A 120,108-nucleotide genomic window follows, 5' to 3' on the forward strand; every position below is an offset into this window, starting at 1 on the left:
CTAGAGCAGCGTTGGCACACTGTGCTGCAACTTTAATGCAGTATACTCATAAAATATTTGTGCCTCTCCCAGTCAAGCAACACTGCGCTGACTGATTGCCCGCTTTGCACCCTCTCAGAAAGCTGCCCTGCGCTGAAACGACATGCATACATTTGCAGACACACACAAAGTCACCAATGAAGGTCGCAGACCATTAGGCTGTGAGGACAGTGGGATGTCTGGAACACCCAATCAACATTTAAAATGATGAATGCTCCTTATGCTTTATATCAGATGGAATTAAAGCCATTTTTTTAGGGTTATGAAGGCAACACTGAATAACTGATTTCAGAATGCACATTTAGCAGAAGGGTGTCATTTCATCTTAAGAGCTTCACAATTATTTTAATGGCGGACGACAAAAATAATCGATGTCTTTGTCATTGCCATGATAACCCTGCAACGTCTAGTTTTGTTGTCCACACTGTGGCAGTGACGTGTCATGATGAAAAAAATCCACATCTAAATAAACAATAGTAATGCAATATAAATGTTGATATTTGTTCATTCAACTGTTTTCAGTATGAATTTGTTTTCAACCTTTTCTTAAATTTGCAAATTCCTGACCAAATACAGGGTAGAAACCTAAGCTGAGGCTGTCGCGAGCGTCTCTTCGCAGCTTCAAACATGGCACCTACTCGTTTCTGTTTGTCAGCACATCGCCAATAAGATGCACAACATGTATTATGCACCCTGACTTGTGTGACATCATTATTCTTGTTAGCTAGCTGCAGGGTACTTGTCACTGCCGTCCTTCCATAGAAAGGATTTTTTTTTTTTTTTTTTTTTAGCAGTAAAAGCTGAAAAGCTCTGTGGAATGAATGAAAGAGCTGCAAGGTATCCATGTTTTTCCTGGAGATATAAACAATAAGGTCACAAATGTTATTCATTTAATAAAATAAATAAATGGGACCAGGAAATATTTGAAAAAAAAAAGATTCTGCACTTTGAAAAACTTCTGTGTAAGATACACTTCACAACCATAAGGGCAACCAAGGAGTGACAAAAACAAGGCCAGCAAATATTACATCCCCAAAAGGTTGATTACTTCACTCCTTTTTGAACTCAATAGGTCAAACACATATTTGTCAAATATTTCCTACTAAGATTTATTCTCCACGCTATGAGCATCCCAGCCCTTACTGACCTTGTCTCAAATTCTCCAGAGAATTCCAAAGGATGAAACAAATTCACTTGTCTTCTTCACACTGCAATCACATATCAGCACGAGTTTACTCCTATATGTTTGATCTATTTCTTTGTGATCCACAGACACTATGCCTGCCAATGCTAGAGAGGGGACAGCACAGCAAGTGTGATCAAGTAAAGATTTATGGGCATAATAATGAATCACATGTCTTTTTTGATTACAACAATCCTTCAGTCTTTGAAGTATGCTATGTCTTAGCCCTTAACACAAAATAGATAAACATGCATCAGTTATTACATTTGCATTATAGGGACTTGTATTAGCAAACTGCAGCAAAAGAGGCATAATTGCCAGCTCTGCTTGTGTTGTGAGTGTATTCCAGAAAACACTCAGGATGACTTTTCATTGTGTATTAATGAAATGAAAGCGGAGCAGGACTGCCAACATTCTGTGTTAGTGGAATATATCCCGTTGGAAGCCACTGGTGAGTCATGAGCACAGTTGATGTCATGCAAGCTTCATTAGAGGGGCAAAGAGGAGCCAGCACAGATGCTTTCCAATAACATGGCCTCTGCTGCACCTGTCCTTGCCGTATGTCTAGCGCTTTGACCATTCCAAAGCAGGCTGAACAATGTGAGTGCATCAATATCACTGCCAAAGTAGGTGTGTGACAGTTCCACCTGTATCTCATTGGGCATTAGCTTCATCCCCAACGTGTTCTCATAACGAGTCTTTTCTCCGCTTGTGAAAAAAAGATCTGTCAGTTGTTGGCAGAAGAGAGGTCTCCAAAGAATGAAACCTCCCAAAACCCCACCTGCTCTCATCACGGGAGGCTGACAACCCACTGGCACATCCTAGACTTCACCCTTTAGGTTTGCATATTTTTAATTTCACTTGCAGCTTTTTCTGTGGCCTCATTCTCTCATATGAGAGAAGAAAGTTTCTTTTTAAAACAAGCACTTATTTTGGCTTATTTATTTCCAGCCAATATGAGGGCAAACATTAAAGGGTACACCTATAACAAACTTCACTGCATACCAGTGGTTCTCAATTATTTTCTGTCATGATAATCAATTTCTTCACACCCCCAACCAGATTTGAAATATTATTGAGAACCTGATAATATCGATCTATAAACCGCTGTAGGAGTTGCTGGCATCAGTATCATTCAAGCATGAATTAACATTTTGACATTTTATGAGTAGCCCCCTTCAGCTCTGGACATTTTGTTGCAGTCGCCCATTGCTGCCCTCAGTCTCCTTTCTGATAAAATTCATCTCCTGCAGTGACTAACAGTCACATAATGAAAAGCAAATACAAGAGACCCTCATTCTCCTCCATGTTGTTGTTTTGTTATTGTGTCCCGTTTGGACAAATGCCCTCAATTTGGTATGGCTTTTGTAGTTTCCTGCTGTAATATTTCAGTACAGTTGAGTAGAATCGAAAAAAAGGGTCATTTGAAGAACACAAAAGTCTGTAGTCAGTTGAACATGATGTGGTGTAAATGACCCCTAATTCAGCCCTCCATCTACATGAGTAGGTCAAAATGAATGGATTGTATAAAATTAAGCTTGGCATTCATCAGAAAGAAAATCAAAGTAACCATTGTAGATACTGTTATTTATCTTGTATCCTCAACATAAATGTTGGTCTTTCTCTGTTATTTGTGCCATTGACTTCTTAAGCTCGCAATTTTTTACAGCTGCCTGCTGTGGTTGTGTGAGAATGAACCGTGAAACAACAAAGTTTGGGGTCGCACACCCAAACAGCGATTGAACTTCTTGCTGCAGTGTTGTTGTGAGATAGATGACTGATCCATTTGACTTTTATCTGTTTATTCATCACCACCTAATTCAACCAGGCATAATCAAGATGGAGTTAGTTTTGCTGCTTGCAGAGAATGACACCAAACATTTGAAGACAGCAAAGAGCTAGCTTCTGAAGTGTTTGCTTTCTGCTCTACATATTATTGACTGAGCCGTTCTTCAAAACAGTTTGGATCCATGTGAGGATTGTTAGTGCCTCTGGTAAGATCACATAACTGATGCAGTGTTGCTAATATGCATATTTCTTATGCAAATTGACTGTGAAGTGCAGGTGTTAATACAAGTAGTTAGCTAGCACATTGCCGTTATAATTGTGTGTGTTTTTTTAAAGAAACCCACAGGTTTGTCTATATCAGGGGTCTCAAACTCAATTTATTTGGGGGCCACTGGAGCACGAGTCTGGATGAGACTGGGCCGCATCAGGTTTTCCAAAAGAAAAAAAGCATTCATTAAAAACAAAAAAATAAAAAAAAAACTTCGCTTTGGTTCCAATTTTCTACAAGAAAAGCTCTGATAAAACATTCCACTGTTCTCAGATATCTTACTTTTTATTTTTCTACACAAAATAGGATGAAAAATAAATGAACAAATCAAGAATAAAGAAAATCAATTAATCAGTAATAAATAAATAAATATAATAATAATAAAACGGCAAATAATAAAAACTTAAGAAACCACATATAGTTGGCGGGTAGACAAATAATTTTTTTCAGATTAAAATTAACAAAGCATTATTAGAGCCCTGTAGACATGACAAAACACGACTATAGTCACATTAATACTCTTTTTATTTACAACATATTGCGCAACTGCAGGGTCTTGAGACACATGCTAACTCGCAAACTAGAGCTAGCGACCTAAACGGTAGCCTTCAAGTTATTTCCTTTAAACTTAAATAGCCAAAAACTTACCACTTCCACACGGATAGGGAGGATAACTATTAACAGTTATTTAACCTTTAACATGAACATTAATCAAACGTAATAATTTTTTCTGGGTACACGATACCATACAGCATTCATATCAAACTTGCGCGGGCCGCACTAACATTAAACTTTCACATCAAGGCGGGGGCCTCAAACTAGTGTTGCGTGTTTGAGACCCCTGGTCTATATGTTCTCTGCAATTGGCTGGCAACCAGTCCAGGGTGTACGCAGCCCTAAGTCAGCTGGGATAGGCTCCAGCATACTTCTGCAACCCTAATGCGGATAAGCAGAATAGAACATAGAGGGATGGATGGAAACCCACAGGTCTGCTTCCAACTGATGTGTGTACACAGATAGTGCTATATATGATGATAGTGCTGCAATGCTACTTTATTGAGCCAACATTTCAGCCTGCATCCTGTGTTTACACAAACTTCTTTGAATGTGTTTTGGTATTGAATGGTTTTTTTTTGGTTTAGAAAATAACGGGGGAACAAGGTCAGAGCTCATGATACTGCAGGAGGAAGCATGTAAACAAGGTGAGAGGAGGCTGAGTGTATTGGGTGGATGCTTGGCAGCTTGATGATGAGGGCGTTTTTTACTGGTGTGTTTTATGAGGCAGTAGAGGACGGCTCAGTATGGCAGATGGCATTAGTGAAGAAATCTCTGATTCAATTGGGGGTCTTTTTTCAGCTGCGATCCAATGCCTTTTTTGTCCAATACTGTATCATAGGTTTCCTTAGGGAGGGTGCAACACTGTGATAGACTTAAAGTGCCCCAATCCTACATTTCCAACTTATGTACTATAATTTCCAGTGTATAAGTCTCTTTGAACCTTGTGACTTATTTCTTGTGAAATATCCTTTACTTCAGAATTACGACTAATCATTTAAAGGGGACCTCTCATGCTCATTTTTTGACCCTTTGACCCTGTGGTCTCCTATAGAGCAGTTACACACAATAACATGCACAGGAAACTTTTGCAGAATCTGCAAATATTCCAGCTGTATTGTCTTTGATTTGTGCTTTGTGCCAAAATGGTCTGTATTATTTTTATTCCACCCATGGACCGCCTCCGGGCATGCCCACACAGCTGTGATTGGTCCCACACCCAAAGTTTTCTTTCATTTTAAACCCAAAATCGTACTTGTTTGTATAATTCTTATGAGCACCTTGTGACTGTCAAGTTGCTGTGTGATGAGTTGTGTGTTGTTTATAAGGTGACACCGTGAGTTATATTGGGTAATGACTGTGATTTTCAATCACAGGAATCACCCACTCCATTGTTTTGTTTGGTAAGTATGTTTGTATTGGTGTCGCAGTTTCTGGCTTTTATATTGAAAGGGCAGGTCTGGTATTATCTGTCCTTGGACCTTCGAAGGAGACCTACCTTACTGGTACCGCTCCTCTGCTCTTGCCACTTCATGGACAGCTGTTTTGTGATCAAAGCACTTTGACGCCGCATTCTTCAATACATTACTGAAGGACGCTGCTGTCCCGACTTTTTGAGACACCAAAAAGCAGGCTGTTATTAAATTAATGTCATTGTCTTTATCTGTCAAAGTATAAGCATGGATAAGCACAGCTCATTAGCATTAAATCTACGGCCATGCAAAACCGGCTGTGTAATTATTTAGTTGTTTTTTTTTAATTGAAGACCAAAAAAATGTAATAAAACTACATAGCTATGCTTATTTTACATTTTTATTTATTTTTTTATTATTTTTTTAAGGCTTGTGTGACATTGTGAAAATTGTTACTGCACTGGCCTCTATAGGTTACTGAAGGGATGGGAATTATCAATTAACATGTCCTTTTTATGATTGAACACCTGTACCTTTTCATCATGCTTGTGGACATTTTGCTGGTACATGCCTGTTTTCTTTGTGGCTGTGTGTTTGTTAATGTCACTCATGACAGCCAAACGGAAGGAGCTATTGTTAGCACCAGAGGGCGACGGCAATGAGTACGACAGCTTGACAGCTCTCATTAGAGTATTAGATGCAAACTGTGGCACAGATGCTCCCGGTCAGTCTTTGGTCAGCCTGGAGCTTTGCATAACGGCCTGCTGACAGGTGGCTTTGTGGCCTTGTCTCATGCTTGACAGGGTGGTAAAGCAGTAGCTCATCTTCAATGGACTACTGGGATTAGCAAAGGCTCATTCACACACGCAAATCAACGCAACACTAAAGAGAAACATGAAATTAATAGACTACTTGTACTATCTTTCAAATTTGACTGGGAAATTAACAGAAGTAATAATGTCACCAATAAGGGTACTGGGCAGCTTGCCAAAGCACCCTGCCAAGTCATTCATTGTTAATATGTACTATATTGTAATGTCATATACTGTATCAAATTGACAGACTTATGAGAGATTAATATTTAAGAATAAGAATAACGCTTAGTTACAAGTGAAATTTGACCTTTGAAAAGAATCACTTGCTGTGATTGAGTGGCCGAGTGGTTAGCACGCAGGCTACACAGCTAGGAGACTCGAGTTTGATTCCACCCTCGGGTATCCTTTTGTGGAGATGTTCTCCCTGTGCATGCGTGGGTTTTTTCTGGGGACTCCGGTTTCCTCCCACATTCCAAAAACATGCTAGGTTAATTAGTGACTCCAAATTCTCCATAGGTATGAATGTGAGTGTGAATGGTTGTTTGTCTATATGTGCCCTGTGATTGGCTGGTGACCAGTCCAGGGTGTACCCCGCCTCTCGCCCGAAGACAGCTGGGATAGGCTCCAGCACGCCTGCAACCCTCATGAGGATAAGCGGTAGAAAATGAATGAATGAATGAATGCTAAAGGGGTATGAAAATATGCAAACGTGATCATGTGTGCAAAGCTGATCTACTAAAAAGGTCCACCAAAGATTCCATCTAAAATGGCAGTCCACTTTGCTTATTTGCCTACAAGAACATGCAGAAAATATGCAGATAATCGAAATTCACAAAATGTCAGGAGGAGGAGATGCAAAATGTAATCATATAGCACCCACAATGTGATTTATCAAAGCTGAAACCTGTTTGTGGTCTGTGTTTCTGTGTCTTTTTTTAGCATATTTGAGAGAAGGGGAAGGAGGCATATGTGCAATGACACAACAGAGAGGAAGAATATGTTGCGCTTGTCAACATATTTAGATTGTCAGAGAGAAAAATAGTACCGACATACTGTCTATCCAGTAATGCCATGTTTAAGCTCCTGGAGGAGCTGATTTGGAACCAGTTAAAATGTGAAGGAGCCGTGCCATATTTCCTATGGAAAAACTCCTTGCAACATTAAATTTTCTTGTGTCTAGATCAGAGGTGGGCAAACTTTTAACCCGCACTGAGTTAATGAAATTGTGTGGGGGGCCAGAACATATATTTAACACACACAATTTTACACTTGGCGGCACGGCGGTCTAGTGGTTAGCCTGGTCTCCTAGCCTCACAGCTAGGAGACCAGGGTTCAATTCCACCCTCGGCCATCTCTGTGTGGAGTTTGCATGTTCTACCCGTGCATGCGTGGGTTTTCTCCGGGTACTCCGGTTTCCTCCCACATTCCAAAAACATGCTAGGTTAATTGGTGACTCCAAATTGTCCATAGGTATGAATGTGAGTGTGAATGGTTGTTTGTCTATATGTGACCTGTGATTGGCTGGCGACCAGTCCAGGGTGTACTCTGCCTCTCGCCCGAAGACCCCCGCGACCCTCATGAGGATAAGCGGTAGAAAATGAATGAATGAATGAATGAATTTTACACTTATAATTCTAACAGTCCGCCTTGAACGCCTTGATTTGTCTAATTTTAAGTAAATACTATGGGCTATATGTTCTCATTTCCCTTTTTTCAGGAGCACTTTAAACATCAGACCACATCAAACTACAAAATTGAATTTTACAGGTTTTTTTTGTTTTTTATGAGACATCCAACTTGAAAGTTATGTTGCCAGCTGGTATGTTAAAAGTTGAAATACTTAAAGCAACTGGCGGGCCGGATTCAAACGCTTGGTGGGCCGCATGTGGCCCCCGGGCCGTAGTTTGCCCACCCCTGGTCTAGATCATGCCAGTGCACCATTGCAGTGTATTGTGTAATAATAATAATAATAATTCCTTAGCGCAATAATGTGGATTTGAACTGGATATGCAGCTGTCTAAGTAATGTGCAAGTACATAACATTATATTAGTACATTTTACACATGTTCACATGAATATCATATTGTGATCAATCCGAAATTTCAGCAAAAAGGTTTTGGTGTAAACTACCACCACATGTTGTTGTCTTAAACATGTACCGGTATATTCAATGACAAAAACACTAATATGTCATTATTATGATGATGCAATGTCTCTGCTGGAGTTCAGTTATCATTACAACCACTCTGTTCTCCATAGTGACACCCGTGGCGCACAAAAAATCCTCATTTGAATAAAAACTGCATTATATTGCCCGCTACACACCCACAAATTTTTTTGGTTTATGCACACAATTTATCACTCATTATTTGGGATCTTAGATCAGGTCTTTCTGTTAAATAAATACAGTATATTATGTCAATTGACTTTTTGATGGATCTCTTGTATTCAACCTCATTAGATTGTGGATGAAGTACACTTGCATCCACAAAATAACCTTGACAAAAGTTTCAATGCACACAGAATTGGACAAGAAGCACACAGAGTCAAGGTGTTCTGCTCCTTTGGCTCCTTTTAAAGAGAAACATTTAAATAACTTCCAACTATGGCACAAAGCTCCAAAGTTTGCGTCTCGCTTTGAAATCACCACCTGAGAAAGGGACAATCCATGCTAGAGGCATAAATGTTTTGTAAAACTGAACATAAATTTATTAATTTTTCCATCACACCTTTTTGAAGTTTGTCATGCCTCGAGGGTTCGGCAGAATGGGGCTTAAAAGTAATGCTGGCAGTAAAGAGACTGTGAAGTAGCTGGATAGAAAAAGTGGGACAAAAAAAAGAGACTAAAAATGACTGACCCTTGTGGGGAAAGTTGTTTTTATTTGCTCAGCTTGAAGTTTCACCATAACAGAGTCTTCTTTTGGATCACTTGTACTGCATCAAGCATAAAAGGTTCACAGTGGACTCAGCATGTTTCAGAATGACAGAATGTAGCAAAACGCCTTGCTTTGGTAAGCCTTGTTGTTTGTACCAAGGAGGTCATTTTCTGGCCAGTTCTCTTAGTTTTTTATGTCATGGGGAGGAATAAAGAAATGTTCACAAAGGAAGGTTTGGATGGGTTTGTTGTGGCACAGCCCTAACGTGAACCCCATCAAGCAGCATCAGCAGATTCCAACATCTTAAAGAACGTGTAAGCTGATCTAAAAAATAAAAAAAAGACATTATTAATTACGATATTTTATCAAATATCCTTTCAAGCTTGGTAGGTGCAATGTAGACTCCAGTAGTGTCCATGTCTTTTCAGAAGAAGAGTAATGGTGAGGACCGTCGGGGTCACCAAGCTCTATTGAAATAACATTGTGCTACAGAAAGGACTGCACGGGGCATGAACTCAAACCGAGACAAGTAGTGATGCTATTTTAAGAATTCTAACCCTAAATATCAGAGGGCATAGGGCTGGTCATCCTGAGATTGCTGGACCAGCTGCAATTCCCCTGCTAATCCACAATAAAGATTAATGTCAAATCACAGTGCTGTCTGCTATAAAATGAACTGCCATGGTGATTTAGCTTTAGGCTCTTGACCAGTTGTGAGCAAACATTTTGACTCACGAGCCACATTGAGGTAGAATGATTCTAATATATACTGTATATACAATATACATGTCACGCCCTGTGTGGGTTCCCTCGTTTCCCAGTTTGTTTGTGTTCCCTCTCTGGGCTTTAGTTTCCGTTTTTGACACCCTTATTTTGTATGGAACTTCCTACTTTGCCCTGTCTTCCTTCGTTGCCCCAATCATCCACACCTGTCCCTAATTTGTGTTGGTATTTAGTTCAGATGTGTGAGTCTCCTCGTGTGGGATCATTATAGTTTGTATGTCTGCTCCCTGAGTTGCTTTTTCCTGCTGCTGCAATTTCTGCAACAAATAAATATAATTTACCTGCAATCGGTCCTGCTCTCTGCATCCTGGGGTCGAACCTTAAAGCTCTCGAGACCGACCATGACAATGCAGTGTATTCTGTATGTACTATTACTACTCTTACTACTATTAAATAAACTAGTGTTGGGCAAATTGTATTGTAAGCATTTGGAGGTGTTAATACATACAAATATATTTGTATACTGTGCCCAGGAATATTTTTTTCTGTTCATAAAATACAGCAGAAATGGGCATATTTCACACATAGTGAATGGCAAATGGTGATTAATCATGATTAATTAATTTGAACACTGCGATTAATTTGACTACAAATTTTAATCAATTGACAGTCTTTGTTAAATATACACAGTATATAGATCATTTAACACCTGTGAGTGTAATAATACACCGTGCATCTGACTGTGTTTTGCATTTTCTTTGGCTTTTGCGATCAGGGTTATGGCAAAGACGAAATGTGTGATAATAACTGGAGATCCAGAAATGTAATTTAGGGGTATGAGCAGTCGCTCAGATCAAAATAAGCAATACTTTCAATAGAATTAAACATGACTTCAGCTCAGTGGGGTTTTTTGTGACGCCACCTCAAAAGGGTGATGATGATGTTGATGATGTGTGAGGATATCACAGCACAGTGGGCATATCACCTCCCCTTTGTCACTTCCTCATGAAGATTACTCTCTTTTTGGCTTCACTAACGCATCATCACATGAACACAAATCAATCCTGATAATTGTCTTTTCTCTCCACATACCTTAAGTAAATGTAATTCTTTAAGTCAGCCCCCATCACCAGCAATTACACAGGACGCCTTAAAGTGGCATGCAAAATGAACTGCCCTCACTGCTGTCCTCATTGATTACCATTTTGGCAGCTCAACCCGTTATGTAGAACCGGCCATTGACTGAAAATTAAATTACAGTAAAGTCTGGGATATTTATGACATACAGTCACATTATTTTGCTTTCTAATGACTGTGTATCAAACTGGTAATTTTATATTGTACTGTAATTATGCACAGATCCCACTATATCATTATGCACTATGGAAGCCTCATTAGGTTTGTTTACAGATATGACTGCATTAGAGTAATATTATCGTCATGCTAATTGGTAGTCTTAAATGAGAATACAGGTTATTATTATTTCATATGACAGCCATGTGAAATTATTTGCATTGTATGTTTGTTCACTACTTCCCTCCACCCATGTGGCCATTGACAAATTAAATAGTGTTCTAAATGTCAATGTAAGCACTGGCTTATAATAAATCATAGCCAAGTACTGTAAAGTCTATCTGAAGCACACTGAGACTCAGCTAGATGAAGCCATCAGGACCGCATTGTCAGCACATAACAGAGATGAGATCCTTAGGCCACCATCAGACACCATGACTATGCTGTTTATAACTACAAGTATAATTAAGACAACAGATGCTAAAGGGCAGCTTTGGCACAGTCCAACATCCACGATCAACAAGTTCAACTTTGTGCTCTGAACACACAAATGTGTTTTCAGTCTCCACAAAGCATAAAAAACACATTCAACTAGACCGAATTAATGTATTGTAAATAGGGCTGCCAATCGATTAAAATATTTGATCATGATTAATCACATTTTGTCCATAGTTAACTCTGGATTAATCACACATAGAAATACATTTTTATCTATAATTAGTCAGGGAAATCTCTTTTGTGGTAAAAGAGTAGATGTGCAACTACAACGATAATTACATTAAATTTTATTTCAAGGGATATCAATTTCAGAACTATAGGCCATTATTTAAAACAATACAGTTAGCAAGCATATTTTTGGATTACTATTTTTCTTTATTATTAGCATAATAGCTCTTGAACTCGCCCACAAATGTTCAGCAAATACAAAATGTGAGCGAGTGAAACCTCTCACACTGACTGGATTGATTACAGAGTCAGTTCAAAGTAAGGTTTGTTTATTTATGATACTGGTTTTAAATTGTAAAAAAGCTTATTTAAGAGCATTCAGAAACGATTATTATTAAAGATTTGCCTCAATGCACCTATCATTTTCATAAAATAGTTAATCAAAATTGCAAATTCAATGTAACTTAATTTCTCTTTTAAAATGCTTTAAAATACATAAACATTAATAATTATATTACAGTAAGTATTATTTTATTACAATACTATAACTCGTAATTAGCAATCAGTTTTTGAATGTTTAATGTGAGCTGCGATTTGTCCTACTTCATTGAACACACCATCTACCGTCCTCCGATGCACAGAGGGATGTATGGATGTATTTGGATGTATTTTCCTCCTTTTTCTTTTCCAAATGCTGGTACTATGTGGGAATGCATAAAAGTAAGATTTGATGACTTTGAGTGCTAATGTGCATGACTGTGGTACACAACCTCTCTGAAAAACAAAGTCCACCAAGCAGGTTGGTAGCTCTGTATTCATTTAGTGCTTTTCATTTGATGTTGTTCCTGCCGTAGTTTATACAATGCATCTGTATTGTAATGCAACTGTTCTTCATCCTGGAGCCAGGCCTATAGGAGGGATTCTGGTATACTGCAGGCATGTGGACAAGAAGCGGCGAGTGTAAACAGGAAAAGTATTTACGATGCAATGACACAAAACAATCAAAGAACCTATGTTTATTTATTTATTGTAAATGACTTTTTTCTGCTGTCAGCGATCCTTGACTGTTTACATGATATGAGGTGCATTTTAAGCATGTCATTATAAAAATTTGATGGGTGTCTGCTGCAGTTCTATTAAAATACTTTTTTACACTTGCTTGGGGTGTTTTTTTTCTATAATGGATACCTTTTGAATGAGTTGATGTGCTGTGTTTTACTCCAATGCTCGTAACAAGAAGAAAGGACATGGCTTTGTGCTGTGCAATATTTAAATGGAAGAGGGGTGGGGGGTTAAATGAAATGACTGATGTATATCAGTGTATTAACTTTTGGCCAGTGTGCTTTATTCTGACAGCACACCTGTTCTATTTAATATGCTTTACATGAGCCTGGATATGAACTAAATGAATGAGGTAATGAAAGACAGGCTGGCTCTATACAGGGAGGAGAGACAAAGAAGCATGGCTTAATAAACATCTCTCAATTGACAGAAATAAGCACTGATTAGCCTGTTTTGCTGATAAGCTGATCTTACAATTACAACGCTACAATGAAATAATATGAATATGAATAAATATGATCTGGCATGTCAATACCAAAACTGGAAGAAATTCATCCTCAAAACTGGTGGTTTTAGAAGTGCAATGTTATGTTTTCACACATTGAAAAAAGTTGTCCATTTTCTTCACACCATCCCATGTGTAAAATATTCATAGTTTTAATAACATGAAGGTTGTTACCAGAAACAACAGTTAAAGGAAACACATTGTATGCCTAGATTTCACACCATTGAAATGTGTTCATTTGTTCATTTAATTCCTAATGTTTATTGTCTTTTTTTGCTAATCCTTGTAAGTGAACAAAAAATGAATGAACAAAATCATAAAGAAATATACTATCAATATTTAAAATTCCAAAAGAAAGGGATTTATCACTATAGATGTGGGAGAACAATGAAAACCTATTGCCGTTAATCTGCCACATTTAAAGAAACAAATGAAAGTAAAAAAGAAAAATATAAATAAAACACAATAAACTAAACAAACAGATTCATACATCAATTTTCTATGACACTTACATGCTCACTAGGGTCACCTGTGTGCTGGAGCCTATCCCAGCTGTAATCAAAATGGCCACATATAGACAACCATTCACAACTATGGACAATCTAAAGTCACCAATGAATTAACCTAACATGCATGTTTCTGGAATGTGGGAGGAAACCGGAGTATCCGGAGAAAACTGTGTGACTGTGTGGCTTGCATGCTAACCACTCCTTCACCGTGCGGCCCAGGTTCATGCATTACCACTTGTGTATCATGATTGTGCACTCAGAGTATAAACATAAATGCAAATGTGCTAATTTTAAATGTGTTAAAGGAATGCAGTGCATCATTTGCAAGCAGCTATATCTATGTATAGAGTAACACATGCTCACATACAGTATATACTGCAATTTACCTCACAAATATATGACTGACCTTTTTTAACACAAGTGCAGAACACACGTAACCTTGCACACACGTTTATTTATTTATTTAATGTTGTACAGGAGACGCTAATGTGAGCAGCCAAAAATGAACTACATTTCCCATGACCACCAGCTTTTCCCAGCATTACTTGCGTCAGACCAAACATACGCTCTCACAGAAACAGGAAGGTCGCAGGTAGCAACGTAGCATTGAAGCCAAGGCGGAATCATGCTGGGACAAGCTGTAAGGCGATTCGCGACGTCTGCTGTTCGTTCTTCACATTATGCTGAAGGACCAGGAAATGTAAGACAATCGATGCAAAGCCAAATTATATTGTTAAAAGAGGTAAATAGAAATTGCGGCCTGGTGTTATGTACGGAGCCTGTCTGCTAAGGTACTATGGAGGTCATGGCGTGCACGTTATGGTTGTAATGTTTCTTAAGCCAAGTAAAACGGTGCGAGGAGCTGCTATTTTGTCTTTACGTTAACAGAATAATATTCGAAAATATATGGAAGAATGAAAAAAAAGAAGTGAATTTTGACAGGCTGCGTCTTGTTAGTATAAGCTTTCTTGCTAAGCTAACTAGTTAACGCTAGTACTAAATAAAACAGGCATTCGTAATACAACCACAAAATGAACGCCATGTTAACTAAGTAGGGGCGTGCGTAAGGATGTTGTTTTGTACATTAAGTTGTTACCGACTGGTACAGTAAGCAAGGAGAATTGGCCAGTTCGGATGTCTGTGCTCCCTGGCGTGTGCTTTAGAGGACATATACAAGACATACAGTTCCTTAGGTTAGCTGTGGTTAGCACTAGGTTAGGTTAGTTTAGCACTCACAGCATGATTGAGAAGCCATGGTCATTTAAGCTTTTTATGTGTTATCACATTTTGCACTTAGCAGCATCGCTTGAGACACTTTACGCTCTGTACTTTATTATAAATTATAACAATTTGAAATATACATGAAATGTGTGTAAAATGACTTGCATTTGTGTCACATGTCTTGACATTACTTGGCTGACTTGGTAAACCATTGTGCTTTTAAGAACCTTCCATTTTCCGTGGACAACAAGTGGCGTCTGCTGGGCATGATGGTGGTGTTCTTCGGCAGTGGCTTTGCATTCCCTTTCATTGTTGTCAGACATCAGCTCCTGAAGAAGTAAAAGGTGATTTGAATTTCCTTATTGATTTAGTATATTATGTATTTGTCATGAGTCAAGTCTAGTTAAGTAGTGAACATCATCTGTAGTTTTGGTGATTTTAATGTGCAGGTCATCCCATGGTCGTTCTCTTTTTTTGCAGGTTATTGGCAGGAGCATACTTATGTCAGACTTCTACATGTGCAGAACAATGAGGATCTCATAACTGGCTTTGTAAATAAAAGTACCTCAAATATGACAATGCATATTCTTTTATTTTTATATGCACAACACTGGTTTAATATTATAATAAGTTTCCACTTTGTACACATTATGAAAATGAATCATTTTGGGTTTCTCTCATCTGATTTGTATTATGATGTCACCAAGCTCGGAAGTGGTCAGATCCCTGTCTCCACGAAACTCAACAAGCTCATCTAATGTCGGATACACTTCTCATAGTCTCACGCAAACTCTGGCGTTATTAGTAGTGCATTTCATGCGCCACATCCCGTGGCTGTGGCTATTTCTGTGAGTTTTACATTCCCGCTACCATTATTTTAAGTCTGCAATTGACGTGTTGTGATCAGAAGTTGCTATATTTATTACCATTCCACTGTATGTGTACTGTGTATGTGTGGAAGTGATCTGTAATGATTTTTTTATGATCTGTGAAGTTGGTGATTAATGCAAACATTCAATGAAGGCGAACAGGGAAATAATCAGTCAGCCTTGTTCACTGTTCTTTTTCTATAATTTCATCTCTAAAAGCGGGCCATTGGGAACCACTGTCTTAATATATTCCTAGTTAAACGCAAGCCATTCCTTATGGATCTGCAAAGGGGAATTACAGTATACCGTCATTTGCCCTTTTGTCCACAAGAAGTGAATACCTTATGCAAGTGGTTATCCTTTGACCTGAAATCTGCATTGCAGAACTACTGTATAACTTAAGACATCAACATTACTTTGAAACCTTATAAATTAAACGCAGTGCAATGTAGTCATGCTTTCCTTGCCTCGTGATGGGTAGGGTATGCCTTCCGTCAGTTGAACTGAGAGTACCTTATTTCCATTCAATTAACCCTGTGCTTGTGGCAATAATTATCCAAGGACAAAAGTATGAAAAGCTAGGCGTTAATGTGAAAATGAAGTTCTGCATGCACTGATTGAGTTGGCCCGATTACACAAGAGGTGGCAGATAAGATGTAAGTATGTGAAACAACCTGGCAGAACAAATACACACTCTAGTGCCTCTTGAATGTGTAATGATGTTATATTGCGTGTGCCTTTGGGTCTGCTGGACGGTTGCGCATCCAGGTCGCACTGCTCTTGCTCAGTGCTAATAAAGGTATCAGACATGTAATGGGGTCAGGGAGGCGTTGTTTTATGTGTCTCGTTTTGGAATAGGTTGTCCTTTGTGCATAGCTCGAGGGGAGAGAGGATATTCTGGTCGAAAATCCCGAAAGATGTATTGCTCAAAGGCATGTTTAACTCTTGTGACTATAAACATACATCATGTATTCACTGGACCTAGTCCAGAACCATAGATTTTTCCTGTTTCCACAAGTGATAACGTGACATAAGTCTCAGTAGAAACTGCATAATGCATGACATTGAAATTCTGCACGTTGATGTTGCAATATTTTCCCTGCCTGTAATGCAGACAACACTCGGCCCATCTTCGCCTCCAACAACAATCTCTTCTTCAGAATCTTCCCTATCAGCATGTAATGAGCCATCCTTCATGTTCCTCATTCTTTTTGGCACCTCTTAAGAGCTCAAGAGGCATCCGGGACAAACCGACCTCTCAGAAGCGATGCTTCATCCTTGCACGCTCTTCATGAGTAGGCTATCACACAAGAGGCTGTGAATATGCGTTATTTCATTGTCGCTTGGAAAGAAACACACCAGGTTGGAGTTTTTTTCTGCCCTAATTGGGAATCTTTAAAAGCTGAACATTGGCAGTATTGCAACTTATTTGGAAAACTACACCGCTAAAGTTGCTCAAAACTATTTAACAAGTTTGAATTGCAGGTGGTGGGCTGCACGGCGGTCGAGTGGTTTAGCGCGCAGACCTCACAGCTAGGAGACCAGGGTTCAATTCCACCCTCGGCCATCTCTGTGTGGAGTTTGCATGTTCTCCCCGTGTTCTCCGGTTTCCTCCCACATTCCAAAAACATGCTAGGTTAATTGGTGACTCCAAATTTTCCATAGGTATGAATGTGAGTGTGAATGGTTGGTTGTCTATATGTGCCCTGTGATTGGCTGGCGGCCAGTCCAGGGTGTACCCCGCCTCTCGCCCGAAGACAGCTGGGATAGGCTCCAGCACCCCCGCGACCCTCGTGAGGATAAGTGGTAGAAAATGAATGAATGAATTGCAGGTTTTTGCTTTTTTTATGTGATGACAATGAGTGACAAATGGCAACATGATGAAGACCAGAGCACCAGATGAATGAAAAGTCATGAATTCATTCATTTACATATAGACAAACAACCATTCACACTCACATTCATACCTATGGACAATTTGGAGTTGGCCGAGCTGTGTAGCCTGCACGCTAACCACTCGTCCGCTGTGCAGCCTGTGAATGAAAATGGGAAACGCATGCATTTTTATACAATGTGTACAATCTACAGATAAATAAAAATGTGAAAAAGCCACAACATGCATTAAGAATCATAAAAGTTTGCCATATGTTGTTGTCATGTAGTCTATTATTTGTACAGCACTTTTCAACTTTCAAGGTACTTAAAATCCCTTTAACAGTGTACCGCATTTACCTGCTGATGGCAACGCATTAGGAGCAACAGGGGGTCAAAGCAGGATGGAGGATCAAACTAACAACCTTTAGGTTGGTAGACGACCACTCTACCACCAGAGCCATGCAGCCTCCAAGCATCATATACGTACTATATCAGTGAGTATGGGTGAGAATTTAAAGAACATCACTTAAAGCATTCCCCATATGGGAAAGTGTTACGAAAGTGATGGTTTGACACTGGAACTAATTTATTCCATTTTAATCGAGTGTCGAGTCAAAATGTGTTGTGTAAGAGCACTAATTCAAGAATGTTTCCCGATTTGGACCCCATTCCAGAGAAGTGACAAGGGAAGTGCATTTGCTTCTTCACAATTTAGCCTGACGTTGCCACTTTAAGGATTAAATAGAGTGGAAAATCACATTATTTGGGCATCGAAGAGAAAAAAGTACACTCTTTGGGCATTTATGGTATAAATGTTTGATCTTTTATCTACCATTATGCTTTTGAGTGGGACTATTAAGAACCCGGGGAGATGCCCAGCTCCATCACTGTAGACCAATTAGACACAGCAGTGTTATCCTCTACATACAGCGGCCTAGCTGCAGTGCATTTCAGGCCACTTTGCAAAAGTCTGTCCTGCAGGAGGGCATGCTGCAGCAGGGGGTCCTATGGCACACACAAAAGCTCACATCACACATTTCGCCTGAGCTAGCCATATCTCCCCAGCGTGGAGAAGCTGGAGGAGGGAAGCACAGAGCAGACGGAAAACGAATATATAAGAAGGGGATGACAGCAGCATGCCAAGTCTCTTGCAGGAGTTTGTCATGGTCCATTCAGTATGCCAGTGTGAGCAAAATGCAACCGAGTGGATGCTATTGTGGGTTGTGCTTGTAATGTGTGGTTCACCAGCATTTGCATCTTCATTTAAGCAAGTAAACTCATTATTGTAATTGTCATGCCAAATGCATTCCCCGTGTATAGGCTGTAAATAAAAGAAAATATAGTCATTAAAGATCAATTTCATGCCAGTTAACACCATGCATGCTAATAAAATAAGTATGTTACCCTCGACTACACTTAAAACGTCTTCCCTTGGTGCAGCACCTCTGCAAGAACCATTTGTCCAAGTATGCAGTCACCATATTTGCAGCACCACTGTTGATGGCTTAATGCTGGCCTTTACTACATCAGATGTATAGAATACAGTGCTTGTCTTGTTGCAGCCATTTTGTAGCTTAATCGTGTACAATCATCCGTAAACACTTCACGGTTTGAATCTTGTGGCTTCACTTGATCACGTTTTTAAAATATATATACTATTAAAAATAATGCTATTTTGTGATTGAATATAGCCTTTATGTCTCTGATGGGTGTCTCCCTGGAATATGAATATATTGTTGTATTATCTGGCTATTGCCTATGGTACTCACAGACAATAGCCAGACAATAGAACAATATCTCCCCAAAGATTGTTTCTTTCAAGAGTGACCACTAACGAGTTGTTTTGCCACCAGGCAACCTATTGTTATGCAGGACAGTCACCTACCAGCCACAATAACAACAACACTATTGTGACCACCCCCAGGTGACACACCCACCAGAGGAATAATAGGGTAACTCCACACCTAAATTTTAGAAATGAAGAAGCATTTTGGATGGAAGGTAAAAAGGTTCAACAAACAAGAGTCCATTTCCTTGATTATGGACTGTATGATTATAATATGTCAATAACAGTGGTTGATATTTGTGAACGACTATAAAGATTGACTAAGTCTAAATAAGAGTTGGTGTCAGACAAATACTTCACACACCAAATTACCCTTCTGGGTGAGCTCTGATAAGCTCTAATCTTGCACAGAAGCAGTTCATTGCAGCAGTCAGTGTCTGAATCCCAATTCTACGCCATAGCCCTTCCCCTTGGTCTTACCCCGCCCCTTACCCCTTAAAACCTAGCACCAAGGGGAAGAAGCCACTAAGAAATGGGACACCACTTGATTATCATTACATCACCACCCTTCACCGCTTACTGGCTGTGACATAGACATACATGTTTCCTTCCATAAAGTAAAGTGCATACATTTCAATGTTCTATAGTTGACTTTACAACAACTTTTTTTAATAAAAGGTACACATTTTTCAAATTCTAACATTTATTGCAAATATGCATATGTAATAGAAATAACTATAAATTGTAAATAAAATTCTAATAGTAATATAGTCTACTGAAAACAAATATAGAGTGATAGTAAATAAAAACAATGGATGGACCAGGTTAGGTTCCAAAAGTTGAATAAAGTTTGATAAATGAAAAGGGTGAGCTTTAGTCAGACTCAAACATGGCACTCTCTCGGACAGTTTAGTCATGTAGATTCAATGTAGGTGAATCTTGCCCTTTGTTTCAAGTGTGGTCCCTGATCACACTAGGTTTCAAGGGGTGTATGCCCCTTACCCATTACCCCTTGGTTTAAGGAGAAGTAGGACACCACTTGAAACTTGTGAACACCTAAAACCGAGTGGCAAGAGGTTAGACAAGGGCCAAGGCGTAGAACTGGGTTTCAACCAATATGTTTAATGTCAAAAGGCCCCCCACTCGTCTTAGCACACTTGAGTTTAAAGCAGGTTAAATCTACAGTGAGTGAACAGAAGCCAGACATAAGTCTGTTTGTCAGTCCTTCCAAGTTTCAAGGGCACATTCAAGTTTCCTGTTAATCACATCCACTTATCCACCACTGTCTCTGTTTACCATGCGGGGATGCTGACTCATGGAAAAGTGTGGAACTGTTCAGGCAGAAAGATGAAGTTACTTGCTCCTTTCACTTTGTCAGAGAACCAGGGACTCTCCACTATCAAGGTACATTTACATCCAGAATGCATTACACTTCAATCTGAGGCAGGCAATTACGGTTTGAGTCTCCCTTTAGTCCCGAGTGTTTGATAGTCCGGTACAGCTTTTGGTGGGTGAGATGTGCATTTTTCTCAGTTAGCTCCCACAGTATACGGTGAATTGAACTCTTAAATCTATTATCTATTATGCTCTTTTCACTTTTCTGATCCATACATTTTGTTAGAATGTTGTATTATCGTGTTAAACGATGCCTAAGTTTCAGATAATTTAGTTTGCACATTTGGAAAGTTCATTCATTCATTTTCTACCGCTTTTTCCTCACGATGGTCGCGGGGGTGCTGGAGCCTATCCCAGCTGTCTTCAGGCGAGAGGTACAGCCTGGACTAGTCGCCAGCCACTCACTGGGCACATATAGACAAACAACCATTCACACTCACATTCATACCTATGGACAATTTGGAGTCGCCAATTAACCTAGCATGTTTTTGGAATGTGGAATGCGGAGAAAACCCACGCCGTGCCGCCTATTTGGAAAGTTGAACTCTGAGATAATTTTAGGATGGCTCTGAACGCTCAGTTTCAGAGGCTTGATTGTGACTTCCTAGTGAGCTGGTGAGAAGTCACTGGCCAGTGACATCCTTATATGGGCATGCCAGGGTACAAGTTGTTAGATGTACAAGCTGAATGGGACCAATCACAGCGGAGTGGGCGGAATAAATTAAAACAGATCATTTTTGAAATCCAAGGAAATACAGCTGGAATAGGTGCAGATTCTGGAAGATCTAGAAAGGTTTCTGTGCAGATTACCATGTGGTGAATGACAACGTACAGCCAGATATATTTTTATCTTTTAACATCCCTCACAGTATCTGCCGAGAGAAATTCTAGCAGGTGAAGTCCCCACTGAAGGCCCAGGTACCAAATGCCGCTACTGCCAAAAGCCCAATTTATCATGACCACATGTTTCCTTGGCAACTTGCAGCAAAGGGTTCTCTTCTGACCCTCTCAACTAGAGAAAGGACAGAGAACGAATATTGTGTATGTCAGTCCCACCAGCAATGTTGTGTGTCTATAAAAAACAAAACAACAACAGACACTTCCACTGCGCTCAAACAGTATGCATGCAGTGTGGGAATGAGGTTGTAACAGTGAGGCCACTACAGATGGAAAGTGAAGAAAAAAGGCACTGCTGAGCAGTTGTTATTGTTTTTTCTGCTGTTCATTTCTTTTCATCAGCATTTCGAGAGAAAATATTTGAACATTTTCTGGGCCAGGAGCTGTCTGTTGCTCTCCTGTATTGTTAGTCGAGCCCAAACATGCAACTCAGCCACACGCACACACACAGACATCCATATTCACATCTGCGTTTGCACACATTTAAGCCCCCAAACAGATGCACAAACATTGCTCAAGTACATCCACACAGGCTCACTACTCAAATACTCTGTGTGTATTCTGTCCTGAATCAAACAGCCAGCTTGCTATAATCTGGCACATTTATGTCAAGGCTACGTGTTTGTGAGTACATTCATTTCTGCATAGTTGCAGAAATTAAGTAAAGTTAGTGCAGGTGTTGTACAATCAACATTTCTTCATGAATTGGTGCCAACTGGCAAATATCCTCCTGTTACCTGTCAGCGTGTTCGGCCTGACTTGGGCAGAGAAAAACAACACGGCTGCTTCCAGTCAACTTTATTTCCCGACTCTCCCACCACCAGAGCACAGCACACACCACCATTACCCGCACTTCCTGGTTCACAGGTCATGCTCAACCCGCCCCACATAGCTGGCCAAACACATGCCTGCAACACTACCCCCACTCTGGATGATGATTAGGCCCTTAACATCGCTCCAGGACACTTTAACGATTTCCCGCATGTATACATTTCCCACAGATACGTATATACGTGACAAGCTCCCTAAGCTAGAAGAACCATAGCTTATCAATAATGGGAGTGAAGAACCAAATCTCTTCAACATACATGGTAGAGCACCTTCAAAGGAAGAAACTAACAATTCCAATGCATTTAAAATGCCTCACTTCTCTTTTTTTTTTTTTTTTTTTTTTAATACACAAGTGTGAACATCTTCTTTTGAACTCTTTTGCTCCGGGGGGGGGGCAGCGATCCGCCTACACCCCTCCCCAGGCTACATCCTTCAGGTGGACCGGCGAACCCAGTCCCCAAGCCGTCTGGGTGACCTGCGAGCTCGCTGGCCCCTTCGTGGCGGTGTGGGGGTCGTATAAGACTGTCTGGCTTGATGATCGAGGGGAGGCTGAGTCTCCGTCTCTTCTGTACGGACTGGGGGTCGGCCGCTGTCCACCCCCGCCGGTGACAATGTTGCCGGGTCGGAGCCCAGGGCAGCCCCTCCTGCTGATGGTTCCCCACAGTCCGACGGCGTGTCCCACAGGTCGAGGGGGCCGTGATCAGGAGCTGTGGCGTTGGAGTCCGGCAAGGCGGGCGACACCTCCACCGGCGACCAGCTGTCGGCGTCCTTGTGGGCCCAGGTGTTGTCTAGCGGTGTCCGTGAATAATAAGGCTTCAACTTGTCGTGATGCACTACTTTGGCTGCGGACCTTGGACATTTCTTGATGCGGTAGACCATGTCGTCTAGCACGCCCACCACGAAGTATGGGCCATACGAGGGTAGGAATTTACGCACTTTGTTCCTCACTCTCTTGGTCCCCTTCACCAGATACCAAACTGCATCAGCGATTCTGTACTGGGTTTGGCATATGTTCTTGTCGTACTGCCGTTTAGCTCGTTCGACAGATCTTCCAAGCGCTTCCCGAGCCAGCTGGTGAGCAAGTTCCAAGCGCTCCCTGAGTTGCGCCACATACTCTGGAGGGGTGTTAACATCCTCGCCATCTGGGGGTAATCCAACAACCAAATCAATTGGTTCTGTTATTTCTCTCCCAAGGAGCATCATGTTTGGGGTGAGGCCTGTGGAACTGTGACGAGTGGCTCTGTATGCCATGACTGCATAGGGAATCATTAGGTCCCAGTCCCAATGACAGCGCTCCACAGTGGTGGCCAATGTTTTCTGCAGGGTAGCATTGAAACGCTCTACTTGACCATCTGACTGGAGATGAAACGACGTTGTGCGTGTCTTGTCAATTCCCAGCAGTTCACACATCTTCTGGAATACCGCTGACTCGAAGTTGGCCCCCTGGTCGCTATGCAGGCTGTGAGGAGCCCCGTACCTACACACCCACTCCGTCGTGATACGCTCGGCGACAGTCACTGCTTGCTCATCGGGGAGAGGGTAGGCCTCCACCCACTTACTGAAATAATCTTGTACTACCAGTATGTAGCGGTTGTGGCGCTCTGTCTCGTTTAGGGGACCCATTAGGTCAACGGCCACTCGTTCCATCGGGGAGCCCACCCTCACTGTCCCCATGGACGCCTGAGGGGTCTTCTTGGGCCGAGCCTTGGCGGCACAGCTGACACAAGTACGGCACCATACAGTGACATCGTCCTTCATATTGTACCAGTAAAATCTGGCCTGAAGCCTGGCGAGTGTCTTTTCGACCCCGAAATGCCCTCCCACAGGTCCGTCATGTACTTGCCCCATGATGGCATTGCGGAATGTGTGGGGTAACAGGATCTGGGGGTGGAACTCCCTCCCCTCGGGGGAGTAATACTTCCGCACTACGAGGCCATCTTTCAGGTACAGTCTCTTCCATTGCGCCCAATAGGCTTTGGTGGCCGGGCTGAGGTGAGCTATCTCGACCCACGGTGGCCGCCCACTCCCCCCACCTAACCACTGTGTCACCGGAGCAACATCTGGGTCTGCTTTTTGGGCGTCCACCAATTGCTCTGGGGTCCAACCGCAAAACAGGGCGCCGTCCTGTTGCTCGCTCACACGGCAGACACTCGGGTCTGCCTGGTTAGCATTGTTATTGCCCGGGGGGCGACACGACAACGCCGGGTCTGTCTGGGGGCACCGTTGGTCATCGTTACCTTCTACAACCCCCACTAGAGGGACCACATCGTCAAAGTCCACCCCCAAGCTGCACTGCACGGCCTTATCTTGAAGTTGGTCAAAAACGCGGGGCTCACGGATGTTACAAGGACAAGACCCCGGGCAGGGCCTTCTCGAGAGAGCATCGGCATTTTGGTGGTGCTTACCTGGGCGATATAGCACCCGGAAGTTGTACTCCGCTAACTTCTCTAACCACCGTGCCAGCTGGCCTTCAGGTTGTCTAAACCTCGTCAGCCAACGCAAACTGCTATGGTCCGTCCGGACCGTCAAGGGTCGTCCCAGCAGATATTGCCGGAAATGAGAAGTGAACTCCACCACCGCCAGAAGCTCGCGCCGAGTAGCGCAATAGTTTTGTTCAGTGGGAGATAACCTTCTACTTCCATAGGCTAAGACCCTCTCCTCGCCCCCCTGAACTTGGGAGAGGACTGCCCCGATCCCCCAATCGCTCGCGTCAGTATCCAGGAGCATTTCACCGCTGTCAAGGGGGTAACCCAGAATGGGTGCCGAGACTAAACGCCCCTTGAGCTCCTCAAATGCCCGCAGGCAGTCATTGTTCCAATGAAACCGTGCATACTTTTTGGTTAGTTCGTGCAGTGGCTGAGCCACTGTGGCGAAATCCTCGACAAAACGCCGGTAATATGATGCCAGACCAATAAATTGGCGCACCTCGGAGACGTTTTTGGGCGTGGGCCATTCCACCACCTTTTGGATCTTTTGAGGGTCTGTAGCGACGCCCTCAGCAGAGACAATGTGACCCAAGTAAGCCACCTCCCGCCGGAAAAGGCAACATTTGGAGGGCTTCAACTTAAGATTAGCCTGGCGCAACCTGTTAAACACCTGACGCAACCGTTCCAACATTTCAGGGCAGTCCTTTCCCAGCACAATGATATCATCCAGGTAGACCAAACAGGTCTCCCACTGCAACCCGGCTAACACCCGGTCCATCAGTCGCTGAAATGTTGCAGGCGCATTACAGAGGCCGAACGGCATCACATTCCATTCAAAAAGCCCACTCCTCGTGCAAAAAGCAGCTGCTTTGCGGGCCCTCGGAGTCATCTCCACCTGCCAGTACCCAGATGTTAAATCCAGGGTACTAAAGTACTTGGCCGTTGACAGTGTGTCCAGTGTGTCCTGAATGCGAGGTAAAGGATAGGCGTCTTTAATAGTGCGTTCGTTCAAAGATCGATAGTCCACGCACATGCGCGCGGACCCATCTTTCTTCCTTACCATGACGATTGGTGCGGCCCAGCTGCTGTTACTAGGGTGCGCAAGGCCAGCCGTCAGGCTCTGCTGCAATTGTTGGTCTGCCGCGGCCTGTTTTTCGTTGGACATTCTGCGCGGGGGTTGTTTAACAGGGGGCCCTGGGGTCAGTAGTATATCGTGTTGCACCAAATTAGTACGGCCCACGTCACCTGGCCCTACAGAAAACACGTCCCCATGGGTCTGCAACAAATGGGCTAACCCGGCCCGGTCGGGCTCAGACAGTGTTGCGCAACTCTCCGAGTATAAGGTTTGTAAATGACTCGGCACTCTGGGAGTGCCGGTGTTAACAGACTCGGTACGGGTTCTTGACTCCTCTGCTCCTCTCTCCTCCAGTACCTCGGCCGGCTGAATGATTCCCGCCACCTCCCCTCTTCTTAAGGTGAGTGGCACAGTACCTGGGTTAAAAACCCTCATAGGTACGGTAGCGGAGTGTTGCGGCCGGACGACAACATGAGCCACCAAGACCCGGTGCTTCTCAACAAAACTCTTAGTCGGGCTTAACATCACGTCTTCCTTGATGTCACGCCGGCGGCCCACCGCCACTGGCACCACATATTCGCAACCCGGCTTTAATAGCGTTGTCCGGGCTACTCTGGCGATATAGGTTTCGGTTACGTGGCTAGGGTCGAAACGCGGCACCCTTTCACCAAAAACAACTGCCTCTCTACGACCATAGTCTAACTGGGCCTGTGCTTGTTGGAGGAAAGGATGGCCGAGTATAGCTTCGGTGCCATTGGAGGTGTCTGCCACGATAAAGTTTACATTCACCATTCTGCTTCCCACACCCACGGGCAAATCAGTCTCCCCTAAGACGGCTACACTACCGTGGCCAATGCCCTGCAGAACTCGGACGACCGACGACCGCAACTGGGGTTTAAGCTCGGGGGGCAGACAGTCAAACAGATGAAGGGGCAGTACATTCCTCCTGGCACCGGAATCTAACAAAGCCCGCATTCTCACCCCGTGGATAGTTATTAAAGCACTCATTTCCTCCATGTCCGTACCCCGCTTGCCAACAGTACCTGAGGCTGGAGGTGGGGCGGTGTCAACGCCGGGGGCCCTCGCGTTGGGTTGGCGGGGTGAAGGGCAGTCTCTCTTCAGGTGTCCTACACCACTACAGTTGTGACAAACAACATTTCCCCGGGTCGCCCTTGCTCCCTCCCCCCTTTTCTCTGGACGGGTGCGGGTTGTTTTTGGCGCCCCCTCTGGTTGGGTGGAAAGGTGGTCGACCACCCCCACTGGCACCTCACCTGATGTCGGGCTGTCGTCCTCGCGCACGACGGCTGTTCTGTTTAACCCGTCAGGCCGGACGTGTGGACTTGCACGTGCCGACTGGGCTACGGCTCTGGCGGCCTCTCGTGTCGACTCGTAGCGGCGGGCTATTTCGAAAGCCCCCGCCAGGGAGCCCGGCCTCTCCTCCAGAAGTCGCTGCACCAGCGCAGCATCTGTTAAAGCATTGGTGAAGATCTCCACCCCAATGGCCTCCTGTTCCGACTCTGTGCGGTCGGCATACACGATGGACACCTTCTCGTAGATGTCGTCTCGGAGGCTGTGAAGCGCTTCGCCGGGCCCTCTGCGCCTCCGTCGCAGTTCGATGCCCACAGCAGCTGCGTGTTGCGACCGTGGCCCATAGGCGGCTTCCACCTCATCAACAATCTGGTTGTAGCTCCACCTGGCCGACCGGGGATTCTTGTGGACAATAGCACCAGCTGGTCCTGTCAGGCTGAATCTCAGCTGAACCGCTTTGGTGTTGGTGGACCAGTGGTTGGCCAGGGCACAGCTCTCGAACTTGTGCAGGAAGTCCCTCCAAGATCCGGCGCCGTCGAAGTGGCCCGGTCGCAGAGTGGGTATTCTCTCTCGTGGCTCATAAAGCTCGTCATCGCTACTGTCTTTGCAGCTACCGGCGTACAAGTGGGTCGGGACGTGGGTAGCAACTCTAGTCCCCCTGATATTTGGCTGGTTGGCCTCCCAATGGTAGGGCTGCTCACAGGAAGACGGGCCGGCGTGGCGATGTGGGGTAGAACGGCAGCGTCCCGCTCCAGGAAATTTAATGTAGTCAATTGGCTGGGGTGTAGGTGCTGCTTTGGCCAAGACTGGCGGGAAAAACCCCTTGTCGGCATCGCCACCGACTGGTTCATCTTCACAGCATTTACAGTTCATGGGAGAGAAGGGGTTAACGCGAGCATCAGCGTTATTCATCATCCCAATTGGACGTGTCGCAGGTGTAGACGCCCTGGCACTCCTGCAGCGGCCAAAACTATTTGTGAGAATCTCCTGCTCACCCGTGATTGTGCACGGCTGCTTTTCTGGCGTCAGGAAAGGGTTAACGGACGGTGGTGGGGTGAGCAGCGTCGCCTCATAAGCACGCACCGTGCGGCGGACCGCGCCATATTCGAAACCCACACGCGTCGCGGCGCCGGCCAGTTCTCTCTCGTTCCCGAACGTACCGTCACATCCTTCCTCGGCGATGCCCACGGCGCCCACGTCTGCACAAACACTCCCCAATAGATCCCCCAGGAACGGGTTCGTGCTGGAGAAATCTTCGCGCTGATCACGTCCCTCGCCGTCGGCCTTAGCGCTTTCGCCTCGTGTTGCCATCTCTGCTCTTCCGCGAAAAATTCGCTCTTTGCTTGTTTGTTTGTTTCTTTTTTTTTGATCCCGGACGAGCCCCCAGTGTTACCTGTCAGCGTGTTCAGCCCCGAACCGTGGTAAGGGGCGGCCTGACTTGGGCAGAGAAAAACAACACGGCTGCTTCCAGTCAACTTTATTTCCCGACTCTCCCACCACCAGAGCACAGCACACACCACCATTACCCGCACTTCCTGGTTCACAGGTCATGCTCAACCCGCCCCACATAGCTGGCCAAACACATGCCTGCAACACTACCCCCACAGGTGCCATATTTGTGTTGTTGCTCCCTATTTTTGTAACTATTGATATCAAGTATGAAAGTCAGCACTTTTATTATCGCTGAAATTGTGTTTCTATCATCTTTTTGAAATGTTTATGATAGAGTGGTCTCTCAGGGCAGAGCAAGAGGTTAAGTCTTTCTTTACTCCTGTCACTTTGTAGCTCAATAGCGCCCCCAATTGGACAAACCAGATGTGCATGCAAGGAATTACATGACGTATTGACAGTAAATGATGAGATGAATACAGCATGTACAAACTCTTTGATTATATGGCTTTCACGTTGATTAAATAATTTCAATGGAGATCACATGTTATAAAGAAAAACAGAGTTTACACAAGCAGCATGTCAGAATGTTTGTTGTGCATTGTTACCTTCGAATGCCAAAATATAATATAGAATCATAAAGGCAAGATTGACAGTATTAGGAGGAATGTCTACGGAGGAGGACCAGCAAAACACAGAGTTTCTGCTTATCTGCAGGATAGTCTCTTAGGATGCTCTTTGGCCATTGTTGATGCTTCATATCACAAGCAGCCATGGCTGATGTTTGAATGTGTTCAAAGGCTCTTTGAAGCACTGAACTGAAGGTCTCTACTGACATAACGCACTCGGCGAACGCTATATACAGTACTGTAAAATCGAAAGTAAACAACGTAACTTTGATACGTATGTTGTTTAGCATTAAATGTGTAGTGCATTATTGTGAAATTGTCAAAAAGTTGTAGTGTCCAAGTAACCAGGATAGCTAATGTCACATTTCTTTTTGTTTGACAGAATGAAAAGTGTTCCAATTCACCTTCCCTAGTCAGCAGACATTAGACTTTTGTTTCTGTTTTCTGGAATGCAGCAACATGAGTTATACATCATAAAACATTGCAAAAAAATAAGCATTTGCGATGCATTACATCTGCAATATATCCACATCCAAAGTCAATGTTTATTGAGTGGGTTGTCATGTCAGAAATTGCAGTAGATGCAAACTCAGTACAAACCATATGCAGACCTGATAAAAATCGTAAGACAAGTTGAAAAATTGCTCAAATTTACCTTTTGCGTTTTTGGATCTTAATGAGGTTTCAAGTACATCAACAATATGCAAAAGCACGACGGGGGATTGTTATAACAAGCACTTTGAGAAATTAATTTCTTGAAAACAACAATTAAACTGAAATAGGTTGTTTATCAGAAGTTTATCAGAAGTTTACGACCACAATTACAAAATAACTCGAAAAAATTCTCAGTAGGACTCAGTAATGAGTAGCTCCACCGTTCTTGTTAATCACTTCAAAAATTGGTTTGGGTATGCTTGATACGAGTGTTTCCGGGAAGATTTTGGGAACATTGCTCCAAGTGGTGAAGATGGCTTCACAAAGGCTATCAACTGTGTGGAACTGATGGCCATTTTCATAAACTTCCCTTGCCACCCATCCCTAAATGTTCTCTATGGGATTTAAACCAGGGGAACATGCAGGATGGTCCAAAAGTCCTTGGTTAAGCAAGCATTGTCCTGCTGAAAAAACAGTCGAGGGCTCTCATGCATGAGGGATGCCCACTGCAACATCTGCATGTAAGCATGTAATAAACCACCGTTTGATGACCCTGCACCACCAGAAGCGCTAGTGTCCCACTGTAGCTCTACTTAAAACCTCATTATGGTCAATGCATATTTTAGCAATTTTTCAACTGGTCTTTTTGATCAGACACACTAACATGCTAATAGTGTTATATTGTTTTTTAACAAACCAAATTATACATTATGATGTCATTATATTGTAATGACAAGAAAGAGTTTTCATCAGGGTTGGCCATTTTGTAAGGAACAGTACAGATCCATTTATCATGGTTGTGTTCTCAAATAAAAAATTTCTATAAACCAGTAGTGAGCCATCAGGGCCAGCAAAGCCTTCTCCGATGGCTGAAACACCACCAGAAGAACTAGCCTACATTTCCAAAACATCTATTATCTTCATTTTCTTAGCTGCACTGCTTAACAGTACACATACGTATGTGTCTATGTTGCACTGTTTGTTAAATCACATTGTGGCTTCTATTTGTTGCCACGTCAGCGTACTCAGGGCCTTCAGAATCAGGAGTGCTGGCCTATGTTTAAAATACTAAATGTTTTTGTTATTTGAGAGCAAATAAAAATAAGGTGGTGACTACTGGCAGCTCACAAGCTCCGTGTTGAATGCCTCTGGTGTAGAATTAGATAAGAGTTTATAGTGATGGTTGTAATGAGGGTGAATGGGCTGAGCGATGTACTACGTCAATGACAGGTCCCCATGAATACAGTGCTTTAAAAACAGGTGTGTGCTATCTACTTGACAATGACAGCGGAGGGTGCCATATCCAATTAATAAGCAAGGTTAAAGTTGACTTTCCGCTGGCTCAGTCCAATCACAGAAGGTCCTGAAGTTAATTTGGGGAACAAAGTCATGGCAAGGGGTGGGCAGCCACTCTGGGAAAAGTGAGGCAAAGAGAAAGGGATGGATGAGAGGAAGTGCGATAAGGACTGAAGATTGTGCCCACCAAACACTCACCCTTCCGCCCCCCCTGACAGCTCAGCTTGCATGGTAAATTAGGGGAGCTGACTAAAGAGAAACATCTGCTGAATTGGTAATAGGAATGGGAGACTGATGTTGGAAAACAAAGACTCAAACTTATGCAACAACACAACTGGAGTAGCAGGATCACTTTTTTCCTTGATACAGTGGGGCAAAAAAGTATTTAGTCAGCCACCAATTGTGCAAGTTCTCCCACTTAAAAAGATGAGAGAGGCCTGTAATTTTCATCATAGGTACGCTTCAACTATGAGAGACAAAATGAGAAAAAAAAATCCAGATAATCATATTGTTTGATTTTTAAAGAATTTATTTGCAAATCATGGTGGAAAATAAGTATTTGGTCAAAAACAAAAGTTCATCTCAATACTTTGTGATATACCCTTTGTTGGCAATGACAGAGATCAAACGTTTTCTGTAACTCTTCACAAGATTTTCACACACTGTTGTAGGTATTTTGGCCCATTCCTCCATGCAGATCGCCTCTAGAGCAGTGATGTTTAGGGGCTGTCGCTGGGCAACACGGATTTTCAACTCCCTCCAAAGATTTTCTATGGGGTTGAGATCTGGAGACTGGCTAGGCCACTCCAGGACCTTGAAATGCTTCTTATGAAGCCACTCCTTCGTTGCCCGGGCGGTGTGTTTGGGATCGTTGTCATGCTGAAAGACCCAGCCACGTTTCATCTTCAGTGCCCTTGCTGATGGAAGAAGGTTTTCATTCAGAATCTCACGATACATGGCCCCATTCATTCTCCCATTTACACGGATCAGTTGTCCTGGTCCCTTTGCAGAAAAACAGCCCCAGAGCATGATGTTTCCACCCCCATGCTTCACAGTAGGTGTGGTGTTGTTTGGATGCAACTCAGCATTCTTTCTCCTCCAAACACGACGAGTTGAGTTGATACCAAAAAGTTCTATTTTGGTTTCATCTGACCATATTACATTCTCCCAATCCTCTTCTGGATCATCCAAATGCTCTCTAGCAAACTTCAGACGGGCTTGGACATGTACTGGCTTCAGCAGGGGGACACGTCTGGCACTGCAGGATTTGAGTCCCTGGCGGCGGAGTGTGTTACTTATGGTAGCCTTCGTTAATATGGTCCCAGCTCTCTGCAGGTCTTTCACTAGGTCCCCCCGTGTGGTTCTGGGATTTTTGCTCACCGTTCTTGTTATCATTTTGACCCCACGGGGTGAGATCTTGCGTGGAGCCCCAGATCGAGGGAGATTATCGGTGGTCTTGTAGGTCTTCCATTTTCTCACAATTGCTCCCACAGTTGATTTCTTCACACCAAGCTGCTTAACTATTGCAGATTCAGTCTTCCCAGCCTGGTGCAGGTCTACAATTTTGTTTCTGATGTCCTTTGACAGCTCTTTGGTCTTGGCCATAGTGGAGTTTGGAGTGTGACTGTCTGAGGTTGTGGACAGGTGTCTTTTATACTGATAACCAGTTCAAACAGGTGCCATCAATACAGGTAACGAGTGGAGGACAGAGGAGCTTCTTGAAGAAGAACTTACAGGTCTGTGAGAGCCACAAATCTTGCTTGTTTGTAGGTGACCAAATACTTATTTTCCACCATGATTTGCAAATAAATTCTTTAAAAATCAAACAATGTGATTATCTGGATTTTTTTTTCTCATTTTGTCTCTCATAGTTGAAGCGTACCTATGATGAAAATTACAGGCCTCTCTCATCTTTTTAAGTGGGAGAACTTGCACAATTGGTGGCTGACTAAATACTTTTTTGCCCCACTGTATGTGTTTTTGTTTAATTGCATGAATGATGATGTTTTTAGGAAATACAATCAGACTGCACTTCCGGAATAACAACAAAAACAGACTGTGTACATATATTTATACTGTTATTCTGTATATTTTGTATTTTTCATTCTTTTTTAATAGATGTGTCTGCACCTACTATACCAAAACAAATTCCTAGTATGTGTTTGATCATACCTGGCAATAAATCCTTTTCTGATTCTGATTCTGATTCTGATGAAGTCATCATAAAACACGTGGTAACCTGCATTAACCGGCCACAACATTAGATACACCTGTACAGTACAACCGCTGCATCAAACATGCATGCCGGTCATGCGGTAGACAATCTTATGTGCATGCGTTCTTTCTTCTTCAGTTGACACGTGCTTCTGTCTGTGCGTCAGTTTACAGCACCACCTATAGGTGTGCCTTATTTTTGTTTGTTTGTTTCTGCTTTTTTCCTGATTACAGAGTCGCCCCAACGGATCTTTTTGATCACATAATTTTCACATCAAAATGATTGCCGTTTATGGCTTTCACTCACCGCTGTTTTGTGTATGCGTCCGTTGCGTGTGTATTTACACAAAAGTAGTCTCAGAGAAGCGAATGACAATTTGGAGTGAGTGTGTAGTTGTAATGGGATCTACTATTGCTTCTCAAGTAGTGGGGCGGGCCCCCCTGGGAGGCACAGTGTACTGTCAGGGGCGTCTGAGAGGCAGGGAATATTAGCGCAGGCCTGCCAACATATATGAATTTGTCATACTCAGCATGCTTGTATGCATCGCTGCTCTCCATTTTGTTGCATTTCGCTGCTTTCTGTTTTGAGTTCGGTGCGTACAGTGCAGACAAATACATATATCTTATCAGTTTCTGGGCAATACAGTCAACGATAGCTAACATTCATAGCTAAACTTTTCCAAGCACGGCTTTTTAACATTGGAGCGGAGTATACACATTTGAAAGTTTATGACATACCTAACCAAGGCAGACATCACATTTAACATTTTAATCACTAACATTGGTTTGTGATTGCAATGTTTGCGTTTTAAAAGTGACTCAAGATATAATCTTAAAGTCAAAGTCGTTTATAAGGATTCTTTAGTGAAGAGGTTACCAGAATGACATTCATCTTTCATCAGTCTAAAGCTGTATTATCTCAATACGATCTCATCATACTGTAGAGTGCCTTTAATGTGAGTAATTGTTTTCATCCATCCTTCAAAAGCTCCCCGTTTGCCAATATCAATAGCATTTCATTACTTTGGTGTCATTTTCATTGGAATACACTGACGCAAGTGTGTCGACTTACGCGGCTCTGGCTCTTTTAGACTTTGAAATTGGATTTCACCTACACTTCAAAGTTGGGGTAATACAATTAAGCGTAGTTCTTTGACTTTAAATGTGATTTTGTTCTGAAGTGTCTTTGTTCTTAATGTCTATTCTCATAAGTTAATTTATTTCTCAGCGGGTGTTGCGCAGCTCTACATAATGGCCATTTACCAGGGCCGAGCTTACTATATTGATATTCACCGGCTGCCCTGTTGTCCAATACCTTTTCTGCAAGGTGCAATTAATTCCTCTATTCCGAGGAGAGGCTATTCTTTTGGTTTCGCACTGAGAGTGCGAAAGCTCTATTGTAATCGTTCATTCATTCATTCATTTTCTACCGCTTTTTCCTCACGAGGGTCGTGGGGGTGCTGGAGCCTATCCCAGCTGTCTTCGGGAGAGAAGGGGGTTACACCCAGGACTGGTCGCCAGCCAATCACAGGACACATATAGACAAACAACCATTCACACTCACATTCATACCTATGGACAATTTGGAGCTGCCAATTAACCTAGCATGTTTTTTGGAATGTGGGAGGAAACGGAGTACCCGGAGATAACTCACGCGTGCACGGGAGAACATGCAAACTCCACACAGAGATGGCTGAGGCAACAGCCAGTGTTGCACCGAGCTTTCCGCCGTGCCGTCCTATTATAATCGTAATGTTTATTATTATTAGGGCTCGAGCACTGACAGTGCGAAATGAAGAAAAGCAGATTAATGTTTTTTTTACTGCCATTTTAACATAGTTACCAAATCTGGTTCCTGGCCTTACAAAGCGCTACAGCCAGGGTGAGAGAAAGAGGATCCAAGCAAACAAAAACTATGGCGAATGTGTTATGTTCAAAGTGCTTACTATCGCAGAGGATGCAACCCTGCAAAGATCCCCTGGCTTTGGGTGCCATCCAGCTGCCATCTTTGAACGAAGCAGGCAAGGATGAGCATTTGGGAATTTTTAAACTCCGGAAATGCTGAATCCAATCTGTAGCACCAGCTGCAAAACAACACAAAAAGATACAGTGGCGAGGGAGCAAAACAAATGAAGGACTAGTGGAAGTAGACGAGAAAAGTTTTCCGTCAATACAGTCAAAAAAAAAAGGCTGTTTCTTTTCCAGAGGTATTTATACAACACAAACACTTGGGAATAGTGCCATCAGGAAATTCAAACAGAACACATGAAATTACACGCCTTGCTTCATGACTTGACATATGACATATGAGAAGAAAATAAATGACAGAAAAACTGCCTACTGCTCTATCATTCCTGCCCAGACACCACTGGGATTCAGAGTGGCGGGTAGTAGTAGACAAATCGCCTCTCTTGACCTTTGAGAGATTGGCCACATACAATCATAATCCACTGCGAGGGGATGCTGAGCCGGTCTCAATATTCGTCTTTCTTTGCTGAAGGGCTCCTCCAAACTGAGTGCACAGAAAGATAAAGCCCAGCAAGGATGCTGGTCTCATCACCCCGATGGAGTTGTGCTCTTGTCCATGTTGTATCTTTTAGTCTTAGAGCTCTGGTGATTATGTTACAATACAATTCATTTATTTTGCTCTCTTAAAAAGAACCAGGATGCTTGAATCAGTTTTAAGGATTAGCTCCAGCTTCTTTGCTTTGGGCTGCACTTTTCTCTCCACCAGCCAGTGTTGCACCGAGCTTTCCAATGCTGTGATTCCCACTTTACATGCCCTCATTAAATTTATACTATAATTCTCTCCCCCTTGATCCAAAAGCTCTCGCTGCACTTTTTTTCTGCTACACAGTGCATGTGAGATATAGCCTGCAGTGATGTGCAAGCAGTGTTGCAGCATTAAAGCCCCTTCAGTTTTTCATCTGCTGGAAAAAAAAAAGGTTAGCAGCATGGACTAGTTAGTGTGGGTGCCTGCCACTGTAGTTGCATTGCACTCTGGGCTTTAAGTACTACTTTCTGCTAGCCATTATGGGATGCAGAGAGAGCTAAAGATGTATTAGGAGGGAACACAACACTGCAATTTCATCCGGCCCACAGAACTGTTTGTAAAATGAGTTGGCCTGCCTCACAGACCTTATCTAACAAAGTGCTTACAGTGATCTGTGTTAAGCAACTACTCCAATATAAACTACTCCTCTGGCATTTAAATTTTGTACATGACTAACAACAGTAAATGTTACACCCTACCCTGTCTGTATAACCTGGCTGCAGGTAGCCACCTGGCTACTAGTGCCCCCCTTTGTGCCGCTTGTCTTATGTTTATGTTGTGTTTACTTGTGCAAATGTATGCCAAGGTTTTTTTAAACGTTTTTTATCAGTCCCACACTGTGCTCCTTCATTTTAGGAGGTTACCATGGAATTGCATTTTTTTCCCCTCCCCTCTCCTCCTGCCCCGCCCCCTGCCCGTTCATCGCCCAATCATTATGTCCTGTCCACCCCTTCTTTCTCTGCATAGTATGTTGGATATGTATGGATGGATAATTTCGCTTGTACTTCTGTATAAATTACAAGACTTAAAATAACACAATAAAGAGGCATAAGACAGTCAAAAGTAATAATTTTATCTAGCAATGCAAAGCATGCTGGGAATCGTGTAATCCGCCCATTCCACACAGCTGCAAACTCTTCCGAGTTACACATCTTTCACATCGGGATGTTTTTGTGTTGATATAAAATACTGTAATCTTATTGGTAAAAGAATAACAGTTCCTTATGAAGTTTTAACTTTAACTGTTAATTCAGCAATTATCTCCTGCGTCCAATTAATTGCTATCCTCATCCTTTGCTGTTTTAGGTCAGTGCAACACCCAAGCTATAATTATAGCATTTATGTTAATTTTATATTTACAACATGTCATGGGCAGATAAAAAACAATTTGAGACTAAAAATGGTTCCTGGGTGAGACTTTGGACACTTCTGATTTTGCTTATGCTCAAATTAAAATTTTGCTTAAAATGATTGAAACTCTTTCTCATATTTGTCCAATAAGGTTAAATTGTTTCTTCGATTTCTTGTTCATTTTAATGCCTGGTGCATTTGTTGAGACAAATATAACTCATAGGGTTTAATTTAAGAGCTGGTATCAAGGCATTTCTATGGTTTTCTTGCATCGATAGCCATGGCATCGTATTACCATAAAAACAATGCTTATGAGCTACCTTTAATTATTGTCAAATCAGTTATACTGGTGGAGTAGATTTTCTTTTAAAAGAAAATGTACTGTATTGTTGAGAGAGAATGAATCATTGATCAAGTGTATGGTGACTGCCGACCATTCAAATGATCAATGGTGATGGGAAAAAACACCATCTTTGTTATATAACAGCATCATTTTTCATAAGACTACAAATAAATGCCACCTTGTTCTTACAAGTAACAAAGGAACATTAGACAGTTGCTAATGTAACCAATTTGTCTTTGTGAGAGTCTCTAATGGTGTAAAACACAATACTGCATAAACTCACCAGAAGGGAACTTCTGATGTTATGGCACTTCCCATTAAAATGTGAAGCCCAATCAGGATTGTAATGGACCTTAAACAACAACCAATCTAATTTCACTCAATCATGTGAGATACAAAGCTGCGAAAATGATGAGCTGTGCATGGTACTGGGTCAATAAAGGCTGTCAAGGAACAAATAGGTGGGTGTTGCTCAGCAGGTTCAGAGACTTCTCATCAGGTTACAAGGTCATTATCACAACACAAATACCCTCAGCCTGAATCAACCCCATAACATACTGTTATTGGAGTGTGAAAGCAGCACATAATGTATAAAGCAGCAGGACGGAGGTTGATGCATTGACGCTGTAGCCCTCCCCTTTGCAATTTAGTGGCTCACTAAATCACTCACAGACATTGTAAATAGAATTTATGCTATTTAATTAAGCTTTTGCAGAATTATCTTTATTTATTGCTGCATGATGCTGTGGTGGGTTTTGTCCATGAAAACAGGAGAAAAAGCGACAGCCACGAACCGGAAAAACGGGCAAAAAAACAAAGCGTCAGAAAAGTGGCATTTCTTGCCTTCTTTAGGTCCTGCCGAGACCCCTGATGAATGTGTGATGGGTTTTGTCCACCTCCCAGACCAGAAAAGTGTTGTTTAAACACCTTGAAAAACGGAGGATTTGCTACAGCCGCGAACCTGAAAAACAGGAAGAAATGACCCGTCAGAAAAGTGGGATTTCTTGCCGTCTTTAGGCCCTGCCGGGACTCCCGATGAATGTGTGGTGGGTTTTGTCCACTTCCTGGACCAGAAAAGTGTCCTTTCGACAGCTCAAAGAAAGGAGAAAAAGCGACTGCCACCGACCTGAAAAACGGGCAAAAAACAAAGCGTCAGAAAAGTGGGATTTCTTGCCGTTTTTAGGTCCTGCCAGGACCCCCAATGAATGTGTGGTGGGTTTTGTCCACCTCCCGGACCAGACAAATGTTGTTTAAACACCTTGAAAAAAGGAGAATTTGAGACAGCCACAAACCTGAAAAACTGCAAAAAATTAACCATCAAAAAAGTGGGATTTTTTGCCATCTTTAGGTCCTGCTGGGACCCAATGTAAGGTGAAGCGAGATCAAGTAATTTCCATTAAATTCTTCTCTTCCTTGTCTGAACAGCAAGGGTGAGTATGTACTACAGACTGTTCTACTCCACATGGAGTCACAGCTTGTAGTTTTATCATTTCTGGCCTGGGTAAAATGGCAACCTGATTTTTGTTGAGGCACATCTTAATTGACTTTTTTTTCTCAACCAATCTGTTCCCTATTTTAAAAATATGGGTCTGGCATACAATGCATATATATGTACATAAAGGAATGTGATATGATGTTACAGCAGCACTTCATCTGTCAATACAACAATACAACCTATAGTGCAGTACTGCCATCTAGTGTGCAATTTAAAATGTTCATTCAAAATGTTCAGTTTTAATCAATAAAAATCAGTATTTTTTATTCCAAAAATAGAATTTATTAATTGCATACTCTTTTTTTAATTTATTTTAAAATGCCATACCACGTAGGATAATTTTTGCATAATGATTTACTTCACATCTTTGATCACATTTTGCATACTGGAATACGAGATATTAGAAAATGTGTTGTTGTTTTTTAAGAAAGAGGTAAACTTCTAATAATATCATGAAAAAAGGCGATATATGCAAGTATAGTATAATTATTATTTTTTCAGAAATATATTATCAGTATAATGTTGCAGGCCAGCAGAGAGCGCTTCACCACCGCTTTCTTTTTTATTTCTTTTGAAAAGAAATACACTCTGGTCATTTAAACTAACTATACAACTTTATTTAATATCCACAAATCAAAATATCACCAGGTGTATCATGCTGTTAAGACTACTACGACTGCTGCTACTAATAATAATATCACCTGCAATAGAAACATCACTTTATTTGTCAGTATAGTTCCTTGTTTCCTTAAATATGTAGTAGATATGTAGTAGTGTTTTGTTGGTTTACATCAAGTATTATTGTGGATGAGATGGGATATGAACCCAGATCGCCAGATCGCCCCTCCCTCCCTCGCCTTAGTAACCATCCAATCACAACAGAGAAAGTGACAACTAATAATTAACAACAACTAAAATCAATGACTAATATAAAGTTGGTTGTTAAAATATGTCTGTAGGATATATATTTTTACAGTACATTTTTCTCAAGGAGGATGAGAAGGAGATACTGCGAATATATGACAACTTTCACATGCTCCTCCATTTTCTCATTTCCTCTTTGCTCCACACTTTGCCCTCCCAATGACAATTGGAGCCTATCAGTGAATGCTAAACAAGCCCAAACATGTCCACTTCAGAATGTGACTGACCACTGTTTCCCACCCCCGAACAACTCAAGCATAAGAAGCCCAACGCACAAAAACAAACTTTATTCAAGGGAAACTCACAAGTCAAGAAAAAGTCAAGTTAGAGATTAAACATTTGATTAATGCCATAAGAAATAATGCATTAAATATGACTGTAATTAATCACAGTTAATGTTATTACATTAGTATTCTTAGTAGATCATTTTGCATTTCTAGCTTTCGAATTTTGTTATATTCCTTTATCATTTTTTTATCATAGTCTAGAGTTATTCAGAACTGGCAAATGGAACAATGTTGAATGGGAAATGAACAAATCTATTAGCAATTGATGGGAAACAAAGAGGGTGTGGGATTGAAGAAACTCTTTTTGAGCATGTCAAATGATAAATTGTGATATGCAATGTATAATTAAGTGTAATTAAATATTCAACTGTTCAAATAAAACAAATCAAATCTTTCACTGTAAGGATAGGAGGTACATCGGATGTGCCTGTACTGAGAAAAGATACTGGAACTATCAAAGTATAAATATTTTTTTTCGTTAATATATCTTCAGAAAATGTCTTGCAATCTTATTAATTCACTTTCATTGAAAATGTGCTTGGGTCATGAAAGAATAAGACCTTATTACATCTAAATGTGTTTAGAATGAACTCTGTGACAATGCCCTAATTTCCTATTTTATCTCACACAATAAAATATCTACTATATATTTGCAGCATCTTGTCAACTTGTTGATAAACTCCCCAAATGGCAATGATAAAGATTCCTGCAAATGCAATCCACTATTTATCCACAACTACCTATTGTATATATAGCAATGCTCTGTGGCTCCCATATGAGATTATGTTTTGTGTATGACATAGGTGTGAAGTTAAGTAAGGCAACTCACGAGTTACATGTCCTCACCATTGGAGCGCATTGGAGCTGCTTTGACTGTCAGCACGTCTTTGGGGATGCTCCATTATTTACACTGTGCCTTCCTGTGACCCCAATGAGACATGACAGGAGCTACAGGAAGCTCATAAATTAAACACAGGGGCCTAAAAGCACAAGGGGGGACGGTACTGGGTGATGGCAAGGCCTGGGGAGACAGCAGAGCACTGAGGTTGCAGATTGCACATGTCGCATGACCCAAGGGGAAAAAGGGAGGTGAGACATGAAGAAAGGGATGGAGAGACAGGAGGAGGATGAGCAAGTTGGAGAGAAAAATCTTATGGAAAATAAATGTAACAGATAAGACATGCTAGAAACCCACATGAATAGCTGCAATGCTATTAGGAGCTTGTAATGAGGCAGACCAGTCACAGCAGCCTTAATTTAGCCATGAGACATGAATCTCTTCCGGATGCACATAAAACACAGCAGCGAAAGATGATGTCATACATTGAGCGGACAGTCAGTGGGGTGTGTGATGTCTCAGCTGTTGCTCAACTAGGTCGAGCAATGAGCAGCTTCTGGTGTCATGCAGCATGCTCAGACAGGATGGATGGATTGAAAACCTCATTTAGACCCTTACTCACTGATGCAGCAAACCAGCACACAGAAGCCCAGGCCCATAAAAAAAGAGGACCCCCTCCCATACGTGAAGTAATACAATTTGACTGATGGGTATTGAGGTCACATACTACAATTTGAGGAATGATGATATTTTTTTTTACTCGCTTTGTGTAGTGTACACACATCAATGAACTTATAGACTACATTTGAATGTATTCTTCACTTGTATGCTTCACAGCTCTCCATTTTGTTATTTCACTAGTTTCCGTTTCAGTCTGTACAGTACAGATAAAATCAGCATTTTTTTCATTCATTCATTCATTTTCTACCGCTTTTCCTCACGAGGGTCACGAGGGTCACGAGGGTCGCGGGGGTGCTGGAGCCTATCCCAGCTGTCTTCGGGCAAGAGGCAGGGTACACCCTGGACCGGTCGCCAGCCAATCACAGGGCACATATACACAAACAACCATTCACACTCACATTCATACCTATGGACAATTTCATTAATTCATTCATTTTCTACCGCTTTTTCCTCACGAGGGTCGCAGGGGTGCTGGGGCCTATCCCAGCTGTCTTTGGGCAGAAGGCGGGGTACACCCTGGACTGGTCGCCAGCAAATCACAGGGCACATATAGACAAACAACCATTCACACTCACATTCATACCTATGGACAATTTGGAGTCGCTAATTAACCTAGCATGTTTTTGGAATGTGGGAGGAAACCGGAGTACCCGAAGAAAACCCACGCATGCATGGGGAGAACATGCAAACTCCTCACAGAGATGGCCGAGGGTGGAATTGAACCCTGGTCTCCTAGCTGTGAAGTCTGCGCGCTAACCACTCGACCACCGTGCCGCTTGCGTTTTTGCAATATTATTTAAAATTGTGGGTTATGGGGGCGCAAAAACATTTCTGGCATGACAGAAAATAATTGAGAACCACTGCTACTACTAATAATGAATACTCGATTAGAGGATTAGAAATCTCAAACCCAAATTATTAAGAAAAGTAAGCCTAATATTATGCAGTATTTCCATCCACATCTTTTGTACAACAAGCAGCATTGAGGGGTGTGACAGGGTGGCACCCTAGTGTCTCAACAACACCAAATCACCAGTCGGTGGATTGGTCCATTTGTAACACACCCTAATGGAGTGTTTCCAGATGGGTCTAAAACAGGGATTGTATTGATTTTGCACACACACACACCATTTTTCTTTTATGATATTTGAGAGTAACTTTTTACAAGACTTGCCTCTTCTGTCAACCTCATTTATGGACCCCAGGAGAGCCTCTTTGCATTACATCAATGTTGGCATGTCCAGATGAGATAAGGAAGCACCCAGACCGGTTTTGGTGCCAAGGTGATATCATCCAATCATCAACCTCAAACATGGGCATTGAGCCACACAGTACATTTTCATATAGAGGAAAGACTTCATCCCTCACATTCCAATTATATAATTTGGACATTTTCTTTCCTGCAAATATTGATCCACGTAGCTTGTCTTATAAAATGGGAATTTGTGAGCATGATATATGTAAAAGTGAATTAGGCTTATCAACTTCAACGGTAAAACATTACTCCAAACCTCTAAAGCTTAACAAAGCTTGTCTTATTGATGCCATCCATTAGTTGTAATTGTAGTCGGTCTTTGGAGTATCACTTGTCCATCTACTTGTACTTGAGTGCTCTTAATCCCCACTGGAGCCCATCTGGACAAGATTTTCTTTTGAGCAGTATGACACAACACAACTGTGTAAAAGTAGACCTGGCACAGACCCATGACAGACTAAATACATACAATACAAATTATGTACATACTATATACAGAATGTGGTGTATTAAACAATGTAGCCATTATTAACGGCTGGTTGGAGGAAATGACCAACAGAATCTTGTTTGCTATAAAAAGTAGAGTTGACATTTAATATTATTTCAGTGTCATTCATGATTTCAACACCAAGCCCTGTTGCAGCTGTATGCTCGTCTTTATCAACGAGCACATACAGTACACCACAATGACATGTAGATGTAATGTTGCTAAATAGGAAATCAATGATGGTGAAAATGGGAAGCAACTAAACACTACATAATGGAACCTTGAAACTTGAATGCTACTATAATCTTGCAATGTGGAAACCCACCAAAATTCTGAAATGGGCCTGAAAATGTAAGCAAAATGTACCATTGATGGTCGTGAGGAAAAGTGTGATGATTTCTCTGTCCTGGCTGCTAAGTACAATATGACCTAAGGCGACAACATCAACATAAAACAAAAAGCTTTCGAAATCACAATGATTGCTTGGTGATTTTTTTAAACACCAAAGTGTAGGAAATATCTATTTCCAAGGAAATACAGTTGGTATAGGTGCAGATTCTGGAAGCTTCAAACATTCTGGTCAGCTTTAAACATTTTCAGAGCAAGCAGTCAACTTTTTCTGTAAAGTTCCCAACTACAGATGGGCGTTAAAGAGCAATTTCCAAAGGTTGAGCAGAGCAAACATACTTTCAAGCAGTGGATGAACGTTTCAGACTCAACGACAGCTGCTAGTCTTGTGGCTGTATGTGAGATTGTGAGCAGGGGCAGCCGTTCAAAGATGGAGAATACATGAAAGAATCATTCATAAAAATATCAGAGCATCTATTCTCCAAATGAAAAAATAAACTGGAAATTATTCCAAAAATTAAAGAAATGTCTCTCACTCCAAAGCCAGGCATGCAAGGACAAGACAATGGAAGGTGACAAACATCACCAGTGGGCATGATGACATCATCATCAGCGCAAGCATATTCAATTGCCTGTGATGAATTAAGTGATGTAAATGGTAGCAGACAGCACTGATAGGCATTTATGTGAACTTTAATGGGGTGTTCAGGGTTAGCTATGTTGTCTTAATTTTACACATGCACTCTGCACCTAATTGTCGTTGGAACAATTTTAAAACGATTTAAAACTTTAAAAAGTATATAAGCTGTGTGATTTGTTGCAGCTCTGGACTATTTTTTTATACTGGAGGTAAACTGGCTCTTTTGAGTGTAATGGTTGCCAACCCCTGGTGGAGATTAAGCATTCTGCAGAAGACTGGTGCATAGCTACACTCCTATTGAGCCTTCAGTGCCAAGCCACTCATATAACAAATTGAAAAGTCATGCTTGCACAGAGCTGCCCCAGTCCTTTTCTAAAAGTGTGACTGAGCAGGACATGTGCTTGGTCGGTCCATCTACCCCCACTCACACTACCACCACTTTGTATCTCCACATATGAATTTAAGTGGCAGCTGCAATTTCCCCCTTTGCCTGTTAAAAAAAAGACGGGGGGGACAGTAAGGGCTTTTTGGTGTCTTTGTAAAAAAAAATAAACCCCTCGGCCACAACCCTCATTACAAAATTACCGTATCACTGTGCCACAAAGAATTCTGGGCCACATAAAAAAACTTGTTCAATAATTGTAATTTTAACATTTTGTGCAAAATAACAACATCATTTTAATACAGTCCCAGGCTGGTGGTTGCATGGTGGACGAGTTGTTAGCATGTATGCCACACACTCAGGAGATCGGGAAGACCTGGGTTCGATTCTCCAATTGGGAGTTTGCATGCGCGGGTTTTCTCCGGGGACTCCGGTTTCCTCCCACATTCCAAAAACATGCTAGGTTAATTGGTGACTCCAAATTGTCCATAGGTATGAATGTGAGTGTGAATAGTTGTTTGTTTATATGTGCCCTGCGGTGACAGCTGGGATAGGCTCCAGCATACTCCCGCAACCCCAGTGAGGATAAGCGGCATAGAAAATAGATGGATGGATGTTCAGGGCTGAGATTAAACCCGCATTACTCTCTTAATAAACTGCTTATTCCCCAGTCTTCATTTTATAGTCTTCTGTTTATAGAGCCCTATATACAGAGATCTGTTCTGCAGAAATAACAGAGATGTAAAAATTTATATGTAATACATGCAAACATAAATAGAAATGTAAAAAAAACAGCAGCATGTAAAAATTAGAAAATTCTGTTGCAAGCAGATCAACTGCGAAAAAAAGCGAATTTTCCAAAGCAGGAGCACACCAGAAAGTTAAAACCAATAGTACGAATAGGACAAATCAAGTGAATTAATGGATCTATATCAACAAGAAATGATGGACACGATACTTAAAATGCCATGTTGCATTTAAAAATCCTGTATAGCTCATTAAAGTTTAAATGCCTGTTTGACATTGAACATGACATGGACAACTTTCATAAATCCAATACAAGTGATGTTGGAAAAGCAGACTCCTAATCCCAAGGACCTTTGCTCACGCTATCCCTGCATGTGTCACTCACCGTCTTTTTTTTTAAACTTTAATGTCTAAGCTGTGAATTATTCACTCAATGTCCTGATGTGACTACAAGTATCCTTGGACTTGAACTGAGGCCAAGTGGGCTCATGCGTGCTTGCAGCAGAATGCGTCTGAATGGGAGACACATGGTTAGACATTTGACTCTCACTACTGAGCATTAGGTATTCACCCACTATCTAAAGAGGTCGAATACTGTATAAGAGCTGGATCAAAAACTATTGTCTTTACCAATTTTGACTGACAATATGGTAATATTACACTATTTTATATATAAGTATAAGTATATTTATATAAGTGGTGTGTAGTGGTGTACACCGCATCATAATACTATATGAGCTGTTTGTACTATACTGCCCCTACATCTAGCCATCTATTTTCTATGCCGCTTATCTTCACTAGGGTCGCGGGTGTATGCTGGAGCCTATCCCAGCTGACTTCAGGCAAGAGGCAGGGTACACAGTGGACCTGTCACCTGTCAATCACAGCTCTACACAACACAATTGTTCGAAATAAGCTTTCTAAAAATGTTTTTCAGGATACTAAGAAGTTGTTACTATTTGCATTGTGAAGCTGAGTTATGGTGAAACTGAGCAAAACTGAACCAGAATTTAGAAGTAGAAAGACTGTGACGTGCTTTTGGTGCTAGACTCTCCAACACAACCATGCTGGTTGGTTGGTGACAACTGTTTGAGGAATGCTATGACATCCCACAGCAGTGTGTGACCAGGATGATGAGCTATTGTTGTGTTGTTGCTTCTTAGCTCTTCTTACTGCTTGTTAAAATAAGAAATATTATTTGCTGATAAGACTTCAATCATCCAGTCTGCTAAAGAAACACCAAACAAGACACAGCAACAGCAGAATGCACTTTTGGTATGTTGTGTGCACAGTATGTGGCATATTTTGGGCATATTTTAGTTGTGCCGCTCTTGAAGCATTGTTGTAACAGAAAAGTAATCTATCAAACATAAAATTGTGAACTTTTACTTTCATGTTTATAAAGGTAAACTTTGTTATGTGCATTCTGGAAACCCCAAGGTATCCAAACACAAGAGATGGATTTTCATTTTCATGTGAAGGTCACTGTCTGGCTTCTTTGGTCAGTCAGGGAAAACCAATTATCCACATCCTGTCCAAAATCTTATTACCTTCAGTCTGAGCATCCACAGCACACTGTCACATTCAGACTGGGGACTGTGAGTAAGCAGTAAAGTCTTAACTCCACATAAATGGTGCTGCTTGTTTGTATGCATGGATAAAATCATCATTCTTCCTTGTGTAATATGTACTTTCCTGAAAAAAAAAAACATAATCACCCTGTGCGACCCCAGAGGGATGCAAAGTGTGATTCACATTCAGGCCCGTCCCCCTCTGTCACGTCACATATCTGAAGCCATTCCTCACGAGCTCTCAGACGACACAACCAACTGGATTGGTCGGTTGACAGTGACACTTAACACTGAACAAATCAGCACAGCTTTGGGTGTGCAGATTGGGTTTGACAGGGAATTTCTCATCTCATGCATGTACTTTATATAGTATTACTTTTATAGACATATTTGACAATATTTTGACAAAATAGACAAACAAGAGAAAGAAAAAACAACAAGAAGAGGACCAATTATATCGTATATTCCAGTTGGTCAACAATTGGCCAATGTTGGTGACAGCTGCCCTCAAGCCATGACTGGAGATGGTGGGTAAAAACCGTCCACTGCTGTAGCTGCACATGTACTTTATAAGCTTTAGCTCAAGGCTACCCTGGGAGGAATCTCTTTTAAAACCAAGCATCCTCAATCCCAAAATATATGACAAGCTTTGTGGGCTCCTGTTGGGGAACCATATGGATAAATGACCACTTGTAATAAAATAGGAGAACCTTAAAATGTGAGAGAACAGACACTTATACAAACCAATCCTCAATTTACATATCTGAACATACAGGAGAGAAAATTACAACAAATATCATACACAAAATTAATATTATACAAAATATACACAGGCAATTAATAGAGGTGTGCCAGTTGAAAGGAATCTGTTTTTTTTTTTGCAATAATCTCACATTCTTGACAATTTTATATTTCTGGCATGCAAATTGATGACAGGGAAAATAGTTACTACTTGGACAGACAGCCAGCATGCGTTTTCAACTCTTCATGTGTTTGCACCACAAAGGCAAAACCGAGGCATGAAAACATCAACGGTACACACGCAGAGTAGTTAACTGAGCTGCTTGGGGCAGTACAACTCCCTACAGCAGTTGCGGTGTGTAAATGTGCTGCACACAGGCGCAAACAAGATGAAGTTTCAACAGGTAATGCATTTGCTGATAAAATAGCAAAAGAAGCAGCATTAGGTATGCATGATACAAACACAAATTTTGAAAGACATTGCTGAAAGAAAAACCACTCCATTTTGCAAGTCACACAAAATAATGCCTCAGAGGCTGAAAAAAGCTCAGTGGAAAGCCAGAGGCGCACAACTTAATGCAGAGGGCATTATGTGTAGTGTAGAAGGTAAACGAGAAGGGGGGCGAAAACTGTGCGAATCACTCCTCACTCTTGATGTGATGAAATCAAAGCTCCATGACAAGGATGCAACTGACACGTACCTTGATGGCATGTTTATGATTCATATGACATGTTTCTATAAAGGGGTTACCCTTGCAGGTTGCAATTCTAGAAGATGCCGCACAAGCCAAAGTTAGCATCCAAGACCTGAGAACCAACTGGTAAGTCGGAACTCTTATTGCGTCTGCAGCCCTGCCTTACAACACTTTGTACCCCACTTCGGGTACGTGGCTTGTATGCTGAATAAGTGCATTATTTCATTGCAAATGATTTCAAAGTGATGAAAAGAAGCTAGAACAAATACAACTCAAGTGGGGGTCAAGTACAACATTCAGTCCCCAATCACATTTCAACGAAGTGACTTGCAAGTCTTAGTCTTTTGGAGCAGTTTTAGCCACATTTTAGTGCTTATTTTTACTAAATAAAATACTTGCATGCACATACACGAGCATACATATGATGAAATATTGAAGCTAAGCTGACAGGCTCCTGGAAATAAATAGACAATAAAAACTAGTGGATGTGAATTGATCAAGTGTCCTCTTCCATCTTCTCAAGTACAGGCAGACTCCATCACAACAAAACTTGCAACATGCAGAGCAAAGTAGATATACCCTGCAAGAAGCAGAGCAAGGTAGACATACCGGGCAGGAAGACTTCAAAGGCCTTCATCCTCCCGGTGGCCAACATCCGCTTGACCTTCATTACTGGACTCATCTTGATGGCCTTGGCGTCAGGGACGTCTAATCCCCCAGAACCATTGATCAGCGAGGTACAAACACAAGTGAATACTTATTTCTATGCATGTACAGGAAGTACTGCAATATAGTAACCAACATGTCCTCCCATACAGAACCTGATGACTAAGATGGAAGCCCACATGGAACTGTTGGAGGAAAGTATTCAACTTTATGTTATCACAGTTGATATCATTTCTACATTGCAGCACAACACTTTTCATCATTTGTTTGTTTCAAGTCATTTTTTCAATTAGAAAAATTATTGTAGAAAGTCCAACATTGAACATAACGTCGCTTTATTGAAGATGTTAAAGGTTTATTGAAGGTGAACATGATTGGCTGTTATGTGTCTCCCTTAAAGCCTTCCCCTGCAACCTGTGATAATGAGGAACTTTGACATTACAATCGTAAATCAGACTTTCCATTTTCTAGTGCAACATGGGCGGCCAGAGCCAATGCCAGCTGCCCTTCCCGTATTTTCCGGATGGATCGTGTGGTCGCCGACTGGGGCCTTTCCTCCTTTGATTAAATAATCAGCTAGCTATTCTGCACAGCAAATCCTTTAGACAAAGATATGGAGTAGGGTGTAAAACCATGCAGCACCAGTCATGGCATTCATGCTATTCATGTATTATCATTGCTTAGCTCAACTATAACAATGTTATTGTTACTCCATTCTAAAAAATACACATTTTTTTGAATTCAATGTTGAAAATATGACATGGCTGTCAGGAAAATCCATTTTAAAATGTGGCTTTCATGGCTCATAGCCAAAAAGCTTCCCCACCCCCGTCCTAGACTACATAGGGACCCATAACATGTCCTCTGCAGGGCTTGACTGAATCTTTGGCTACCTTTGCTGGATACATACGCGTCAGAATTGACAGGATTGAGGTAAAACACAGACGGATACTTGATTTGCACACAAGTACCACAGTGTTACCCACAACATGTAATACTACAGAATATGACAAGACGTTTGAACGGCCTGAATGGTGGAGCAGCAAACATGGACAAGGTAAAAGACACAGGAATACTTCATTTGCATACAAGGACAGCAAGTACTACAGTATTACCATTTCTACTCCTACAGGAAATGGCAGGACAGGAGGACAAGCTGAATGGTGGAGCAGCCAACGCGGACAAGGTAAAAGACACACAGATATGTTTACATACATGAAGTAAAAGTGCTACCTTGGTTAGCATCATCAATCCCTTCCAGAAGATTCCACTCAAGCCAAAGCAAATGTTCCAGTAGAAAATCATGTAGGTCCAATTCATCCCTTCCAGACACACAAAAATGTTACACAAAAGACTTCTGATAGGCAATAATAAGTTTTCCATGCAGAAAGGAATGTGAAAATAGCACTTAATAATACTTAGGTACCAGTGTAATACAGTATTCCCTACAACATCTACTTCTACAGGATCTGACAACACGTGTGGGCAAACTGGAGAATTTAATAACAAACATGGATCAGGTAAAACACTCATGGATACTTATTTGAATACACGTAGTACACGGAAGTAGTACTGTATTACCCCAACATGTACTCCCACAGATGCTGAAGGAACATGTGAAGGCGATGGCTCAGGATGTTAAGGTAAAAGACATGAATGCATTGATATTATCCAGAGAATATTATATATCATAATACAATAATACATGATGTATGCAGTCAGGGCAGGCAAAGAAAAAAAATATCAAATATCAAGATTTCAAAGCTCTATTTGAGATTCGTGACTGCCGTCTAGAAAAGGGGGACCACCACCCCAGTCTGCCAATCCAGAGGTTCTGCCCCCCAATATCCACGATATGCTGCAGAGCCGTGTCAACTAAGACACGCCCACAGCATCCATAAGGAACTCCGGGCGGATCTTATCCACCCACGGGCTCTGTCACTTAGGAGTTTTTTGACAACCTCAGCCCCCAAGATAGAAGACTGCGACCGTGGAGTCTCGGGTCGACGGGTCGATAGTTGAATCTCGGATTCAGGAGGAGCAGTGTGGTTTTTAGTCCTGCTCGTGGAACTGTGGACCGGTTCTACACTCAGCAGGATCCTTAAGGATGCATGCGAGTTTGCCCAATCAGTCTACATGTGTTTCATTGACTTGGAGTAGGCATTTCACCATGTTCCTCTGGGAATTCTGTGGGGAGGACTCCGGCAGTATGGGGTATCGGACCAACTGATTCTGGCTGTTCATTCCCTGTATGACTGTTGTCAAGAGTTAGTTCGCATTGCCAGCAATAAGTCGGGCCTGTTACCAGTGAGGGTTGGCCCAAGCCAGGGCTGCCCGGTGTCACTCAGTCTGTTCATTACTTTTATGGACAGAATTTTCAGGTGCAGCCAGGGCGTTGAAGGGTTCTGGTTTGGTGGCTGCCAGATTGTGTCTCTGCTTTTTGCAGATGATGTGGTCCTGCAGGCTTCGAGACATGACCTTCAACTCTGGTTCGATCGGTTTGCAACTAAGTGTGAAGCGTTCGGGATGGGAATTATCACCTCCAAGTCCCAAGTCCATGGTTCTTTCCCGGAAAAGGGTGGAGTGCCATTTACGGGTCAGGAATGAAATCCTGCCCCAAGTGGTGGAGTTTAAGTACCTCGGGGTCTCGTTCACGAGTGAGGGAAAAATTGAACACAAGATCGACAGACTAATTGGTGCGGTATCTGCCGTGTGTGGACTCTACATTGGTCTGGTGGGGTGAAGAGAGCTAACCTGAAAGGCAAAGCTCTCAATCTCCCGGTCGATCTATGTTCCTACCCTCACCTACTGGTCATGAGCTTTGGGTAGTGACTGAAAGGACAAGATCGTGGGTACAAGCGGCCAAAATGAGTTTTCTCCACAGGGTGGGTGGGCTCTCCCTTAGAGATCAAGTGAGAAGCACTGAGAAGAACCGAGAGTCCGATGAGGTGGCTTGAGTGCCTGGTTAGGAGGCCTCAGGGAAGACCCAGGACACGTTGGAGAGACTGTCTCCCAACTGGCCTGGGAACGCCTCATGATCCGGCGGGAGGAGCTCGACGAAGTGGCCGAGAAGGAAGTCTTGACCTGACCTTGAATGAGCGCTAGAAGATGGATGGATGCACGTATCAGATTTTTTGCCCCTGGGAATATCTTGGAATTGTGTGACTGTTGTTTTCACTTGAGGCGTTGTCCACCTCCTCATTCACCAGCCAGACTGACCTGATTTCCGATTTTGAATCCGTAATTGTGGGTCCGGTACCGTGGCACGGTTGCTGGCCAACCACTTTAAACTTCACCAGTTAGCCAGTTAGCATAATATGCTAGCAGCTGTTCCAGTCAGTTCCAATCAGGTTGTGGAAAACATAAAACATTAATGTTATGAGAAGGAAGTGAAAATATTTTGGGAATCAAGTCAAAATTTCAAGAAAGTTTAAATTGTTGGAAAAAAAGTACAACTTCACATGTCCAAAAAGGAGTACAAAGATGATGTCATAGTATCTGTCAGGTATTGCTGACAGAATTGGGGGCCAGGCTGAAATCAAAACAGTATGATAAGATGAGTCAAGTCAAAGAATCGTTTCACTTGAATAAGAATTCTTTGTTTTACATTGACAGACTCTCAAGGAACAACCAGGTTAGCATGTCAATCAATTTCTCTTTACAATCAATAGTGTGTTATGCTTTTTATTTGTATATATTGTCTCTCACAGGCATCTGCTTTCCGCCATGGCTCACACATGGCACTCACTGTTACATGTATGTTGATAAAAAGAAGACCTGGAATGAAGCTGAGGTATGCCATCCCTTCTTCAAATGTCCTTGGCAACATCTTCCTTTCTCCCTCACCACAACAATATCAACTCCATCACACCTGCAAAACCATATCGTGCCCATTATTCAACAACAGTATGTATACACAGGTGAAGTTCTAGGTGAAGTCCCAATATCTGACAAAATAAGTAAAAAGTAAGTGAAATGTAGAAGTACAGCTTGAACGCTGGGAACAGCAAGCTACTTTGGGTAGCAATGATGCCTTGCACATTGCCTCTATTCTACTCTGATCATTCATAGGCTTCTCGCCGAATTGTTCACAAGTGCAACACGCTGTTCATTTGAAAGCCACATGCAGCTCATGCCATCTCGTGGAGGACGTTGCCTACAGTCGCAGTTAGTCATGCCAATCTTGTGCTTTTTCAGGAGTACTGCTTAGCCTTGGGCGGACACTTGGCCTCAGTTCACAGCCAAGCCACGGTGAAGTTCCTGAAGGGATTTGCTAAAGAAGGTTCGATTTGGCTTGGCGGCTTCAAATCGGTGGGTGATGTAATAACCACAGCTTGACATACATGAACATACATGGGCTGTAATTGCGTGGTGCAGTGCAAGGTGGCGCAGAGTGGCGGAGCAAGGCGCAGCCCACACAGTGGTAATTTGGTGCAGCGCACCACTGTGCGCAGCCAATTTGGTAATTTGGTAGACTGGACTGCGCTGAGATGGGCTTGGCAGTGCTCCAGTGGCAGAGCCCACATTTTCATCTTGGTGCAGTGACAATTTTGTGACAAAACAGCGTGCCAAAAGAACCTGGTCTATTCGGGGCGCAGGTGAAGCGCTGCCTGCGTAATGGGGCTTTGGCTGACAGGCGCACAGTGCGGACACGTCACCAAAACCACAAATCAGATTTTTACGACTGTCGCGAACATTTCAGTGTCTGAACCAGTTTGTCCATTTTTGTATTGTCCCATCACATCTCAGACGTCACGCAACCTGACGGCAGCTGAAAGTATGATGACAACCGGGGCTAACTCTACACTGGGGTGAGGGGCGGGGGCTGGGCCCCCCTAAATAAATGGCTTGTCCCTCGAAATCAACATTTTAGAACTGAAAAAAACACAAGACAGCTCACCAGGTCGCCCCTCCCCTTAGTAATCCAATCACAAATGAGCCAACACACAGTGCAGACATTGTGGAAACAGAAAGTGACCCATTAGACAACTAAAAATGATTAATATAAAGTTGGTTGTTCAAATATATTTTGTTATGGTTCTGTGTTTTTCTCAAGGAGAGTCAAGAGGAGGTACAGCGAATACAGGATCAAAGGTTTTCCTATTTGGCAATGTACAGCAGGAATGCTGGTGGAAAACAAGATGCTTGGATTAACGTGATGCTGTGTTTAATGTAACTGTCAGGAACAGATGACGTGTCCCATGAGGTGGCGTATGTGGTGAATGATACTCATGGTGGCCTCTGATGCTCAGTCCAGGCCGGTGCATTTAAAGACAATGAGAGGCATTCATTTAAGTGGTTAAGATTACACTCGGCTGTGTTTAACCCTCTCACGCCTTATCTCCTCCCTCTTTGCCACTTTTTGCAGCTCGGTGCTGCACCAGACTGTGCTGCTCATGAAATTTGCAAAGTGCGCTGGCCACACCCTGTAGGCCGGTGAAAGGCAGGTGCGCCTGGTCTACGAAATTAGAGCCAATGGTGTTTTCATATCAAAGTTAGTTTGGGGTGAAAGCATCTTTGAAGATGAGTAGCAATGCTCTACAGGATGCTAGCATCATAGCTTCACCTCCTTTCATTTTTCAGTATTATCACTGGCAATGGATAGATGGCTCCACCTTTGACATCACCTATTATTGGGACAAGACCAGCAAGCGTGCTCAATGGGGAATTCTAGAGCCCAATAATGCCAAATACCAAGAATACTGTATGCATATGTGGCCAACTGGTAAGATTGCACAAACGCATTGGTGATTTCTGAACATTTGAACAACCTTCATCTTGGAACATCTTACCTGATGTCTTCACAGGTTACATCAATGACGTGCCATGCGCTCTAAAGTTTTATATTGTTTGTCAGAAGTGATGTGGATGGTGTCTGCTGCTCCTTCAAAGACTTCCCTGCTGAAAGATGATCACTCTGCCTTCAATTGGCTCACTTGAATTAATCCTCATCTTAATCAGCGTGCACATCATCCCAAAGCACCAACTGGCAAACTAAAGCCAATCAAATTATTTGTGTAAGCACACTTGGTAAATAAAGATTTTGATTCTATACAACATAAGCTACAGTAGAATGTATTTTCCTTTTTTTTTAGTTTATCGTTTTTTCTAGCAATACTGTATCACCAGATCTACTCAACACAGAAAATTTGATAAATACAATCCAGTCATCGTATCGATTGCAGATGTCATGGATTGACTACATAGGGCTCGCTTAGTTATGTCTGCTGAGCGGCTGGAGGGGAGTGGGCGAGGGGAGGGGAGAGAGAGCGGGTAAGCCAGCCACCAGGCATAGACCTGGAAATCAAAGCAAAGTTAGCATTGGACAGCCACAAATATCTAGTTTTAGTTATCGATATGCTTGGGTCGCGTCGTGGGTTTAGGCGACAGGAGCGGCTCGTTCATGGACACTACTCGATACGACGGGGGAACTGTGGACGTAAGAACAACGAGTGGCAAGAAGACGAGGATTGCACACAGCAGTGACAATAAAACAACACAACGAGGGTGAAGTCCGAGTACAGAAACAGTAAATATTACCGGCTTGCTGTTCGTATTTGAAATGATTGTTTCCATGCAGCGTATCAATGTGAACTTTAATCTCAGGAAACAATGAAGACCTAGCTAAGAACTCATCAAGTGTGTGATAGCCATTCCGCCACCGTTAGCTAACGCCTGCTAGTGTAACCAAACAAGCAAAGTTAGCTTGCCGGCTAATGCTAGCAGACAAGCGAGAGGCGTTTTTGTTCAACTTTTAGTATTGTTCCCTTGGAGTCTAAGCACTGACGGGGTGTTCTTACAAAATAGGGGAAGGGCGGGCTCCCTTCTGGACTGTTCCCCCTCTACATATTTCCCTGGAATGATGGCAGCGGAGGTCAGCAGCGAGGAGACAAGCTCGGTCACAACGGGGACAGGCGGAGGCCCGGAGACGGCCTCGTTCCCCTGCTATCCCAGGTCAGCTAGAGTGAGGGGGGCTGATCTGGGAGCCCTCCGTCAGAATTCTAATACATCTCCGGACCCTCTCCCGGACATCAGTATGATCTATCCCCTGTCTAGTGGCGACACTAGCGCATCAGCACTGTCCACCGCAGGGAGTGGCGGATGTGGACAGTCAGTTTTCCAAGGATCAAGCTCAGGGAACGTGGGCGGCGTGTGTTGCTCTCCCACTTTGGAGGCACCGGCCAGTCGGATTTCACCTACATCTTCAGGCCCGGAAGGGGTGACTGACTTCCCCCCACTACCCCCACCGCCTCCCCCTCCTGGTTTAGGGAGTCTCGGTGGTACTATGGATGAAAGCGACATGCAAGATGGGCCGGAATACGAGGAAGAAGAGGTGGTGTTCCCCCTCTCTGCACCTCCCACAAACCAGTGAGTACTATATATAAGAAGTGTGAATGAAACATTGGCCAGTTATACCTGGAGAATAAACACTGGCAGCATCATCACCTCCATGCCATTTGGCACAAAAATTGAGCTATGCTAAGCCATGAATGGTGATTGCTATTAACACTGCAAGTGCTGTTTGTATACTAAACTATAAAAATTGAAGCAAAGCTAATCACACGTTGTAATAAAAAAATGTTGAAAATAAAGTGACAACAAAGCTAAAATGCTGTAGAATATAGCCGTGCTTCAAACACAAGAACCTTTTTACAAATGTTAAAATCTGCTTATGAACAAAACTCTGTATTTCCAAGTTATCAATGTGGAAACAAGATATTAAGATCAGAAATGTACCATGTGAGCGTGATTGCAGAGGCAAGTTTTGATAAAATGTTATTAGAATTCAAGTGATAGATGCTTGCGTCATTCAGGATGAGGCCAAAGTGTGTAAAGGAGATGCAAAGGAGATTGAGTTAAGAAGATATTTATGATTCATATTTTATCATTATTTACCACAAATAATTTTGTTTAAAATAGTTAAAAATAATATGTTGTTCTTTGGACAGTGATTTACTGGGGACCAGTCAAGGGTGTACCCCTCCTCTCCAAAGTCAGTTGGGAAAGGCCACCACCTTACCTGTGGCTAATGAGGACAAGCAGGATAGAAAATGAAGCAATGAATTGTTGTTCTCTATTTTTTGATTTTTTAGCACTTTCTGCATACTCCTTGGTTGAGAGTTAAAAGTAAAAGTGATGTCATGGAAAATGATAAAATATGCAATTTTTAGGATGCTTGTAATAGGTGCCTTTTCTTAACATGTTTGACATATGTGGATACATTTAGAATCCCTGCCCTCCAATGATATTAGACCAGAGAAACATTCCCATCTTCACTGTAGACACTTTAATGTCCATATCAGTTAGGCGTGCGTACCAGTCTTGCAATAACGCTAATACATTCTCTCCCTATTTGTTATACTCTCATTAGAGAAGTGCAGCGCTTTGTCATTTCATGCCCTCATGCAATGAGCTACGGAACGGCCTGAGTGCAGAGTGTGGATTCAGCTCTTATTTTAGGTGCCACCCTATATCTCCCTGTCAGATTAGACAGCGCAAGAACGGGACTGGCATTCCTCTATTTTCTTATTTTGTTGGGAAGTGGATACAATTTACTACAAGTCAAAGTTTTACCCTGGTGGTTTATTATGCTTAGGTACCAGAAAGTACCGTGTAAACGCATGAGCCGGTTAACTGACCAAATACAGCAGTACAAAATATCGTTAGTTTATCATGTACAGCAGTGGTTCCTAAACTTATGCGTACACCGTCAGGTTTGACTTGAAGCCATGCAAATTAAAGGCTTTTAAGTGCTCCTTATAGTGCAGAAAATACGGTAATGTAAATAGAACAAAAACAGCTGTCTGTGTAGCATTATGGAAAATGCATACAGAGAGCATGGTGCAAATTACAAGCTCACTGAGTCTGGAGTTGCTAATAGCCACTTCCCACAATCAGTCGGTCTACTCAAGTTTTTTTTTAAACACTGGTAATCCTGCAAAAAACATCTAATGACAAATTTACACTTTACCAATGTTGTAGAAAACTTAACGCTAAAATGCTAAAGCTACTTACCATTCAGAGACGTCTTGAAGTAACCTCTTTTCTTGAGAAACCCCGGACTGTCTGGATTGGATTCGGAATCCAACACATATGGCTGCATGTTTAAAAGACGACATTTTAAAAAGATACATCCGCTGTTTTGATTGTGACCAACCACAGCGGAGTAGGCATGCCTGGAGGCGGGCGGTGTGTGGAATACATTAAAACAGACCGGTTTCCAAAATCCAAAGAAATACAACTGAACAGGTGCAGATTCTGGAAGAAGTAGAAAGCTTTGTGTGCTGGTTATCGTCTGTAGCTGCTCTATAGAAGTCCACAACTGGATACAAAGGGCCGGAAAATGAGCATAATAGGTCCCCAAATTCAGTCATGTTGGCAGGTCTGCACTAATATTCACAGTCCTCCTTGCCTCACACCCCACTATTTCAGATGAACTGGTTTTAGGGTGATGTGCAGGGTTTTGTCACATTTGACATTCATATGAGCTAATCTGGTTGACACAGTTTTGAGGCAAAATAAGGTCCGGACCTTCGCTGTTGAAAAAAAAAATCCATAAACAGACGTTACTCAATTTTAATTGGAGACCCCTTGTCTTGTAAAATTTGTTAACATGACAGACCTCCTCACAATGTTTGTTGTTCACCTTAAACATTAATTGTTGCTTTGATCTTGCAACTCCTGCCATTGGCAAAAAAACAGGAGATGAGACTTCAATACTGGTGGTGGACTTATCTCCAGATTATCTCCCAATACTTAGTGAGGTGCTGTGCTGTCCTTGCCTTGTAATGATGACCCAGTTAACATGAGGTTACTTATCAAGAATTGTTCTTGTGTAGGACCTCTGATAAGTCCTATTTCTATAATGGCACTGGTACTTGCTCCGACATGGCTCAGATTTTGGCACAACACTACTTGATTTTCAAAGCAGTCTCAGTGTATGTCTCCTCCTAGCTGGTCATTACGGTGCCACAGTGTATTAACAGTATTAACTAAAATGTGCCACAAAAAGGCAGCTATACTTAGGATTAAGCCAGAAAAATATTAGATATTTATGACACGACAACTTTATGTCGAGAGTGATGAGTAATAATAGAGAATTTTTGTATTAAGAGTCACCTTTTCACCTATGCCTCATGTGAGTGCATTTATCTTGTATCTTCCAGTCACAGGAGACTACACAGGGTTGTTCTCTGACCCCCCGAAGTTGAGCAATTTTTTGCTGTGTATGTCTTTAACTGATCTTCAATTACTCTGAGTCAGCAGCTTGTAAAGTGCATTTTACAAGAATGGACAGTGGAAAGTCTTTGCAGTGGTAGAAGTCATCTCCACTGCACGTTGCACACTGACCGTGAAAGCTCAACTCTGCACATTTAGCAGAGTGAAAATATGTGTCACAGTAAGAGAGAGATATGGAGAGAGAGATTCATTTACAACTCTTGCAAACTGTGTGCCATTCATAAACTTAGTTAGTGCAATAAGAATGTCACACTGAAGGTGAAACAGAGACATTTGTCCTCAAGTGTTGGATTCTACTGCCTAGAGAAAGTACCAAGTTTATTGCCTGAGCTTAAAACAACACTGGGAAAGGAGTCGTAGATTTCAAGTTTCCACGAAGATTAGAGACTGCCTAAGTCATGAAGGCTTTTCCACAGGGGTTGGTCATACAGAGGGAGAAAAAGGAGGGAGGGAAATCGAAGATTGGCATAACTCTAAATTAGTTTACCTACCAAAGTTAGCCGATGGATATGAAAATGTACATAATAATTGCCCGCTGTGTGAAGTGTGGAAAAGACAATAGAAGTCAGAAATGTCTCCTAATACGTAATGGCACATAGTTTCACTAGGTTGCCGAACTTCGCTGTAACTGTGTGTTCGTCTTCATTGCCTCCTATTGGTGGAAAATCATTATACATTACATGTACACATCCCGATCCACATTTTTTGGCTTACGATCCGATCCGTTTTTTTTGTTATTGTTTTGCCGATCCGGTACTGATCTTTGCTTTTGTTTTTAGTTTTTTTATAATATGGTTGGGCGAGATGGACCTTGGCGTATATCACAATATTTTTGGGATGTATCACAATATGATGATATAAAAAAAAAAAAATTTTTAATGACTTGTTCATTGTTGTGGCTAATGTGACACTGCAATTTTTTTTCTCACCGGCTCACTTAGCTCAGAAGTGATAGATTTCCATGTTTGGCTTGACCTATATATTGAAACACCATCCTCTTTCAGTGTTATAAGATTTGTGTAGCACATTGATTGATAAGGAAAAACCTTTGGTTTGCATCCATTTCCAATGTGTTATGCAATGTCCTGTCATACCCAATACTTGCCATACCCAGCCTTTTCTCTCCTGCATCCTGTTTTTCAACACTTCAGAGCTATTCATTGTAACCTTAGCAGGGATCCTCAATACCATTTCAGTTGTTTTTGAGACTGGAATTTGTAATTTGAAAGATGTCTCAGAGTATCGTTGATAATCAATATTATACATTTTTTTGGAGAAATTATTAAATTAATTTTAGTCATAAGAGGTGTCATTCACATTTGCACCACTTGTGCCCTGTGCACCTGTGTGAGACAATAGCTTGACGCAGGCGTTGCCTTATGTGTGTATGTTGTTGCAATGTAGCCAGTGACAATGTCAACTCTGTGGCCGCGCAACATTTTGCACTGTTTGGTTTATGTTTGTATCACCTTAAAATCACGAGTCGCTGTTAGCATATGCTGGCTCCATGCTAACAGAGCAGGGTAGTAGGTAGAAGCCCATTCGCTTCCTTCATTCTACTTATAGACCAATTTGTGCAGATAGATTTGAACCCTCTTGTTATCTAGCCTATGTTTCACAGAGAGAAAAACAGACATGCATACATATATGCATATCAATAGGCGTACAACCTCCAATATTGGAAATTTGTTAATTTTCAGTTAGCAGTATACAGATAATGGTATTGGTAACCTACATTCCCTGGCCACAACATTAGGTACACTTGGTGAAGAGATACAGGTACAGATAGTGGTGTACTTGCTCATCCCTACTGGCCAGACAAGTTGCAATTTTAAAACAACAAACATGCATGCACAACACACAGTGATGGCTGTAATACGGTTTCAATCTCTAGTGCTAAATCTGTCGAATAATAATGATATGAATGAGTTTTTTTGTACGATGTGCCAAGTGTGGTGGTCATCGACTATTTATTCATCCATTCATGAACTCAATAATTGAAGTAAAAGATCCTTTGTGTGGTTTGTTTGCTGTTCATGTGATTTTAACCATGCAAAAAACACCATCATGTCTTTTGATGGCGGAGGCTTGGCTGAAGCCAGCTTTATATTAAATAACCTCTTCAGGTCTATGCGCATCATAAGAATATATGCAAATTTGCATAAAAATGCGGCTTACTATAGTTGTCTGAATGCATGAATGCCACTCCCCATGGTTGCTGTCCCACTAAGTAAGAAACCAATAGGCAGCATGCTCGTGGTTTTTATGAGAGGGAATGAGGGAAGAGAAGTAAGCAGGAGGAGGAAAAGTAAGAGCAACAACTGCAGGGCTACACTTTGCCTCACTCTTCTTCAAAAGAAAGACTGACCCCATTGTGCTGCTAATGGATAACAGACATCGTTAGTAAAAATAAATGCATCCGGGGTGTTCATCTGCATCGTCGTATCCTTGTGCTCGTCCTATTTATGTGGATGATGACGGGGAGATGAATGCATCAAGGCGACAGCAGCATTGTAACATCATGGCTTGTTTGGATTTCAAGCTGCCTTGGCTCCACTTCTCACGTCAAAGCTCACAGTTTGCCACGCGGTTGCTGAATCGGTGGAGCGGGTACAGCTTTTGAAACCACGGGACACAGTGGAGGGAAATGCAGCAGAGGGTGACTTCGGCGTAAGTGGGGCATCAATTAAATCAACAAATAATACCTGACCACACAAGCAACTGACCCCCTGTTGCCTGTTGCAGATGAAAGTGTGATTTAATTTTTATACATCTTTTAAGTGATACATGTATGAGTGTGAAATGCATTGTTTGAATATTCTTGAGATACCTTAAATACAATTTTCATGGCCATGTTGTATCCTCCTGTGGATTGGTTATTTTTAAAATGTTGGATTTGAGCTAGTTTGTGATCATTTTCTGTTCTTGAAAACATTCTATGCCTCCCTTGACAAATTTTGACAGCTCCAGTGAGGTAAGACTAATGTCAAATAATGCAGTTTTTCATGATTTTTTTGGTGCCAATGAGGGCTGACATCATGCCTTGGGTGATGTTTGTTACAGTTGCATCCACCAAGATGGAACATAATGAGGAAAAAACAGTTGAGGGGTCACAATAGAATGAAATTAGTGGCAGACAGCAAGATCAGGTCCAGTTGGCTTATTTTGTATATATCTCTGTATCTGTCCTGTTATAAAAATAAAAACACAGCTCGACAGTTTTTACAGAACTAGGTTATGCAAGTCGACAAGCATTGAGATGTTGACCTAATAAAACTGCTGCATAATTTAATCACAGCATTTCTTACTTTGTTTGTCTGTAGACGCTTTTGTTTTCAGCTAATCTATTTTTGGGCATTGCTTTTTTTTAATGGGAAGCATACACCCTAATTTTGAGCAGTGTGGTGTTCAGACTTAACACACAGTGCAAATTTCCAATGGTATTTGATGATCTTTATTTATATACAGTGGAGCCTGTGTTAATGTATGCCCTGATTAGCGTGTTGGCATGACTGTGGGCCAGTAGGACTCGATTTAGCTAGAAAATGTTGTCTTCTCAAGGTGTTATCCAATTCTGATGCACCATGGTCTGCACTGTTAACAATTTCCGTATTGAGATTTTGTATACTGAATATTAATGCCTTCCACTGAGTGGCGTGTCAGTCAAGTAGAGAAGCGGGACGTCACTGTTTGCATGTTCTTGCATGTTCAAACTGTTTCTGGGCATTCCTCAAGTTGCACCTAAACCTACCACCACTGTCATTGTGTGTGTGTGTGTTTTCTAACACCCTTCCTGCCTGGTCTACCATATGAAATATATCGAGTTTTAAAGTTTGTAGATGAAGTCAAAGAAAACTTGATGATAAACTTGACATAATTGTGCGTGACACATAGTATAACAAACACGTATGCAGTCTTGTAATATTGAGCAAATGTCAACCATTAGATTAATGCAGAGAAACTAAGGCAACGTTGACACAACAGGGTTTGATACACAATTCTGATTTTTTTTTTTTGTTTAAATATGATTTTTTTTATTTGGTCATTCACATTACCAACCAAATGCAACATGTTAATATGAATGCAAAGCGTCTGGAAAGTGACGTGCATGTGCAAAAGCACTACATCACTCACATGTCTGTGTGTACGGAAGTAAATATTGGTGCAGTATGAACGTTAGTGATGTGCGATACGACAGATTTCATTTGCATGCCGATACTGGGTAAAAAGTTAGGCTGGTATCATCGATACCGGTCCGATTGTATGTGCAAATTCACCTGATGTGTCTGGTATTGAGGTAGTGGCGTGATTTCAAAATACTATATACGACCTCATGACGTATCAAAAGTATCACTATTTTGATTTCGACTCGACCTTAGAGTATGAAGGAGCTGGTATGAAAGTTTCAGTATGGATAAATTCATTCATAGTGTGCTCTTCTGTCTTAGGTTTACACAGTACATAATATATGATAAATTAGATCACTATAATGTACGCATTACTACTATTTACGTATAGCCACTCTTGTCTTCAGTCACAGTGAGCTACGGTGAATACGCTACAATCCTTTGCCTGCAGCCCAAGCTCTCACATTGTTTAAGAGAGCCTGTCATCCGGTTGCTAGTCTTGCAATACCTAGTTCATGTCTCCACAATTGATTAATCTAAGGATTTATGGCTGATTCTTATCGCTCCAGAAGGCTTCTATCTGTGCAACCACATCACTTGCTTGTTACATAGGACATCCGATCTCATCGGTTTATTGTTAACCCTAATGTACAGTAAGTTAGGTTTTGCTTCTTGTAATATTTTAACACTGACGGGCATTCTTAGGATTTACATTATTTTGCAGAATACAGAGTAAAGCAAACAGTTAAACCTTATGTAATATTTGGAGTGAAGCTACTTTGGCTTGGAAAATGATGTGCTGAGCTGTGCTGTCTGCCACTGTCACTTTGTCTTTTCTTTTTGCCTCTTCTATCTTCCTTCAGCATTATTCCCACAGTTGTATTGGCCTCTTAATGCTCCTTGGCCTTACTCTCCAACTGCACTCAATTTCGCTCTTCAATACTCTTATCACACAAATCCATCCAAATCCCTCCTCAGACACTTTTCTTTCCTTCTCCTTACTTCCATTCAGCAAGCTGTCCTTGTAAAGGGCTTTATCACACTTGCTTTCCAAAAACAGACCTGCTAGGTCATAACTAGGTGGGAGCACTTTCTGCTCTCTTGTTACAGAAATATTGCAGTTTTCTGCCCTTTGACAAGCACTTGTAGACTAAATTTGAAAATAGCATGTTTGTTTTTTTACCCCCGTTGGACAGTGTGTGCAGGATTCTGCCTCACCATGCCTTGGGTGATGTTTGTTACAGTTGCATCCACCAAGATGGAACATAATGACGAAAAAACAGTTGAGGGGTCACAATAGAATCAAATTAGTGACAAACAGCAAGATCAGGTCCAGTTGGGTTATGTTGTGTATATACATATCTCTGTATCTGTCCTGTTACAGGACCTACTGCAAAAAAATAAAAATAAAAACACAGCTTGACAGATTTTACAGAACTAGGTTATGCAAGTCGATGAGCATTGAGATATTGACCTAATAAAACTGCTGCTTCTTTTTTTTCTTCCCTAACATTAGGACTGAAACTGAGAACGGAACTGATCATCATTACTTTGTTTTAATAAATAAAGTGGAGATAACGTTCGTTAAAAAAACGATGATACAAAGCTAACACACACACCATGTCTGTTTTATAGGCAAGGTTAAATTAAACCTGTCATTATTTTGGAAGAAAGTTCAAAGATTGGTTACATAAATCAGAGACTGTTGGAGAAATAGTGACATCTAGTGGTAAGGTACATTGTTGAAACCTATTGAACACTCCTACTGACATCCATCTTTGACAATGTAGAGAAAACACATAACATCTTTAAAAAGTTATACATTTTTTGTTGTTTTACTATGCACTATTGAGGAACTGTAACGAACAAGACTTACGCTGTTTCTACAAATGCAGTCCAAATACACACAGGACATGGCTGTACATAGACATATCCTTCTTCTCTAAAACACCTACTCTTTTTGTTTGTCTCAGGTGGTACCATGGCAAGCTAGACCGAACCATTGCAGAGGAGCGGCTGCGTCAGGCCCGGACCCATGGCAGCTACCTCATCAGGGAGAGTGACCGCCGGCCCGGTTCCTTTGTCCTGTCTTTCCTCAGCGTGACCAACGTGGTCAACCACTTCAGGTATGTTTCATTATGGATAGTAAACTGTAAACTGTCTGAATCTACAGCATAAAATACATCAGAGCTGAGCAAAAGTTTTAAGACCATAGCTGTAATTCCCCCCACTCCCCAATTAGCTGCACCGTTCTAACATTGCATTTGAGTATGCTTGATGCCAGTGGTCCTGGAGGCTATTGAGAATGTTGCCATGGGTGGTGGAGATAGTGAATGCCCTCTGTGAAGCTGTCTGGAAATTATGTCCATTTTTGTGGACCTCCCTTGCCATCCATTTGCAAATGTTCTCAATTGGATTTAGATTAGGGGACATGCAGGATGGTTAAAAAGACTGATGTTATTTGACAGGGACAGTGTACATTAATTAGCATTGCTGCAAATGAACCAGAATTAGCCAAAAGGCTTTTTTTCTTTTGTTGTCCCTGGACAGCTGTTAAAAATAGTTTCCTGTAAACAACAGTAAAACGGTGTGCAGCAGCAATCTATGTAGAAAGAGAAAAAGCTTCTTCTTTGCCACCAAGAGACCACGACAGTATGAATACCTCACAGAAAATGACATTGAATCCACATTGTTGAGAAGATTTTGGCTTTATATGGCTGTGGTCTTAAACTTCCATTTTTTTATTTTTGCATTTTGAAGCCCTCCTTAGGATCCAATGTGCATAATATAATTTTTTTTGCAATTTGCACCTGGTCTTACAAATTTTATCAATTTTAATGACTATTATTGCTTTATGTGCTCTCTACAGGATAATCGCCATGTGTGGGGACTATTACATTGGCGGGCGGCGATTCTCTTCCTTATCAGACCTAATTGGTTACTACAGCTATGTGTCTTGCCTGCTCAAAGGAGAAAAGCTGCAATGGCCCGTGGCCCCTCCAGAGGTGAGATTGTGTTTCATGTTATTTATGATTTAAACTATACCCCTCATGTTCTTGCATTGTTTATTGTATCTGCATTTGCATTTAGCTCTGAATTATAGTAAATTACCTTCTGTTCGATATGTTTATATGCATTATTGTGTTTGACAATGCATATTTGAAACTATGCAATAAATAAAATCCAACCCTCAATAAAAAATGTGAATTTTGAACGGTTTTGAAAAATGGTAAGGCTGAAGAATACCAGACCGAAAGACAAATAGTGAACATTTGTGAAAAGGTGGACGAAAAGAACTGAAGTATTTTTAAATGATGGATTGATTTGATTTGAGCAGGTGCATAATGATAAAACCCATCAACCCATTAATTGAGTTTTATTTTTATTTTGTCTCTTTCCATAGCCTGTAGAAGACAGGAGGAGAGTAAGGGCCATACTGCCATACACCAAAGTGCCAGATACTGATGAGATCAGGTAAGCGCTTCTATTTGTCTTGCATATATATCATAAAAAGATGGTGGTTCACATATTTACCACTAACCTAATGACTGAGCCATACAAACCTCAAACATTGCACAGGTCAGACCACTGCTGGTTAAACCGTGATACTTCAACCAAAATGTTGGTGCAAATTTAGAAGCGCCACAAATAACGTATGATTTAGTTAAGACATAATAACCTACATTGTATTATGCTACATAATACCTTTTTGTAACGATCCTTGTTGATTAAATGTGTTTTCAGCTTCCTGAAGGGGGACATGTTCATTGTTCACAATGAACTGGACGACGGCTGGATGTGGGTGACCAATGTTCGCACAGAGGAGCAGGGCCTCATTGTGGAAGATCTAGTGGAGGAGGTGGTAAGTGGATCCTACATTTGACTTTATACATGCTGTACTATTTGTTTCATAGGGCACAATTCAATACAGTTGCATTTTCTGGAGATAAAACGGATAGTAATACCAATACTAATAGTTTTGTGACAGTTCTGAAAAATTGTTTCCATTATTGTATTTGTAGGGGCGGGAAGAGGATCCACATGAGGGAAAAATGTAAGTGTATTGGTGTATTTAAATTTAAACATGTACAGCATCTAAATGATAAAGGTGTCACTCACTCACACTGTTCAACAACCTACATTGCTAATTGTCCTGTTAAATTCTCCACAGCTGGTACCACGGAAAGATAACAAAACAAGAGGCCTACAACCTGCTGATGACAGGTACGATTCTTCTTTGACCTTGACAAAACAAATCAGAATTACGACCTTTCCTTTTCTCCCTGCTCATACATAGTTGGACAGGTGTGCAGTTTTCTTGTGCGGCCATCAGACAACACACCTGGGGACTACTCCCTCTTTTTTCGCACCAATGAGAACATCCAAAGGTTTAAGATCTCTCCCACACCCAACAACCAGTATATGATGGGGGGAAGGTACTACAACAGGTTAGTATGACAGTATGCTGGGAGTAAAATAAAAGACTAATGCATAGTTTTAGATGTGGAACATTATAGCCAGCTGATGCTGTGGATTTTTAAAATTGTATATTTCTTATTTTTAACTATATTTAAGCTACTGTATATTGTTCCTTATGTGTGATACTTCATCTCTGCTCACTTTTTGGCAGTGTTGACGATATCATTGACCACTACAAAAAAGAACAGATTGTCGAGGGCTACAACTTGAAAGATCCTGTTTCAGTGCAGGTTGGTACATGCGTTTAACTTTTAATTTCCAATGATTAACTATTGTCTGTATCAAATTTAAAAGTAATGAAGCCATAGCTGAACATTATTTACTGAATGAGAAAAAAAGGAATGACTTTGCCGTCTTCTTTACTTTGTTAAGGTATTTGAAGTGATGTCATAGTGTAGGTAGGCTGGCGGTCTTGTGTGTATCTGTGTTGTTGTATAGCATTTTATGTATTTCATTAGCACCAGGAGCAAGTCATCACGGACACAGTAGATGGGCGAGAAATTTACAACACAATCCGGCGAAAAACAAAAGATGCTTTTTATAAAAACATTGTCAAGAAAGGCTACCTCCTCTTCAACAAAGGTATGTTATGTGAATAAAATTTTTAACAGCACCATCATTATGTATTCTGTTCTTATTTTTATGTTCTCACCCTCAGGCAAAGGCAAACGGTGGAAGAATCTTTACTTCATTCTGGAGGGCAATGACGCCCAGCTAATCTACTTTGAGAGTGAGAAAAGAGCCACAAAACCCAAAGGGTTGATCGACCTCAGTGTGTGCTCTGTTTATGGTGTACATGACAGTCTATTTGGCAGGTCAGGTGCTTTTGGTATAATTTAGTGATGTTACTAGGAACCTGTAAGTGGGTAATTCTAATGCTGTCATTTCTCCTTTTCTCATTTTCAGGCCAAACTGTTTCCAGATTGTTGTCCAGCACTTTAGTGAGGAACAATACATTTTCTACTTTGCGGGAGAGGTTCCAGAACAAGCACAGGTATTGCTCGTGTGAACTTGAAAAAACATCTTTCGTCATCTCTGCCTTCAAGAACTTTCATTATTTTATGTCTTCAAAGTAGTTTTAATTGTATGTCTTTCTCATTTTTTCCAAGGATTGGATGAAATGCCTTCAAACATTCTGCAGTAACTTAAGGAAAACAACTCAGCCCACCTCTAACAAAAGGCTAAGACAGGTAGACATGCCTGACATGCACAAGTCCATGTGTCATGAAACTGCTGGGTGATCCAAACCTACAGTATACACCTTTTAGCAGCTGATAACTCAATTGTTAGACTTTTTTAATGGGGACACCTACAAAACAAAGCCTATGCTATGAAATCTGCAATAGCTGTTGAATTGAGAGCAGTCACTGAACGTGAACGCGTGCAGATAGGAAGTACCGGTAATTGTCTTGCAATGTGTGCGATTCCATTGCTTTGCGTTGTCAGAACGGATGTCAGTCTGGGGTAACCCAAAAATAGAATGGTGTTAGTAAATTTTCTTACATTTTGAAAATTGAATTAATTATAATAAACATATTATTTAAAGTGTGTGTACATTTCTGAGGGAAAACCTGTATTTATGTACAGCTATCTTCCTTTTTCAGGTGAGCAGCCTGGTGCTTTATGTGGAGGAGGCCCACAAGCTACCAGTGAAGTATTTCACCAATCCTTACTGTAACATCTACCTGAACAATGTCCAAGTGGCGAAGACACACCCGAGGGAGGGTCAGAACCCAGTCTTCACAGAGGAGTTCATTTTTGAGTGAGTCTCTTTGACAGTACACTACATTCTGTCTCTTCTGGTTTTCTAAAATAAAACTGTGCTCTTCTGTCTTTAGTGACCTTTCAAGTGAAATCAACAGATTTGAAATCAGCCTGAGCAACAAAACAAAAAAGAGCAAAGAAAGTGACATATGTACGTGCTTTTTTGTGTTAATACCCCTGTGGTCCTCTGGTTTCCTCCATTATTCAACTGTTGCTGTTTCGGTTTCTTCTTTTCTACTCTCCATCAGTATTCATGCGTTGCCAGCTGAGCCGTCTGCAGAAAGGCCAGATGAGTGATGAGTGGTTCCATCTCAGCTCTCACGTGCCTCTGAAGGGCATCGAACCGGGCTCTTTACGTGTCCGCGCCCGCTACTCCATGGAGAAAATCATGCCTGAAGAAGAGTACAGCGAGTTTAAAGAGGTCAGATCCAGTTGCAAATTGCTTAGCACTGCATGGTCACTGCACTGTCAACAATGATCCATCTATGTTTGTGTGTCCTCCTGTAGATGATACTGCAGAAAGAGTTCCATGTCATCTATGCTTTGGCCCACGTGTGTGGTCAGGACCGCACCTTACTGGCAAGCCTCCTCCTGAGGATCTTCAGGCATGAAAAAGTTGAAGCCCCTCTTCTCAGGACTCTCAATGATCGAGAGATTAGCATGGAGGGTACGATGTGTATGCAGTCAAAAATTGTGTATACTGTACAAACAGCCAATATTATGTAAAGGAAAGTAATTTTACTTTGAAGCTCAAAGTAATTATCCAGCCCATGTGGATGTTTAATTATTGCATCCCTAGAAGCAAATTGATCACACAAAACTTTTCTGAACATAATAAAACTGTTTTTAATTGTGGACAGATGAAGCCACAACGTTGTTTCGAGCGACCACACTGGCCAGCACACTGATGGAGCAGTACATGAAGGCCACAGCGACGCCCTTCGTCCATCACGCTCTGAAGGACACTATTCTCAAAATCATGGAGAGCAAACAGTCCTGTGAGGTAAACTCATGAACAAGGCAACTATCAGAAATTAAGCACTGGCACTATCTAGTGTCAACAAGCACAGGAGAGAGAGCGAGAAATAGGCTACAAACAAAAACACAATTAGATGGCTGCTATAACAATGCATCCAATAATAGCTGTGTCGCTGTATGACTATTATTATTATTATTAGTTGTACTAGTACTAGTATTATGATGTTGAATGGTAATGGTCTGCTGTCAACAAAACTATTGCTGGCATTACTGCTGTTACTAAAACTTTAAGAGGTTACAGTGGATTTAAGCCATGCTTCAATTCAAGTCTCAAGTTGACATATTTTACATACATATTACACTTGCTTCAACAATAATAGATGATCATTTAAGTCAGGTGTCTTACATGTCACTGTAGTCTCTTGCAATGTTGGTCCTCATGGATGTTCACGGTTTCCATCTGTGTTTAATTTGAAGTTGAACCCATCCAAACTGGAAAAGAATGAGGATGTGAACCTGAACCTGGCGCATCTCCTCAGTATCCTGTCAGAACTGGTAGAGAAGATCTTCATGGCCGCTGAGATCCTACCATCGTAAGAACAATCACACTTTATAATGCAGTTCAGCATTTTCATTGTTGCATCTTAAAAATGTCACAGACCCAAGAAAGTAAAATGAAGCTGTTTTTGCTGTTCCAGGACACTGAGATTCATTTATGGCTGTTTGCAAAAATCTGTGCAGCAAAAGTGGCCCACTAATACGACAATGAGGACTAGAGTCGTAAGGTAAACTCGCACACATTAATTGAACATTTCTTCCGTGTTAAATGCCTGATAGCTTATCCATTTTCATTTAGCAAATTCACCGGCTCTTATTGTGGGCAAGTGGCAAGGCGGGGCGCAGCAACAATCATATTTTTCCAAATGACTGTTGATTTTGACCTGGAATGTGCAAAACTCTGAAAAATAGTGATGCATCACCTGATTAAAACGATGGAATGAGTTAATAAAAGTCAGGTCGGCTGGCTTTATTTCACATGCCATGCACTGTAAATAGTTAAAGTTACGGTGAATCAGAATCAGAAATGGTTTTATTGCCAGGTATGATCAAACACATACTAGGAATTTGTTTTGGTGAAGTAGGTGCAGACACATCTATTAAAAAATGAAAATATAAAATATACAGAATACAGTATACATATACACAGTCTGTTTTTTGTTTGTTATTCCGGAAGTGCAGTCTGATGCCACCAGTCTGGTGCATATAGTTATACAGAAATAAGCTCCTTTAGTCAACATGGTACATTATATGGTATTTGCTGATAAAAGACCCAATATTTAAAAATGGACACATCAGTGGTGTGCTTGCACACCGTGATTACCCACCCTATTTTCAGGTCATGTGATATACCGTGCTACACTGTCATGTGCAGATGGCAGTTTTTTTTGTAAATCAGGATTTTCAACTTTCATCAAATATCACACAAAGTGATTTAGGGGCATTTGATGTCAAATAGCTAGCCTAATGTTTTCTGCATTGTATTTTATTTGCAGGTAAAACTGAAAAGAAAAATAAAGTGTCTCTTTCTCATCCATTTGTCTTTCAGTGGTTTCGTCTTTCTCAGACTAATCTGTCCCGCCATCCTCAATCCGAGAATGTTCAACATCATTGCTGGTGAGTTCCCATTTGGAATTATACTCCAAATCTACTGTGCATACTGTATATGTCTGCAGTGTTGTGTCATCCATCCTTTTTTCAGATCCTCCATCATCAACGGCAGGCAGGACGCTTACACTGGTGGCAAAGTCTGTTCAGAACCTGGCCAACCTGGTCGAATTTGGTGCTAAGGTATGGGTCATCCATCTGGAAACAGAAATTGTTTTGTAAACATTTGAGCTAATTGTGTCCACAAATAGGAGCCTTACATGGAGGGTGTGAATCCTTTCATCAAAAACAATAAGCATAGGATGATCATGTTTCTGGATGAGTTGGGGGTGAGTAATATTTGATCCATGTATGAACACAGCTACATAGAGGATTGGATTATTGAACTAGTTAAGTCTGTGCTTTGTTTACAGAATGTTCCTGACCTCCCTGAAGCCACAGAGCACTTTAGGACTGATCTGTCCCGAGACCTGGCTGCATTGCACGAGGTCTGTGCCACACACTCAGATGAGCTCCGGACGCTCAGTAACGAGAGGGGGGCTCAGCAGGTGAAGCGCTTTTTCTCTGTGCAACACTAACCTTTGACACTCACAAACACCATATAGTTTCTTTGAATTAACAGTAGGTTAAAGGTAGTATTAGGTGATGCCACTATTTTTTGAAAACACACAATTAACGCTTGCATGTCCTGCCGTTTGGAGAAACGGGAAGCAATGCAACTAGGCTGTGAACCAAGTTACTGCCGCTGTAGTGCCACTTCAGTATGGTGTATGCACTCCTATTTATGTTTATAATGAAAACCTTTTATTTTATTTTAATGCAGCATTGCGTTGTACGTATTGTGGAGAGCATTCAGAAAAATATTTAATCTGGATTAAATTTTAGCGTTTGAATTACCAGTATTGGAATAACTGTTGCAGCCCAAATGGCAAACATGCTTTTATTGATTCAAACAGGATCCTGGCCTTAAACTCACAAATAAGAATTGCTTCACCATATAGATTTTGTAGCTTGTAACTTGTATTGAAAACGCCTAAGATTAATGGTTTAGCTCTAATAAAGTAAAAAATCAACAAACCCCACATACTTCAACTTAAAGGTTGTGATGAGGTATTTGACATCATACAGTACAGGATGTACGCCTCCTGCGCGCCAGCATACCCCTGAGTCTAGTGAGGACAAGCGGTATAGAAAATGTGATGGGAAGTGACGTTGTTATGATGTCCACCAGCACAGTCACAAACACACCAGTCACAAATCAACATAAAAACATTTAATAGTCACTATGTATCCATATATACACCTGACATAACTCTTTACATGTCAAAAGTCAAAGAGCACTGAGTAATGTTATATATATATTATATAATACATTTTTCTGCAATTACCATCCAATTGTCTCTAAGCTTGGTAGATGCATGTTTCTTTTTGTTCCCTCTGCAGCATGTTTTAAAGAAGCTGCTGGCCATAACAGAGCTCCTCCAGCAGAAGCAGGCTCAGTATGCCATGTCCAACAGCAGCAGGTAGTACCACATCCGTTCTACCCTCTCACCTTTCTTCACTCCCATCTTCCTCCCCCACCCCACGACAAGTCTCCTCCACTGGGGTGCTGCACTGAGGAGACGTAGTATGTTCTACCCTCATCTCCATGGCAACCCATCCAACACCACCATGCCTCATGTCGTCCAATCGTCCCATCCATCTTGTCCTGTTTGCCACCGCCAAGAGCTATGCAACAACAGCTGAGTACAACCAATGCAGTTCTAATAAGAAACCTGCACCAGTGACTGACAGCTGTACGCACAGGAAAACCTTAGTTTGTTTTTTTTAACTGTGTGGAAGATTCCAACTTGGTTTTTATTCCTTTCCCTTGGTCTTGAGGGAGAATGCTTGGATTCGATTATCTGTACCTGCTAACAGAGATTGCCAAAGTCAACCCCCCCTTTTGCTTCATATGAGGAAACTGACATGAAGAAGCTAGTTATCTCTTTTGTAACTGGATTCAGAACAAGGATGCTTTTATACTGTAATTAGTGATTGATTTATTTTAAGTTTGTTGTGATCAGCAAAGTGCTGAAACAAGCATGCTTATTTTGGTGAAAAACAAAATATGGTTATTTTATATAAGAATAAATTCTCTTGCTGGGATCATGAGTATATAAGTGAGATGAATTCTTCTCCCTCAGATTGTATCAGCTATTTTGATTGTTTGGTTAAGCTTTTTTGTGCTGTTTTTTCCTCCAAACTTTGTAATGCCAAGCAAGACATAATCAGAGAAACCAAGTATAATGCAAAGTGTTTACAGCAGATGTTTTTGGAAATAGTACCGACTGTATCAGACATGCATGCACTTATTAAACAGTTTTTGTTAAGTAGCTGGACTGTTTCATTGTCAGACAAGACACAATGTTTAGAAAAATAGCTTTTATTTTTTTTAGTCACAGAATGGAAGCAAACAATTGCTGATGAATGGCAATTTACCCCATTGTACTGCAATTAAGCAGTGGAAGGAGGTCGGTCACACAAATTGAAATTATCATATCAGGTCTTCATCAGTCCATTCCTGAAATAAAACAAGTTTTAAATAGCTGATTTGCAAGTGAAAATGGAATGGTGGACCATTGCCTCACCTCTTCTGTCAAGCGTGGCTCTTTTGCGACGTGGCCATCCTCCTCATAGCCTCGCTTGCGTTTGCTGTTGCAAGCAAATAGTGACATGTTTTGAGGATCATCTCCCATTATCATTGATGTAACGTAGATGTGTAGTTTTCATCACTTCATTTCAAGTAAGTACATTTACAATAGTAAATAGTGACAGCATTTACTTTTCCCAACATGTTCACTCTATCTTCCAGGACTGAGTGCACCATCCTGTCTCTAGCTGCTGCCATCCAGGTAATGTGAATACTGCGGAATCACACCTGAGAGTCACAGTGCCGGCGAGGAAGAGCGAGAGGCGTGGAGCCTGAAGTCAGCTTGTATTTTGCAGCATGTGGCCTACAAACCCCATAGATCAAATGCAATATGGCTGCTGCCCTCCATCGAGAGGACAGACTAGCTGTGTACATGAACATTGTCCTTCCAAAGCCTTTCCCAAATATGCTTTAGACACAGACGGCATGTTAAACTAGATGGACCTGAGCTACAGTAAGCTCTATGAACTCCCTGGATGTGGGCATAGTAGCACGGGATGGGGTGGGCGGGGCAACCAAAGTAAAGAGGTAGCATTGTCTGCAGTCGTCAGGGAATTTTAATAAGACTACACAAGCCTTAACTTCCTTTCTACACACCATCCTTACATCCAGCTCTTCCTCCTTTAACAACCACATGACAGTTTTTATATGCTGCTTTGTCGACTTATACAGAAGCAATGTGTGTTTGTACAATGTAGCTAAACAGCAGAAAGGTAGTCTTATTTAGGGGATCCTGTTTAAGTGTAGCCCGTTCTGTGCATGTTACCCCCAGCTAGTACATATTGTACATCACCACCTAATGCTTTTACTTATCTGCAGTCTCTCCAGCCAAAGCAGGTGCTGGAACACACAAACACCTTTACACCTCGTGACTGTTCTCTTAGCTTCACAAGTAGTCACACCGTGCACAGATTCAACCTGGGTTGGCCTCCTTGTGACTGAAAGCTGCACTGTGTGAATCTGTGCCTGTCCTGTAGCTCAAGAGTTGACCAAACTGTTTACTCAACTGTAGATGCACGTAATGATATCACGGACCTCACCAAGTGTCAACTGGCAGTCAGGCAGATAAGCATTATCAGCTGTACCCACCAGGTATGGATGACCCCCAAAAGGAATGTGGCGTTCTCTTACTGTACTGTACTTTGCTGTATTTCATACAGGCCAATGTGTTCCTTTTTATTTTTCTACCTGATATTGACTCTTTTGCATCTTAGATACGGCAACCTGGCAGAAATAAAACTGTTGTGACATGACGCAAAAAAGGAGTGGATCACTCAGATGTGTGGGGTATAAACTGTAAAGGGTTCCCTAGTAGAGCTGCAAATGTGTTAATCATAAGGAAACCTGCAGTTGCATCAATAACATCTCATGAGATCAAATCACCTGTATCAACAATTCTGCTTTCACAAAGACGATAATGCTCAGTTTTCTTTGTTCAGAAAGGTTCATTATTATATAACACTGCACCGTAAATGTTATTTACATTTATTGAGTCACTCAAAATGGAGCATTGTTATCTTTGCGAAAGTAGAATGTTTTAAAGATCCCAATGAAGCGTTGTTCCTAATTCAATGTCTGAGTGAAGCATGACCATCGTTAGCTTACTTGTTTGAACTTGTGCCAAATTCTGCGTGTATCCTTGCCAACTTTTGTTTGCAGACATTCACCTCCTGAGGTTGTGGAAGCTGGTATCTCTTTAGTAGGTTTTTAATCCCTACAACAGGCAGACAGGCAGGCCTTCAGAGGATGTGACATCGCCATCTTGTGGCATCCAGCTGGAAGTGCGGTTTACTCACGTCTCATGGAATCAAACATCTTGGAGAGGGTTTCTTTGTCATCCTTCAGTCCCAAGCATCCAGTCAGGTAGCTAGCAAATGAAATATTTGTCCATGAAATAAAATAAGGTTTTATATGTGCGTTTTGTACACGACAAAGAGACGACTCAACTCCAAGTGACCTACCTCTCTATGTTGAGACCAGCTCTTGAGGCACCACTCAGGATAGCAGTAAGGGCGATTTGTGATGGAGAAAACAGCAGCCCTGCATCTGTCATGGCTGCATATGCCAGAAAGTCATCAACACTCTTCCTCAGTGACTCCGGGTTCTCCAGTGTAGGATATCTGGTCTGAAAAAAAAATGGATATATATATATATCTCCAAGTACTCAAACTAACCAACGTTACTAGTTCTATATTTAGCGGTTCACCCACCTTGAGGTCAATGAGCAGGCCTTCCAGGGGTCTGTAGGGGTTGTGGACTACCAGATGAAAGTTGAGTTGCTGAACAAGCAGCAGCTCGTACTCCAGGATTTGTTCTGAAACCCGCTCCTGTTCTGCTGTGGTCTCCTGCACAAGGTTGCCCACGAACTGGCTATTGGAGACGTTGAACTCATCCACCTTGCAGGCCAGATACGCGCATGTCAGCCTGAAACAGTGTAATGAAAGCATGCATGATAAGTAGTGTATTGTTTACTTTTTTGCATTTTGTGTATTTCAATTCCACTCGTGATATGTGCCGTAACATGGCACTGACCGCATTCCCCTCAAACAGTGGCTTCTGCCCTAATTGGCACCATGCTCCAATTTATCGCTCTGTATTTAATAAACGCTACACCTCAAATATAATTACCTTCAGGAAAAAAAAAACATGACCATATGTTGCAGTAGATGATAACAACACAAACTGCCTGCAAAGCAGATGTGGCACCTGTAAAGTTGAAGTGTTAAAGCAGTGTTTAAAGGGAAAGGGGTATAGATGCTGCTAGACTGGTTAAGAAAAAGCTAATCTAATTTAGGCTATGGTGAGTTCATTTCAAGAGGACACGACATGTTCAGAAGACAATCATTTTCAGGGAGGAAGGAAGGCCCTGGTTGGGTACATAAACATCCTGAACCACTACATGAGGAAATGTACCAGTACCAACTTTTACTCACATGATAATCCTTGGATGGTATTCCATGAGAGAGTTGTTCATGTAGAATCTTCTGAAGTACATGAGGGCTGTTCCCTGTGCCGGCAAACACAACTTTATCATATGTACATGAGAGAACTGAGATTATATTGACCTAAAAAATGCAATTACATACAATAACAGATTTTGGCATTGTAGGCTTGAACACATTGCAGAAGTCCAGCAGCCTCCTCTCATAGTTTCTGAAGAGAATGTCTTCTTCATGACGCTCCAGGAAGATGGACTCAATTATTTTGTGCTATGGAAGCAGACAGGAAGAGGCGGGATCAAGTCAAAATTGGCAGGTTGGAGGTGAGGAACAATATGTGATTATGTTTCTATCAGTAGTATTGTAGCAACATAGAAGTTATGCTGTTATACATGTTTGGGTTCTATTTGTCTGACTGATTTGGGTTGCCGTGAACGCGGCATGGGTGGAGTCATTTCAATGCAACAAAGAGCTTGTTGATCAAACACCTCCTCGTGACTTTAATAGCTTCTGTGCATACGTTATAGTATTTACCTTCCCGCTATCTAGCGCCTTTTTCCTGAACTTCTGGTTGGCTTCACATCTTAACAGTTCCACTTCTTCTTCGCTGTTAAACGTCCAGTATTTTCTCTGTGAGCTGTCATGGAACATGTCTGCAAAACAGGACGTCAAACATGTCAGAGAGAAAGCAAGTTATCTTTGTAGGATGCTCAAACTACGACAAGCTTTTCACTTGGCGCCAATAAAGGTGCTATAAAGGTAGGTCGAGTCTCGTCCTTCAAAAAACCCAACGTTGACGATAAAGTTAGCAAGTGGGTACTTGCTAGTTTAGCTGTATTAGCTTGTTTATGCTTTTAACGATGATGTTCGCGCATTTTACGTCACTTTGCGCTACGCCAATTCCATCATTTTTCATAATGCCTAAAAACTAGTTACCGAAGCACACTTTATTTACCGTTGATGACAACACTTCCCCAAGTACTCGCTTGTTCGCGTTAGTGAATCCTACTTAAAGTTGAATTGAAACTAGCACTGGGTGACGGTCGCATATGTGTACGCAACTTCGTCGCTGGTTGATGACGTTACTGTTAATCCTTGGACGAAATGCGCACTAAATACTGATTTTCTCTGTATCAAACACGTTTTATTTTTGCTAATAATTATGGAATAAAAAAATATATATACTAAATATGCAATTTTATATCCCCATAAATATTGTTGGTACATAAATACAAAAAATATAAACCATACTAGTCGAAGGTTTGGACAGTTTGGCGTGAGTGTGTGTGTATATATGTGTATATATGTATATATATGTATATAGTATATAGTGGAAAGAATATATATATATATATATATATATACTACCACTATGGTTAATGTGCTAATGTCACCACCTTCAGTTAATTTGGACAAAACCAGACAATTGCAGTCATTTAAGATCAGACAGCATGACAGCTCTTGAATCAGACAGTATGTCTCAACACCCACCCGTGTTTCCGCATACCATCATTTGCATAAACAGGACTCATTTATGAATAATGAATGTACGTGCATTCAGCAAGAGCCGCTCATTTGCATATATCACTGCAGCAACGGTTTGATTTCCTAGCTTGGTGTTGTTGTCTTTACAGCACTGCCAGCCTGCATTAACCATCCACAAGCAAAGAATTAAAGCTTAACCAGGTATGTGCTTGAACAATTGTACTATCCTTGCTATTATTCTGCCTTTGCCAATGATTTTGAACTTGTGCGGGGTTAGGTCTGTCTGTGATTGGCTTGTTTGTTATGAGCACAGTGCAGCGTCTACAGCACAGCCACCATTGCATAAACATAAGGAAACATGCAATATTGATGAGACCATTGCTCGCTGTGTGTGTATGCGTGTGGGCATTGGTGACAGGACATGCATATCTGTTTGACCAAAACACCTTTACTTTTGTACTACGCTTTGGGTGATGAGGCAGCAGTGTGGAGTCTATTTTATTTATAGATGAAATGTTTGGTGTTGATATATGGCAGTGTTACAGGTCATCACTTTGTCATAGAAATGATTTTTGTTTCTGCCTGATCAAGTCCGACTCCACCTTGAGCCCATATTAGAAATCTTTTCATGCACAAAATGTGAAAATATTGCAATTTGTGGACACAAAGTCACCTGACTGATGGATTGGTGCCTCACCTTGGCTCAACTATTGGTGTTGAGGAGGAGGAGTACTCCATACAGTAAGTACTCCATACAGTATGAAGCCCATCTCTCTTGTATAAAAGGAAATAATTAGGAAATAACCTTGGCAGTCATGCAAATGATTTCTCTGACCAATGAGCTCACTAAATCTCATTTGACAGTCCTCCTTTTTGTTGCATGCAGCCTTCCAATGCAGTTCAGCTTCACGCGCCAACAACTGCAATTAAAGCCTGATTCTAAATCCTTCTGTGTGCATATTAATTATGTTTCACATAACAAACATGCCCCCCACTACTTTTTTCCTGTGCAGCTGTTGCCTTGGCAACCAGTGTTTGATGTCATCAGGGACACCTCCAAGGACACTCGTACAGGCACAGGGTCATATGCACTGCAGCTGGGCATCAACACCCAGCAGTAAGATGGCCACCAATCCACCTTTAATCCTCCTTTAAACAAAAGAGGACGTGCATGCTGGTTATGTGTGACACTCCTGTGAGATCCACCAGCTTGTCAAAAGAAATTAGAAATACATTTTAAAGCCCCATTTGCTTTTCTCAGGTTGGCATTGTTTTTTGCACCCTTCCCCCTCCCCTGCAGACACTTAACGCTCCCCCACGGACCCTCCTCTCTTTCTCTCTAATTGAGCTTTGTGTCTACCTCCACCCCCATTCAAATGTGGACTCATTTGCATAGCACCATGGCCAGCTCCCCAGCTGTACAGTGGAGAACTAAATGAGGAACACAGACCCACTTTACGTGATGTGAATACTAAGCAGCCAAGCGGCGTTGTTTGTGTGTTTCCTGGAAATACAACAAGCACCTGAGAGATGAACAGGAAGAGCACATCAGTGAGCCATCTGAAAAGACATGCAGGATGTATTGTGAGAAGTAAAACGTTTCAGTGTTATGTGTGATAAATTGATGCGAAGGAGTCATACAGTGCAATTATTAGAAACCAGGTGCCTTTCTACTGAGGGTTGCATACAGAAAAATCAAAGGATGCCGGCGGTCATTTTTATATTTTTCTATTTTTTTTTATTTTACAAAAAGGCTAAAAGAAAACTCTTTATATACATTAAAGATTTGTGTTATTATTTACGAGTACTAACATGTCTGCTTTTTGTCTTTACTTTTGCCATTTTGCTCTATTTTTTTCATTTTTTTGCACAAAACACACTTTGGACACCCCTGATTTTAACTTTGCCCCATATCAGAATGTCTAATCAAGAAATTACAAAAAAAGCAAGAATTTCTTAGGAGATACTTTTGACTCTTTTGAGGAGGCAAAATGGGGTGCACTACTCCACTTCAACCAGCAGAGGCATGCTGAGTAAACTACTGTATTGACCTATTTCCCCCTATGAAAAGGTTAAAAAAAAAAAAAGAAAGACATACCATTGTTATTATCAGAGTCTAGAAATGTATTCACACAAACTGACTTCTCCTCAAGTAGGTCCAAGCTTTTCTTCTTGTCACTTGCACATGCCAGTGTCCTGGACAGATGCAGGCATAACACCTGCTCTAAAAAAAAGTGTCTCAATGATAATAATTTAAAAAAGAGGTCTTTTATTCAAGGTTGTCTTATATTTGCGTCAGTACGGTGTTTGTGAGGGAAATGCAGGCCAATCTCATGCCTAATGTGCTTGCCTGCGTTTTTGATATAGACTATTATACAAATCCATATTCTACATAATTGATGTGCCTGTATTACTACAGCATTGTATCAGTACTCTATCTCTCATTGTTTGAAAATACTGTTAGAGGATTAGACAATAATAAGAACATTAAAACATACGACTATCACCTTTAGTTGTCCATAGGGCTGCGTCCATGTATTCTAGTACTTGTTGTTTCTCTTGTCTCATATAACAGAGCCCATGTGTTTTGTAACTTTTTGTATAGCTCAGCCTTGTTGAGCCATGAACCAGGCCCAGCGAGAGCGTTTGTTCATACACCATTGACGAACCTCACCGATGTTTGGCTTGAGTGCATAGAGACACAATTATGCTGAATTTTTTATGCACTCCAAACACACTCAACGCCACATGTTAAACACAACCTTATAACGGCAACCTTTTAAGAACCAAAAACCCAAGGCCAATTTTGATTACATACATATTGGCGAAGATTTGTGACATTTCATCAAATTCTAGGATTCAGTCATGGCTCAAGAAATGCTCATTATGTAGGAAAATCAAACTGCTTTGCTTTGTGCATACCGCTTCCCATGAAGTAATGTGAGTGCTCTCAGGTGAAAGCTAAATAATTCATGCCCATTTCTAAACGGTTGCTCATATTTTAAGTACAGAAGAAGGTGGGAAACACACGTCTTGCTTTGCAAATCCCTCTGGTGAACAACATTTTTGAAATGACTCTCATAATAGTATGTCTCTATACAGTATAATGTTAAAGCTATGACATTTGGGTGCTGTTCTTGCCTTTCCTGAATGTGTAATTATTGAATGTGTCACTGTGTACATGTAATATGACATTTTTTCATATTTAAATTGAGTTTTTGTAATATCGCCTTCATACTCAAAGCACCGTACATTTGAAATAAAGCAATTGACATGTGATGGAAATCTCAACAGCTTTAATTTAAAACGTTTCTCAAAAATATGGCACCATTTCATGCAGATAATTAAAGAATATGGACAATATTTGACAATGTAAATATACCATCATTTGTAAAACATATCTCCATTGTGGCACCATAAAAGATTCTTTAATTCTGTAATTGAGAACTTATCAGTCACTCTTTGTACTGTAAATACTTGAACATTCAAAAACCTTGGGTTTTAGGAATGATTTGAGCCTTGGTAAGCCAAGGAACCTCTGCTATCTCGAATGGTAATTCATTTAATATAATTAAAGAAATGTACAGTGTTATTATTACTATAAATTTAATAAATAGAATAAAAATGACAACTGATAAATACCATTGTAAAGTGTCCTTTGGGTGCTTTATAAAGGTTAACCCCTCTATCCTGCATAAGCAGTTGATTTCAATTAGGAGCTCCCTGGCTGATTATATATAGAAGAAGAATTAAGAAATTGGGGGTGGGGATTTGCATAGCGTTGATCAAGTCATGTTGCCTAGCAACCCAAATCATTTCTGTCAGACAAAAAAAGAGAAAAGAACAGAGATTTAATAATCAGGTTGTGTGCATTAAAATGCAAAGCAGGCTGTCAGACTGCACTTGAAGGACAGCAGGAATTAGCCGAGGGTAATTTCTTTACTTACAGGTGAATAGCATGACCTTCCCCAGCAAGTGACTGTCAGAATCTCTACAAATTAGGCCAGATAGGTTTTAAGTGTGTATATATTGAAAGTCAAATTTAACACTTTTTTATTTTTGGTCATGTTGATTTTTCTTCTATATGAATAGTATTTTTGTCATTAGGATAATAATAATAATAATATAAAAGAAATGCATTCTAATTTTCGGATAGATGATTTGCCGTCATCCTTAATTCTTGTGTAATCCCTGGCACCCTCCCACCTAATGGCAGCCATCCTCTTTTTGTCCCAGCACATTCTTGGAAGTGCGTGTGCGCTCCACGCGCAGGCCTCCCGTGCAGCAAAAAGCACTGTCAGGTGGTCGCGAGCCATTAGTACACCCCCACCCCCCTTGTGCTCCATAAATTGCATGCATTATATCCTGAAATGTCACAAACATTAAATAACGACTGGTTGGGATTCGAAGCAAAACATTGTTTTTAATGCAAAATATTGTATCAGAAATTAAACATCGAAATTGAAATCTTTAGCGTTGACACAGTTTGGTTATTCTGCAAATCTATATTTTATCCAAGATCTGTGCATACACATATTATTTGCAGGCAGATTTTGCCATAGTGACAATCTGCCATGTGCCAATGCTGTTTAAGCAATATTAAGTGTTTGCAAGATGTTAATGAATTAATGAATATTGTCACATTTATTGGGATTGATACGTAGTTTTCCGCTCATTTAGTCTTATTTCATTTACAATTATTTACTTGTATATAAAATCTAGTTAGGTCTATACTGTAGATTTTAAGGGAATCTGCTCACTCACACACACACACACACACACACACACACACACTAGTTCTCTCTCCATCTCCTCACTAGATGGCGTAAGAACATCACTCCATAAGGTTTTAATCTGAGCAAACGTCCTCTGCAAAGGATAAACTGTTTTTCCCCTCAATAGATCTTTATCCATGCATTGTGGTCACTCTTGAAACCCTTGTATTAAATTAACATGAAAGATCCATTTGTGCATTATAGCATTTGATTGGCTTGGCAGTAGAAGTCAGTAGCATTCTTCCAAATGCAATTATTGTACACAGGAAAAAAAAACCCAATACATTTTACTTTTGTAGTGTGCCTTACATGTGTTTTTCAATGTAGATATGTTTTAATTAGTACACATCCTTTGTCAGTAAGAGGAAATGTCATATTATTAGAAGGCAGAAAATACCAAGGAACTCATAATCTACTTGAGATGAATCAACAGCGCCTCTGCTGGTTGCAACCAAGTAGTGCACTCCATTTTTGCACCAACCGATTTAAGACTGTACAATATTTCAACAATCAATTACACATATTGGATCAAATATTAAATGATGAATCAGTTGGCTATTATTACTATCATCACTGGTTGTAAAAGTATACAGTATACAATATTTTTCTAGAGTGTCTGAGTATGTATAGTATGTGGTTTTATGTAACTTTTGATCACCTACGGGAATTTTTTTTTTTTTGATTAAAAAAACAGTAAAGACATTTCTTTTTTTCCCAAGGAATCTAATAATTGTGACTGAATTTACAGGGCTTTTACTGGTTGCACTAAAATCCAAAGAATCCATTCGAGACATCCAAAAATATTAACACAAAACACATTCTATAGTGAATAATCATAGTTTTACCTACGTAAAACAATGCAAAGGAACAGGAATATAAAGGAAATTACTTTTATTGGAGACTCTTGTTGAGAAAGATGAGTAAAGAGGCAATGAGCGAAGAAGAAGAGGGGAAGGGAGAGCCAAAAGCACTTCTTAATTACACTCATTCAGTAGTGTTTCTTGTCTTCTTTATCAAATGGCTGGCACTTGTAATATTCTTTGGCCCCATGGTGGGTTGTTTTGCAGCCGTGATCAATTTTTAAAATGAAATGTTAGCAAAGTATTATTGTCAACAAGTAATGACATCATCAAGTGGTGCTTGGTGCTAGGGCATCATGAGTTTGGTGGGAGTTGAGTGCATGTTTCATAAGAATAAAACACAATTGGATTCATTAATATCAGGACAAGACTGAGTCACCGGGTGGGATTCCTATTTTTATTCAAAATAACATGCGGGCAAATTGACAAATTTGTTCCGCGCAATAGTCGTGTACGAAGATGGAGACATATTAATGGCAATCATTTTCATGGAATACTGGTGTATACTGATACAGATGTATGAAAGCGAAAGTACTATTGTGCCTAAATTAAAGTCCAACTCATGTTATTTTTTCTGCCTTTTTTACTGTGTGATTCATTTAGTGTCTTCTCGTGGTTCCCCAGAAGCCCCTCTGTGCACTGCCTCTCCCATTCACCTCCAAGTAGCATGTCATTAGCTCATGGCCGTGTTGTCGCTCGCCGTTGTTGTCCATGGGCCGGCTCCTGGGAGCGTCTGAATTGGCCTGGGAAAGAGACTGACCGAGGCTTAACTGGGGTATAGCTGCGAGGCTCTGTGGAGATGACAAGGAGCTCCTTGATGAGCCCAAAGGCTGACTGAGCGCAGCCACACTTTGCCCGTGTTCTTTATTCATTTCCCCTTGTCCTTTTCTCCCAGAAAGAGACCCAATAGGGCCCAGCAGGTGAATGTAAAGAAACGCGAGAGGACTCCCCTCTGATCAGCCTTTCAGGGCCAGACAAAAGGCCGGCCCACCTCTTGTACAGCTGCATTAGAAGCCTGATTAAAGCTCTTCCTGTGAGCTGTGACTGATTGAGGATGCAAAGCTAAACCCAACAAAACCCCACACTGCTACCGTCTGATAATGGCGATCTCCCACCTACAAAGCACAGACCTCAAATGATTAGTGGGCTTTTGTTTTCTTAGTAGTCCTGGGAGCGTGTGTGTGTGTGTGTGTGTGTGTGTGTGTGTGTGTATGCCTTGAAGGAGGAGGGGTTGTCTAACCATAGCAGGAGGTCTTCAAACAAAATTAATTGCGGCCTTGCAAAAATTTTCCTTTCAATGTTTTTATTTAGCACAAACAGTGTGGTGCCAAATCAATAACGAATATACGATCAAATCAAGAACTGTATCAGAAATGTTGCTTTACAAATAAAATAATACACAGGCAGGTATTTACTTGACTTTATGCTTATTATTATGGCTGTATAGAACTGCATTGAATTGAGAACTGCTTGTTATATTTTGGTTGCCATTTTCTTCATTTCCATAACACACTGTAATCGAATGAAAAAAATAACGTCAAATAGTACAAAATATACACTCCCACTGATGGTTGGAACAATTGTGAAATCATGGAGCACTTGTTTTGCTCACTTTAAAAGCTGGATGACTGCATTAAGCGACATTAGATGGATACACTTTTATAATATCAGCAGTATAATCCCACACCATATACAATAATAAACACATTTTTTAGGGGCTACATTTCTGACATTGCTCTTAGCACAAATGCTAATGTGGTTGAAATGAGCTACTCGTTTTTTTTTTTTGAACAATTTTTAATTTAAAGTAACATAATTCAGTACCCTGATAATTGTGAGAAAATGGGGGTGGGTCTATTTCTCACAGGGTTCCTGTGATGTACAGTCACTTTCACACGGTGATTATTATATTCCCATTTTAAAATATGGATTTTTAAACACATCCGTCATTGTTATGTTAACAGACCTTTCTGCATGTTAATCCCTTTATGAAAGAACGCTATAGGGAGAACCATGAAGATGTGGGAAAAGATTTGTGTGAAATGCTGTGAATACTTAAACAATCTGTGTGTGTGTGTGTGTGTGTCTGAGGCAGAGGTTTTCAGATGATACATAAATATTGCATTTCTTTCTGTGATGAATGTGTGACACGTTTTCATGCTTCCGCAACACATTCCGGTGTCGTATCTTTGCTTTCGTCAGTCATCTTCCAAATGGCTCATGCTGACAATTATTCCCGAGAAACTCCTGAACAAAAAAACAACAAAAAAAACATTGAAATCCCATTTGTTAGGGATAACATTTTCCTTTATCGACTGTCGCAAATATAAACAATCAATTTCAGTAATTATTTTGTGTTCATTTGTTAGTTTTTCCACAGACTGTAGATATCAGCATTTCACTTTTTCTCTCTGTGGAAGAACAGCAATGACTAGCACCTTCCAGCTCACACACGACCCCCCTTAAAGATGAAGAAAGTACTGCAAGTGCCCCCATATGACATTTCTCAGAATTTTATTTACTGTCTGATTAGCGAGTATGATGATGTCACACTCACATTACACGGGCTATAGAAAGTCATGGTGTATAATAAATATTTCTATATATTATAGTATTTTATATCATTGGCGACATACTTTCAAACAGAAACTGGCAGGCACCATGATTCAAGTCAGTGCACTCACTGATTAGGGTGTGCGCACTAAATTGCGAAGAGCCGCTCACAGCAGCCTCACCTTAGGTCTCTGACCTGTATTTGATGAAGAAATGCTAATTCAGTCATTTTTACTGTAGAAAAAGAAGGCCATGTTTATTTTGTCAGAGTGTTATATACGTACAAGCACCATTGTTTGTTTATTGCCCCATGTCTTTGATATATATTTCAAATAATGACCTCCACACTGTACAAAAACAAAGCAAGCCATGAATACTGTTTGAAAAGAAACATAGTACTTACTTGAAAAAGCATATGACGATTAAATTAGGCATTTGCATTGTCTTATGCGATATGCTTATGTGCAGGATGCACAAATTGGACCTTGAATAGTAGAATGTTTTTGCACTTTTTCAGTGTGTTTATCATATGTAATGGCGAGAAAGCCATTAAGTCCCCCCTCCATCTGCACAGCATTATGGATTACCCCCCCACCCTCCAATAATGATACACACATAGATACAGCAAACATGAAGCGCTTAAGCATTCCATTTTCATTTTGACATGAATGCAACATTTTTCCACCAACCAATAGACATCAATATGGCTCCAAATAAATGCCCGGTACTCTCCGCAGTTGAGTCAATTCAGGTATATAATCAAAATGGTCAATGACTTTACAACAAAGATATTTTGGTTGATGAAAGAAGTGCTTGTCATTGCCACCATGTGGTGTATACAGTAAGTACAGCAATACAGTAAGAGTACATGTCTTGAGGACATGTTTGAGTACATGTCTTGTCGTATTTTTCCCTTTTTGTGTCCAATGTTTCAGGAGTATTAAAATCAGTTTACACAAACACCCAATTGGGTGTCTTAATTGTAACATGATGAGGATTCTTCTTCACTACAAGTTCAGGAATACAGACGAGTCAAATATAAAGAGACAGACAGGAAGTTGCAGTAGAGTGGCCTTCAGGCTACAGTGAGGGCCCTTGCATGGCTGCTGCGGACCGCAGACCGCTTCTCAGTTTGGATCCTTGCACTAGAGAACATGCACGTATTTAGACACACACACACACACACACATCCGCCTACACCCACCTAACTAAGCCTTGCAGCCTTTTTAACTCTGCACCTCTTCCTCCCACTCTCCTGTTATTAGCCTCAGACACTCAGACTGGCCGACTCCGCCTCCCAGCATGTACATGAGTCACAATGACCTTCATTCTCACTCCTTGTTCAAGAGCATAATTGTTTCTTGTGTATGCTGTGAATCAGCACGCTACCCGGAATTCAGGGAAATTGAGCAGGGAAATACATCCGTGTTTTTGGTGAAGGGAAGTTATTTGAAAGCCTTTGGAGATTACATCTATTGGATAGGTAGCAAAATCTTGTGCATTAGACTTTGTCGCTATAGTGTTGCTTCCATTTTTATACGGGGGGACAGCTAAGGTTGAACGCAATCTTTGCTGGACCTCGACCAGTGGTTCCCAAACTTTTTACAATCGTGTACGCCTTCATTTGACCTGAAGCCATGTACCCGCTACTCCTGCACACACAAACACGGTTTAAGTATGCATATTCATTTAATGCCAAAGTGAAGGGGAAATTTTAACATGTGCTGTACAATTTGAGACAAGTGTACTTAATTATATGGCTTAAGCTTTGTGTCGACAGAAGGCAACAGAAGCAAAACTGCGAGTTTGGTTGAACTTCATTGTACTATTTAACAATACACCGCATCCTTTAAAATAATCTCCCCCCCAAAATCCATCAGTCCTCATCTTCATTCATTCATTTTCTACCGCTTTTCCTCACGAGGGTCGCAGGGGGGGCTGGAGCCTATCCCAGCTGTCTTCGGCCGTGAGGCGGGGTACACCCTGGACTGGTCGCCAGCCAATCACAGGGTACATATAGACAAACAACCATTGACACTCACATTCATACCTATGGACAATTTGGAGTCGCCAATTAACCTAGCATGTTTTTGGAATGTGGGAGGAAACCGGAGTACCCGGAGAAAACCCACGCATGCACGGGGAGAACATGCAAACTCCACACAGAGATGGCCGAGGGTGGAATTGAACCCTGGTCTCCTAGCTGTGAGGTCTGCGCGCTTAACCACTAGACCGCCGTGCCGCCCAGTCCTCATCTTTTGTATCTGAATTGAACAGCTGGGCAATTTTGCCATCAAAAATGCCAGGTTCCCTCTCACCATTGTCACAGTCACTCTGGCTGTTCAGCAATGATGCTTTAGCTAAAGCTTAGACAACAGCTAAAGTAGATACTTTAGCCCAAGCAACCACAATTCATTCACATATGGTGGCGTAATCAGAAAAAGCAAAACACACTCATCGTTATTCAATCTATTGTACACTACAAACATTGGGATTTAAAAATGCCAAAGTTTTGTATTGAGGTATAGTTTTTTTCCACAAAACACCCCACTTTGAATTCCAAATTGTAGCACAGCAGCTGCATTGAATGTTGGAGTTTCAGTTGTATTTTCATAAGGCGAATGTGCCCTTGAGCTTGTAAAAAAGGCTTCCAGCAGTACTTCTATATCTCTTTCATTTGCACCTTGCACATGTCTTTGCTCTTTTTGCTTATAGAAATGGACATTTACCACATCTCTCAGGCAGGAAGCTGGATAAGAGCAGAGGTGCGATGATAAATCCAGCCTGGTTCATCGCCACACTCTTAACAATGTCCACACCGAGCCTGGGGAGTAGGACGCTGTAAAATACCGTGTCTGTGTACTACGGCTGTCCTGCATTCATCCAACTGATTTATTATAGATAGGACACAGTGTTACTCGCTGCTGAGAAGTCTGCTTTTCAAGTGCATATGTGGTGTATCAGGAATGAACGGACACAGAAAGTGTTCTTGATGACTGACATATGGAAAGAAAGTGTCCATTTTGGAGACTGGATTATTTTGTATGTTACATTTAGACTGCATCACATACTTGTCCGGTTATTACTTTGGATTGATTTTAGAGTGGAAGTACATTTGTTAGGCGGATTCTGCTAAAACTACACTACATGTTTCCATTAAAGGTTAGCACATGTGCAAAGCAAGAACCCATTCAAATGTGGTGCTGATGGGGGAAAAAATGTGCATAGAGAAATGTATTTTTTCTCTGTGTTGTTTGCTGTCCGGAGGAGGCATATCAAGGTGAGGGTACAATTTTGAGCACCCAATTCCATCTGACTTTGGGCGAGCGGCAGGGTACATTCTGGACTGGTTGCGAGCCAATCGCAGGGCACATTTTTTTGGTTTTGTTTCAGAATATTGAGAATTAACATATTTGCATGCATGGCCCAACTGTAACCAGAGAGACTGTCATTCTCGACACAACCCTTGTCCTGAGTTCCAACCACTTCTTCCACCCTTGTCCTTGCCCCGCCTACCCACACTCAACAAACCAGGGACCTCCGCTGCACAAACAGCAGCACTTTGTCACATCCTCGACCCTTTGTGACAGCACTGGGTCAGAGAGGCGACAGGCGGGCTGCGTGTGCCATTAAACACACACGTCAGTGTGAAGGACTGCCAGCATTGTCACTAACTCTTCTCACCCAAGCCTATAATATCTCTTTAGTCACACGTGCGTACACACACCTGACCCTGTTGGCAACGGTAAGGATGCCGACACATGCGGTGTGGCGGAGGCGACGCTCTGAATTAAAAGTACATTTGATGCAAAAGAGGACATAATGTGATTTGTCAAGCTAATGTGATTTGAGTGGGCTGAGACAGCTGCGGCGTGTAACGGATCTCTGCCAGGCGAATCTGCTCATTCAGGCGATAACTGAAGCAAATGCAGGAAAATGAACCCCGAGGTTGTGCGTGGAGCTAATCTGGACTGTTAACAGTTGCACAGGCACTGGTGCTCTTCTGGGTTTTAGCATTGTGCATTGCAGAGTATTAGCATTTAGCATATTTTTGGTCCCATTGAATGTCTTCACATTTAGCACTGAATATATTCAATGTTAGAACAGTGCTTAGGGCCCACACTGAATTTTCTCTTGATGAGATGCTGAGCTTCTGATGTGCTCTTGACGAGGTGAGAGAGTGTTAGAAAGGGTGTTGATTGGCTTGAGGTGAGTGCTTCTGCATGGAGATCTGTTACAAAAACAACTATTAGGACACACATTTATGTCTTTGTCTTTCAAGTGTCTTTCTTTGTGTCATGTGCTTGTGTAGGACAAGGCTTTGGTTTTGCATGTAAAGAAGAAATTAAAGTACTGTGTCTTGCCGTCATTCACAAAAAGCATTAATCATTCACATTCAGTGTAAAAACAACTTGACGAGATCCAGTAGGGAAATGATGGTGACAATTATCGCTGTTATTAAAAATTGGCTTCCAACGTATTTTCTTAAAAATTTTTTGCAACACCAATAAAATATAAATAATATTTTAGCCGCAGACATCTTTGTCGGTAGACACTGTGATGATCCCAGAATATATACTGTATTTACAGTATATAATATATATACTGTATATATTTTTTTTGCAGAAACACATTTTAGAGATAATAATTATAGTTTTACATGCAGAAAATGATGCAAAAATAATTACACATGACAATTAAATGGACAACTCTAAACTTTTACCTAGTTTTGTTGGAAAAAAAACCCAGACCATCAACTAACAACATAACACAAAATAAACACATTATTCTGCAGCAACCACAATTTGCAAAAATGAAAAAAATATATCCAACTAAATATCAAAATTTGAGAATCAATAAACATTAACTTTGCCATTTAATACAGGAAATGACGTTGCCGAAGTGCGCTGCCGAGCATACGTGTCCTATGTTTGACTCCCTGCAGCGAACACGCTATGGTAAATTGAAGGCTTATGTTTTGCTGTTGGAACCAGAAATTAGTGTCACCTTCTGTCGCGGGTTCATTCAAGGAAGAAAAATAAATTGTTACAGAAACAACACAAAAATATGATGGCTCAGAAGAACAAAAGAAATACACGAATCTAGAAGAAAATAATTCAAAATTGCAGGCACATGTTGCCAACAATATTTCTACTCTCTCACCAATGCAACAGTAACTACTCTCATACGTTCTATTTATTACATGATCTCGTGCAAGTATCACAAGATTTCATCTTCACTCTGTGATCCAAAATGGCGGCATAAACAAACGTGATCGAACTTGTACCATGTCATTTTTGTAGTCCTTTTTTCCAGTTGTCACACGTTAGAGTACAACACCATTTGCTTATTTATGGTGGCACTAAAGACGCTACTGCTGCAATGCAAGCCTGGTTAGGATTTATCATACTTTACCGCAATGGACAAAACAGAACTTTAGCAACTGTTTTTCTTTTGGAGGTGGTTATAAGGCAAGTGGTCTAAGAATGGAAGCATATCAAAGTCAGATCTGCTTGTCCTCCCCTCAAAGATGCCCTCATGATGACCAAGGTGAGACCTAAGTTCTGAGCACCAACCCCCACTGAGCCCTCTAATCCTGCCTAAAAGAACTAGGAAGATGGCTTCACTGCTCCATCTCTGGCCTTTGGCCCTGCAACACCTCCCAGTATGTGAGGAGATTAGCAAAACAGGCATCAAGCCTCCCCGCTGACCCTGCCACCCTATGTCCAGGTGGACCTCTACGAAGGGTGGGGGGGACACCGACGCCCGAATGAGCTGCTCTCCAAATGAGGTGTCCTGAAGGCACCAGGTAAGATAGGTCACACGGACAAACCCCTGTGGTGTGACACAAAAGGAAGGAGAAGATCACCTGGCCATCGCCAGATCAAATGAGGGCTTAAAGAGGGGGCTCTTCTCTTGTCAAACCTCTCTCCATGAATACTCAGGAAGGCCACAGACTACTGTATGGCCTCCCACAGTCTCGGCCTCCTGCCTGTCAACTTCTAACACGCAACATATTTCAGCTCAGGTCTCCTCACAGTGGTCATCAAGCTTTGAATTCATACTCTCGGCTTTTCTCTAAAATGGATCCTTAATCAACACCTAAAAATCTCAGCATATCCGCGCTCATGTTGATCTTGCATGTTGAGTTGGAATGAGATTCTACTTAGTCCTCATATCTGCCAGACTAATCTGCATGTTCACGTTCAGGTGCTTTTAATCCACTCCGTAGCTGTGTGTCATGTTAATTTACGACTATTAGGCCTTTTGTCGAGGTGGCTCAGGGAGTGAAGGCTGAAATTATCTTTTGAAACATTATAAGTTGGAAGTGAGCGGGCTGATATGTACAGTAGGTGGTGTAACTTAAAAATGAATGATCCTATCCCGTCTTGGCTACCAAATAACCTCATCAAACTGTACAGCATGACAGGGTAAGTGAGGGGTGTGGCAGTGTAGGTGCCCAACACAATGCCCCTTGTCAGTCAGCCTCATTCCTGGGGGGGCGGAGAGTGGTGAGGGAGGGTGCAGTGGAGGTAGCCACAGGCCCTTGGGTGTCTGCAATTGGCCTTAATCCGCTAGATAATAAGTTCAGAGAGGGGCCATATGCTGCAGTGCAATGTGTAGGGAGGGGAGTGTTGCCTCATGTTACTTACACCAGGCCGCCGCTTTCTCAGGTACCGCCCTCCCACGGTCTGTTCCTTTGTACTGGGGGATCAGCCCTCTCCACGCTGTGAATGGTCCGAATTGATTAAACCCCACCGTATAATTGTCAGCAAATCCCAGCGAATCATTTCCCATCCATTTGAAAAGTACAATGTGCATTTCTCCTTTTCTCCTTGCCTCCTTTCTTCGCCCGCCCTCACCACAAACCTTCAATCGCCTCTCTCTCTTCTCTCCTTCTTTTTTGGGTACCAGGTTTGTCCCTGCATGCCACCCCTTTAGGCCCCCTGCACGAGAGGGATAAGAAGAGGCATGGGGCACGCTCAGCTGGGGTGTTGGCTTCAGATGAAAGTAGAGATGTGGTTTAATCTGTGGCCTGGGCAAGAGACTCAGTGGTTGATGTGAGCTGGTACCAGCCTGAAAACAGCCAGAATCTAGTTTCCTCCCAGCATCGGGTCAAAGGAGGCTTGGAAGAGGGAAAAACAGCAATCCTAGTTTTCATAAATACTCCAACACCTGGAAAATCTTGCATTGTTTTTTCCAAGTAGCTTCGTAGCGTAATGGAGGATCTTCAAAATGACCTTAGTACAAACACAATGCTGCCATTATAACCTATATTAAACTTTCCATAATACAGTATATATTTACACACATTATATATAATATTATTATATATTACACATATCAGCATATCGCTTTTCGGCAAAAAAGGCAACATTATTTTTCAACAATTCAAAATAAATGACAGTGATCCAACAATAGTGTACTGGAAGATGTGAGATGATGGAATTTAAACAGTAAACCCTACTGGGGCATAGCTACAGTATGTTAGCTACAGTGCTAACATTACAGTAACATTTTAACCTCATGTTATATTAGCCTATTTGCTGAAGTAAAAGAAAATGATAACATTTATCATGTAATTGACTGACTGATAGTTGGCATTGATCCAGGCTTTACTTTAAGATGTGTAGTGAAGCCTTTTTTTTTTTACAAAGCTGGGGGGGAGGGCTTATCTTGCTATAAGGCTATGATGTAGTAGGTTTTTACTTCAAGGTGTCGTGAAAACCTGGAACTTGAAAGATTTTTTTATTGAATAAAAATATGTTATAAAATATATTACAACAATATTGACATCTAGCCTTCAACATCTGATCTGAAATCAATCAATCCATCTGACGTGTTTTTCCTCTTATCAATCAGCCATTTAGGCCTATCATGTTCAACATTGTTTCATTGATCTAAGAGGTCTCTGAACTCTGCTTCCAGACTCTCTGACCTCATTTAACCTTCGACCTCAACCACTGGCTGACAGCAAGCACCAGTCTGGGGATTCGTTTTATTTCATTCTGCCCTTTGGCCTTTAGGGCATTTATTATTTTGATGGACATAAATGTTGCTTTGTAAATCATATGTTTTTGAAAGCTGTTATAATTATATTTAATGCTAGACAAGGAATTAGGTACACCTGCACAAGCTAATGATATCCAATAGAGAGAGCTGTCAACAATTTTGCCTTGTAAAGAAGACCTGTTGTGTTTTTCCCACTTTTCTGATTAAAAATGTTGTATTATTGTGCAAAACTATGCCAGAGATTCTTATAATGAGGATTGCACATTTGGCAATTTGAACATTTGCACATTTGAATTTAGCATTTGGGGCAAATATAATGTCATGTTTTTGAGAGTCCGAGTAATTCTGTTTGCATGGAGATCATCCCAATATATATACTATAGTACTATACTATACTATACTATACTATACTATACTATACTATACTATACTATACTATACTATACTATACTATACTATACTATACTATACTATACTATACTATACTATACTATACTATACTATACTATACTATACTATACTATACTATACTATACTATACTATACTATACTATACTATACTATACTATACTATACTATACAACTACAATATAATGAAAACTAACTGTGAGTGTGAATGGTTGTTTGTCTTTTTGTACCCTGTGATTGGCTGCCGACCAGTCCAGGGTGTACCCCGCCTCTCGCCCGAAGACAGCTGGGATAGGCTCCAGCACACCCGCGACCCTCGTGAGGATAAGCGATAGAGAATGAATGTTGAAAACTGGGCCGCACGGTGGACAAGTGGAGAGGGGAAGACCTGGGTTCGGTATCCTCCCACATTCCAAAAACATGCATGTTGAGTAGTGCACCTGAGTAGTGCAACTAACAATTAAAAATGCCTGAGGAGGCCCACAAAATGTGGTCTAGGATTTAGACCATATTTTGCGGTCCTTTTTTGTGGAATACTTGATGCCACCCAGCCTCACGCAGACTTTTAATACTAGCGGCCCCCAGGTAGTAAGTTGAGTTTGAGACCCTTGGACAAAACGGTGATCCATATGATTCACCTCATTTTCAAACTCCTCTTTTTTCAAGTGCACTATGTCCATTTGTTATGATTTCACACTCCCTTCTTTGGATTCCACCCTTTAATTTATCACCCATCTGTACACACAAGTAGGCCCTGTCACCAATCCCCAAACCTGACATTGATCTCCACCTTTGGCGCTCGGCTTTCATTACCATCTTGAAGGGCGTTGTTTGTGAGAGTGATCTTCATGTAAAGTGCTCATAAACGCTCGCAGGCCACGCGGGCAGATTTATGGCGGCGTGGGTTACAAGGAGACGTGGGACAATGCGGCATCTCATCTGAACTCACATAAACAGGACAGTCGGGCAGGTTTGGGGGGTTTGTATGCGCTCATGATGGCAGGGATGATGACAGTGATGATGAGGAGGAAGTGCAGGTGAGAAGGGCCACCTGTATTATAAGCTGTTGTGGTTATGATGATGTTGGAGTAATGATAGACTGATTTGGTGCTATTTCATATGAAAAGTACCCCGAGGATGCTCATCTGGAACGGCAAACACATATTAGCATAACTAATGGTCAAGAAATGCTGCACCTTTTGACTTCTTATTTCCATGCAGGATTATTAACCTCAAGATCAATGATGGTAAACGTGATCATTATTTCCCTCTCATAGTTCTGCATTAATGTCTTCTCATCCATACATTTGCCCTTCTCCGGTCTCTTTGAAATCCAGTTTCACAACCTTAATTTGGGTTTAGTCACAGCAGTTTATGAAGTTCAAGGGTAGCTTGTGCATGTGCAACTCAGAGAGCTCCAATTAGCATGTAAGTGTCATGCACTGGTCGGCTGATTACTTTGAGTCCCTGACACTCAAGTTTTAAATGTAGCTGCTCGTCACATCCCCTACATTAATCCTCCTCTTGTCCAGCATGAGCACTTAATGATGTGCACTAACTAGCACAAGAGTCCATCAGTGGCATCCCCCTGGGAACGAGGTCGTGGTGTTTGCTTGGCGAACCCTGACCCACAGTGACCACAGCGGTCTGACCCGCACATGTTGCCCGTGTCGCAATGAGGTCATCAATGGGACCTTGTCAAGGGTCTGGAGAAAACAGATTAAGCCCATTGTTTGCTAAATAGGATGACCAGCTGCCTCACTGCCCATTCGTCATTATGTGGCGCGTGAACGGAAGGAAGCAGACACAAGAACTAGTTCACTGGCAGCACCACGGAACCATTATCTTCAGATATGTGACATAAACATATTACATATTAGGATGTAACTTTGAGTTTAAGAGATTGAACAAATGTGAATACATTTCTTTTAGGACTTTATTCATGTAAAATGACATCTTTTTTGTAACATTGGGGCTATTCACATTATTATAATGTATCATAATATTACAATAGTATAATATATATATATAAGTATATATTATAATAGTGTTACAACTTTTCCCTTGCAACATTTATATTTTATTCTGATAAAATTCAAAGTTTTTTGTTTCTGGTAAAAATTTAAAAAATACACATTTTTTGTTCACAATATATTTAACAAATATCAGTTTCAAATTTACATTTGAAAATACACAAAAAATAATAAAATAGACAATTTTTGTCATACAAAAATACAGTACAACTGCATTCTCGTACATTAAAAAAAAAACTTAAAGATCTACAATTACTTGTCATAATATCCCAACAATATTATCATAAAATTACATTATTCTCATATACTATACATAATACTATTCCAACCTTTTCATCATTCATTTCATAATTACATTTCCTGATTAAAGTTTATTCTTGCAATATTTTGACGGTGATGCATTTTTTTCAAGTCAAATTCCGACAAGTTGTATCATACCCAGTACATACTTTACTAATTTTATAGTTTAATAATTTTGCCATGTCACGATATGCAGATAATGCAGCATTCTGACTAAAAATAAAACAAACAAAAAAAAATACATAAATACACCATGCTGCAATCTACTATAAATAGTATTAATGCTAGCCAAGGCTTGTGATCTGATCATTTGAGTGTTGCTTATTGTCAATCATTACCTCAGTGACCCCTTGCTTCATAACAAATTACCCCCCACGACCATCACCCACTGAAGCACCCTGCCTGTGTCCATCGGGTGCAGTGAGCACCCCCTGACCCCTAGGAGAGCGTTGCGTTTGTGAGCATCCTCATTTGACCCCCATCAACCATATGGAGAGTAACCATGGACCCACTGACGAGGGGCACTGCATGAGAGGGGGAGGTCAAAGGTTAAATGACCAGAACAGTTTACAAGCTGATGGACAGTTTAAATAAAAGACTTGACCAGTCTTTGTCCACATTGCTTATATAGATCTTCATTATGTTGACATCGTTTTGCAGTTTTGCATTTCATCTCATCGTGATATTAAAAGTAGAATGTTTCAAGCCAACAAAATGAGTTGCCTGTAGTCCGATCCGGTGTCAGGCATCCACACCTTCAATACATCTCCTCACATAGGTTATGAATCTGATTAACACGCGGTTTGCCATTGTTTAGTGTTTACATAAAGAGGCCCAGGGGGACCAGGCCTGGAGGTCAGCGGGTAGAAACTGGCTTGTCAGAAAGCCTTGTGACATTTCTTTCCCACGTTTCCAGGCTCCTATTGTCTGCCGCCAGGAGCCCCCGTTAACGTTTACCCTAGGAGGTAGTGTGGCGTGAGAGGGAGGCCTCGGGGCATTGGACCCACAGCGGGTCCCTGGGAAACGGGCGTAACCAGGCGGGGCTGAGGCGAGTGCAGACAGCATGGGGTCATTTTCCGGCTTGCTGCCCCTCTTAAGGGCTTTGGAGCCCAGTATTGGCCCCTGGAGGAGAGCTGGTGTGGAAGATGGTACAAAGGGCTTTGTCTATGTCTGTCTGTGTGTGCCTGTGTGTGTACGTGTGTGTGTGTGTATGTTTGCTGAATTTATGAATAACTAATTGTGATAATAAATGAGGAAGTTGACTGATGAATTTTGATAAATGCTATGACTCAAAGTGAGACAACAGGTGTAATTTACACATAGAACAAAGTCTTGGCCAATACATATTCCCTCCCCCATGCGTATTTATAAGACAGCATTGTCTTGCAATATTAACACACAGATTCCATCTTTCTTCTTCTTCTTTTCTCACTAAGTAGCTATGCATTTGCATTTTGCCCACTGTAGTCCAAGGATGTCATGACAAGCTCACCCACCCGAGCTATTGAATTATAAATATACATCAGCAAAATGAATAAATAAAACATTCCATCCTGCCATTATCACTCTTTCACCATGTATCCCAACATTCCAACTAATACGGTCATCCTTTTTTAATACCATCCTGCTCGTGTCTTCAGGCTCGCTGACAGGAATCAGCATGTTCGGTTATGTTAGGAGAAGTGCTTCGCACAAGTGAGACGACCAAGAGTGTACTCACAGGAATATACATGGTACCATCATTCATCAGTCATTCTATTTTTTTATTAATTCATTCATCCATTTATCTTATACTTATGCTATTTGGGTCACGTTATGAGGGGCCTAATTTTGACCAGGTAACGGGGTAGTCAACTGGTCACTGAGTAAAAGGACTAAAAAATATATAAAATAAGTAATTTTGAATACATAATGCAATGTATTGTATGTATAATGATTTATAATACAGTATATTTTCTCAAAGAGACATATTATGCAATGTTGCACAGAGTAAGACCCTTGGGAACCCCTTAAGTCCCTTGATATGTACAGGAAGATTTTATTGGTCAAAATAAGGGATGTCAGATATTGGCTTTTTTGCCAAAAACCGTTATGCTCATATTGTCCAACTCTCAATTTCCGATACCGATATGTATGACACATATCATACGTATCTCCTGTGGTGGAATGGACATATATGTATTGTATACAGCATATCGGTTTTCATGATCAGGAAAAAACTCCGATACCAATATTAACCAATATCGCATGTTAATGCTGATATCGGGCCAACATCCCTAATAAAAAGTGCAACATTTGCAACACAATGATTTCATGAAAAGAAGGGTGCACGATCAACATGATTCACACATTCAAGGTGTAGAAATCACGTGATACCTTGTCTTTGATGTGCTATGTTGGACTTCCTCTAAGCAGTCAGGCTATTAGTCAGTACAGAACTACTGACCTCACATTCCAAGCGTCCCTAACTCGTGAAAAAGACACGAAGATACTTGAACTCCTCCACCTGGGGCAGGACCTCATTCCCAACCCGGAGGGAGCACTCAACCTTTTCTGGCTGAGAAAAGGTTCGCACTCAGACGCAAACCATCCCAGTACACACTGATGGTCACAACCGAAAGAGACCATCAGGACCACATCGTTTGCAAATATCAGAGATGAGATCCTAAAGCCTGCAAAACGGACTCCCTCGACGTCTTGGCTGCGCCTAAAAATTCAGTCTATGAAAATTATGAACAGAATCGGTGACAAACTGTTAGCCTTGGCGGAGGCCAATGTTCAGGCTGGACCTACTGCTAGCAATGCCAACCAAGCTCCTGTTGTACGAGGACCGAACGGCAAGTAGTAGTGCGCCACTAATCTCGTACTCCCGGAGCAACCCCCAAATGAACTAAAAGTTTCAACCAGAAAACAACAGCCTTATTTATGATCCCTGGAGGCAAAAAGGGGATTAGCCCTAGCCTTTTTAGCTTTTGACCAGCAGAGGGAGCTCGTCAGAACTTGGAGCCCCAACAGGAACGACTAAAATTTATTCATTCATTTTCTACTGCTTTTCCGCACGAGGTTCACGGGGGTGCTGGAGCCTATCCCAGCTGTCTTTGGGCGAGAGGCGGAGTACACCCTGGACTGGTCGCCAGCCAATCACAGGGCACATATAGACAAACAACCATTCACACTCACATTCATACCTATGGACAATTTGGAGTCGCCAATTAACCTAGCATGTTTTTGGAATGTGGGAGAAACCCACACATGCACAGGGAGAACATGCAAACTCCACACAGAGATGGCCGAGGGTGGAATTGAACCCTGGTCTCCTAGCTGTGAGGTCTGCGCGCTAACCACTAGACCGCCGTGCCGCCGAACGACTTACAATGAAAAATGCTTACCTTTTGGCTTTGACATTATTCTGGTTCTGCATAGACTCCTGCAAAAAAATGTATCTTCACCATAGGAACTTCCAAGTCACAGATGAAGAAACTCGATGTGAGGGCGGTCTTATGTAAATTACCTCTATTATTATGTCACAATTGGGCCAAAACTTGTGTCAATTCACACTTGATGGGTAGGCAGTCACTCCTGAGACTCAAGTATGTGTATACAAGCATTTAAGTGATGATACCGTTTAAGACATTATTGGTTTAAAAAAAAAAAGTACACCCATTGCACCTTTTGCAAAAAAAAAAGCAATCTTCTCACTGCTACCATTACCATGTGCTGCTTTTCATACAAAAACCTACTAAATTATCTCTACACCACCCCCCTTCCCACGTTCTGAGATGGAGAGACGGTCTGTTGGACTTTGAGGGACAAAGTGAGAGAAAAAGTAATTGGAAGCGATCTGGAATTTCCACACATGGTTGGCAATTGAGCTGTATATTTTGTTTCTCCACCATCACAGTATCACCTTCGGGCAATGAAATCCATCTTTGAGTAAAATGTCATATCATCAGCTGCATTGTAAGTTGGCCTGAGCTGAATTTAATACCAGAATATGTCAGGCATAGCAACTAGCCTGATGGAAATCATACTTTGTATACAAATTGTTGACAAAACACGGCACTGTGTTGGTTGATTGCAGCGACTTTCTTCTCTCTCTGCTTAGCAGAATTGCCAGTTGAGTCAATGGGGAGGAGGAGGATTTACCAAGCCTTAAACAACAGACTATAAGGAATATTCTGTGCAAAATTATAACTTTTTGGAAAGGTTTGCATCATTTTTGTCTGGAGGAAAGAAATAGACATTTAATTATGATTGTTGCCAAGTATTCTTCCACTGCTCTGTGTTTTTTTGTTTTTGTAGCTACAACTAACCTTCCTTTCCTTTGGTTTCTGACTGGTGTTTTCTATAGATCAGCTAACATAACCAAACAATAGGTCATTTATTTTCATATTCCGTCCTATGGATGAGTGACAAGTAACAAAAAATGATGCAAAATAATAAAGATGACAGCTTGACAAAGATACAACGGTCAGAAAAGCTACTTTCTCAAACAAACATTTTAAACCCATCCCTTTTCAACATACTGTATCATTTTTAATGTAGCACAATTCATAGGATTTTTCCTATGGCTCAAACAGTTCACATTCACATTTGAAGCCCCACCTCCATTTCTATCACTTTTTATTCTTGGGGCCAAAATTGTATAGAACATTATTGTGCCAAATGGTATCTTATGGAAATATGATAGTTATACAAATACTGTAAATTAAAATGTTGGAGTAATTTTTCCATGTTGGCTGGCTGTTGGGTGGCTGCTAAGCAAGGTTCCAGTATTCATTCATTCATTTTCTACCGCTTTTTCCTCTCGAGGGTCGCGGGGGTGCTGGAGCCTATCCCAGCTGTCTTCGGGCAAGAGGTGGGGTACACCCTGGACTGGTCGCCAGCCAATCACAGGGCACATATAGACAAACAACCATTCACACTCACATTCACATTCATACCTATGGACAATTCAGAGTTTTTCTAGCATGTTTTTTGGAATGTGGGAGGAAACCGGAGTACCCGGAGAAAACCCACACATGCACGGGGAGAACATGCAAACTCCACAAAGAGATGGCTGAGGGTGGAATTGAACCGTGGTCTCCTAGCTGTGAGGTCTGCGCGCTAACCACTAGACCGCCGCGCCGCCAGGTTCCAGTATTTTAACATTAAAAACATTGATTGATGAAAACTGAGTCTTTTAATAATAGCTCCAAATGTGTGCTTTTACCCATTCCCATACATGGTTTTCATGTGAAATCCTACTAAATGTGTACATTACATTCTGCCGTCATACTCCACGAGCCTGGACATGGTCCTAGGCATAAAGGCGTAGATTTATATGCATGCCCCTCTATTGATGACAGGCTAAATCCACACACAAAAGCAAGGTGCCTCCTTCATTACCAACTCAGTGTGTTTGCCCAGCAGTTAAATTCTTAAGGTAGATTGTTTGGTGAGCTGAAAGTGCTGAAGGACGCACCAGAGTTCAGCAAACACAACCTCCCCTGATTGGCTCAGCGATAACTCAGTCCAGTGGACAAAGTTTAAGTGGGGGGGTTCAGACTGTCAATTACAGCGGCTACAAATGCCTGGGAGGTGAAGCGCGTGTGGCTGCGGTTCCCATCATCTCTCTTGTCCTGTTGTGTGTGTGTGTGTGTGTGTGGAGATAGCTGAGGTGTGGTTGAAGCTCAAACAGGAAAGGCCCGTCAATATTCATCTATTTAATAACCCTGAATGTGGCGCTCACGCTGTCTTTTGAAGACTGTGGGGTCTGCGTCTCGCTTTGATGTACTTTCATTGTCAGATTCTATCTGAAATCATCCGAGATGGAATTGGTGACATTTTCTCGTTTTTCATTCATTCAATCCAACCTCAAAGGTTTCCTGCACTAGTTGGTTTGTCCGAGATGTGGTGTTCAGGGAAGAATTCAAGTTGGCTTTAGTTACCCACTAGGATTTCTATCACTGGGTAATACAACACTGGGGAGATTTAGGTGAGGAAGTTATAGACAAAAATCTATATTTTTGAAGCATTACCTTCATGGAGTAAATCCCCTCACTTGAGGTCCACTTTCTGAGTGTAGAAACATCGATAGATTGATGGATAGATAGACCGTGATTGGCTGGTGACCAGTCCACCAGTCAACTAGGATAGGTTCCAGCATTTCCTTGCAACCCTAGTGAGGATAAGCGGTATAGAAAATGGATGGATGGATGTGAGTCAATGAATGGTGGATGGACGGAAACGATGGAAAGAAGGATAGTTGGAGTGATGGATGGAAGTGAATGGGTGGATGAATGGTTAAAATCCTTAGGCAGGATTTCTGTATTTTGTAAGATAATGTGCCTTCCAACTTAGATGATTAACAAATTAAAATAATTCAAATAAAATAATTCAAAAATGAATACCAAAATGTGCATCTTGGTTCAAATGCTTACATTAAATAGTGGTTGCTGTCATTTTTTTCACTGAAATATGCACTTGGAAAAATCTGCCTGTGAGGTTTTGATGACGTGTGTACACTGTGCGCCTGTCAGCCAATTTATCATTACGCAGCCTGCCCTTCGCCTGCGCTTCGCCTGCGCTTCGCCTGCGCTTCGCCTGCGCTTCGCCTGCGCTTCGCCTGCGCTTCGCCTGCGCCAAAGTAGACCAGGTCGGAACTGGCAAGGTGTTTTGGCTGCGTACACTGGTACAGTGGACCAAATTACCACAGCACAGTTAGAGCCCCCGTGGATTGATTAAGGGCCACTAAACAAAAGCAGTGCATCGTTGAAGAAGCGGTTTGATGTGTGGAAGAGATAGATTTGTTTGTTCGGCCATAACCTCTGATAACCTCTCTCCAACAAACTAGCAATCAAGTAGCATTAGTGTATAAAAAGTTAGTTGGTTACGTAAATGACTTTTTGACTCCAATGTGATGTTGATGATGTTGACTTCCCTTTAACATTTACATCAATTTGATGAGAATATTACTCCAGTGACCTTTCACTTTATTTGAAAAGCTCAAAGCTGAACCCCCGAGCCACTTTAATATAACACTTCCAGTGCAAATATTCGCTGTAAAGTGACAAGTGTGGACATTCCCTTGCCATAAAGTCTTTTTTTTAAGAGTCTCAGAGTCTTGGAGGAGAACATAACAAGTGAGAGCAGCTCTAAAGTCTAACTACTTCGTCTCTTTGTCATATTTATCTAATTTGGGTCTTCCTGTTTCTCGTTGGTGCTCTTCACGTGCTGTTCGCTCACATTTTGGCTCAGTGCACCCTCACGGTGGAGGGCCTCCACAGCCGCAGATAAGAGGAAATGAAGTCTTGTCATCTGCTTTGAAGCGGAATGTGAAATAGGAGCGTGGCTCCTCTCGGGCTGGTAAAATAAGGGCCCTCTCGTTAAAAGCACTTTACCTATGCTCCCTCTATGGATCATTGCTCTCATTAAACAGATTTGGGGTTACGTTCATATTACAATTACTCCCAGCACTAACTGATAATGTGCACAAGGGTTGGAAGAGGAAGAGAAATGTTTCTGACATTTCCTTTTATGTCTCTCGTTGAGCTGCCACGACAATACATCACAAAGTGTACGGTGCAGCATAAACTAACCTTAACCTTTTCTAAAAAAAAAAAAAAAAAAAGTAGTAGTAGTATTAATCTGTACTGGAAGTATTTTACTATGAAGTAGTAAAATCAACTTTGAGATTTTGAAGAGATCTTAAAATGTCATTACTATACAGGTTTTTTAGCATCCTTGCACTTTTGACCCTTTTTGTACCTTAAGTGTTAATGTGTTGGATCTGAACTGAGTTGTATAACACACAAAACAAAGATTTTACAAAAAAAAAAACGGAAAGTTGTTTTGCATGGAAGTTATCTTTTAAGGGGAGAGAAAATTCAAAATAGTTATCTCAGTCAATCAATCAATTTGCATTTATATAGTGCCAAATCACAACAACAGTTGCCTCATAGTACTTGGACGTCACACGGGGGTCACATTCATCAATGAAAAACAGAAAACCAACTGAAAAACCCACATGACCAAGCACTTGGCCACGGAGACAAGGAAAAACTCCCTCTGGGAAGAAGCCTTGGACAGAACTCAGGTTAAATTAGGTATAAAAATCGAGTAGAGGGATAGACGGCAGAACAAGCCATAGTCATAGTCATTGAGTTGTATTGAGTTTTGTATCATATTGAGTTGTGGACTCCTATAGCAACAGCGTAAACACAGAAGCAGAGTGTGGGGGATGGCAGAGAGAATATCTAGCCTACAGCACACACCCATATAAGGAAGCCCGGCAATCTATGACATCACAAACCTCCATTTTTGCAACGCCCTCTGTAACCGAGCGTTTAGAGCAGGGGTCACAAACTCAATTTACTTGGGGGCCACTGGACCTAGGGTCTGGGTGAGACTGGGCCACCAAAAAAAAACCAACAAATAAAACACATTTATTGAAAACAGAAAAATATACAAACTTTTTCAGTGCTTTGGTTCCGATTTTCTACAATAAAAGCGCTGATAAAACATTCCACTGTTCTCAATTTTAATTAATTAAATTAATTAATTAATTAAATTAATTAATTTTAATTTTAATCTTAATTTTTATTTTTCTGCACAAAATAAGATGAAAAATAAATAAACAAATCAACAATAAAGAAAATCAATCAATCAGTAATAAATAAATATAATAATAATAATAATAAAACAGCAAATAATAAAAACTTAAGAAACCACATATAGTTGGTGGGTAGACAAATTATTTTTTTCAGATTAAAAATTAACAAAGCATTATTAGAGCCCTGTTGACATGACAAAACACGACTATAGTCACATTCATACTGTTTTTATTTACATATACATATATATATATAATATACATATTGCGCAACTGCAGGGTCTTGAGACACATGCTAACTCGCAAACTAGAGATCTAGCGACCTAAACGGTAGCCTCCAAGTTATTTCCTTTAAACTTATAAAAGCCAAAAACTTACCACTTCCACACGGATACGGAGGATAACTATTAACAGTTATTTAACCCTTAACATCAACATTAATCAAACGTAATATTTTTTTCTGGGTACATGATACCATACAGCACGCATATCAAACTTGCGCGGGCCGCACTGACATTTAGCTTTCATATCAAGGCGGGGGCCTCAAACTAGTGTGTGTCCCGCAGGCCGCGTGTTTGAGACCCCTGGTTTAGAGCCATCCCAAACATCTTTCAGGGCTCACATGCAAATGCGCCAACCTCACTATCTGAAACCTTGCCATCATTTACCATCAGAATCCAACATTCTAACTACATTTACAGGTCAGAGAAGTGGAAAAGGTATAATAATTCCCCTTTAAATTATATTGCCCACCTTAACACGCCAACAGCAGTGCTCACTTCCTACACGGTAATCTTACACATATTTTCCCGTCACTATTGATGCCAACACACAACACTTTGTCATTGTTCACCAACAGCGAGCAAGGTGCATTCATGAACACCGTAATTCTGGACATCATCATTACAATAAGCACATCACCAGAATATCAGTAGTAAATTTCCACTCTAATTGTATTGTTAAAAGACCACAGTAGAATGTACACTTACAAATTTCAAATTTAAATATCTTGTAATTATGTTTTTCAAAATGTATAGCCAATGTGTTATTTTGCATTTATTTCCAAAGATTCTGTGCAGTTTCCTCATGTGTTGCATGTGTTTGCGGTTATCCGCATTTATAATGGTGTTTCGTGGTTACTGCCTAGGGCAATAACAAAGGATGTAATCCCATGTATGCCTCCAGTCGCTTAGCTGCCTGCGTTGATGTGGAGAAACATTTTAGCCCCTGCAGTTTGCTGTAGGGCACAAGCGCTCACCCTCCTGTGCCGGCTAACATTCAGGAGCTGCCCGGTGCGGCGTAGCGCGGCTCCAACACACTCTCCTCCTGCACTATTTGTGCGTGACTCTCCGTGCACCTCGTATCAGCGTGGCCCAGTTCAATTTGCAGCAATGAGAGATGGCTCAAGGAGGGGGAAATTGACTTTTGACAGCCATTATACTAAAGTATGCAGACTTTTACAAATTTTTATCAGTGTCTGGAGGTGAGGAGCCCTCGCTTGGTAGGAAATCAAATCATCTACTGAATGTGTGGCCTTATCATGATTGACACTTGCTTGTGCAAAAAAGCTAAGATCCTCTGGTGCTAAATTCAGGCTCCATGACGAAAAATCATAATTCATTTGACAAAGCAACCAGCTAGACACTAACTCCATAAAATATTATCTCTCTGTAGTACGCAGGTTTTGGGGATATTTGTCAAATAGCTTTAACTCAACTTTTGGATCAAAACTGAAGGTGGAGATGAAATGTTTTGGGCCTGAATGACAAAAAAGAGGCTGAATCCATAGGTTATGGTGCTGAACACTATGGATGTCTTAATTTATTTCCTATTTTTGCTATTTAAGTCACAATGGAACTGTTCCTCCTACCCCATTTGTGTAGTTCATGAACCGGGAAGTAGCTCGCCAGCTAACAAATTAAGAAACAAACACAGATGGCTGCTTAAGAGGATGTGTGTCCGTCTTACAAAGCGGCTTTTTTGATGATTACTATTTTTATTTCTAACAAGGGTGTCATGGACACCAGGTGGTGGTGATGATAACCTTCCTTCCATTTTACCATCCTCCAGTCTTCTAGTCTTCTTCTTCACTGATCTCACCTCTCATGTCTGTGGCTGCAACAGAACATAGCAGAGAGGCAGATCAATGGGTGTCATAATCGATAGGTCAGGAGAGGTTAGCACCGATCGATTCCCACATTATTGCACTGCAACCTCTTCTAGCGAGTGTTGATCATTATCTATGAAACCCAGCAGGGGACCCAGCACCCCATCGCCTGCTCTCGCTAGCGTCAACTAATCCTTCTTATTAGTTCAGCTCTGGTTTTCGAAGAGCATTTTCTATATCTACGTGTGATGTGTAGCCACGTGGTCCTTACACCCCTGACCCGTCTCTCCATGAGACTGGTCCTTGTTAGGAGAAAGGAAGCGAGCAGCCTGCTGTGTGAATCCGCTTCCAAGCGACCATCAATAGTGAGTGAGACACTGCACGACACACACACTGCACGCAATGATGCTCCAAGACTTTCTTGAGCTAGCCCAAAGCAGCAGGAGGGTATCTCGATCAGAAATCTTACAATTAAGAGACATCGTGGTCCACCTTGTAGCTTAGCGGGATATCAGTCTTGACTCACGCTGACTCGACTGGTGTGACGCTCTGATGGAGTTTGGACTGTGTCATAGTGTCATGGGTTTGACATAATGTGTGAGGGCGGAACCGAACCCCGGTCTCCTAGCTGTGAGGTCTGTGCGCTAACCATTAGACCACCGTGCCGCCCATTATTGTTATTGGATTTCCAAAAATTCCTGTACTTTATCATTATTATCAGGGTAGCAGAAATTGTGTGCGTTTTTTGTAAACATCACACCAATATTGACTTCCACTGCAAATAATTTTACAGAATGCAATTCAACTCAATAAACCATGCTTTTCCTGTCATGTTTTTGTATATCAAAAGATAAAACATTGTTAGAGGGGTGTTAAAATAGGTATGTCTCAATGATGTGCATTGTTAGCTAGCTCATACTACTGTAAGCGTTTTTTCTTGTTGAAATGCACAGAAAATGGAAATAAATATGTGTTCAAGTACATTTACCTTTTTAATGGTCTATGTTTTCATTGTGGTTTCTTTTTACAAATTCAGCACCGGTGGCATACGTGTGTATACGTAATCAATACCATATTTCAAATATATTAATTTCACAATAGATATGATCTGTTGATGTCATATATGAAGAGAAATATGCTTCATGTCAGATTTTTAGGAAAAGGTCTGCTTCCAATCTAAGCATACTTGATTCCACTATCTGAAAACACCAGAATTGTGTCTTGAACCAAATTGAGCACAAAAGACTAAGCTGCCTCTCAGTTGTGTTCAAACCTGTTTGGTCCATATACTACTTTACTAGAACAGCATTAGTATTCTATAAATCCCCCACTATTGGCTTAATGATGGTGTCAAATGATGTCTACTCATCCTGCCACCATTCCAAAGCTTTCGGCCTTTCCTTTTTTCTCTCCTGTGTGTCGTCTTCCCATTCAAAACAAATGTGTAGCTGAATTTAAAATGGAGGGCTGGCATTTTTTCTTTCAAGGACCGCGCTAATGAGACGCTTTTCCTTGAAATCCCGTCTGCAGGATGGGAGACCCTGATGGGCGAGACCTGAACATGTGTACATCAGGCGTTGGGCTTCTCTTTTGTGATGAGAAGAGGTTTTTCTTTTTTACAGTGTCAAATGAGGATGGCACCTTTCCTTGGGTCACCTATAGGGCTGCTGCCTTGAACCTGGAATAATGCTCCTCTGTCATCTACATCTAGGAGCAAAAACAAAGCGGACGCCAGCTCGGCCTCCCTCCTTTTGCATACATGTATTAAGGATGGGATTGAATGAAAAATACACTTATAAGGGTTTGACGAGAGATAGGAGGTGACAATTAGATTGAGATAGTAAAAAGAGGATTCTGGAGTAGTTCCAAGCGAGTGGTGCAAAGATGACGAGGAGAGTCAAAGGGATGGAAAAGGAACGTCCCCCCCATAGAAACAGGTATACTTGACAGTTTGCGGTTCGGAGATCATCTGAGATACGCTGCATGGGCACATTGATGAAAGGAATCAAGAGCTTTGCGTCCTAGGGGGTTCTCTCTTTAATCAGGAGCCCCCGAGGAGAGAACTTTGCAGCCAGTGGGCCCCTGGCTGCTGCTAACCACTGTCATGCTAATAAAAGAGGCTCGGGGTGTGAATGGAGAGGCTCGCTTGTTACCGGTGTCCTAATTAATGCATGTGGTGTGAGTGTGTATGTGTGGGACACTTTTGTGCATTTTAATGAGGTGTCTGAGTGTGTGTGTGTGCATGTCAAGATGATGGGTATGGCACAGAGTGAGACGGATGTCCGAGTAGGTTTAAAAAATAAGGCTCAAAGCAGATCCACGCAGCAGGCGCGTAGAAATTGTTTTCAGGAAATACTCGTCAGCTTTAATTAGAATACCATTTTTCTTCTTAGAATAGAGCAAACGCGCAGTCAGAATAAGTATTGTGTTGATAAGATGCCAAGCCAAATCCTATTGAATTCTTCTGCAAATCTCGATTAAAATGAGGATAGGTACATTTATTTTCCTTTCTCAAGCCGGTTTAGTGACAGTGCCACTATTCTCTCCTGCCCCAGAATGCAAATGATGATGTTTTATCCTTCCTGTACCACACATTGCAATGACTGTATTGTTCCTCTTCATGATATAGGAACTAAATTATACACTAGGGGTTAATTAGACATTATCTCATTTACTGCCTTTTTCATGGTTGTTGAAATCGTTATGATATTTTTATATTTTGGAGATGATACCAAAGCCATACTATACACATTATATATAGAATATACAATACTATAATATGTATCTTTTAGATGTTACAAAAGGTGCAATGCAGACAAAGTGTTCCCATGGTGGAATGGCGTCTGAGCTGCATTGTTGTACCTCGACGAGTCACTGCGGCGGCCTTTGAATTCACCGATGGTCTCTCCCACAGACCTCAGAACCCACAAGTGTGGATGTGGAATATTCACAAATGGACTTTTACTAGGGAATACCTCAGTGTTCAAATAGCACTGATTAGGGTTGGAATAAAACGGATAAATGAGGTCAGTGTCTAAATGACTCTCATGCTGGATAAGTGAAGAATTAAAAATGATCTCTCTGAGGATGTGACCTAGTGCAAATGTGATACATTAACATTTCTACTTTCTCCCTGTCAGTCATTTGAAATCATCATCGAAAGAAGCATATTTATGCAACTTCAGCTTGGAAAATTTTACATCCAATATGCATTTTTTTGCTCTGCAATTGAGGTGTCTTTATTTTTTTTTTATCCTGCAAGAACAATGTGTGCATACAGCTCACCCTCCCCCAACCCAACCTTGTCCACCCTTTAAAGCGCCATTATAAAAATGTCAAGGGGCTCTTCTCTCTTGTCCTGCTTGTCAAAATCATGCACCATTATGCAAATTACTGTGTGAACACACACTCTCGCCAAGATTTACACTGTTAGACATAGGCGACAGTGAATTTGGATGATTGCCATATATCGACTGTACAGTGCATGTGCATATTTATCAAATATAATGTTACTTTTAATATTGTATTTTGAAACAGAACTGTTCCTGTTACAGCATATAGATATGATTAACTTCTCAAGCACGATTGTAAATGTTTTTTCACATGTTTGAAGATTTAAATTATAAATACTAATGTTGTTTATGTGTTACAATTACTGTACATGATGATCCACTTCTGGCAATATTACCTAAAGTTGCAGTTTTAAGCAGGCAGTATTCATAATAGGTAAAAAAAAAACCAAAACTTAGATTTTAAAAAGAGACACATATCTATTGTAACAGAGAATCTTGATAGAACAAATATATTTTAACTTGCTGTGTTAGTATACCCAGATTAGTCCAATCTCCATATGTTTAACCTTTGAGAGCTTCATTTGAACTATACAGTATATCCAGTTTGCCCAATGTGAATATATTCTTTCAACTCGTGATATTTCTCAATTGATACTTGCAGATCTGATTAAATGGTCAAATGTCAATAGCCTATTAAATCAGATTGAATCAGTGCATATGCATGTGCTGCAATGGCAGCATCTTAAGCGATGTGACTGGACAAACGAGACAGCCAGAGACGACATGATCAACAGAAATGCACGCTTTTTGAAGGTGGAAAAAAAAAGTACTGTAGCTGAAGTTGAGGTCAAACCCTATGATGTACCCATTTTGCAGGGAGTGTCATTAAAGCCATTTACAGACACTTTCACAACATTACTTTTGGTGTAATCATAAAGGTCCTTGTGTGGAGAGTGGAGTGCCATGTGCATCCTCGTGCTGCATTATGCAGCCTGTGACATTATGGACGACTCAAGGAAGGACGGATACCTTCAGAGCAACACACCACGGTGTCCATTAACGGGAGAAAGAGCATGAGGGAAGATAAAAAAAAATGAGCCAAATTGAGATTGGGGGCCTTCTGTTTTGACAGTCCTGAAACGGAATGTTTGTTTGTGCGAGCAGAGAGGAGTCATGGTAGTGCTTTGAGTGACAGCAGGCACGATGCGTGCCGACGTGCAGCACTGCTTCACATTTCCTCTAATTGCTCCGCATTGCCTGAGCTTGGCGAGCATGTTCGACGCGATAAGTTAGTTGCAAACATACGTAGCTGCCTTACACACAGACAGGATGAGAGGCTTGGATGTGTGGGTGTTTATTGTTCTTGAAGGACAGAGAGGTGACGGCCTTGTTTGTACACCTCTATGGCATAATAATGCCCTGCTTTCAATCTCTAGATGAAAAACTCACTGTGGCAGCGTGACATCAGGCCTCTTCCACCAATCAGGTGTCCGTCGTGCAAGCAGAAACAAAGTGGAGGCAGACGTGGCACATTTGATTCGCTCAAAGGCGTTGAGATTGGAGGAAATCCTTGCAAAGGAGCGAAGACGCCACAATGTGTGCTGATGCTGTTTTAATTAAATAGTTGCTATGGTTACACAGACGAGGGTGGTGTGGCATAGGAGCCTTGACGAGCGTGACTGTGTGTGCGTGTGTGTGTGTGAAGGTGCAAGGAACTGCACCACCATACAGTCCACAGCTTGAGGTCAAGGGTCAAAATTGTTAGTGAATTGATGAAAGTTATATTGTATTGGTTATCAAGCAAAAAAAAACATGTCTACTGTGTTCTTTATCATTAGTTTATGTACTTTATATGCTAATATATGTAATATATTGCATCAGTTGGTGTCAATTATAGTAGGTATTATTATCATTTGGGTCTTTAGCTAAAAAGTGTAGGTGGGAACCTGACATACATAATAAGCAAGGATGTCCAGAGGCCATTTATGACTTACTATTGGCTCGGAGCGTAAATAAGATTATATATTTTATCATAAGGTAACACTACGAAGGAGGATGAGGGCCAAGGTCATCATTATTAGGAAACACATTTCATGTATTGGTTATATATTTTCATTTAGAGTACCTCTATTCATTTAGTATCTCCAATTATTCTAACTTATCTTCTGTTTATTGGGAAATGATTTTTGAATAATAATGATTACATTTATGTAGTAATAATTATATGTTTAGTTGTATTCCTTCCTACTAGTTATGTGCTACTTATATATATAAACTATATGCTGTCTACTATAATATGGTACAGTAAGTGTGACCATGTAAAAGTTGTGGTTAATAAGATATGGAGACGGTGTATGATTAAATAAAGTGCTTTGTTTTTCTGAATTGAGCAAATCATGTCTGAAAATAAAAACCATACAATACCACACCAGTGCTAATATCTTTTATCACCTATAGCATACACGTCATACAGAGCATGCATGATGTTGAGTTGGCATCTTTAACAAAACAAAAGGTACCAATTATCAAAGCAACGCCACACCATCCTTTTTTCCTGCATGGCGGCCCTTTGTGGAAAAAAGTTTGGACACCCTTGATAACAAGGACTTCAAATGTGAGCAATTTGACGCCCTCTAAAACCACCAAAAATCTTTTCATTTTTCACTCAGATCATGGCGAGGCGAGGCGATGGCGGGGGGGGAGTCCTCTTTCATCTCGATGTCAGTCCCTTTCACCTACACGGCGACTTAATGAGGACTCCCGTTGCACCCTGGGATGCCAGACATGTATGCGTGCGTGCCCCGGCAACCGCTTCAGCACACCTTGTGCTCCGTCTGTCCAGGACTTTGACCACACGGACACCCAGACAGGCCTCTGATGGACGGGGCCTGGAGTCCCTTGATGTTGGAAATAAATCTGACAGGCTCGCTTGGATTATCGTTCTCACTGACTGCAAGTTGAAGGGTGTATGTGCAAGGAGGCCCTTTTTCCTCCCCCACATTGTTTTCTTTATTTTAAACATCCTAGCTTCGCTCCACCCTGCGTTTTCCCTCCATGCCAGCAGAGATAATGCCATCATTTAAAGCAGCTATGCATTGTGCACAGTGACTGATGGTTGCTTTTCTTACTTAATATGCGCCCGCCACCACCGGATAATAGTCTTTTTGTCGGAAGAATAAAAGAATTGCCTTCAAAAGGAATGGGGCATTTTCATGTTATATTCTCTAATGTGCTAAAAGTGATAGATAATTCCCTCCTTTCATTAGAAGCTAAATTGATAATGATGAAAGTCTCCTTCATTTTTTTTCTATTCTAGGATGAAATATTGCGAGGCAAAAAACGTCTGTCTTCTCAGTTAATGGCTGGAAAAAAAAAGACACACACACATAACATTCTTCCACGTTCAGTCTGGAGTGTGTCCCCAGTAGACCACTTGAGCTATGGTATGCATGTTCAACCCAACTGGGCGACCCGTTGCCCCTCGGGACTCATTCCAAATGACTTTGGTGACCTGCCGCGGTGGTCAGCTTACTTCTGTGGTTGAGAGGTCAGGGGTCACTGGGTGCGCTCTGTTGGGTGTTAATGCATGATGTCTTAAACGCAACCCAAATGAATGATTGACAGTCATTTTGTCTAAAAAAAAAATGGCATTCTAAGGGCAAGGAATCCTATTTGGAAAACTGGTAATCTGGTAAGAGTGAAAAGGCATGTGATTTCCCCCAGCCAATCAGCAAAGAAAGCTAGTATAACGCACTAGTGTGAAAAATAATAAAATAAGCAAATAAATAAATTGCACTGGTAAGATATATTCTTGAGACAATGTTTTTTTTTAATAAATATAAATATATTACCAAATATACCACTACTACTACTATTCATAATAAAAAAAAGCAACCATCAGTCCAAATAATTACTTCCTCTATACATGAGAGCCATTATTGAAGTGATCATAATAAAAGTGTGTTGTACCACAAAATATACTCTTTTCTAATATTTGTATTCTTCTGCTATTATACACTTTGTTTAAGAATAAAGGTCCTACTACTCTATTCTATGCAAATCTATGTTCCCATCCAGGCTGTTCCTGTCTTTCCATTAGAAGTGAAGAGAAAATACTGTCTATTGTTCTCGTCGGAGCACTACAGGATATGAGATGATGTCATCATAAAAGAATCGATGAAGACAGTTGTGCATAATTCTTTTTCAAAATAAACTGTCAGTCAAAGGTTTGTGTGAGTGACACTAATTTAATACGATGCATCACTCCATATCAAAGTTTTCATCCATGCTCCACTCACTCCTGCTATCCTCCCACTCTGATTCATCTCCATCATCATTTGGACTTGAAAGGATGGAAAGAACAAGAGCGGTAGCAGCACCAGTGAAGAGGCGAGACCTTCATCTCTGACCAAGTTATACACTCAAATGTTAAGAACAAACCACTGAGGGGCTCTGCTGCAAATACTCACGTCCACACCCCTCTGCTTGTAATGTCACACTCCACTGGTGACACCAGGGGGCACTCCACTCTGTTGGTTCATGTTGGGGAGGAGGAGGAGGTTCATCAGCAGAATGAAATATATTTCTTCCCAGGTCTTTATTCACTGATTCTGTAAAGTCAGCATTCTGTTCTTATAGAAGCACTACCTCTGAGAAAAAAACACAACATAATGCTGTCCATGTATCAGTCAGCTGTTTCCACTCACACAAAGCCTACCCCAATCCTCATGCTTAAACCTACCCTACCCTTATATCCTACCCAACCCCAATCTAACCATCCCCTAACCAAAGAAATATGAACAAATTGGAGTTTGCAACACCCACACAACATTGTATGCAGGAGTTATTAGTTGGGGTTAGTTAGGGTCGGGGTCGAGTTGGTCATTGTTTAGTTTTAGGGCGATGGTTTGGCTTTAACTGGGGTTCGGGTTTAGGCTAAGGTTCAGTGAAGTTAGGACAAGTTGTTTGGAGCACTTCACACTCGAAAATATTGGAGGAGTGACACTTTGTAAATATTTGTGAAGGGGTCTTGGATACATGTGTGGGTTTTCTCCGGGTACTCCGGTTTCCTCCCACATTCCAAAAACATGCTAGGTTAATTGGCGACTCCAAATTGTCCATAGGTATGAATGTGAGTGTGAATGGTTGTTTGTCTATATGTGCCCTGTGATTGGCTGGCGACCAGTCCAGGGATGGTGTTAGCTTTATGGTGTAGCTTGTAGTTGCAGTTTTGGTTAGGGTCAGGTAAGGTTAGGGTTTTGGCTAAGGTTTGGAATCGGGTTGGGGTAAAGGTTGTGGTTAGAATTTTGGCCAGGGGTCGGATTAAATTTAGGGTTGGGGTTGGATTGAAGGTTTTGGTTAAAATTGGGATTAGATTTTTTCAGGTTTTTGTTAGGGTTGGTGTTAAGGTTAAGGTTTTGGCTAGGGTTTGCTTTTGAGTTTTGGGTAACGATCAGGGTTTCGGTTTTGTTAGGTTTAGAGTTCGTGTTTTGTAAAGGTCAGGGTAGGGTTAGGGTTTTGGTTAGAGTCAGTGTTTTGGTTAGTATTCAGATGTTAGGTTGAGTGTTAACTTTTTATTCCTTGGTTCTGTTTCACTGTTTGACTTCAATAAAGGAATTTCTGGTTTATTATGAAAATGTAGACCTTATACCAAACACACAAATTATCATAGTCATCGACATGGACCAATTGGTGTGATTAAATAATATCTGCCTTTTCCTACTCCTTTTCAGACATGTTGAATTGTGCAAGTGTAACCAAGTAACTTAATGCATGTCTAAAACAGCGCAAGGACACACTTTATAAACGGCCTTAAGAGTAATATTGATTCTAATCATATAAAATGTGTTTGGAGAGCACCAAGAGTCCAAGGTAGGGGATTATTGTTGACAATGTTCTTAACAAGTGCACATTTCATAATGAAGTTTTTAGCCTGCTAGCTTTAGAGTGCCCCAAACAGATCGTGGCCAAGTGAAGCCCTCTTCGCTATTTTAAAAGCCATCGTATTGATCTGTCTACTGTTGGCCCGGTTTGCCCGCTCAGGAGGACAATGGCCCTTGAGGCCTGTATTATGTGGCCTAATGTAATTCACTGAAGAAAAGATTGTCCTAAGAGGACTTTTGAAGCATTTCATTCCTTAATCTACTCCAAACCATGAGAGTGAAATCGATGGCCACTGACTGCCTTAATCAATAGCAGTTGACTCAAGGACACATATCATAGCTGTAGTGGGGAACATGAACACACAATAACAGTCTTTCTGGGTCATTATAGACCACAAACGGATACTTCAGTACTTTAGTACACATTAAGACAAGTGTACTCATGGAGACGTTCAGAATTGGGATTTAAGTCAGTGTATATCCTATTTAATACAAGAGACTGACTCATAAAGTAGTCAATATTTTATGTGCTGACTTTTTTATTTTTTTCTTCCGCTTGGGTAAGTAAACAGAATGAATAATAATAATAATAATAATAATAATAATAAAGCCTGACATCTGTGGCAGAGCAAAGGACCCCGAGGAGGCTCCTTTCCATCATGGATCATCTACTGCACAGCATCATCTCCCGCCAGAACAGCAGCAGTTTCAGTGGCAGATTACTATCACTGCCCTGCTCCACTAAAAGACTGAGCAAATCATTCCTCTCCATGCCATGCCACTTTTCAACACAACAGAGGGGGGTCAACCACAACGCACACAGGACTGGACTTCTTCAATTATAATGTATTATTATTATTACTCTTCAGTTTGTAATACAAATTTGATTCTTTTGACAAATTCTTTTTCAGGATCTCTCTGCATAAGTGAGGCACCATAGCACCCACCTACTCAACATGCTTCAAAATAAATACATAAATTACGCTGTTGTCTTCTATTATTTATGCTATGGGGTATGTTATAATTTGAAATACACTATTGTTTAGAATTTACCAGACGCATTATTAGGTGTATTTGCACAAAGTATCGGCATAGAGAACGGATCGTAAAGCAAATCAGTTAGCTAGACAGATACATTTCCAAGTAACATTTGAGTCTGTATCTGTGTGTTTTTGATCTTATAGGAGACTATAAATACAGTTGGTACCTCAACTTTGTCAAATTGATAATTAGCTGACAACTAATTTTACCCTCAACCCTATGTTGTGGAAAGGCTCATTGCATAGTTCAGAGTTCATAGTTCGAGAATGTCATAAATGTAGGTGTGATTGTGTCGTACGTCTTCAATAGGATATTGAGC

The 120,108-nt window shown here is 41.2% G+C and overlaps 4 protein-coding genes and 2 long non-coding RNA genes across 8 annotated transcripts; 4 read left to right on the forward strand and 2 right to left on the reverse strand.

Annotated features, from left to right (window-relative positions):
• Nucleotides 1–14,234: 14,234 nt before the first annotated feature.
• LOC131127693 (cytochrome c oxidase subunit 7C, mitochondrial) lies at nt 14,235–15,494 on the forward strand. The gene is made up of 3 exons (XM_058069831.1): nt 14,235–14,394; nt 15,140–15,259; nt 15,396–15,494. Exons 1-2 carry the CDS (start codon nt 14,320–14,322, stop codon nt 15,254–15,256), a joined length of 192 nt encoding a protein of 63 aa, XP_057925814.1. The 5' UTR covers nt 14,235–14,319; the 3' UTR covers nt 15,257–15,259; nt 15,396–15,494.
• A 14,534-nt stretch (nt 15,495–30,028) lies between these two features.
• Nucleotides 30,029–33,667, reverse strand: LOC131128274 (uncharacterized). Its single transcript, XR_009129615.1, has 3 exons — nt 33,518–33,667; nt 31,544–31,608; nt 30,029–31,461 (listed from the first exon to the last, which is right to left on the reverse strand). It is a non-coding gene; the product is annotated as an uncharacterized LOC131128274 (long non-coding RNA).
• A 15,301-nt stretch (nt 33,668–48,968) lies between these two features.
• LOC131128200 (hepatic lectin-like) lies at nt 48,969–55,801 on the forward strand. Its single transcript, XM_058070826.1, has 13 exons — nt 48,969–49,023; nt 49,426–49,634; nt 49,716–49,755; nt 50,432–50,496; nt 50,567–50,620; nt 50,696–50,749; nt 51,030–51,083; nt 51,165–51,206; nt 53,179–53,197; nt 53,274–53,356; nt 53,761–53,874; nt 55,147–55,288; nt 55,371–55,801. Exons 2-13 carry the CDS (start codon nt 49,455–49,457, stop codon nt 55,424–55,426), a joined length of 903 nt encoding a protein of 300 aa, XP_057926809.1. The 5' UTR covers nt 48,969–49,023; nt 49,426–49,454; the 3' UTR covers nt 55,427–55,801.
• Nucleotides 55,802–55,803: 2 nt separating this feature from the next.
• On the forward strand, nt 55,804–75,993 carry rasa1a (RAS p21 protein activator (GTPase activating protein) 1a). Of its 3 annotated transcripts, none has more exons than XM_058070822.1 (26): nt 55,804–56,931; nt 65,903–66,055; nt 66,799–66,934; nt 67,333–67,403; nt 67,674–67,791; nt 67,952–67,983; nt 68,101–68,153; nt 68,227–68,377; nt 68,560–68,638; nt 68,867–68,990; nt 69,067–69,223; nt 69,315–69,402; nt 69,518–69,598; nt 70,013–70,170; nt 70,247–70,323; nt 70,421–70,593; nt 70,680–70,839; nt 71,033–71,175; nt 71,628–71,743; nt 71,849–71,935; nt 72,757–72,824; nt 72,910–72,998; nt 73,067–73,144; nt 73,229–73,363; nt 74,259–74,338; nt 75,670–75,993. In XM_058070822.1, exons 1-26 carry the CDS (start codon nt 56,423–56,425, stop codon nt 75,716–75,718), a joined length of 3,165 nt encoding a protein of 1,054 aa, XP_057926805.1. In that variant the 5' UTR covers nt 55,804–56,422; the 3' UTR covers nt 75,719–75,993. The 3 variants fall into 3 exon arrangements, with proteins under 3 accessions (XP_057926805.1, XP_057926806.1, XP_057926807.1); XM_058070824.1 differs by lacking the exon at nt 55,804–56,931 and adding an exon at nt 62,127–62,472; XM_058070823.1 differs by lacking the exon at nt 75,670–75,993 and having other exon boundaries at nt 74,259–75,190.
• Nucleotides 75,225–79,528, reverse strand: ccnh (cyclin H). The gene is made up of 10 exons (XM_058070825.1): nt 79,402–79,528; nt 78,981–79,099; nt 78,594–78,716; nt 78,441–78,514; nt 77,718–77,931; nt 77,469–77,632; nt 77,304–77,374; nt 77,113–77,221; nt 75,446–75,509; nt 75,225–75,378 (listed from the first exon to the last, which is right to left on the reverse strand). The coding sequence occupies exons 2-10, from the start codon at nt 79,095–79,097 to the stop codon at nt 75,352–75,354; spliced, it is 963 nt and encodes a 320-aa protein (XP_057926808.1). The 5' UTR covers nt 79,098–79,099; nt 79,402–79,528; the 3' UTR covers nt 75,225–75,351.
• LOC131128201 (uncharacterized) lies at nt 78,928–86,362 on the forward strand. The gene is made up of 3 exons (XR_009129603.1): nt 78,928–79,205; nt 80,081–80,132; nt 80,945–86,362. It is a non-coding gene; the product is annotated as an uncharacterized LOC131128201 (long non-coding RNA).
• The last annotated feature ends 33,746 nt before the right edge of the window (nt 86,363–120,108 follow it).

The sequence above is a fragment of the Doryrhamphus excisus genome, chromosome 4 (genome assembly GCF_030265055.1).
Source record: "Doryrhamphus excisus isolate RoL2022-K1 chromosome 4, RoL_Dexc_1.0, whole genome shotgun sequence".
NCBI lineage: Eukaryota > Metazoa > Chordata > Actinopteri > Syngnathiformes > Syngnathidae > Doryrhamphus > Doryrhamphus excisus.

Bases quoted from the DNA above. Each gene is read 5' to 3' on its own strand.
- LOC131127693 (XM_058069831.1), top strand. From the start codon at position 14,320: ATGCTGGGACAAGCTGTAAGGCGATTCGCGACGTCTGCTGTTCGTTCT. The intron at 14,395-15,139 runs GTAAGACAATCG...TGTGCTTTTAAG, and splicing joins ATGCTGAAGGACCAGGAAAT to AACCTTCCATTTTCCGTGGA.
- LOC131128200 (XM_058070826.1), top strand. From the start codon at position 49,455: ATGCAGAGCAAAGTAGATATACCCTGCAAGAAGCAGAGCAAGGTAGAC. The intron at 50,497-50,566 runs GTAAAACACAGA...GTAATACTACAG, and splicing joins TCAGAATTGACAGGATTGAG to AATATGACAAGACGTTTGAA. The intron at 55,289-55,370 runs GTAAGATTGCAC...ATGTCTTCACAG, and splicing joins TATGCATATGTGGCCAACTG to GTTACATCAATGACGTGCCA.
- rasa1a (XM_058070822.1), top strand. From the start codon at position 56,423: ATGATGGCAGCGGAGGTCAGCAGCGAGGAGACAAGCTCGGTCACAACG. The intron at 67,404-67,673 runs GTAAGCGCTTCT...ATGTGTTTTCAG, and splicing joins CCAGATACTGATGAGATCAG to CTTCCTGAAGGGGGACATGT. The intron at 73,145-73,228 runs GTGAGTAATATT...CTTTGTTTACAG, and splicing joins TGTTTCTGGATGAGTTGGGG to AATGTTCCTGACCTCCCTGA.
- ccnh (XM_058070825.1), bottom strand. From the start codon at position 79,097: ATGTTCCATGACAGCTCACAGAGAAAATACTGGACGTTTAACAGCGAA. The intron at 78,515-78,593 runs GTATGTAATTGC...TTGCCGGCACAG, and splicing joins CAATGCCAAAATCTGTTATT to GGAACAGCCCTCATGTACTT. The intron at 75,379-75,445 runs GTGAGGCAATGG...GTTTTATTTCAG, and splicing joins AGCCACGCTTGACAGAAGAG to GAATGGACTGATGAAGACCT.